We start from the raw sequence: 144,179 nt of genomic DNA on the forward strand, positions 1-144,179 counted from the left end.
AAAATACTTGCAAGAAAATTACAATAGTGACGAAGTCTTTAGAGCAGTCTTGGATTGATTGGTATATATTAATGAACCAGATAAATGGGTATGATCGGTGATAGTGTGTACAAAAGAATTAATAAGAATTCGAGGAGAAGGGATTGTACATAGAGAAACTAAATGAGTCTCACAGCGGATAGCGACTGGAAGTCAGAACCAAGAATATGAACTGATGAATTTTGTAATAAGGAAAAAGAGACAAGTATATGGTAATGTGGTAATGTATATACACTTTATTTTGTAATGCTTGTAACATTATGGAATTTTCCTTTGCTTTTTTCTTTCAATAAACATTTTGGAAATGAAAAAAAAGGATATAGTTCAAGCATTAAGTGTGCCATAATTCTGGCTCATCTTCCAGTGCCATGTTGGATGTCCTGCTTATTTTAAACTAAATTTTGTGTGTGTGGGGGGGTGTATATTCTCTCTTTCTCTTTTGAATATCATTCTCGCCAGCACTGAAGCACATACCTCCTACAACTAAATAGAATCATAGAGTTGGAAGAGACCACAAGGGCCATCCAGTCCAACCCCCTGCCAAACAGGAAACACCATCAAAATATTCTTGACATATGCCTGTCAAGCCTCTGCTTAAAGACCCCCAAAGAAGGAGACTCCACCACACTCCTTGGCAGCAAATTCCACTGTCGAACAGCTCTTACTGTCAGGAAGTTCTTCCTAATGTTTAGGTGGAATCTTCTTTCTTGTAGTTTGAATCCATTGCTCCATGTCCGCTTCTCTGGAGCAGCAGAAAACAACCTTTCTCCCTCCTCTATATGACATCCTTTTATATATTTGAACATGGCTATCATATCACCCCTTAACCTTCTCTTCTCCAGGCTAAACATACCCAGCTCCCTAAGCCGTTCCTCATAAGGCATTGTTTCCAGGCCTTTGACCATTTTGGTTGCCCTCCTCTGGACACGTTCCAGCTTGTCAGTATCCTTCTTGAACTGTGGTGCCCAGAACTGGACACAGTACTCCAGGTGAGGTCTGACCAGAGCAGAATACAGTGGTACTATTACTTCCCTTGATCTAGATGCTATACTCCTATTGATGCAGCCAAGAATTGCATTGGCTTTTTTAGCTGCTGCATCACACTGTTGACTCATGTCAAGTTTGTGGTCTACCAAGACTCCTAGATCCTTTTCACATGTACTGCTGTCAAGCCAGGTGTCTCCCATCCTGTATTTGTGCCTTTCATTTTTTTTGCCCATAAAAGGCAATCATCTCCCATGGCACACAAGCAAGATCATGCACCAGCAGCTAGCTAGCCTATCCTCAACCATTGTGTCTGGCATTAGTTAAGTTCTAAGGAAAAAGAACATTTCTGCCACAGAGCAGAGGCTTGCTCATCCTCCTTCCACTCCCATGACTCCCATGTTTTGAATGCTGGCCATGCAGTACTCTGTCCACTGTACCCACAATGGCTGCAATAAAAGAAAATTGTTGCGATAACACTCAGGGATAATAGTGTTCTAATGAAGAAAAGGGTCTAGGGCACATTCTTTTTATTAATCTAAGCAGAGATCCTCATTTCTATATGCTTAATGTAAGCAATTTGCTCATTTATTTGTGACCACAGCATCGATCCTATTCGGTTAATGAATAAATAAGCAAGAGTTTGTGAAAAAGGTGCTTGTCTAGCTTCACACATCAAATGCATATCTGTGTGGGCAACCAAATCGCACATTTTGCATTGCTCTATGACCCCCCCCCCAGGAGGCACCCTCCATTGTCCTACGTGACAGACGGATACCAACATTGGGTTGGTTCTGTATCAGGCGCACAGTCCAATGAAGGCAAGTCATTGGCACAGTGTCACTTCTGAATTGCCCTGTGCTACATTGTTCTTCCGAGTACACTGTACTGCAGGAAGATTTATCCCATGACATTGCCATTGCAGCTATGGGTGCAGATACGACGGAAGGGGTCCGGTTCATCCGGTTTGTTCATCCCACGTCTCCGACAGAGTGACACCCCCCCCCCAAAAAAATGCCTGTGTATCGGATGATTGAAAGCTCTGAAAATCAAGTGGAGAGGAGCAACGTGCTGCAAACCTTGGTTTTCATTTGCACAGCCATGGTGAATTAATGCAGGGAAAGGGGCCAGTAAGCATTTTCTTTGTGTACGTAGGGAAGCTCTTTTATAAGAATTGCAGGTGTCAGAAGCTGCGACTTGTTTCTATAGTGTGCAGAGGCATCTTAAAGAGCCAGTCATCTCCATATATGCCTTTAGCTTTAAAGCTTTTAGAGCCAAAGGCAACCTGTAGTGCTTAGCAGCCTCATTAGATGTGAAGTGTTTAAAGCAGCTTAGCTGGAATGGTAATAAGAGAGCCCACTCTGAAAAGGAGTACTGTATTTAAAAAGCAGTTAAGGGGGAGGGTGTGACTCAGTCATTGTATTGGATTGTATCTTCCTGAATCCAGTTTTTTTTTATTTACAATTTATCCTTTGGCTGTTGCTAGCAGTGCAGATTCAGCCTAAGCTTTTGAGCTTGCCCTTTTCTTTCCTACGATGATGCTCATGCATCTTTATTAATATAGGTTGTTTGCAAGGTTGGCAGATCCCCCTCTTTAAATGGCAAGCCCGTAGTTAAATATATTCATTCAGATTTATTTCCTGCTTTTCCCCAAGGGCCTACTGAATATTGCTGTGTTGCACACATTAAGGAGAATCGTTCCCTGCCTCCAATATTCTCAGGCTGTGAGCCTGTGTCCATTTACCTGGGAGTAAACTGCCCTGTTACTTATTCCAGTGCTCCCTGTCAAAGAGCCAAGGGAGACGTGATACAGTGGTCAGTTCATGGTCACATCTCTAGATTTTTCTTTAAGGCAGTCATGGTGGGCTCTAATTTTAATCCAAGGAGTGGAAGGGAACTAACCCTTTCTCCATGCTATTTTTCAAATGTAGTAAACATACACAAACACAGTTGCTATTTGCCACGACAGGAGTGGAGCCCAATGAAGGCAAGAAAAGGTACCTGGGTTTTATTTTGATGCCTGAAGCCAAGACGAGTGTTGAAGTGTTCATTGGTGTTGAATTTCACCAATGAAGTAGTCGTGGGTTCTCCTGCCCACTCCCTTATTAAAAACCTCTCAAATTTAAAAGCCATTTTAGGGTGTGTGTTTTGGAGGGGGGAAACAGCTACTATTAACAGGGACCCAGGTGGCGCTGTGGTTAAACCACTGAGCCTAGGGCTTGCTGATCAGAAGGTCGGCGGTTCGAATCCCTGTGACGGGGTGAACTCCCGTTGCTCGGTCCCAGCTCCTGCCAACCTAGCAGTTCGAAAGCACGTCAAAATGCAAGTACCTGTAGATAAATAGGAACCGCTACAGCAGGAAGGTAAACGACGTTTCCATGTGCTGCTCTGGTTTGCCAGAAGCGGCTTTGTCATGCTGGCCACATGACCTGGAAGCTGTACGCCGGCTCCCTCGGCAAATAATGCGAGATGAGCGCGCAACCCCTGAGTCAGTCACGACTGGACCTAATGGTCAGGGGTCCCTTTACCTTTAACAGGAAAAAATGTGCTGAGAACTTAAGAAGGGCGTACTGAATCAGGCCAAAGGCCCATCTAGTCCAGCATATTGTTCTCACAGTAGCCAACCGGTTGCCTGTAGAAAATTCTCAACCAGGATCTGAGCACAAAAACACCCTCCACTCTTGTAGCTTATCTGTCCTTCTGGGTGGTAGGCTGTCAGACATGATCTGTACCTCCATGTGGCTGTGTCCTTGGGCACACATGGGTTGTTGTTTTTAAGCCTCATCAATAAAGATAAAGCTACATTACTTTTAAAAACGATTAGGAATGATAATTATATTTTTATATGCCGCCCATCTGACTGGGTTGCCCCAGCCACTCTGGGCGACTTCCAACAATTTAATAAACCACAGCAAAACATCAAACATTAAAAACTTCCCTATACAGAGCTGAGGTATATTACTCAGCAGGTGTGTCTCTATACAGTCTGATTGCTCACTGCAGTCCACCTTCCTCTGTCACTTGTTTTTAAATATATATATATTTAAAAGGTACAAAACCAGCATGCAAATATTTCTTTAACTTAAGACCCTGGGAGTAACATCATTCCAGTTGATAACTACAGTACAATAAATGCAAGAATGCATTTAGCCTTCAGCAATTACTTTGCTTCTCTGGGAGGAAAGATGCAGAAACTGTTTCTTAAGCGCCGTCAGGCTATTAATAACTACTGTGCTGCTGACACAACTTGGGTGGGTCAGACCAATTGTCCTGACACAGCTATTTGGTGCATTTTTATGGTCATTGCTCTTGCTCAGGGTGTGTGTGTGTGTGTGTGTGTGCGCACACTCAAAAATTCCCACTGGGTATACTGAAGCCCATATAGGTACCTAATGTGGCTCTTTGGATCCTAGTCAGAATGATGGTCTCTAGATAAACCTTGGGGTTTGATTCAGCAAGTAGTCTGTACGTTCATAAGATGCTTGTGTCCTTTAAACAGGCATGACCAAACTTGGCCCTCCAGATGTCTTGGGACTACAACTCCCATCATCCCTAGCTAACAGGACTAGTGGTCAGGGATGATGGGAATTGTAGTCCCAGAACATCTGGAGGGCCAAGTTTGGTCATGTCTGTTTTAGAGGGACCAACTGGTTCATTGTTTTGTTTTGAGCAGGTGTTGCATAGCAGTTTGACTATGAACGAGACCTTTTGTCTTACTCAGCAATACAGAGTCCATTCTCAGTGGTACAACTCATACCATTGGATCAAGGTTTTTACTGGATGGGGCACCTTTTTTCAGTATGAGAACTATATTACCTCATTGACAACCTTCTGGGTCCACATGCCTGTGGCCAAGGCCCGGTACACAAGTAGGCAGAGTGATGGCTGTGGGAGGTCAGGGTCTGGCGGGAGGTAGAACTGCCCTCAAGTACTCCGAGGTATTGCCACCCCAAATGTTGGCCAAGACGGCTTCCACTCTCTCCTGCCGAACTGGGTAGTGCTTAAAGCATATTAGGACTCTGTGGCAGTCTAGGAGCACAACTGGGAAGAAAGAAAGAAAGAAATGGCTAAAAAGCAGTTTGGGGAGGCAGAGCAGAGCGTTGGCCAAGGAGATCCCCGGCAACTGGCATTCAGAGGCAATACTGTGCTTCCAATCCCTGCCTACCTCCATTGCATTATGAATCAAGTACTATTACAGTATCTCAGGTCGTTTAGCTATAAGAATCCTAATTTCAAAAAAAGCAGCTGGTGGCTGCTAGTTTGTGGTATTGCCCATCCATCTATTAACTAAAGCCAATGCCTCAGGGATGCAGATCACACAGAGCTGATTTATCAAAGCTGTATATAAACCTTTGAAAATCTCGATGCGTTTCACCTTAAGGCTGTGCCAGAAACGATAATTGGTAATAAATGTAGCATCTCACTGACACTCGAGCAAATAAAGTGGCAAGATCTATCATATTAAATGCAAATACAGATCCACCCAGCCCCCCTTCTAATTTTTCCTGTCAAAACTTTTCCATGTCAAAAGCCTCTGTGGGAAATGCAAACTGCATGCTTTTAACTGTTGGTCAGTTTCCCCCCTCTCCACATACCGGTAGTGAGATGTGGAGAAAGAAGTTGATAAGCAGAATTTGGGAACAGGTAATAAAACACACAGTAAACAGGATTACTGCTACCTCTGAAGACAGGCTGGATACTTCAACTCGTACATAATGCAGCTGCCAGGATGCTAAAGGGGATGTGGGGAGAGCAGAAGGTCTGAACATGTAACTAATACTACTTTTGCACCAGTTGCACAGATTTCCAGTTCCTTTCCAGCATGCTGGTATTAATACAGAGACAGATTAGTTTAAGGATTGCCTGCTCCCATATGACCCTGCCTATTAAGATCTGCATATGAGATCCTGCTGGTGAAATCATTTAGACTGGGAAGCACATGGCACAGGGCCTTCTTAGTGGTGGCCCTGCAGTTGTGAAACTCTTCCAGTTAACATACATTTGACCCTTTTAGCTCTGGCATTCAAGAAGATATTGCCGTCTTTCCTTAAAAGAATATTTGTGATCTAATTCAGCATCTCTTGTGCATTTGTTTGGATCCACCCAGTGCTTCAATGAAGTTCTGTTGTTTTTATTTGTATGTTGCTTTGTGAGAACTTGGCCCTGAAAAGTGACTAATACATAACTGGAGTAAAATGATGATTGCCTGCTAGAGGGTGTGGAGTTTAAGCTGAAGATTGCAGGGGAGGGGGTGGAGATGTTGTGAATTATGAACTAGGTATTGCAATTAATATTCTGTGTCCTATTTTTAAAGAATTGTCTTTGGGGTAATCTTAATTTATCACTCTTGATCATGTCACTGGTTTGGGTGGAATCTTTGCCTGCATGCATGGTTGCATGGAGGAGAGTATCCAAATAACGAAGTTATTGGTGCTGCAAACTGAGTGGGAAGAAACAGAAGCCTCCCTTGTATTGTAATGCTAAGTCAAACTATGGGGCACAGTAAGAAAACTGTGGCTGTTCTGTTCCTCCCGCACTCCTGCTAATTATTGCCACATTTGAACCCAGATTCATGGTTTGTCTCCACAAACAAGCCATGAGTGGTAAGCCAAGGGCAAATGTTGGTTATAGCTCATAAGAACAAAATGAAATATAAACTCTTGTAGCTCTTGTGCAGATCACCTTTCCTTGATTTTCACGTTCTGGAACTGTTGCTATTTGGGGCACTGTATTGTGTTGGAAACCGTTTTGCAGCCTAGGGGTAGCCGTGATGAGCTGGGGCCAGTGCCTTGACCCATCGTTGCCTGCCCCTGGCTCCACCTAGTTCTCAGGAGTGACTCTGCATTCATTTGCGAGATGTTGGGGAGTATGATTAGGAAAATAACAGCCCTGCTGGATGAGGCCAGTGGCCCATCTAGTTCAACATGCATGCCGTTCTCACAGTAAGCAATCGGACGTCTGAGCTCAGCAGGACTTTCCCCTTCTGTGGTTTTCCAGAAACTGGGATTCAGAAGCATCCTGCGTATGACAGTGGAGGCAGAACATATATTTCAGGGCTAGTAGCCATGGATAGACTTACCCCCCATTAATTTGTCTATTCCTCTTTTAAAGCCATCCAAATTGGTGGTCATCACTGCTTATTGTGGGAGCGAATGTCATTGTTTAAGTGTGTGCTGTGTGGTATCTATCCTGTCTATCCTGAAAGTGTCCAACAATCCGTTTCATTGGATACCCAAAAGATCTGGTGTTATGAGAGAGGGAGAAAAACTTCTCTTTATCCACTTTCTTCTTACTTGTCCCCCGTTTTTCTTCTTCTTCATGGTAAGGCTGGTTCTTCATTTAAGACATGAGCATTGTGGTTGTGGATTGGGGGGGGGGGTGGATTTCAAAGAGAAATGGATAATCAGGGTGAATTTTGTAGATCTAAGTAAAATAAAAAAATTCCTTCAGTAGCACCTTAAAGACCAACTAAGTTTTTATTTTGGTATGAGCTTTCGTGTGCATGCACACTTCTTCAGATGTAGATCTAGTAATGTATGCATGTGTTTGATTTGAACGGTATAGGAAGGGCAGCCTTTTCCATTATCCCACTTGCTCCCCAGAAAGCAACACATCACACAGCTGCCAATGGCCATTGCCAACTGAGAAGCCTGGATTACTCATTCCCAGGAGTCCACTAAAGATGTCTGAATGAGGGGGTTGATTCTTAAATCCAGGCTAAATTGCATTGAGGGCACATACTCAAGATTGCCTAAGAACAAACTAATGGCCTTCTTACACACGTTGAGCTGCCCATTTGTGCAAATAACCAGGGTGACTGAAAGGTGGGCTTCCTTGTTCTTTCTTTGGAAGTTTGCATTTGGAAGAGTAATTCTAATTCCTGTTAATGATTGCGAATCATCACCCGTGGGATGGGGGCTAATCCAGATTAATCTTCAGTGATAGTGCTCTCTTTACAAGAAAGACCCATATGAAAAGATGGGCTCTTTATAGACATTCCACTGTTTGTGATGTATTTGATCATAAAACAAAGTGTTGAATGGGAAGTGTGAATTCCATGTTGTACTAGAGCAGTGATGGACAAACCTGGCCCTCCATCTGTTTTGGGACTACAATTCCCATCATCCCTGACCACTGGTCCTGTTAGCTAGGGATGATGGGAGTTGTAGTCCCAAAACATCTGAAGGGCCAAGTTTGGCCATCACTGTACTATAGAATTGCTGTGTGCTGCCACTATACAGCCAAGTATTCCCTCACTGTGCTGCCCCTCTCCACCTTCCTGCAAGTCACTGGGTCTGAATGCAAAGAAGAACAAACTTCTTATGCATTTAAATATTTGCATATAGCAAGGAACTTGAGCAGGCTCCTCATTTCTCACCACTCCATGAACATCTGAACCTGCCTTACACTGAGTCTGACCGTTGATCCACCCAGCTCGGTATTGTTGATTCTGACTTGCAGCAGTACTTAAGGATTTCAAGCAGAAATCTTTCCAATTTTCCCTTTCTGGAGACACTAGGGATTGAACCTGGGACCTTTTGTATGCAAAGCATGCACTGTACCACTAAGCTATGACCTTTCCCCAAGCTGTACTTGCAGAAAACCCTCCTTCTGCATAGTTTAATACTTTTCCATTTGAGTGTTAAAGTCAGGGAGGCACCATGGAATCCAAAATAACATTGCCACTTCGAGGGTTACTTTGTCATTCTTAAACCATGGCATTCAGTTCACATTGAAAAAAATTGAAATAAATATGCTCCTCTTGCATATTTATCCATATCCATATATCACTTATTCCCTTTGATAATCACAAGTTTGTCAGTAATTCTTCCTCACTGGCTTCCAAACCTTAAGAAGTGGCATACCAATGGTGCTTTCAGATTGTATTTATTCTAGGATTGCCTGCTGACCAGGGGAACCAGCCTACCCTGCTCTTGTGCCTTGAACAGCAGTCTAATCAGGAAAGACAATCAGTCGAAACTTTCCACAGCGTGGGGACAAATATGATCGGCTGCTAATTTCTGCACATCAAAATCCTATTAAGGCTTTGATAATTATGATTCTTTTCCTTAGTAATACCTTATTTCCTCCTTGGATTGATGTGCAATATTTTGGAAGATTATAATAATGACGAAAGGTTGAAGAGGTACAGCTACAGAGGCTTCCCGAGAAATTAGCAATCCTAATTTAATCAAAGACCTGTGATCCTGTTGGTATCTTTTTAAAAAACACAGGCAATCAAATCAGAGGGTTCTCCTTGGCTAACTGGATATCAAGACACACAAATATTTCTTATTCTCCCAACATTTCCCCCCCCCTTTTTTAGAAGCTCTCAGAGTCTGCTGTGGAAAAGCTTTTCAGCGTCAAAAAGAAGCCACCTGAGCCTTGCCAGGAAGCGCAGCTGGGAACATCCACTCTCCTACTTAGCCCATTAGCTGGCAGATCAAAGGAGAGGGAGGGATTAGGTTGTGTGGATGTGAAATGTATTTTAGAGTCTCACAAGAGAGAGAACTCAAGGAAGTTAATATCTTTTTAAATATCTATAAAACACACACATAGAAACGCCTTTTCTTTAGATGCGCCTTCTATGAAGAGGCACGCAGGGAGATCTTTGGACCCCATACTGGCGAGGTCAGTAGGCTTCCCGGAAAAGCAAATATACAACCTGCTCCTGTTAGGTAAAGACCAGAAGATAACCAGGACGGTCGCCAAATTCTGTGTCCAGATATGCAGACATAGACTCCCTCCTGGGAAGAACCAGCCCATCTGAATGTCCCAAAACACGCTTCCCCGAGCAACCTAGGCTCAGTTTTCTGCGACAGCTTTTTAAGTTTTAAGCTTTAAGCACTCTTATCCCCATCACTTTTATAAATATCAATTTTATTGTTGTATAAAGCGTCACATATATGATATGTTCTTTGGAATTGTTTTTCCAAAGGAATTTTTATAAGAGCTGGTCTTCAACCGTAATAAAGTATTCACTCACTCACACATAGAAACATTAAATCAGGTTGTGGATTTTGCACCATCGACCAATGCAGCAGTTGAGTAAGGTGGAATAGCTTGCGTTGATTGGGTGGACTAGTTAATGCATGCTTTCTCCTTACCCAGTGGGTTCCAGCCAGAAGAACAGAGAGCAGGTGCCTCCATAGGGAGTCTGCCAAAGACAACTGCACTCAAAGGGAGAGTGGAGCTCAAGATGTAGTAGCTGGTAATTGAGTGCAATGGGGTTCTTGCAATAAATCTATCTCTGCACTCCATTAATACGTCTTGTGCTTCACCTCTCCAGGGAGGCCAGCGTCCTGTTTTATTCACTTCACATATTTCCCTAATTGGAATGCCATAACTGGTTGTTTCTGTGCTTGGGGCAAGCTCCTAGTTCTGTGCCCACCCAGCAGAAATTAGCACCAGGGACCACTGAAGGCTGGCTGTGGATTGTCAAAGATACTGCAGCAAAAAATGGAACGTTCTCTCTCCTCTGATAGATACTGAGCGAGTAAGTAAATAAATCATTTGCTGGCTGCCGCTGTCCAGGGTCACATATTCTCCCTTCCTTCCTTCTAGCTGCAGGATCAATGGTTGAATGAGTCTCACTGCGTTAGGCGAGAGGCACAAACAGGAGCACTGAGAGGCTGAATCTGTGCCATTCTGCCTTGACTCCTACCTTCGAGAAGTCTCCCTGGCTCTCATCTACCATTCTGGAAACACGGTTCTTTCTTTTGTACTGAAAACAAAACATTACATAATGTCACATTCGTTTGGTAACTGACTCATACGGTTTATTACAACACCCTTTTGCCCATTTTGTGTCCTTATCTAAATTCCATCTGGGACAGGTAGTTTTGTTGCCCCATCCTAGTCATGCTACTATTTGGTGACTGCACCAGCATTCTCTACCAGCAGCTAGCTAGCCCTTACTCTTCTTTCTTCTTGATGAGAAACACAATTTAAATGAAGAATTACCAGATTCTCCTCTCTGGCTATTATTATTGTTGTTGTTGTTTAGTCGTTTAGTCGTGTCCGACTCTTCGTGACCCCATGGACCAGAGCACGCCAGGCACTCCTGTCTTCCACTGCCTCCCGCAGTTTGGTCAAACTCATGTTCGTAGCTTCGAGAACACTGTCCAACCATCTCGTCCTCTGTCGTCCCCTTCTCCTTGTGCCCTCCATCTTTCCCAACATCAGGGTCTTTTCCAGGGAGTCTTCTCTTCTCATGAGGTGGCCAAAGTATTGGAGCCTCAGCTTCAGGATCTGTCCTTCCAGTGAGCACTCGGGGCTGATTTCCTTCAGAATGGATAGGTTTTATCTTCTTGCGGCCCATGGGACTCTCAAGAGTCTCCTCCAGCACCATAATTCAAATGGTTATTATTATTATTATTAGATATTATTATTATTATTTATTAAGTGGGTGAATAGTGGCAAATTCAACAGCCTTGTTTACAGAATGCCACTACCGTAGGTGAATTATCCGCTTGAAAATCCTTTACTTCCTTCAGATGAGAAAAGCAAACCTCAGCTCCTTATACACGAGGAAGAGGCATTTGCCTGGCAATGAAACAGCAGCAGCAGCAACAACAACAACAACAACTTTATTATGCCACCCATTTGACTGGGTTGCCCCAGCCACTCCGGGCAGCTTCCAACAAAATATTAAAACACAAAAAACCTCCCTGTACATGGCTGCCTTCAGGTGTCTTCTAAAAGTCAGGTGTTTATTTCCCTGACATCTGAAGGGGAGGGCATTCCACAGGGTGGGAGCCCCTACCAAGAAGGCCCTCTGCCTGGTTCCCTGTAGCTTCACTTCTCACAATGAGGGAACCGCCAGAAGGCCCTTGGAGCTGGACCTCAGTATCTGGGCTGAACAATGGGGGTGAAGATGCTCCTTCAGGTATACAAGGCTGAGGCCGTTTAGGGCTGTAAAGGTAAGCACTCACACTTTGAATTGCACTCGGAAATGTACTGGGGACCAGTGTAGACAAGGTTGATGTCTGGCAAGCCTCTCTAAGGAGGGTGTTTCACAGCCAGGGTGCCACCCTATCCCAATACCAGTTGCTTGAAACCACAGGAAAGCAGAGTGATGGTGCACTCAGGTTTCCCACAGGCATCTGGTTATGCAGCCACATAACACAAGCTTCAGGGATTGCATAAAAAAAGCCTTCAGCCTCTTTGCTATCATGGATTGCAGGATTTGCTGTAACCCACGCTGCTTGTGGTTTCTCCACCCTATTGCAGAGGTAGTTAGTGGGGAACTATAGCCAGGCCTTCATCACTGGTGCTGTTTGAGATTGTCGGTAGACAAGGTCCTTTTACCCCAGTGACCTCTTTCAGATGGAAAGAGCAGACACATTCCCCCCCCCCTTCTCCAGGCGTTTTGCGTAGCAAGTGAAAGGTGCGTCCTTTTTACATGGGAAGGATTTAGAAATGTCAAATAGGAAACCTTGCTTAAAAAAAACATTTGTGGTTGCTGGAGCAATAATAATCCCAGATAATTTGATCTGCACAATCTTTCATTTTTGCCAATGTTAGGTGGTGGTTGTTATTTAAACCAGTTGGGTATTGAAGAAATGTAATAAAAGGACCATGTAATCCATGAAAAATTATTGCTAAAAAGTCGCTTGCAACTTCCTTATTGAAGCTGCATGTGTCTGTTTGGAAACAGGAAACATTGATTGGGGGTAGGTGAGTTTTCTTCTACTTTGAATGCCCTTGCCAAGTGAAGTACAGCAGGTGACTACTGGTAAGGCACCTTTTCAGTGGTGGCAACCTGGCTATGGAATAACCTCCCCAGAGAGGCTCGCCTGACATCTACCTTGATATCATTTCAGTGCTGCGCAAATGATGTTTTATTTTTCTGTTCAGACACTGAAGGCTTTGCCTTTTTTTTTAATGTGACTTAGCTCCCTTGTTTGAGACCTGTGAAGCTGTTTGCTCCTACATTCAGATTGCAGTGACAATTGTAGGGGGTGCTGATGAATATACCGTATATGTTTCTACTTTATGGTGGCAGAACGGACTTTATTTCTTTCCCATTCAAGGAGCCTGTCCGTTCCGTTCACACATAAAAACAAGAGTAGAATAGCTTGTAATGGGGCTGACAGGTAGACAAGGTACATTTCCAGGGGACCCTTTGAAACATTCATATTTGTGGGGTATTGTTTTTTAAAATCCTATTTATTTCTTTTTGGCAAGGAACCTCTCAAGGCGCCTCAAGGAATCCCTGTAAGTGGGAGAGAGGGAAGGGTGCAGTTTTTCAACCTTCATAGGGATCGATGCCCCTTGCTTCAGCTTGTCTGCCACCTAAATTGTCTGCTAGCTTGCCTAAAACAACACACATACAATTGTGTGAAAAGCAGCTGAAAAGCTCTAGCATTCCATTTGATTCATGAAACATCAAATGTACAGTGAGTAAATCCTGGTCTTATTGCCACACCTTTTTCCTTTTCTCTGTGTGTATTAAAAGTATAAATGTAGCTTCTTAACTAAGCTTGCAGTCAATTCACACGTACAGTATTGGGAGTAAGCCCCATTGAACAGCCAGCAGGCCATTCTTTCAACTAAACACGTCTAGGGTCAGACTCACAAGTGACCAATGTAAAGGTGTATCAACAAATGTAATAACAGTCAACTTAAGCTAGTTATTCTAACTATACTAGCCTCTACTATTCCTAAATTTCAGTGTAACTATTTAGTAGGAGAGAATACTTTCTACAAGTACCTGTATTCCACAGTGCACCTACTGCCAAAGAGAGGAATTTTTGTAGATCAGGTGTTGGGGAGTCTTTGGCCCTCCAGATATTACTGAACTACAACTCCCATAATCCCTGGCTGTTGGCTGTGCTTGCTGGGGCTGATGGGAGTTGTAGTTCAGCAGCATCCCCCACACCTGTTGTAGATGTTTCAGTTGCAGATGCCTTCATCAGTGCAACTTTTATACAGACTGCTTATCCATCAGAAGTGTTTCTGGAAAATAAGAAGTTCCCACCAGGAAGTAAGTTGAGGATACCTACGTTGGTGGCAAAAGTAAACTGTTTATGCTTTATGTAGGTTGAGCAAAGTACACCTCTCTCTCCCCCATTTCATTTCCCTTTTTTTCCATTGTATGGAAACTTGGTGAGATGTTCTAAGGTGAAAGCTGTTCAGGATATCCCTAATGTGTCAGACTGTTCTTTCCACCTTGTCTTTTGGCACACTGTAAGCAAAAACAAGATCTAAGCTGCACTTGATCAGAAGAGATGATGTTACAAGCGTCATGCTGTTCTCTAGCACTGAGCCATGATATTGATCAAGGTGGAAGCTGGAGGGCAGAGTTCACTCATGAACTCCTCAGCACCACTTCCTGCTGTATTGCACAATTCATATTATCTAGAGGTCCCCTAAGTATGGTCCAGAATTGAACATATACTCTTTTTTCTGCAGATTAAAGTGAATACCTGAAAGCTTATTCTATTCTTACCCACTGTCTACTGGGGACACCCTGGACTATGTTGCTAGATGTTTATACGTAGGGGTGCATGTTTTGAGAATAGCAAAAGTTGGTCTCAGATTGATTAATTTTGTTTTCAGGCTCTTGAGTACAAATGGACAGTTTCCTTTTCAGCGGGTAAAGAAATGTCATTCTTATGTGAACAAATCTTAATGGGAAGGTGTAGCTGAACATGTATTCTTCCATGTTGAGAAAGGTCAGATTAAGAGTAAAGTTCACAAGTCTTCCTATAGCTGTGTCACAGACACCAATAATCACTCATGGATTACAAATATACTTCAAAAATATATTCCAAAGTCTCTAGTATTCAGTATATGAAGCTCTGGGCTGGCTGCTTAACCACTAGCTGGTCTCTAGTTGTATCTCCTGATCAAAACATTCATTCTGCCCCTCTGGACATTCCCACTGATGATCTCAGACAACTTCCAAGTTCTTATTAGTGTTTTGGGAATTGGGGATCTTTTTGCACATTCAATGATCCTGCTGTGGGACCATGGCCCTTTGGATGGCCTTCAGGAAATTGTTTGAGGCAGTCCATGCAGTCTGATGCCATTGCCCACCCAGAAATGGCCACCTCATGAGAAGAGAAGAATCCTTGGAAAAGACCCTGATGTTGGGAAAGATTAAGGGCACTAGGAGAAGGGGACGACAGAGGACGAGATGGTTGGACAGTGTTCTCGAAGCTACGAACATGAGTTTGACCAAACTGCGGGAGGCAGTGGAAGACAGGAGTGCCTGGCGTGCTATGGTCCATGGGGTCACGAAGAGTCGCACACGACTAAACGACTAAACAACAACAACCCAGAAATGACAATGGTGAAAATAAAATAATTCCTTCCAGTAGCACCTTAGAGACCAACTAAGTTTGTCACAGGTATGAGCTTTTGTGTGCATGCACACTTCTTCAGATACACTGAAACAGAAGTCACCAGACCCTTATATATAGTGAGACGGTGGGGAGGGGTATTACTCAGAAGGGTGGTGGGAATGGGTGATTGGCTGATAGGTGTAACTAGAACAATGGTGAAAAGAATTACTGCCAGCATTTCTATTTGCAGCATTTGTGTGTATGGGAGAAGTCATCTTCTGCTGTCTATGGTGCGAGAAAAACAAGACCTCATGGAGGAGTTGCAGATTAGTATGGTAGAACATTTTTAGGGCCCACCGTATTTTCTGATTTTTTTAAAAAAGACACCAGTACTGATTTTTATATTGTGTTTTTATATTGTTGTAACCCATCCTGGGAACTTATGGTGAAGGGTAGGTAGGAAATCCAATAAATAATAATATTAAATAATAATAATTCATGAAAATAATGAATTATTTGTAAATGAATTTGCTAGCATTTAATTGTAAATGAATGAATGAATGTACTGTACTGTATTTATATACCGCCTTCTTGGGAAAAAACAAAACAAAAACAAAACACAGCAGGTGATGTACAGCACCATAAAAAGCCTTTGAAAGCATTACAGTACTGAGCAAGCGTGAAAATAACTGGAAAATAAAATGACTTTTTCAGTAAAACATGTAAGCCCCGGAGCACACTACATTTTATTATGTGACTGGAGGACCAGAGAGCTATTTCATGTCAATGCGTTGATGCCCTTCTTATCCACTTGAGGATAGGAATATATGAATCTGCCTTACACAGAGTCAAACCATTGGTCCATGTAGCTCAGCATCACTTAAACTGAGTGGCAGTGGCTCTCCAGGGTTTCAGGGAAGGGTCTTTTCCAGCCCTACCTGGTGATACCGGGATTATACTTGGGACATTCTGCCTTCAAAGCAGATGCTCTTCCCATAAGGTTATTTGCTAGGTCCCAGTTCTGTATTCCTACACACCGTAAGCAGCCTGAATAATAAATGAAATTTTATATGCCCCTGCGCCCTCAGATTTAGGGAAGCTCTTATGCCAAAGAGAAACTCTCTTTCAAGAAAAACAAAAGCACTCTCTTTGGTCAAAATGGAGTTTCCATACAGCGCTTTAATGGGTGTGAACCCAAGTCATGTTTAGGAGCCCCAAAGCTTAATTTGAGGTGCATATAGAATTCAGTTCCTTATTCAGACTGCTCATGCAGCTGTACTTTGAACTTTTTAATAAGGAGTTGGAAATTAGTAGCCAACTCCAGCCTCCTCTACCCTGCGCACATCCAAGTTTGTGGGGTTACCAACAGGGCTGGACTTAATCTTTAGTAATATGGCACCCTGAGTGAGCCCCAAAATTGGTGCCCTCAAATGGATCTTCTGAATTATGGAGCTTCTCAATTTTGCACCCCCTTGGCTCAGTGCCCTGTGGGGGGGAACCACCCACACCACCCTAAATCCAGTATGGGTCACATAGTTAGATTGAGAAGGTGGTGTGCCACTAAGGGCACTATCACACAGAAAGCTTTTATTGTGCTATTTGTGTGTGCATATGAATCTGGTTTATTGAATCAAGAAATGGCATTCCTTCTAGTCAATTCAGATTATGATTACTATTATTTGATGGATATGTTAATTGGCTGTTTTTATTGGAAAATCAATAAAAATGATTAAAAAACAAAACAAAGTCCATTAAAACTGGAGCAAATGTTTTATCCTGTCCCTGGAAACGCTTTCTAAAAACTACCTGGTTCACACATAACCCTAAACCAAATATTAAGCTTTGGTGGGAATATGGGAGTGTGTGGCCTCCAGAAGTAAAGATCATGGCTCCATCTCTGGTCCTGCTGCTGTAAACTAAGCCATAGTTTGATTCGGCTTAGCATGTCATCCGAACCCGACCTTGTGGTTTGGCTTGCTCCAGTCACGTTACAAGCTGTAACCAAGGTTTGCAGCTTGTTTGCTTTTTTAGGAGAGGGCACTAAGTGGCCACACTCTCCAGGAATGTGGAGCACTTTTGCCAGGCCAAATATTGACTTAGCATGATGTGCGAAACAACCAACCACACCTCCAGTTCTACTAAGCTCTTAGGCTCTGTCCAAATCGTCGATTTCTGCTCTGTTCTCTGGCTTATTCTAAACTGGAAGTGTGGCAACCAGTACCCTAAAGGGAAAAGTACAGCATTGTCTGCTACTTTAAGCAACACTTGACTACACTTGGGCAGTGTCATCTCTGCTAGCCCATTTGTAATGGTTAAGAGCAGTGGAATCGTAATCTGGGGAACCGGGTTCGGGGCTCCGCTCCTCCACATGCAGCTGTTGGGTGACCTTGGGCTAGTCACACTTCTCTGAAGTCTCTCAGCCCCACTCACCTCACAGAGTGTTTGTTGTGGGGGAGGAAGGGAAAGGAGAGTGTGATCTGCTTTGAGACTCCTTAGGGTAGTGATAAAGCGGGATATCAAATCCAAACTCTTCTTCTTCTTCTGGCTTAAACCAGTGGTGGCCAAACTTGCCCTCCAGCTGTTTTTGGACTACAATTCCCATCATTCCTGACCACTGGTCCTGTTAGCTAGGGATGATGGGAGTTGTAGTCCAAAAACAGCTGGAGGGCCAAGTTTGGCCACCACTGGCTTAAACTGAAGGCAAGATAGTTGATGTGGGATAGCATCCTTGGAATCTCTAGCTGTTGTGAACAACCAACCCCACAGCGATACAGAAATTGTTTCACCGTGTCGCTGTTCAGAGTTCTTGTATCTTAAAACACTTGAACAGATAGCAATTTCACAAAGCTATTTTGGGAGGCAGGGGGAGTTGGGGGGGGGAATGATGCATCTGTAAGTATTTTGAAGCAGAAGATGCCCCCGTTTAAAGAAATCATTCTTAAAGAATCCAGCAGTGACAGCTGCTTCATTTTAAGATGAGTCAGAGAAATGTGTTGTAATTCAGACACTTTTCCAAGAAATGTAGACATTTTCCCAATAAACAAAACAGAAATTATACAAAAACCAGGGCTGTTGCTGCTCTAGGCATATGAAATGAAATTTCTCACTTTTCATATGTGGACCTGACTTTTGATGCATATATCCTTGGCTGAGCCAGTGTTTGAGGGATTGCTCTTGGGGATTGCAGTTTAGTCTTCTTCAAGCACCTGATTCAAGTGCACGCTTAAGATCACTTGATGTGGATGGCCTTCTTACACTCTTCAAAACAACTTGATCTACTCACCGTCTTGTAAATTCTAGAAAGTAGTGACTGGCAGGGAACCTCCCTTTCCCCTTTCTAAACCTTTCACCCTTCCCTATGATCACAAGTCACATGCAGTGTTTAAATTTTCAATTCATTTTTAGAAACTGATCTGAGATTGATATATAAACACACACTTCCGCTACCACTTAATTTTGTTAGTGTCTAAGAGATTATCGTGATAATGATGTCATGGAATGATGTCTGGGGGACTGTGAACCAACTATAAGCAGATCTTTGAGAAAGTACTAGGCCTGTAAATATTAGATCCTCAGATAACAGGCATGTATGTGAAAGCAGGAGCTTTCACTTATTGGAAAGCACCACCATAGGAGTTGCCTATATATCCCAAAGCACCACTATGGGAGTTGCCTTGTGCTTCTTCATGTGAATGAACCAGTAAGCATGTATGTGGATGCAGAAGCAGCAACTGAAAAGGAGCACCATAAAGTTCAAGAAGAGTTGAGCAAAATTACAAAAAGCCAAGATGCCTGCAGATGCAGATGACTTTAATTTCTGTTATATTAAAGTGTATTAAAACTAATCGAATGTGAAACGTTTCCTTTTTCCACTGTTGCGCCATATATTGAACTCACATTCACCCAGGGCTCCCCCATCTCCTGGGAAAATAAAGAGTTTCTGTTGGGATTCCTGGAAAATACTGCAAAAACTGTATGTGTTTTCAGCTGAAATGGAAATTTATATTAGTGTTTGTTTATAGCAAGAGAAATGTTAATTATTCCAAAATAATTAACAAGATGTAGTTAATTATTCCAAAATAATTCACAAGGAATACAAAAGTGAAATCATGTACATGCAGTAGGCTAGTGTCATGGTACTCTTGGATTACTTGTCGATTCGTTTTTTAGGGAATTGTAGCTTGAGAAGCAAAATGGATTATGTATGCATTCATGTGGCTTTTTATCAGTCATTGTAGTTTAATATGGTTAGAATTCGGGGTGGTAGAGTGCTTGTGTGTGATCTAAGGTAGATAATGTGCGGACCTGGAATTAAATTCCAGCTGCTCAAAAGGTCGCAACCTGCAAACAGCCTGAGGGTAGGTAGCCCACAGCCTTCAAGAGATTATTCTGCAGTAAATGATCCCAGATCAGTTTAAATGCCCCCAAACTAAGTCTTTTGCAGCACACAGCAAAGAACCTTTGGTTCTCTATGAGCAAAACTGGAAAATGAGAATGAACGAACATGGGACAGTTAGAAGGCAAAATTGAAAAGCCTGTCCTATTAACCTGACATTTGTCACATTAGGCTCCCTGAAGGAGGAACACACACACACACTGAACATTACCAAGGTGCATGCAATGTTTTGCTCATTTATTCTGCAGCCTTGATATTGTGCTGAAGATTTGGTTCAATATTCAGTGCTATGTAATCATATTAAATGGTAATGCAATCAAGCTTGCATTTGTCTACGGTGTGTACAGCTATGGTCCACAGGTGCCCTGTTGTTGCAGAGATGAGGTGGAAGGACAGTCTAGAAGTACCCAACAGTGGAAGTGAGGCTGCTAAGGCCACCCCACCCTTAGCAAGGAGATGGGGATTTGGGGGGCCGCGATTCTTCTTTAGCTGTCCAAATGTTCCTCCAAGCTTTAGAGACTGGTCGAGATGAAAGTCCAATCAGTAAGGGAAAGTTGAGGGAAAGCAGGCTAGCCTACGAACTTCTGGGCAAAGTAGGTAGGTAGAAAGCAGAGGGACTCGGGCCGATGTGGGCGGCTTCTGGTGGAGGGTGACTGACAAGTAGAGCCGGTGACCTGAATATGGAAGCTCTCCCGAGGGGACTGGATGCAACAAAGGAAGAGGCGCTCGAATGGAAGGGGAGGAGGGTGCTGCTGGTGACCGACCAAGGTGACGGCTAGTCCGTTGTGTGACAGGGCGAGAAAGAGGCACGGGAAGAGGAGGGGAGAATTTGGGGGGCAGGAGGGACGGACCCGGGCTAAATAAACTTCTTCGGGGCTTTTCTCCTCCCCGCGGGGAAAGCAGCGTGGGTCAGCACGAGGGGCGGCCGAGGCGAGGAGGGAAGGCGCCCCCGCTCCGCTCACGTCCAGGGGAGGATGGGGAAAGCAGATGGGGACTTGGGCAGGCGGGAAAAGAGCGATCGGGCGGGCGAGAGGCTCGACGGGGCTGCTGAGAAGACAGGTTGGGCGGTAGGGGGCGGGGCGCGCGCGGAGGATGCTGCCGCTCGCGTGGGGACGCCCCTCCCCCTGGCTGGGCGGCCGTGGCCATGCCGTGTCCGCTGGGAGCCGCCCGCCTGCCTTGCCTTGCCTTGCCTGCGCTGGGACCTGGCTGGGGCGGGTGGTTGGTGCGGAGATTGGCTAGCGGGGGCGGGCCAGGTGCCTCGCGATTGGCGGGCGCGTCGGAGCGGACGGCGCTGGGGAGGTCGCCGATTGGCTGCCGACGAGGAAGCAGGAAGGGAGGACGGAGCCTGAGCGGAGCAAGGGGCTCGCTGCTGCCGCTGCTGCTTTCGGGGAGTTAGAGCACATCGGAGGCGGAGGCGGCAGCAGCAGCGGGCGCGGAGCAGCGGCGGAGGCAGGACAGCAGCCGAGCCTTCCTTGCGCCGAGGGAGCGGCGGGAGCGGGAGCCGCGGCGGGAGCAGGAGAAGCAGCCGCCGCCCCCTCCTCCGGCCTTGAGCGCGCGGGCCCCAGAAGGGGGCGCGCCTCCAGTCCCCATCCCGCAGCCGGGCGGCTACGCGGCGGCGAAGGAGGAGGAGGAGGCGGCGCTGACGCAGCAGCGTGGAGCCCGGGACTCGGGCGCCCCGGGGCGTTCCAGCCGCCGGATTCCAGCCCGGCCGGGGCCTCCGCCTGCCCTGGGTGGGCCCGCTTGATCCGAACGGCGCCGGCAACGACGACGACGACGGAGGAGCAGCAGCCCGCGAGCGCCCCGGTGAGTGCGAGCGAGCGAGCGAGCGAGTTCGGCGTCAGCCCGTCAATCTGCACCGGCCGGCCGGCAGCGCGATGGGGCTCCGCCCGCCGACGCCGCCAGCCTCGCGAGCCCCACAAGCCGGAGGCGGCGGCGGCGGCGGCGGCGCTGCTTGGAAGGGCGCAGCGTCGAGGAACTTGCCGAGCGCGGGCGGGTGATGGGAACAGGTGCCGCCGGGGAAGCGGGGGGTGGAGGGGGGCGCGGTTCTTGCGGGACGCCCCGGCGACGAGTCGGCGCGCAGGCTTCAGCCGGGGGTCCACCGGGAACTTTCTGCTGGGATCCGGCTGGTGCCGGCACGAGGGCCCTGGAGGGGAGGGAGGGAGGACGATCGGTGGAGGTCTTCAGGCAGCGTGTCCCTCCGGGCGCCTCAGCCCGTTTCCCTGATCTTCCTCGTGTCACGGTGGGTGGGTGGGTGGGTGGCTAGTTTGCTGGCTGCGGTTCCAGTACCAGCCGCCGCCGCTCCCCTGCAACGTCCTCCTCTTCCTCTCGAGTGTGTGTGTCGCCGGGGGCCTGCCTTGTCGCTGGGGGTGGGCGGCGATCCCCCTTCCCCGAAGGGCGCCGTGGCCCTCGGGCTGGTCCTCTGCCCGAGCTGAAGGACACTCCGGGCTGCTCCCGTCTCACCCCGCCCATCACCCGGCCTCCGGAGAGCAGGGAGGAAATGGCCCCCGGTGGCAGGTGGGCTGAGCTCTGACAACGACTCCCCGGTGGCCCACTTGGATCATGCTAGCGAGGGTCAGGCTGCCTATTCGCTTCCTGGGATTAGCTTTAAGGTCTAAAGTTATGTAATAAAGCCATTTAACTTTTACATCGACGATCGAAAAAACAACACCCCCTTTCCCCCTCCCGATTCATCTGGGGGAAAGGCAGGAACTGAACCCATGGGAGACCACGTGAAGGGCCTCCTTGGCGCTCTCTCTCCTTCTCTCTCTTCTTCCCCCGTTCCTAATTTTGTCCCCTGCCTCTTTGAAAACGACATTGTCACCCAGTCTTGTTTCCTAGTTGGGAGAGGGCTGCTGTGTCGGTCCGAGGCACCTTTTGGGGTAAACCAGACACAGAGACAGATGTCCTGTTTAAAATGGGCTGTAAAAGACAAAGACACTCTCTCTTTCTCCTGAGGGGTCTTTTGGAACAGGAACTTGGAACCGAGCGCCAGAACAGAAGCGATCAACCCTAAGAGGGTTTAAAAAAAGAAAGTGGTCGTGGGAAAGAGGCATCGGAAACTGAATCTTGATGGGTTTTCTCTAGAAAGAACAAGGCACTTAATAACTTGACACTGGCTCAAGAGACATGCCTCAGTGAGGCAAAGTAAAGTTACTGATTTGCTGTGATATTTGAAAGCTGCCATCAAAATAGTGGAAGACATTTGTGAAGTGGTAGCAAAAAACAAAGGGAGCCAAGCGGATGTATTACTTGTTCCTGGAGATAATTATTTTGTAATCGTTAATAGTTCAGGGAATATAAATATTTGTTTTGTGTGGTATTTCTCTGTTTATCACAACTTGGATGTGTAGTGTTTGCATAGGCCAAAATCAGATGTACGTTTTTGAGTGCATTGGCTATCAAATTTGGAATCATCTTCCCTTCCAGTAAGGACTACTGGAATGTCCTTTATCACTATTCACAAGCTGCCACCCCTTGCACTTAGGGAGAAGGTGCTAACACCAGTTTTCACACCCTCCTCATGTCCTAAGAGTAGCAAGAGAGTGTAGGTAAGAAGTCCCCTTCCCCTCCTTGTCTGACAGTTTCAACAGAGAGCGAAAATGGGTATCCAGAATGAAATCCACATCAGTGTTACTGACAGGTTATCTTCCCTCCCACCATAGCCTTCTGAATAGGCAGGAATGGGTGGAGAACTGAAATGGTGCAGTTGATGGAACATTTCTGTTTGCAAGTGATGTGCAAAATTGTGGGAAGGTTAAAATATGATTGATTAGTCATCCACAATGTATATCTCCAACGTGTTTAAAAACCTTTTACAGGCTCGTTTTAGAACTTCATTTCTTTTATGAACAGAAAAGAGGATTGAAGTTGTATTGCAAAATTATCTTTAGGGGTTCTTCATGAGTGTTCTAAAAATGTTTGGTAACAGCATTAAATTAATCTTGTACTCAGATTGTAGCAATTCAGTGTTGCATGTCGGACAACTATTTTGTGAAAAGTGTGTACAGTATAGTTTTCATTTTGATGATTTTATAACAGTGTCATCACTCCTATGCATAACTACACTGTGGAACAGGTAGGTAGCCGTGTTGGTCTGCCGTAGTCGAAGCAAAATAAAAACATTCCTTCTAGTAGCACCTTAGAGACCAACTAAGTTTGTCATTGGTATGAGCTTTCGTGTGCATGCACACTTCTTCAGATATTCTTCAGTGTGGAACATCAGGCATTCTGTTTCATTAGGTAGACCACATGTTCACACATCTGACTTGAGCTTCTAAAATCTGGAAGTTGTGTTTACGTAGAAGAATAATGTTAGGATTAGGAAAGTACCTTTCTGTTTTTATTTCCAAGTTAAGGTTTCTTGTCATTTATGTAGAGGAACGAAGTTAAGAGTCAAATGACACTGATTTCCATTTGTTTCTGTCTGTATGGAAAACAAAACTGGTTGCTTGTGTTGCTTTCTGTAGTATAATGTGAAAGTAACTTCAGGAGATCAGCTCTTGCTCCTTTCCGGATGCTTCTGATTTTATGAGATTAGCCAGTTCTAGATGGATCATTACTTTTTATTTATTTAGATATGTAGCCTGACTAATCCTTAAGGCAAGTAACATTTCCTTATTGCATCGACTTTTGTTAGTTTCCATTTTGTAAGAAATTGATCCGAGGCAGATGCCTGAGATCACCTGGTGAATCGATGGATAAACTGTGACTTTGAGTTTTGGTTTCTATTTTGAAGCTCATATCATTTTTCATGAAATGCCAAAGCAGAATCAAAGAGGGGGCTGGACGTTCAAGCGTTTAGATACTTTCAAAGTCTGGGAGCCAAAACAGGTTGCCCTTCTTTCCAAAATTTCCATGTGTAAAGCTCTTGCCTACAGGGCATTTGCAAGCTGCTAGATGTGTTCTGTAGATTGGATTGAGATCCAGAGTTCTGGTTTCAAGTAGGTGGCGCAATGCTAAATTTTCCTTGTGACATTCCAAAGGGACTTTTACAGAGTGCTTGAGGAATTCATGCATTTGAAAGAATCTCTGGCATCATAATAAATCAGAATATTTGCTGGTTCAAGAATCTTGCTTGCATCGGGTTTGTAAGCTGATCTAGTGCACGCTTATCTTCAAGGATATATGCTGACTTTTTCATTTGCTTAGTGTGTTTTTTAAGTTGTATTGTTTGATTTTTACCCATCCAATATTTCATTACAGTTAGAATATGAAGCCCATGCCACACAGGGGCGGGAAGTACCTGGCCTAAAGGGATTTTCTAGTGCTGATAGCTCAGCACTTAATAATAATAATAATAATAATAATAATAATATTGTTTATACTCCACCCATCTGGCTGGGTTTCCCTAGCCACTCTGGGCGGCTTCCAACTGAATATTAAAAACAATACAGCATCAAACATTAAAAACTTCCCTAAACAGTTGTCTTCTAAAAGTAAAATAATTGCTTATTGCCTTGGCATCTGCTGGGAGGGTGTTCCACAGGGCAGGTGCCACTATCAATAAGGTCCTCGGTTCTGGATCTCAGTGTCCGGGCTAAATGATGGGGGTGGAGACGCTCCTTCAGGTATACTGGGCTGAGGCCATTTAGGGCTTTAAAGGTCAGCACCAACACTTTGAATTGTGCTCAGAAACGTACTGGGAGCCAATGTAGGTCTTTCAGGACCGGTGTTATGTAAGAGGACGTGCAGCGTCTTTGGCCATGCACTTCTGGAGAACTTAGATGTGGCCTATCCTATCTTCCCAGCTCAAAGCAGGATGAACAGAAATCTGAAGTCATTGTTAGAGATGGGTTTCTTGTCTTGGTCAAGTGTGTAAATCAGTCATAGAAAGCAAGGTTTGAAGGGATCCTTGCAGGTAGTCTCTTGTATGTACCGGGCCCCAGACTGGAATTCTTGCCTGCATTAATAATCATCTCGAAATAGAAGGGAAGTGGATTTTATTTATTAAAATACTTTTATTCTTCACTCTACTTTCCGTTAATGAGTATTTAAAGGTGCTAACAACGTTCTGCTATTTTTAATCAAAACTACTGGCTCTGAAGAAATAGCCCAGCGTAAAATCATCATCATGAAAGAGAAAAGCACACAGTTATGGACCAGAGCCCTGCTGAGCAGTATCATTTTTCATGAAATGCCAAAGCAGAATCAAAGAGGGGGCTGGACGTTCAAGCGTTTAGATACTTTCAAAGTCTGGGAGCCAAAACAGTAGCCTTGCACTGTTTACCTATGCATTTTAGTCAGTGGATTGTGGAGCAGGACTTGAAGACTTAGTACAGTCGTAGCTTGGATCCTGAACGCCCTGGACCTCAGACGTTTTGGGCTCCCGAATGCTGCAAACCTGGAAGTGATTGTTCCAGTTATATATTCCAGTTATATATTCCGACTTATTCCAGTACAGAAGCTCCACTCCCAGCAATCATTAGATGCAAAACAAACAGCTGAAATAGTTGGTGAGCCTTGGTAGTCAGACATGCAATTATACCTTATCAATTGGTACCACAAGTAACGTAACCATTTTAATTAATACCTGTTAATTAAAAAAAAAGAAAACTCACCACCAGCCTTGATCCTCAAGTAGAGGATACATTTGGATTTTGCTTCTGTGCAATGCATATTTTCCTCTCCCTACTAACCTACATAAGTAGCTGTAAACACCCAGATGAAGGAATAATGCAATGAGGCTATTCTGGGAACAACTTCTAGTTTTTAGCTAATCAATTGAACTAATTGAAAATCGCCATTATAGTCCTGTGCATAACTGCAATTTAATTGCATTGAACAAAATAGAGAAAGTAAGGAGCACTGCACAATGAATGTGTGCTACATAACAAAAGTTTGGATTGGTCAGGGTAGGATACAACCGTGGGTTGTGTGTGAGCACTAACAAAATTATGAGTGAGCCCCTGTGCTGAGCTAATTGCTTGCGATACAATAGGTTGCTCACTCTTGATTTCCCAAAAGTTACGGTAACTTGTGATGTTTCTGCATATTAGCTGCCTTAAACAACAACAACACCCACAACACATTTTTTTTTATTGAGGACTCTCTTGCGTTCTGCTAGGACATTTGGCTGATTCAGTTGCTAGAGGGCAAAGCAGTGAGAAATTGTATAGGCAGCTTTGAAAAGTCAGCAAGAAATGCATGCAGAAGCAAAATTGCCATGGAATCAGGATACGAACCTAATACAGTGGTACCTCGGGTTACAAACGCTTCAGGTTACAAACGCTTCAGGTTACAGACTTTGCTAACCCAGAAATAGTACCTCGGGTTAAGAACTTTGCTTCAGGATGAGAACAGAAATTGTGCTCCGGCGGCACTGCAGCAGTAGGAGGCCCCATTAGCTAAAGTGGTGCTTCAGGTTAAGAACAGTTTCAGGTTTCAGGTTAAGAACAGACCTCTGGAACGAATTAAGTTCTTAACCAGAGGTACCACTGTACAGATTTCAGAAGATTGCAGTATAGAGTTAATTATGTTGATAGCCTTGAAAAAGGGGCATTTTTGGGCAGGAGATTTTAAATCCAATTCCAGACAGTTCCAGCCTGAGAGGATTTCAAGTGCAGTATTTCTTTTAATGGTTAAGAGGAGCAAAATACAACAGGTCTGTGGAGTTGATGAAAAGTTATACTTCTTTAATTCAGTGATGCTTAGTTCTTTCACCGGAATTTTTCTTTCACCTTCAGTTTTGCACAAACTAATGCATTATATCATTGGGGCAAAATTATGTGTTATCCATGAGCCAGTTGCGTTTCAGTGGGTAATGGGAACCCTTTTTCTAATTAGAAAGGGGAGGATATTTATCTAAAGGCCCAAGATTGATTAATATGGCAAGTGAAGGAAAAAAGAAACCACAACACTAATGAATGACTTTAGTCTTCATCCTGGATTAACAACCAAGTCAGAATTTATGAGTTTTCGTATCACATAGCTGTAAAAGCAAGATATAATTTCTTTCAAATTCCTTAGAAACCTTCAATAAAATATTTGGGGATTAAAGTCACTTCTAACTCTAGGATTTAATTTCAAACAAGCACAGTCCTTTAGTTGATAAGATTTGAAGAGATCAAGATCAGTAGAATAAATACGGAATATCATAGGTAAATGGCTAAACTTACTTCTCTTTTGTCTTGAAGTATATACTTTATCAAGAACATTTAAAAATAATATCCACCTTCATCTTAGTGCGTCAGTCAATATCAGTGCAAAATGGATCTCTGGTTATAAAGGAGGAACATATACACACCTTTGTATTGTTATCGTTTATTTTAACTTGGAGTAAACAAGAGGGGCGTATCCTTGTGTTCTAAGGTATTCTTATCCTGTCACAGGAAAACTAGCTAGTTTCTAGATATGACAGTCTATTGAACTTTCAAGAATGTGATTGTATTTAATTATACTTAGTATCTTAGCAGAGGTGAATTTTAAAGAAATGCAGAATGTGTTTACATTTTTCCAGCTAACTGCTTATCTTCCACAGGTGATGAATATTAGTACTTTTGGCTAGTTTACTAAATCAATAGCTGATAGTCTAAAAGAAACCATTATATCAATATATACATATGTGATTCGTATAAGATTCAAGAAATTCTAGGCTATATTTGGAAGTGTGGTTTAGTAGGAGCAGACTGTAAACATTGGTGGGTTGAAAATTCAGGATACAAGCATACTCAATACTTGGGATATTCCTTATGCTTATGCGTAGATTCATTAAAAAATTTTCTTGGATATGCTAGATGTCTGAGCATTAGCAAAAAGGATGCTAAAGTGGTTACTAACATAATGGAAGTGAAAATAGAGACAGCAAGACAGAAAATGCACCTGCTTTGGAAGTCTCTAATCTAGTGAGTTTGTGGGAAATAATTAAAATAGTTAAGGTTGACAGTGAAATGTAGGGAAGGAAGACAAATAAATCCTTTTCTGATGGCAAAAATATACTAATGGGATGTAGCACGTGGATTCAGTTATATATTCTAATATTTCAGAGCTATGACTGTGAATAATATTTCATAACGTGTATGAAATATGCAAAATTGATATTTTTTAAAAAAAATACTTAATATTGCTAAGTTTGCTATATATACCATTTTAAATCCCCAAAAGATTCCTGAAAGGTAAATAAAGCAAACTTTACATGATTGCTAGCAGTACAGACACTAAGATGTACTTAAGCTGTGTGCATCTTCACTCTAGCTTAATTAAAAGTATTTTTCATGCAAAAAAATGCATGCAGATATGAACATTTGGGGTAAAGGTTGAAGCTCATTTGAAACAAGACTTGTCTATGTGAAGCTGGGTGGGTAAGCCAAAATCCTGGATTCCCTACTGAATTATTTGGGGAGACTTCGGCAACCCTAAAAGAGACATAAAGGTTGCTAAACAGTGGCAGGAATTTGCATGAAAAGGTTTGATATAGCATTGATGGAGTGAAGAAACTAAACACCTGGACTCATTGGTATAAAGCAAGAAGTTAGGGAGGGAGGCTTTTAAGCTCTAAGAAAACAAGAAGAGCAGGCATTGGAGTCTGCAGCTGGGGGCATCCATGCAAAATGTGACGCTTCCAGCTTTCCTAGGGGAGATAGAGACAGTGTGTGTAATCTTTTCATGGGTCAGGGGTTCATTTATTAGAACTCCCACCATGCAACAATTCTACAGTAGTTAGAGAAAACATAAGTACTTAAAAACGGCTATTTTCACCACAGTGGTTAAAGTCGTTTAGTCTGCACTGCTAGTCAAACAATATTCTCCATTGCTTTTCTGCATTTTTGTTCTGCGACATCTGCTATCCTGGAAATGTTAACATCAGGTGAAGAACTTTCCTGTTCCCTCTATTAGGGCAGCATGCAAATGTACAGTAAACCTGGATGTTTCTGTACAGCCTGCTGCATCATCATCTCTACACCAGCGATTACAGCAAGTTAGAACAGGGCTGTCGTCATTATCATTGTTTGAGATTTCTAAAACTGACCAAAGGCTAACTTTGGGGCTGTTTTTCCCAGAACAAGTCCCCCAAACAATGTCTAGGCCTATTTGTTAGTCGATTTGGCATATTCATACAATACCCAAGCTCTCTCTCTCTGTGTACAGTGGAACCTCGGTTTATGAACACCTCGGTTTATGAACACCTCGGTTTACGAATTTTCGGTTTATGAACGCCGCAGACCCATCTGGAACGGATTAATTCACTTTCCATTACTTTCAATGGGAAAGTTCGCTTCAGTTTATGAATGCTTCAGTTTATGAACAGACTTCCGGAACCAATTACACCCATGCTTCGGGTTAAGTATGCTTCAGGTTGAGTACTCCGCGGACCCGTCTGGAACGGATTAATCCACTTTCCATTACTTTCAATGGGAAAGGTCGCTTCAGTTTATGAACGCTTCAGTTTAAGTACTCCGCGGACCGTCTGGAACAGATTAATCCACTTTCCATTACTTTCAATGGGAAAGTTTGCTTCAGTTTATGAACGCTTCAGTTTATGAACAGACTTCCGGAACCAATTGTGTTCATAAACCGAGGTACCACTGTATGTGATTTCTGAGTCCACATCCTGTACTTGCTGCATATGTTCACATCTGTCAGTTGTGATCTGGACACTGATGATAGCCATAGCTGCCAAGTCTCTCGTTTTTCGTGGGAAACCCCCATATTTTAAACCGTTTCCCGCTGGCAGCCTTGATTGGAGAAAATCCCGTAAATCCCCCAGATTTCAGTACCTGCCTGGGAGGCTCCTTCTGCGCAGAACCAATTTCGGGTGCTCTGCCCATGCCTGGAAATCAGGTAGAGCGGCACCAGAATTCACTTCTACGCATGTCCAGACATGCTCATAAGCGACCTCCGGTGCCGGCGCTGCTGATCCCGGATTTTTCTAACCGGGAGTTGGAAGGTATGATAATAATATAAGAATAGCCTGCTGGACCAGACCAGTGGCCCATCTAGTCCAGAATCCTTTTCTCGCACTGGCCAAACCAGATGCCTATGAGAAACCAGGGAGCAGAACACAAGTACAAGGGCACTCTCTGACCTCCTGCGATTTCCAGCACCCTGTATTCAGAAACATTGCTGCCTTCAACAGTGGCGGTAGTGTATAGGCATCATGGCTAGTAACCATTGATAGCCTTCTCCTCCATGAATTTGTCTAATCCTCTTTTAAAGCCATAATTACCTCCTAGGTAGTTTGAGTATGCACCGCATGAAAAAGCACTTTCTTTTATCTGTCCTAAATCTTCCAACATTCATTGGATGTCAATGAATCTGTCATGGTGAGCATTTTATCAGAAAGTATTAAAATACTACTAAATGCTACACACTTCAAAAAAATACGTTGCCTTTCATTTATCAAAGGTCTGGAGGTGTTTAAGCAGAGGTTGAATAAGCATTTGTCATGGATGCTTTAGCTGAGATTTAAATGCCTTGCAGGGGGTTCGACTAGATCAGGGGTCCCCAGACTTACCGGCGTTTGGGCCGGTTCCCACCGTGCCGATCGCGCAGCAGGACGGAGGACGGAGGAGCGCGCGCCTGTGTGGGCCGGCGGGCGGGGGAGTGCGCGCCCATGCGCACGGGTGCTTACTGGCACGGCGACGCGCTTCCAGGGTGGAAAAAGCGCCGAAAATCTGTTGTGCGCATGCGTATGGGCCTCCCCGACCCGGAAGTGCACCAGAAATGACCTCTTCGGGTCGGGAGAGGCCCATACGCATGCGCACAAAGGATTTTCGGCGCTTTTTTCCCGACCCGGAAGAGCGCTGCCGCGCTGCGCGCCGTAAGAGCGGGCGGCGGCGGTCGTAGCGGGCCGGATTGGCAGGCCAATTGGGCCGCATCAGGCCCCCGGGCCGTAGTTTGGGCACCCCTGGACTAGATGATCCTTGTGCCCCTTCCAGCTCTACAATTCTATGATTCTATGATTCCATGACTGGAAATATAGAATTGTTTGACTTTCCTTATGACTATAGGGACCCAGGTGGCGCTGTGGTTAAACCACTGAGCCTAGGGCTTGCTGATCAGAAGGTCGGCGGTTCGAATCCCTGTGACGGGGTGAGCTCCCATTGCTCGGTCCCAGCTCCTGCCCACCTAGCAGTTCGAAAGCACGTCAAAATGCAAGTAGATAAATAGGAACCGCTACAGCGGGAAGGTAAACGGCGTTTCCATGTGCTGCTCTGGTTCGCCAGAAGCGGCTTTGTCATGCTGGCCACATGACCTGGAAGCTATACGTCGGCTCCCTCGGCCAATAATGTGAGATGAGCGCGCAACCCCAGAGTCGGTCACGACTGGACCTAATGGTCAGGGGTCCCTTTACCTTTACCTTTACCTTATGACTATAATGTTTTGAAGTCACGAAGGCCTTTTGTTTATACCCCATGCTTTTTAAAAGGGGGTACTCAAGGGCACACAGTTGTTAAAAAGTGTGACACTATAATAACTTAATGGTGAGTACCAACACCTATTTTTCTAGGAAAAAAGTACTGGTTATACCATCCCATTTTCTTGTTTTGTTGTTTCTGTTTAACTATTGATTTGTGCTTTTACCTTGTGTTTTTAATCTTGTGAACTGTTCTGAACTGTCTTTTGATGAATTAATGAGATTAATTCTCTTACTCTGCGTCTGTGTTGGATAAAGTGGGAGTGGGAGCTTGATTATGGTTACTGTTTTTTGTTTGCATTTTTCATTATATATATATAGCACAGAGAGTTGGTTGTCTCTACTTTCATGACAAAACCAGCCTTGCAGCTCCTGCCTTCTGACTCTTAAGAGCTTGTATTTTGGGACACCAACATCACCCAGTCCTTCATGCTGGGTATGTGGTGTTTGCATTTGAAGGTGACCTCAAGTGATGGCCTATGTAGTTTTTTGCAAAAATAGCGTGATCCTTGGTAAGAGCTGTCTAGCGTATGTAGCAAAGATTATTTGGGAAGAAAGGTTTGGGTCTGAGAGATGTCTCTGGTAGCCAGAGGTGCAATTTTGTCATTTTATTTTCGCACTAATTTCCTGCACTATTGCAGCTCATAGCGAGATTTCGTGAAACATTTTCATGGTGGATCATTCCACATCAAGCTTGAGAAGCTGAACAACGTTTGGTACCAGTACAGCAAAGAACCAAGCACAAGAGATTTCTCTCTCCCTTGTTTACACCTTCATGGTACTTCTGTACCCATTGATAGTAATTCTTTATGATGATTACTAAGCATCTGTAGAATGAGAGTGCCTTTTCGTCATGAAAAGTTGCTGCTGTGTCAGTAGTGCCCAGCAATGTAAGCACAACCAGCAAAGACCTAATAACACCCGTGGTATACCACAACTGTGCTACAACCACCCAAACATGGTTAAGTACTTGAAGCCTTAGTAGACATTATTTTGCTTCTGGAATGTGGCCTGGGCTCCTTTGAGAGAGGAGGGGCAGGATATAAATAATAATAAAACTTGAATTGGTGCTGTTGTTGGCTAACCTGTAGAGAGTAGAAAGTGTTGTTTTCCTAATCACCCATATATGGAGAACAGGTATTGTAGACAATGCTAAAGAAGGTGTTTCTAGTTTTGGGGATTAGGGTGGAGGGAGACCATGGGATAGAAATAGGTTCTGCCTCCCTGGCTTGGCATAGTAAAGATTGCTATCTTGAAAAAGAAACTAGTCTTCTCTGCAGGGATAGAAATGAGGAAGAACTTCACCTATGACTTCAAGGATTGTATCCTACAAAGTTATCCCGTTTGCGCAAGGACTCCCACATGCAAAACTGAAATTCTCCTCCTTCATGCAGCCCCCAAATCTGTTTATGTGGTTCCCTCAACGCTCCCAAATGAAATGGGGGGGGGGGACACACAGGGAGGGGAAAGGAAAAGTGAAGTTTTGTTGCTCAAGCAGAGGCCCTGGCACGAATAGGACAACTTTGTTTGCTACCACCCTCCGTCTTGTGCACACTTGGAGTAATATCACATTGTGAGACTAAGAATCATAGACATGGAAGAGATTGCAGTGGCAGACTAGCTCAGTGTGAAATGTACATGCAACTATAGCCTTCCTAATAGATGGCCATGGAGCCTCTGCTTAAATGCAGTGAAGGGGAGCCCACCACCTCCCAGAGTGGAAAGCTCTTAGGGTTAGGAAGCTTTTCCTAATTGTATATAGTAATTAAAATCTGTTTCCCTGCAATTTTCACTGGTTGGCTCTAGTCCTGCCTTGTGGAGCAGCCGAAAACAAGTCTGACCCACCTTCTGCATGACAGCTCTCTTGAGCTCAAACTTGGGTCTCCAGCTACTGTTGGACTACAACTCCCATCATCCCTAGTTAGCAGGACCAGTGGTCAGGGAAGATGGGAATTGCACTCCAAAACAGCTTGGAGACCTAAGTTTGGGGAACACTGCTCTTGAGTCTATCCATAGACGTGGGCTGCAGCTGCTCTTCAATCGTACAGTGGTACCTCAGTTTACGAACACAATTGGTTCCGGAAGTCCGTACTTAACCTGAAGCGTACTTAACCTGAAGCGAACTTTCCCATTGAAAGTAATGGAAAGTGGATTAATCCGTTCCAGACGGGTCCGCTGAGTACTTAAACTGAAAATACTTAAAGCGAGGGATACTTAAACCAAGGTATGACGGTAATTCAGTATTCATAGAATCATAGAGCTGGAAGGGTCATCTACCCCAAATCCCTGTAGTGCAGGAATGTTTTGCCCAACATGGGGCTTGAACTCACGATCCTGAGATTGAGTCTCCTGCTCTACCAGTTGAGCTATCCTGTTGTGCTAAGACTACCGGTCCACCACCACAGGCATTGCTGCTTGCCCCATGGAGCGATCTCCCCTCTCCTCCCCCACTGCACTGTTCTGGGGGTTCTCCCAACCATCCCAAGTGGATTTGGGGGGGGTGCGGGGAGAGGAGACAGAGGAACGGCTGGTTGAAGTTTCAGGAGTCCTTACTCTGGCTTCCGCTAGCGCATTAGGTTAGTTCAATCCAGCCCTATGTGTTGCCTTTTCACATCCATTTCAAGTGGAGTTCAACAGCAGTGGGTGTGTTCACATGTGATGATAATCCAGCTGCCTCTTGCTTCTGCTTTGCTTCTCTGCTGGTAAAAGCAGGATAAACAAACCAGGAAGCCTCAAATACTCAAACTGAGGCGTACTTAAACTGAGGTATGACTGGTTACAGGTAGGTAGCCGTGTTGGTCTGGGTCGAAGTAAAATAAAAAAATTCCTTCAGTAGCACCTTAAAGACCAACTAAGTTTTTATTTTGGTATGAGCTTTCGTGTGCATGCACACTTCTTCAGATACCATATTCCACGAGGTATGACTGTATCTGTAGAATAGGTACAGGACTAGCGTTGTAACCACAGTGTGATAACCTTGTATTCCACTTTGAAATGTGGCTTGCCACCTACACCTTACTTGGCAGGTGCAATATTCTGCTGAACTTCACTCTTTTGCTTCTACAGACTGTAGTGTCCTTCCAAAATTTCATATTCCATGAATGAAATGTTTTTTGTTGTGATGATTAAAACCTATACACACTTCCAATAAAGGGTGTGAAAATGTGCTCTCTAGGAGATAGAAATTGTAAAGTTTGTAAAGTGTTTTTTTAAAACTCAAAACACCTTTGAAGTTGCTTTCTCAGTGCCATTAATTTACTTGTTTACTTGACGGGAGAGAAGAGCATCTATTTTCTTCCGTCAAACGGTGGAGTGTGAGACGCACCTTTGATCAGCGAAAAGGAAGACTACTCGAGGCCAAGGAATCATAGCTGCTCTATGGAGGTCATGGAAGTAATGATTCCACTTTCCCCCTCACGCTTGGGAGGTTTAACTACATAAGATGTGTGTCTTTTACTGTATGTGGCTGCTTGGCCTGTGTGTGCAATCCAGATAGAAGTGCCTGTCTTGGGATTTATCTGATCTTTCCTACCGTGAGGATACAATTAGTGATAAAGGCAAAGGTTTCTTTCTCTTGCTGGGATGGGTATGTTCCAGGAGGTCTTGGGGCAGATGCAGGAGGTGCTTATGAAAGCATGAGGAGGCTTAAAAGGGGATCACTGCTTGGTAGACTGGCACTTGCAGTAGGAAGGACTGTGTCTATAAAATGCATGGCTTGAGAAATGTGCCTTTGGGAAACAAAAGCTGTTAAGCAGATTTTTGCTGCATATCAATGGTATGGCCAAATTTTTTTTTGTGTGTGCTGGTGATAGGAGGGTGGTGTTTTTGTTTTTTTAAAAAGAATTTGATTATTCTTCAACATTCTTCATATTCTTTGGTTTCTGCTCATGCATTCTGTTCAGGTAATACCTTTTCAGTGTTGGATGGAAACTGCATAGTTCAGCATAGTTTTATGGGAAAGTAGCATGTGCATCTTATAAATACAAACGTATTGGTACAATGAATTACACAGAACTATTTGAATGGACAATCTTAGCCAGAACACCTTGCATTTCATCTGTGTCCTGTAGATCGGAAAGGCATAAAAAATAATAATGTGAATTGATATATAATGCTGTTAATGCAACATTTGGTCTAACATTTAGCTGGTTTACATGCCTACTAGGATTAATCTGGGTTTGGCAGTGGGTGATACTAAATTATTTGTGACCAGGTGAATGTTTTCAGTGTTTACTGAGTTTGTGTGCACAAGTTCAGCTATCCACAAGAATTGGTAGCTAATAGTAATGGTTCCAAGGTCCCTGTGTGCATGTTTTTCTCAGTCCAGTGATCACGGTCAGCTAGGCTGTGATTCTTCTGTGATTTGCAGATACCTCTCCTTGCATGTATGCGCAGTAGCTGAGTGGCTGGGTGGATCCTTAGTTCAACTGACCAGGCACTTTCAAGAGCTCCAGTTAGGATTAGGATATATCAATACATCGCCCAGGACCGGTATGAGGAGCAAACCGCAATGTTGGCTTCACTCAGTGCTATATCACTGGTGAAACCGCCACCCTACTCTGCCCTCATACTGTGCAGCGGGAGGAAAAAAACACTACATTGGCAAGGTGCTGATACAGCTTGTTCCTCTCTCTGCATCTTTTAACTACCCGGCTGAGGAGTGTGCGGTTGCCGCTCCCCTCAGTCGAGCAGTTAAAGGATTCCCAAGCCTGGCGCTGACTCCTGCGCAAGCGGGGAGAGCACCAGGGATGTCTCTGCCAGCTGAGCTGTACAAACAAGCTGCCTTGTCCCAGCCCGCTAGGCGGTGGGGTGAAACTGTCTCAGCTCCCACAGTGTGGCAATTTCACCCAGCTTGTTTTCTCAACATCACAGTATATTGCCAGACCACAGCGTTTCGCTGGTGATATATCACGATGTTGAAAAGCTGATATTGCCCAGCCCTAATTGGGATGTATTAATATTAGGACCAAGGGGCATAAAGAAACAAATTGTTGCTTTTAAAAGGGGGGGGGATGACAGTGTGGCACTTGTTCAATAGAAATCCTACAGCAGCTGTTCTGAGGTACATAGCAGAGCATCCTTCTACAGGCTGAGCCTGGGTTCATTCAGTTGGTGAAAGGGGACAAACAAAGCTCCGCAAGGTCATCCATAATAAAGACAAACTCCAAAATCACAATATTTTAATGGGATGTCTCCCATGTGATTTTGGAGAAGAATCCAGTCAGTGAGGATTTTGACTATCTGGGGTGTTCTCTCTCTCTCTCTCTCTCTCTCTCTCTCTCTCTCTCTCTCTCTCTCTCTCTCTCTCTCTCTCTCTCTGCCTCTCTCTGCCTCTCTCTCTCTCTCACACACACACACACACAGAGAGAGAGAGAGAGAGAGAGAGAGAGAGAGAGAGAGAGAGAGAGAGAGGTTGCAATACTTAGCACATTGTTTAGTTTGTGATGTTTTTATTCCTATATGTAAAAGATAAAGGTAAAGGGACCCCTGACCATTAGGTCCAGTTGCGGACGACTCTGGGGTTGCTGTGCTCATCTCGCTTTACTGGCCGAGGGAGCCAGCATACAGCTTCTGGGCCATGTGGCCAGCATGACTAAGCCGCTTCTGGCGAACCAGAGCAGCAGATGGAAACACCATTTACCTTTCCGCTGTAGCGGTACCTATTTATCTACTTGCACTTTGACGTGCTTTCAAACTGCTAGGCTGGCAGGAGCTGGGACCGAACAACGGGAGCTCACCCTGTTGCGCGGATTCGAACCACTGACCTTCTGATTGGCAAGCCCTAGGCTCAGTGGTTTAACCCACAGCGATGCAAACACTGTGTGTGCATTTTATGAATGGAAGATGTCTGTGGACAGAAAAGGGGGCTTCTGATGAGAAGCAGGGAGTTTGGGCCTTTGTGTTTGTTACACTGGCTATTTAGCAAATTATATGCTAGCCCAGGTTTTGCAGCCAACACAACTGGGGAAAATATTCACAGCTCTTTGAAAACTTTTTTAAATTAAGTAGCAAATAGATAAATCACTAATAATAATAGTAACTACTAGTCTGACTGTTTTTTTTCTAAATTCATACTTCACATTTTTAGATGCATAACTAGATGTTTCAGATATGCCCCTAAAAATGTAGTGCATGAACTGGCTCTGCTGCACTCATTTCCTGTATGCTAGAAATCATTCCACTATGTATGGGAGCTTATGACTAAGGTGGGGATTCCCACACAGCATTCCTACACATGGAAAAAAACGTGTCACTGTCTTTATGTGAAATAAACATATTTTGCCCCTACATGTTATCACTTTACACTTGTTTACATAGAATTGCTTTTGCCGGTTTTTGCCACCCATTTAGTCGGTTTGGAGAAGTCATTTTGGAGCTCTCTGCAATCCCTTTTTGTTTTGATGACCCTGAGCAGTTTTGTACCATCAGCAAATGTGGCCACCTCACTGCTCAACCCAACCGTGGATCATTTATGAACAAGTTAAAAAGCACAGGTCCCAGTACTGATCCTTGGTGGGTCAGCACTCCACTTTCTACATCCCTCCCTTGGGAGAACTATTTATTCCTACTTCCTGTTGTTTAACTAGTTCCTATGTGACCTGGAACACATCTGGTATGCTTACTGAAACTCTCAGAGAACTCGAACAGGTTTGTGAGACGGTACTTGCCCTTGCAGAAGCAATACTGGATCTGTTTCAGCAAGGCTTGTTCTTCTGTGGTTGGCTATTTTATCTTTAGCAATCCTTTTCACCAGGTTTCCTGAAAAATATGTTGAGCTAACTGACCTGCAATTTCCATTAACCTCCCTCTCCCCGTCCCCGATCCTTTTTTGAAAATTGGTGAAGCATTGGGCACTTTCCTGTCCTGAGATCTAGAGGCTGATCTTGGCGACAAATTACTTTTTTTTTTTGGTTAGAAGATCCAGCAATTTCCCCTTTGAGAGGTTCTTTGAGAACTCTCCTGCAGATGCCATCTGGACCTGGCAATTTGTCAGTTTTTATTTTGTCTATTCTGCCCAGAACTTCATCTCTCAGCACCACTGTTTGCTTGAGTTCCTCAGACACCCTTCCTGCGAAATTTAGTTCAGGCACAGGAATCTTCCATTTATCTTTCCCTGTGAAGACAGATGCAAAGAATTAATTCAGCTATAATCTTCTTATCTTCCTTTGGCATTAGAACTTTGGGAGGTAGCTAAACTCTTGGATGACAACGGAGTCAAAGGTGTGCTAAGGGGACAACTTTGTTGGATACGATTCCTTATTAATTATGTTTCGTTTGGAAGAACTACTTTGTGAAGAAGAACTTTATTTTATCTGCCTCAAATCTTTTGCCAATCAAATACTTCGAATCACGTTCACCATTTAATTGCCTGCTCACCCTAGAAATATTCTTTCGGGAGCTGTTTGCCATTGAATTGTTTTTCATCATCCTGAATAGCAGATGTCATCTGCAGGCTTGGGTGCAACATTGCTGACCCACTACTCCAAATATTTAGCTGTGTTTTTTTTGTATATAAAAAATCTGTCTTCTAATCCATAGGAGAACACATCCTATCCAACAACTTTTGTGAGGAAATATTATCCAAACCATTACAGAAACAGAAATACATAACGTCTACATTGTTTCTGTTTATATGTATGCCTTAAATCTCAGAGTATTTGAAAAGATTAGTAAGGCAGAACCTTTCCTTGGAGAAACCATGTTGATATGCTCCAGAAACAGACTAAAAGGGGAAAGGGGAGGCATTGTTTAGGACCCCTCACAAGGTTCAGAAGAACATCAGATGATGTACTACTTGTGTACTATTAGTTACTTAGAGAGGCAAAGATTTTGTAGTACAGTAGTTGCTATAAAGTTCTGATGGCCTAATTTTATGGCTGGGTTTTGTTTTGTTTTTAACATGGAACAGGAGGATTCAAAAGCCAAACTGTTTTTATACAGCACACAATTAAGCACATTATAGCGCATCCTTTGACATTTTTTTTTAAACAAAGAACTCATAAAATTGTCTTTGTTTTAAGTTTTAACTTGGAAGGAAAGCCTCATAGTAATTGTGTGTATGGCTGTTCCTAGGAATTTGAAAGCACCATACCCAGCCCTGTCACTTGGAAATTGATGAATCGTATTATTGGTGCTTGTCATCAAAGGGTTTTGTGTTTCTTTTATACCTGTCTAATAATCCTGGGTTAAGTCTATTTAAACTATACTCCTGAGACCAACAGTGGAGGTTTTGTTGGTCAAGTTGCGTTTTCCCCCAAAAGGAAAAACCATCCCAAGCATCTTGTTGCTAGTGGTGGTTCCCATTTGACTTTTTCTAATACTGATCAGAGTATAACACCATTGCCATCCTTAACTTCTTTATTTACTAAGTACAAAAAAAATTGAATTTAGCTAATAAGTCGGGCAAACAACGCAGGGCTTGGAAAGGACTAGTTGCGTGGACATTACAGATGCGATGTTTTGAAGGAAAGGGCTGCTGCACTGAATGTAAAGAAAGGAAGTTCAATGTAAAGCTCCTCCTTCCTTCCTCTTACTACGTAATCAGCCCAGGATTCCTGTGTTGTGTGTTAAGGGTATTTTATATAAACTGAAATTGTTTGCATTTTTGTACACTTGACAAGATTGAACTCTGCATGGCACTTAGTGGCATTTTGCTTTTGTTCTCCTCTTCCTGTAAGTTGCATGTAAACTGATCTTCTCATTCTGTGTAGGATCTTTGGCTAAGATTGTGCCCTGCAAAGCCAACTATTGCCTCTGCCTCCTTGGCCCAACAGCAAGCCTACTCTGCGTCTTTCATAAGTCCATCTCATCCCTTAGTATGGTTGTGACCCTGTTCCCAAGGGCCACTTTTTCCTGCTTCAGCATTCTCTTTTCCTCCAGTCAACACTGACCCATTACTTAGGGAATCTTGTAATGTTATATGCATTTTCAGAGGTTGTTTAACCTCAACCATATTTAAGGTAGGGACCATTCCTCAACCTTACCTGGTCAAGGACATGCTCTGCTCCCTGGTGCAGTCTTTGGTATCTGCAGCTTTTTTTATAAAAGGGAGGATGGGGGAATTACGCAACAGGTTCTGGGAAATGCCTCTGCCATTCCTCCTCAGAGTACAGAATAATGGGCTTGATAAAGGGAACCTTTGTCTCTCCTGCTCTTGCCAGGCTACACCTTTGTCACCATTGACCATGTTGGCACTAGATGGGCAAATAGTCTGAACAGAAATAAATCCTTTTTCTACGTTCCACCTTTTATTCTGCCTTTTTCTATATTCATAACAGAAACCTTATGAGGAACTTTCTTGAGGGTAAGAGCTGAGGAACAGAATACCTTCTTTGGAAGTTTTAAGCAGAGGCTGGGTGGCCATCTGTCAGGGATTCTTTAGCTGTCATTCCTACATTGCAGGGGGTTGGACTAGATGACCCTTGGGGGTCCCTTCCAACTTTGCAATTCTAGGATGCTGTAGCTGCCAGCTCCTTCCTAGAGCAAAGGTTTGAGATGCATTTGTACGCGTGTGTGCTTCCTGTTAACACAGAGCACAAGGAATTTCACCCAAAGCAAAACATTTTCCTAGTAAAATTTCTCAGAGGGTTCTGCAGCTCCTTTTACTAACATCCATTCCTTGCTTGCATTCTCACTGTATGAACAGCAGTTTATAGCTTTTGTAATATGCAAGCCCAACAGTTGGATGATAAGCTCATCCCTCATTGAGTCTTCTCTCAGCAATATGGCATTTGACACCTGCTTTTGTGTCATACCTGGTCTCCCCTGGCTGTGCCACATGGATTGTTGGATCGGTGCCCTCCTTGCCTGGATTGGTGCCTTCCCTGCCTCCTGTGCAGTTCTAGAATGCAGCTGAGTGCTCGGCACTTAAACCTTTTAAGTGCTAATTGCTTAGTAATGAAATATTTAATTGCCAAGCAATTAACTTTTACAGGAAAGTGGCTGGTAGAAACTGTCTGTTCTGATGGAGGTGTTTAATAACTTGAGGCTCTCATAACCTGGCCTTACCTGGCCAAAAACACATGTGCGCTTGAATAAGAGACTCGATGGGCAAAACTTTAATTTTGGAGCATAGTATAGTAGAGATTAATTTTTAAATGGCATTTTCTAGTTTTGATTTTAGTAACTTTTAGGCCACCGTGTCATTCAATCACTGTCGTTGGGTGGCAAACTCATGCCACCGAATCAGCTCGAGGGTGCTAAATTTTTGCTTGTGAGTTTCATATGTAGAAAACCTGTTGTCTACTGCTGTGCATGCACAGGAGTCTGGAGACAATTTCGAGATACCTTCTCCACGCCAAAGGTTTTGAGCTGGAGGAGAAAAGCAGAGGGTTGATTTGGTGCTGGTGGTGCTGTCTGGCAGAAGTGTTCCAAGTCATCTACAACCTTTCTCTCTAGCTTGCAGGTAGAGAAACGGGCAAGGATATTTCTACTCCCCACACCAGTGTTTCTCAAAGTTGGGTTCCCTACATTGAGCCAACAAAGATCACAACTATGGAAGCCATCACCACTCTGTCCCCACCTCCAAGGTAGAAGCTGAGACACTTGTTCTTGTCTTTGCCAGAAACTGAGGAAAGACTTTCCACGAGGAGTAGAAACAGGACCTCTTGATAATGTCTATTTCATTCATTTTTTAAAAATAGAAATGTTAAACATAAAACCATGCAATAAAACTTTTAAGACCAGAAATCAGCTGACTATTGTGGAAAGGTGTTTTCTCAGTTGGCTGCGCAAGCCTGGCGGAATAGATAGAATAATGTTGCAGTTCATTCATGCTAGCTGTATTTCTAGTGCGGGAACAGCCAACACGATTCCCCTTCATAAGTTGTCCCCAATGATTCACACCTGCTCATGGGGGATTTTCTGGTGCTTTTGAAAGATTGGTCTTGCTACTTCAACCTTGGGTCATGTACTGTATTTCTTTGGTAGGATGACTCCCCTCCTGCCTTGTCTTTCAAGGGCAAGCCTTGACTGCAAGGGTAAGAATGCAGAATTTGACAATGTGATCAGGATGTACAAAATCATCCCCAGAGCAATATAATCAGAAAGCTGGGGTTCCTTCAGAGTTTTGTGATTCTTCATGCACTTGAGTGACTTAAAAGCTGCTGGTTCCAGTTAGTTTTAAGCAAGTGAACTGTGCACAGGATTGTAGCCTTGACGTTCGCAATACCTGCAAGTACACCCTTCAGTGTATTCTATAAATAGCACCACACTCCTTTTGATTCATTCCAAAATGCAGAACTTCCTGGATTTAGGGAAACAAGAGGAGGGCAGGGGGGGAAATAAAACAGGACAACGTGAAATAGCAAAGTATTCATCAGCTAAATTTGTATTAGGTGCTGTGAAATAACCATAAAGTCCAAAGAAAGTCCCATGGAGATGATTGATTAAAAGAAACTTCCCTTTGCTTTGTGTTTCTAATTTCAATGGCCCGTGGGATGGAATCCACATGTTCTCATTTATTTAAACTTTAAGGTTCTCTCTTTCCCTGCTCTGCAGCAACGAGAGAGTTGGAAATACCAGAAGTTTGTATAGGTAAGAACAGTCTTAAAGTGTTAATGGCACTTGTTCATAGCCCACTGCAGTTCTACCCAAGTAGAATCTGTTGAGTTTGTTACGTTTTTCAGATTGCAGCTGGCAATATGACATTTCAGGTAGTTGGATGGAAGGAGTGGAATCAAAAGAGAAGCAAAGCAAAAACTCACTCCCTTCTCAGAGCTGTTCGCAATATTTTACCTACCTAGGATTATTGCTGGCATCCGTCTGTCTTGGGAGACAGTGGAAGAGTGTACCTTCGGGGGTAAAGTCAAACAGTTGGAGAGTTACAGCACCTGTTGTGGCTGTAGAGGCTGATATGGGGGAGACATGTTTTGTTGCAGCTGGGGCAGATGAAGACATCTAGTTGTGCTGCTACAGATGCACCATAGCACTTCTTCTCTCTGTGCTCCTCCCAGCAGTCATTCCTCCTCTGGTCACTGCTGCGGATGCATGATCTGACTGTCTTTCTCCAGGCACTGAGATCATCTGCAAGGGATTCCCATATGGTGGGCTTAATACATAACCTATGATTTGAATGAATAGCATTTAAGTACCGTAGCACTTCTAAAGTTCAGCATGCTTCACCTTGGTGAATACCCTGTTAGGTATGATCACTGTGCCTGATTTATTCATTTTAAAAATCTCTTAATCTAGGAAGGACAAGTTTGAGTAATCATTTCAAATCTTCATATACAGTGGTACCTTGCAAGACGAATGCCTCGTGCAACGAAAAGCTCGCAAGACGAAAGCGTTTTGCGATGTTTTCAGCACTTCGCAAGACGAAGTTTTCTATGGCCGCGCTTCGCAAGACGGAGTTTTTCGGCGTGTTTTTGTTTTTTGTTTTGCCTTGGCAAACCGCGCTTCGCAAGACAAAAATCTCGCTAGACGAAGCGACTCGCGGAACGAATTACTTTCGTCTTGCGAGGCACCACTGTATTTGTATACGAATGAATGCAAAAGTCTAAAGATAAAGTTGTTCTTTCTTAGTTCCTAGATGTTGTGGTGGTACATGTATGGATTGGGAGGCATTCTTACCACAGTGTGTGAGATAAGGAGAAAAACTTCTCCAGGCACCTGTTATCCCCCACTTTCTTTCTTTTTAAAAAGCTGCTGTTTGAGAAAAAAGTTGCATATCCAGTTAATTGGAGATATTGTTTTAGTTTATTGGTCTTGCCAGTAAGTTATGTAATGTTGGAATCCTATTCCTGGGAATAAGCCCCACTGAACACAATAGGAGTTGCTTCCAGTAACCATGCTTAGAATCAGGCCTATTACAGTGGTACCTCTGGTTTGTTGTTTAGTCGTTTAGTCGTGTCCGACTCTTCGTGACCCCATGGACCATAGCACGCCAGGCACTCCTGTCTTCCACTGCCTCCTCTGGTTACGAACTTAATTTGTTCTGGAGGTCCGTTCTTGACCCGAAACCATTCTTAACCTGAGGCGCGCTTTTGCTAATGGGGCCTCCCGCTGCCACCGCTGCGCGACTTCCGCTCGCACCCCGGGGCAAAGTTTGCCACCAGGAGTATCTATTTCCGGGTTAGGGGAGCTCGTAACCCGAAACATTAGTAAGGAGGACGGTACGTAACCCAAGGTTCCACTGTACAGGGTTTCATCCAAAGTAGTTTCATTTCCTCTCCTTCCCCTGCAGCTCCCCACATCTTCTTCAGTGGGACCCCCAACCGTTCAGAACTGATTTTGAAAGTACACAGGATGGGGGCTGGAAAGGAGAGGAGAGTTCATTTCTTCTAGTGCAAGTCTCTTGTGCTAGTAGAACGTCGGAGACGGCCCACCAGTAATACAAACATGTCACAAATGTCATATTTTGAGATGCACACAATTCTAGACACTATAATAACAAGTGAGAATCTTGCTTTTTCATTAAGTGTTATGTCTCATAGCGACCATATATTTTGGTCTTGGATATGATTAAGCTTCTGTAGAATTACGAACGGTTAAAAGGAACCACTGGGTCATATGGTTTAACGTCCTCATATGGTTTAACGTCCTGCAATTCAGCCTGTATGTAATTCAGACTGCTGTGTGTACAGCAGTCTTCACATTTTTGACAAATCTCACAGTTCTCTGGAACACAGTGTGAACACTGCTGGTTTAGCCAGTGGGGGGAAAGAGATGCCCCCCCCCCAACCGAACGCTGATTGAAATAAAATCTCTGACAAAAGGACAAGAATGCTGTGGAGTACTTTTTACCTATGATGCGGGGAGTGATCATTCAAAATAGCTGGATTAAAAACAAAACTGAGAATGAATTTCTGGGTGGAGTAGAATCTGTCACTTAATACAACAAATGGGAAGACTAAATACATGTGTTAATATTTATAAATGTAAAGACTCTTTGCCGCTTGAGTTTGGCTTTAGATGTAACCTGTCAATATTTTGCTATCCGCACAGTTAGGAGTGGTGCCAGCCTTTCTGTCAAATGACACATGTGACATTTCATCAAGTCTAGTCATCTGTTTTTAGCATGAAGAATGCCACTCACAACTTGGATGAAACAGAACCATCAAGAGTGTCTTGGCACAGGTTTTATAGTAGCAAGATTTTCGTCCCCAAAGTATACTAGACACCACTGTTGTTGCTCTTTGAATGACTTATTTCTGCTATGAAGCCGAATGTAAATTTCACATCACTTGCTGTTTTTTATCCCAAGTAGCATGGAAATTGGTTTTCATTGCATGTATATTTGAATGCATGCATGTTCAAGTGTCATAGGCAAGCAGTTACCTTGATTTTCCTCCCTTGCATTTCCTAGGATTATGTCCATCAGGCTTTGTAACAAGCTTCAATTTCTAAGTGTCTTTGGCAGTCACACTACATGGAAATTTACACATGGCCTGATCTTAATCTATAATCCTTGATAATTTGGGGGAATATCCGATAGATTATGCTGCTCTTACCAGAAATGCTTCATGTACTGTATAGGTTTAGCCTGAAGCATTCCAGTATATCATCAAGGAATAGGAACAGTTGCTCAAGTAGTGAAGGACTCCTGCCAATCCAGAATTCTGATGAGTAAATGTCATATTTGCAATACAATGTATCATACTGTGTTCACGATGTGCATCCATAGCTTTTCTTTTCGGATTTGCTTTCAACACAAAATGAGTGGAGTTTGTATTAAATGACCACCTTCCCCACAGGTGTTCAAACGAGACCCTTTGGTAATTCTCTCACCCCCAAAAGCTCAGGTGGGGGTGTCCTGGGAGAGGGCCTTCTTCATGGTAGCCCCGTTGTGGTACTACTTCCTCACAGAGATGTGTCTGGCATCTTCATTGTACACCTTTTGGCAAATGCTGCAGACACACTTCTTTACCCTGGCTTCTGACACCAGAGATGTATATTTTTAGGACTTACCTTATTTCTGTGATTGCAAGTTGTTACAAACTGTTTTTAAAGTTTTGTTTTAATTGTAACCTGCCCTGGGACCTTAGAGTGAAGGGCAGGTGATAAATTATAATAACAACAACAAGCAGATTGATAGTGTTGCTCATTTCTCGCAGAATTGTTTATTGTGTTCAAGTGGCTAGATTCAACATGGAGTGCATCACAAGGTGTCATAGGAAACAGTTAGTTGCTTACAGGTACCGTAAATACTTGCCTTTTTAGAGGCTGAGGGTCTGTGTCATTTTAAAGTTGTGATGCTGCTTATTAGGTTAGGTATTTTATGAGAATTATTTTTAATGTTCTTGCTTATATGTGTTTCATATTGCTTATCTTGTTGTAAACAATTACTGTGACCAGTTTTGGTGAAGGGCTGTGTATCTGTTTTTTAAATTTTATTTCAGTTTGTATGCATGCCCAAAGTGACTCGCGACACAACAGAAATGCAATTTAGTACATCCTTACAATAACAGTTGAATACTAGTTCCTTTGAGAACATAATGACAATCCAAACAACTCACTTTGCTAATATAAACGTTACGACATTTTAAATTATTATAAAACAAGCCATTAATCATTAACATATATCAATTTTTATAAATCAATCACATTTTACATACTATCAATAATAAAACCAGCAAACACTGCCTGGTAGTACTATATCAAATGAATTAAAAGTAACAAAGTGTGTAATTTTTTTTCAAGGCTAAAAATTAAAGTGCACACAGTTCCTATCAGTTTGGTCCTATTTTATGAAATGCATAGCAGTTAATAAATTTGCACTAGAAAATGTGTAAAGAGGCTAAAAGTTAAAGTACATACACTTCATAGCACCTTGATCATATACCATAAAGTGCTTAAACATAAGTCTCTCATTACTCCTCACAGGGAGCTGCCCTCCTGCCAACACTAAATGGCTTCAACCACCTCCTCCATTCGGTCCTCTCTAGGGCCGGGCAATATCTAGTTTTCAACGATATATCACCAGCTAAACATCACAATATAATGGTAGATCACAGTATCTGAAATAAGGATGGAGCTATGTAGAGGCATTGACTGGCACATACACAACAATGAACCTGGGTTACGTATTTTCACATCACACTAAACGTAACCGGTTGCTTTTCACAATACTAGTATATCATAATTCTATAAATTACCCTAACATGAGACATGCATAACGCCCAAATCAATCACTTAATATAAAGGTCTGATAAAGTCTTTTAAAGTCCAAACCACATACAGTGGAACCTCGGTTTATGAACACCTCGGTTTATGAATTTTCGGTTTACGAACGCCGTGGACCCATCTGGAACGGATTAAGTCACTTTCCATTACTTTCAATGGGAAAGTTCGCTTCAGTTTATGAACGCTTCAGTTTAAGTACTCCGCGGACCGTCTGGAACAGATTAATCCACTTTCCATTACTTTCAATGGGAAAGTTCACTTCAGTTTATGAACGCGTGTCAGTTTATGAACAGACTTCCGGAACCAGTTGTGTTCATAAACCGAGGTACCACTGTATATTGAATATTTGGCCCAAAGTGAATCAATGCATAGACAGTGGTACAGCCAGACACAAAGGTCTGTAGTACAAAGGTCCATTTAGTGTGGTGTGAGGCATTGACTGGCTTCACAGTTTCCCCTACATTGTGATTTTTGCATAGTGTACACATCATGATTTGCAATATGTTGCCAGGTCAAAAAATGATGAAACCAATAACTGATATGGACCAGTTTCGGATGATATATTGATGTATATTCCCCAGCCCTAATCCTCTTACTGCTAGTCCTCTTATTGAAGGCATCAGATATGCCAGTGTTTCTCAACCAGTGTGCCTCCAGATGTTTTGGGACTACAACTCCCATCATCCCTAGCTAGCAAGACCAGTGGTCAGGAATGATGGGAGTTGTAGTCCCAAAACATCTGGAGGCACACTGGTTGAGAAACACTGAGATATGCACCCTAGGTTTTTTTGTGGTTACATGAAACCAACCTGCTTCTCCCTTGGGGAGACCCCACCCAGCACCCCTCCTTTCCCTGCCTCCCATGCAGAAAGGGGAATCCATGCCAATACAGTAAGGACAATGCCCCTGCCGCTCACTCCTCCCCCAAGGGATGAACCCGCTGTCCCTTCTGGGGACACCTTCCTTCAACCTGGCCTTCCCAAGGAAGCATCTCAAGTGTTGCTGGTCCGTGTTACTTCCCTGAGCTGCCAAAATGTTTTCGCTGCACTTAAAGCCCTGTCAGTCCTCAGCAGTGCAGATGTTTCAGGAACAGGGGACAAACCATAATAAAAACCACCCGCCACCCCAGCTGAGAAGTTACAGCCCCCGCTGGCAACTGTCAGAGTTGCTGCTGCTATAAATCATTGAGATTTTGGAGTTTACGCTCTTGTGATCTATACCACACAACTCTGAAGGTCAGGAAGAACTTTAGTACTTTTTGTCCTTTCTTGCGGGAAGAATGTGCCTGAAGGATCTCTCGCCCCCTCGGCAGCTTATGCTAAGAAGGAGCAAGGAATAGTTGGGCCTTGCAAAGATCTGTGGGTACTTCAGTCATTTACATAGATTAACACTGGGGGATAATCTATAAAAAGCTTCATTTATAGGGCTAGTCAGCTATGGATTTTGTTCGTGGTGTGTTAATATACTTGGACTTAAAACAAAAGGGATAAGTCAAAGTGCATTAACAAACCACAAACAAAATCCATAGCTGGCTAGGTCTATAAATAAACTGTTGCAGTGATTGCACTGCTTTTTGCTAAACTGTTGCTCCTTTTCACTTCAGGGTGTTTGGGTGTTCAGCTCCACAGTTGCTTTATTTGCAAATACAGTCAAAAATCGGCTCCCAAACGGCTCCATTTTCGAATGTTTCAGCTCCCGAACACCAAAAACCCGGAAGTAAATGCTCCAGTTTCCGACGCGGCTCCCACTTGAGTGCGGGAAGCTCTTGCAACCAGTCGGAAGCCGCGCCTCGGTTGTTGAACGTTTTGGAAGCCGATTGGGCTTCCGGAGTGGATTGCGTTCAACATCCGAGCTTTGACTGTACTTTTGCTGCCCCAACAACGGCGTACATGTATTTGAAGTGGGACTGAGTAACAGAGAGCCACAATGCTTATTGGTCATAGCCAAAGATCTGTGTGGTGGCAACGTTTGCCACCGGCAAAAATCTAAATTCATTTCCTAGAATATAAGCTCCCTGTGCCTCTGCTGAATACTTCCAAAGGACCTGGATGTTGCAACGACTTTGGGGTCTGAGGGAAATAGAGGTACAGATGGCAGAATAACTGTGGATATATGAGTTAGAGAGGACTCAGCAAGTCATGGATATACCTGTCTAGAAGTATGTGCAGCCCTGCTGCTTTATCTTGAGCACTTACCTTGCATCTCCGAGCTGTTCTCCACACCCCTCAAGGACGTGAACTTAATATTCCGCAGCTGACAAACTCAGTTGCTTGTGTTGTAGTTTTCCATACACTGACTGGAGTTGCCCCTTTGGGCTTCCTCTTTTCACACTCTTGCTTCAAAGCATGCATCTTAGAGGCAGTCTCTGTGTACACGTGTGTGTGTGTCTGTCTGTGTGTGTGTGTGTGCTTTAAAAGCGGTTATTAAAAACTAAAGGGTGTAATTCAGTATTCATAGAATCATAGAGCTGGAAGGGTCATCTAGCCCAACATGGGGCTTGAACTCATGATCCTGAGATTGAGTCTCCTGCTCTACCAGTTGAGCTATCCTGTTGTGCTAAGACTACCGGTCCACCAGCACAGGCATTGCTGCTTGCCCCATGGAGCGATCTCCCCTCTCCTCCCCCTCTGCACTGTTCTGGGGGTTCTCCCAACCAGGGCCGGTGCTAGGTTTTTTTTTGCGCCCTAGGCAAGATCACCTTCTGGCGCCCCCTCCCAGCCAATCATATTTCAAACACAGATGTATTTCACATCCAACCTGTTCCTTGTAACCATGATCTCTGCTACGTGTTCCAAAGCAGTGGCAGTCCTGCTACAATAGAATAATAGTGCAGGGTGGGGAGGGAGGCGGAAGAGAGAGAGAAGGAAGGAAGGAAGGAAGGAAGGAAGGGATGAAAGGATGAAAGGGGGAGGGAGAGGGAAGGACAGAGGGAGGGAGGGAAGAGACAGAGAAGGGAGGGAGGGAGGAGGGGTGAGAGGGAAATAGCGAGAGAGAGAGAGAGGGAGGGAGGGAAGAGAGGGAAGGAAGGAAGGGGTGGGTGAGAGAGAAAGAAAGAAAGAAAGAAGAGAGAGAGAAAAAGAAAGAGGGGAGGAAGCCTGCTCTTGCGAGAGGCGGCGGTGAGATGAGTGCCCCGAAAGGAGTGCTTTCGGGGCGCTGATCCTGTCGCCACCTCTCCCTGGCTCACTTCAAAGCCTTGAAGGAGGGCTTCAAAGGAAGCCGTGAGGGAGGGAAACGGAGCCCTCCCTCATGGCTCGCCCCAAAGCAGCGGGGCTGAGCAGGCGGAGGCGGCACAGCCTGGTGGAGCGCGAGTTTGGCGTTCCCGCCCGCCGCATCGCGCCCTCCAGCTTCCTGTCACGCCCTCTGGCTGCCCATCGCGCTTGGCCTTGCCGGAGGGCACGACAGGGAACTGGAGGGAGGGCGCAGCGCGGCAAGCAGAACGCCTAACTCGCGCTCCGCCGGGCTGTGCCGCCTCCACCTGCTCAGCAGAAGCTAGGCTAGGACGGGACGGCCCTGGGCAGGCTGGCTCGCGCCCCCTCCATTTTGGCGCCCTAGGCAACTGCCTAGTTCACCTAAATGGACGCGCCAGCCCTGCTCCCAACCATCCCAAGTGGATTTGGGGGAGGTGCAGAGAGAGGAGACAGAGGAACGGCTGGTTGAAGTTTCAGGAGTCCTTACTCTGGCTTCCGCTAGTGCATTAGGTTAGTTCAATCCAGCCCTATGTGTTGCCTTTTCACGTCCATTTCAAGTGCAGTTCAACAACAGTGGGTGTGTTCACATGTGATGTTAATCCAGCTGCCTCTTGCTTCTGCTTTGCTTCTCTGCTGGTAAAAGCAGGATAAACAAACCTGGAAGCCTTGGCTTCCTGTTAGGTCTAAACCCAGGGATTGCGGGCTTTTTCCTTAACAAGCCACAGTTTCTACCCAGACTTTAGCTCAAATTGGACATGGAACATAAAAAATGCAGATTATTAGCCACCCACTTCTGGTTCGTGCTCGTCCTCCTCTACATTTGCTACTTTCCAAATCTTCTCTTTGCGTTTTCATCCTACCTTTTTGAACTCTCCCGCTCGCTCTGAATGCATGTACTCTCATGTGTCTGTTACAGAAGTGAGCAACTTATTCAGCACCAGATTAGAAATCTGCATATTTTAGATGCCTTTGAGCACGATTTACATATTTTCATGAATGTGACAGATGTTGAAGTATAGTTGGTAGACATACGGCATTTAACCTAAAATATTATTCTGAAATGGTTATCCACGACTGTGAACAACATTGAATCAGCTGTTACGTCTTCCCTCTTCAGGCATTTCAGAATGCTTCTGCGAAGGAAATTCTCTCCCCACCTCTGCCATCAGGACATGCCAGATTAGTTCCTTTTTCACTTTTCATATCAATCTCAAACCAGGAGGTTTGTCATTGACAATGTAGGAACAGAATCTATCATTCATATAGCATTTTTTTTCAGCACACTAACAAACTGTGAAATCACCACGTGGTTCTAAAATTTGAAACGGTCTGTAGCTTTCTTGAATTTGAAAGAGAAGCAAGTCGTACATTGAACATTTGAATAAATTTAACTTTTGCCACAGCAAAGGGTGGAAATATGCAGCAGATCCCATGCACCTGCTACGTAATTGGGAATATTTATATTTTTTATTTCCCTTTTTATTTATTGGGGGAAAATATATATACTGCTGGCCGGAATGTACTGTGGGTGCAGAAAGGATTGGCTTGATTGCTCTCTGATCTTCATCTGAAGCCCTTTTTGTGTAGTTCCCTGTGAGAGGTCTGGAGGGTGGAAACACAAGAATGGGCCTTTTCTGCGGTGGCTCCCTGTTTGAGGAATGCTCTCCCCAGGAAAGCTCACCTGGTGCTTTCATTACATATCTTTAGGAACCTAGCAAAAATGTTCCTCTTCAACCAGGCCTTGGGCTGATTAATATTCTACAGCCTTTGGAATGTGTTTGGAGGGGTTTTGCTTTATTTTCGTTTTAATTATTTGTTTTGTGCTTTCAGCCTGTGTTTTTATCTTGTGAGATGCCATGAGATTGTCGGATGAAGGGCGGTATATAAATTTAACAAATAAATAAAGAAATACAATGCTGTGCCCAGAGGCTTTGCAAGCCTTTGGGTCACCTTCATAAGCAACCCCTTTTTATGCTGGGTCAGACTATTTTGTCCGTCTGGCCCAGGAGAGTCTCCATTGATGAGCAGAGGTCCTTCCCACCACCTGCAACCTGATTCTTTTAATTGGCAGCTCCAGGGATTGAATTGTGGACGCTCTGCGTGCAAATCCATGTGCAGGATAGCTCAGTTGGTTAGAGCATGGTGCTGCATCGCAGGGGGTTGGACCACTAGATGATCTTGTTGGTGCTGACCTTTAAAGCCCTAAATGGCCTCGGTCCAGTATACCTAAAGGAGCGTCTCCACCCCCCATTATTCAGCCCAGACACTGAGGTCCAGTACCAAGGGCCTTCTGGCAGTTCCCTCATTGCGAGAAGCCAAGTTGCAGGAAACCAGGCAGAGGGCCTTCTCAGTAGTGGTGCCCGCCCTGTGGAACACCCTCCCATCAAATGTCAAAGAGAAAAACACCTACCAGATTTTTAGAAGACAACTGAAGGCAGCCCTGTTTAAGGAGGCTTTTAATGTTTAATCAATTATTTTATTCTATTTTTCTGTTGGAAGCCGCCCAGAGTGGCTGAGGAAACCCAGCCAGATGGGCGGGGTATAAATAAATATATTATTATTATTATTATTATTTATCTTCAGGGTCCCTTCCAACTCTACAATTCTGTGGTTTTACCACTAAGGCAGTGGTTGTGCCCATGGCTCCCTTGACCAACTACATTCTTTCTGTGCTACCCCTGTGGGGCTCAGAAGCCCAGTTATGTCACCCCCTTGCCTGCAGAGCCAGCAGCCCCCCACCCCTTTTCGAACCCCCTCCCTTGTGGAGGGTTCCTTCAGCCTCCCCTCCCCTCTCCTTGGAAGTCCTCTAGGCAGCTGCTGTCGCCGCCCTGGTCTCCAAGCTGCCCCAAAGAGAGGTGCCCCTCACACTGCCCCACAGGGGCCTGGGACGTGTCTTTCCATTCCCAACAGCAAAGGCTGGTGGACATGCTGGCTGGACTTCCTTGCCTGCTTGCTTGCTTCAGCTCTTGACAACCAGCTTTCCCTGGCCAGACCCAGAGACACCATTTGCCTGTAGAGCTTATAGCCAGGGCTGGTGCAACAAACAGCCATGCAAGCCTTTGGGAGGCAGAGATGCAAGAGGGCATCAGAGGAGGGAAGGAGGGAAGGAGGGAAGGAGGGAAGGAAGGAAGGAAGGAAGGAAGGAAGGAAGGAAGGAAGGAAGGAAGGAAGGAAGGAAGGAAAGCAAGCGGCCAGTGTTGCCCATGGCACCCCTGACCTTCATTCAGGGCACCCCAAGGTGCCAAGACACACTGGTTGAAAACCACTGCTCTAAGGTATGATTTCTCCCCAGAGGAACAAGTTTGGATTTTCATGGATTTGCGCAAAGTTCGGTAGTGTTCCTAGCTGTTCCTCTCTTGTTTCCCTTCACCTTTAGTCCATTATCAAATCCTCAGAGTCAGATATCTTCCCATCGGAATAATGCTGGGTGATTGTGTCAATGAAAATATGCTGTTGTCCTTGTGGGTTCTGCGCTTCTGCCAAGCGATTCACAGCACTACTCACTTGGCCAGAAATTAAGCCTAGCGCCAGCAGTGCAAAACCCCAAAGGATTTAAATGCTTGCAATTAGGAAGTGGCTTCTAAGGGAAGGTGCAAGCCTACCGCAGCAGACTCCTGTGTAAGCGGGGAGCCTGCAACTACTGCCTACATTCATATGTGCTTGCCTCATGGCCTTAAAATCAAACATTCCAGCAAAGGCAAGCGCTGGGTTTGATAACAGCTTAGCGTGTCCTATAATTTACTGTGGAGTGTGATTGCTTGGCAGTGATATAATTGCTAGGATGGGGTCTGCACCCGCAGAGATTCAAGGGACCCGTATGTTTGCAGCCACCGTATTCAACAAGGAATAAAATTTAAAAAGCTGCTTACTCTGCATACGCTTGCATTTTTGGTCTGACTGAAAAGATTACCAGCAGGTACGCCAATGGTTATGTGATAGCTGGAAAGATCAGCAGCTCTTTTTGGCATGGATTTCTAGAGCTGAGCAATGAAGAAACTGCCAATTTCAGAAATGGCCCTTATTCATAGCTGTACTTTACTTTGCAAGGGAGGCAAAGACGTTGCTTATTCAAAGTTTTGTGCAATTAGAATGAGAAGCGTGTAGGGAAAGACTTCTGAGAGTTTGGACGTGTAGCTTCTTTTTGCATTTTCAGTTAGTTTTTTTTAAGGATTTTTATGGGCCAGGAGGAGGAGGGACTTCAGTTCCACTGTATAAAATATTCCAGGTGGTACCTCTGGGTTTTATTCTGCGGTGTTCCAGCGACTAGGGTTCCCCACCATGTTCCCAACCTGTCTTAAGCCATATTCTAGGTCAGGGGGTGCAAAAGACAGGTAGATAGATTGGTTTGCAGTAAATCAGTAAGATTTTCTATCTCTGTTGTCAAGTAACTTAAAAGCTTTCCCTTCCCAAATTAGGCTGACCAGAAAGAGGGGTGGGTGGGAGTGAACCAGGAGTGGATTTGGGTGTGAAAACGGTCTTGTGATATTACTTCTCGTGCTGATCACAAACTCCTTGGCTGGGCATTTCCTAAATTCTTAGCGTTCTTAGTGGAGCCACTATTTTGCACTGGGCTCTGATTGGTGGATGTCATAGAATCATAGAATCATAGAATCATAGAATCATAGAGTTGGAAGAGACCCCAAGGGCCATCCAGTCCAACCCCCTGCCAAGCAGGAAACACCATCAAAGCATTCCTGACAGATGGCTGTCAAGCCTCTGCTTAAAGACCTCCAAAGAAGGAGACTCCACCACACTCCTTGGCAGCAAATTCCACTGCCGAACAGCTCTTACTGTCAGGAAGTTCTTCCTAATGTTTAGGTGGAATTTTCTTTCTTGTAGTTTGAATCCGTTGCTCCGTGTCCGCTTCTCTGGAGCAGCAGAAAACAACCTTTCTCCCTCCTTTATATGACATCCTTTTATATATTTGAACATGGTTATCATATCACCCCTTAACCTTCTCTTCTCCAGGCTAAACATACCCAGCTCCCTAAGCCGTTCCTCATAAGGCATCGTTTCCAGGCCTTTGACCATTTTGGTTGCCCTCTTCTGGACACGTTCCAGCTTATCAGTATCCTTCTTGAACTGTGGTGCCCAGAACTGGACACAATACTCCAGGTGAGGTCTGACCAGAGCAGAATACAGTGGTACTATTACTTCCCTTGATCTAGATGCTATACTCCTATTGATGCAGCCCAGAATTGCATTGGCTTTTTTAGCTGCTGCATCACACTGCTGACTCATGTCAAGTTTGTGGTCAACCAAAACTCCTAGATCCTTTTCACATGTACTGCTCTCAAGCCAGGTGTCTCCCATCCTGTATTTGTGCCTTTCATTTTTTTTGCCCAAGTGTAGTACTTTACATTTCTCCTTGTTAAAATTCATCTTGTTTGCTTTGGCCCAGTTGTCTAATCTGTTAAGGTCATTCTGAAGTGTGATCCTGTCCTCTGGGGTGTTAGCCACCCCTCCCAACTTGGTGTCATCTGCAAACTTGCTCAGGATTCCCTCAAGCCCATCATCCAAGTCATTGATAAAGATGTTGAACAAGACTGGGCCCAAGACAGAACCCTGTGGCACCCCACTAGTCACTACTCTCCAGGATGAGGAGGAGCCATTGATGAGCACCCTTTGGGTTCGGTCAGTAATCCAGCTACAAATCCACTGAATGGTAGCATTGTCTAGCCCACATTTTACCAGCTTCTTTACAAGAATATCATGGGGCACCTTGTCAAAGGCCTTGCTGAAATCAAGATAGGCTACATCCACAGCGTTCCCTTCATCTACCAGGCTTGTAATTCTGTCAAAAAATGAGATCAGATTAGTCTGACATGACTTATTTTTCAGGAACCCATGCTGACTTTTAGTGATCACAGAGTTTCTTTCTAGGTGCTCACAGACTGTTTGCTTAATGATCTGCTCTAGAATCTTTCCTGGTATTGATGTCAGGCTGACTGGGCGGTAATTGTTTGGGTCCTCTCTTTTCCCCTTTTTGAAAATAGGGACAACATTTGCCCTCCTCCAGTCTGCTGGAACTTCGCCTGTTCTCCAGGAATTTTCAAAGATTATTGCCAGTGGTTCTGAAATCACCTCTGCCAGTTCTTTTAATACTCTTGGATGTAGTTCATCTGGCCCTGGAGACTTGAATACATCTAAACTAGCCAAGTATTCTTGTACTACCTCCTTACTTATTCTGGGCTGTGTTTCCCCTGCTGAATCATCTGCTCCATATTCTTCAGGTCGGGCGTTGTTTTCTTTCTTGGAGAAGACTGAGGCAAAGAAGGCATTGAGGAGTTCTGCCCTTTCTCTGTCCCCTGTTTGCATTTCACCATCTTCTCCTCTGAGTGACCCCACTGTTTCCTTGTTTTTCCTTTTGCTACGGACATACCCATAAAAGCCCTTTTTGTTGCTTTTAACCTCTCTGGCGAGCCTGAGTTCATTCTGTGCTTTAGCTTTTCTGACTTTGTCTCTACACGTGCTGGCTATATGTTTGAATTCCTCTCTGGAGATTTCCCCCCTTTTCCATTTTTTGTACATATCCCTTTTAAATCTTAACTCAGTCAAAAGTTCTTTAGATAGCCAGCCTGGCTTCTTTAGGCACCTTCCATGTTTCCGTCTCATTGGTATTGCCTGAAGTTGTGCTTTTAATATCTCCCTTTTAACAAACTCCCAACCATCATGAACTCCCTTCCCTTTTAGTATTACTGTCCATGGGATTTCACCCAGCGTTTCCCTAAGTTTTCTGAAGTCGGCTTTCTTAAAGTCTAGAATTTGGACCTTAGTATGCTTGGTTGCTCCTTTCCGCTGGATAATAAACTCCAGAAGAGCATGGTCACTCCCACCTAATGATCCTGCCACTTCTACCCCACTAACCAAGTCATCACTATTGGTTAGGACCAGATCTAAAATGGCTGATCCTCTTGTTGCTTCTCCCACTTTCTGGACAATGAAGTTGTCTGCAAGGCCAGTGAGGAATCTGTTCGACCTTATGCTCTTGGCTGAGTTTGACATCCAACAAATATCAGGATAGTTGAAATCCCCCATTACTACTATCTCACTTCCTTTGGAATGCTTGGCCATCTGTTCCAGGAAGGCATCATCTGTGTCCTCAGTTTGGCTTGGGGATCTATAGTAAACTCCCACAATGAGATCACTGTTGTTTTTCTCTCCCTTAATTTTGACCCAGATACTCTCAATTTGGCTTTGAAGTTTTAAATCCTGGATCTCTTCACAGGTATACATATCCCTAACATATAAAGCTACTCCTCCTCCTTTCCTGTTTGGTCTATTTCTCTTAAATAGATTGTATCCCTCTATTACTACATTCCAGTCATGAGACTCATCCCACCAGGTTTCAGTGATGCCTATTATGTCATATTTAGTTTGCTGTACCAAGAGCTCAAGTTCATCTTGTTTATTTCCCATGCTCTGTGCATTAGTATACAGACATTGAAGACCGTTGATCATTCCCCCATGTCTCTTATTTAAGGATATTTTCGTCCCACCACTAGGTCTGCATGCTGCTTGCTCCATTTGGTCCTTGACATTTGGATGATCATCTTCAGCATTTGATAGACTCCTACCTTCAGGACCACTGTCTCCCTCCCCCACATAAGTCAGTTTAAAGCCCTCCTGATGAGGTTTTTGAGTTTTGTGGCAAAAACATTCCTCCCAACTTTTGTGAGGTGCAGTCCATCACTTGCCAGAAGTCCATCTTCAAGAAACTGCAGACCGTGATCTAGGAATCCAAACCGTTCCTGTTTGCACCATTTGCGAAGCCAGTTGTTCACTTCCCCTATTTTTCCCTCTCTCCCTGGGCCATGTCGTTCAACTGGGAGGACAGAAGAGACGACAATTTGTGCATCTAATTGCTTCAACTTCCTGCCCAGAGCCTCATAATCATTTTTGATCTTCTGTAAGCTATGGCTTGCAGTGTCATTGGTTCCCACATGCACCAAAAGGAAGGGGTATTTGTCGGTGGGTTTTATGATTCCTTGCAGCCGTTCTGTTACATCTTTGATCTTGGCCCCAGGTAGACAGCACACCTCTCGAGACATCTTGTCAGGCCCACAGATCACTGCTTCTGTACCCCTCAGTAGGGAATCCCCAATCACCACTACACGCCTCTTCATAGGCTTGGTTGGGATTCTTCTATGTGCTGTCCCTTCCAAGGTTACCTGCATATTTCCAGAGGACTGACTTGGTTGCTCGTCTTCATATTCCTCATCAACTGTGATGAGGGAGAGATCCTCAGGGGGAGACTGTTCCTCGTCTTCCATGAGCACTTCAAAACGGTTGTGTAATTCTAAGCACTCAGAGCGATCCCTGGGCCTTCTACTTCTATGAGTCACGTTCCTCCATACATCTGGCTGCTGTGTTGGGGAACTGACCTCCTCCTCAGGGAGATCCCCTGTCTCCTCCTTGGTGCAGACAGTGTGCTCTGCTGCATCCAAGAAAAGCTCCAGCTCTTTAATTCTCTGGAGCGTAGATACACGCCCCTGAAGCTGCTGCACCTTCTCTTCCAGAAGGGCAACCTTGTTTTCTAGTAGGGCAACCAACTTGCAATTGTTGCAGGTGTAGCTACCCACATCCTTTGGCAAGAAAACAAACATTGCACAGGAATTGCAGGTGACAATGGTTGTTCCCTCCACCTCCATCTTGAAAACCTTGAGGTCAAGGGGGAAAGAGGAAGAGGCCTAGGTCCCCCCTAACAAACGTATGAGACTTGCTGCCCTAGGTCAAAAAGATGGGTTAAACTGCGCGCGCCGTTAGGCGCGCGCCGCTGCACTCCAAGCTCTGACTAGCTCCGCCCACAGCTAATCACCTGAACTTCCTGACTCACACTTCTAGGTGAAAGGTCACAGCCAGAAACAAACAAGGTCACAGCCAGAAACAAACACCCACACAAGCCTGGACAGTCACCGAAATCCAAGAGGCAGCAGCCCTTCTGCTCCTTCCTCAGTCGCTGCACTCCAAGCTCTGACTAGCTCCGCCCACAGCTAATCACCTGAACTTCCTGACTCACACTTCTAGGTGAAAGGTCACAGCCAGAAACAAACAAGGTCACAGCCAGAAACAAACACCCACACAAGCCTGGACAGTCACCGAAATCCAAGAGGCAGCAGCCCTTCTGCTCCTTCCTCAGTCGCTGCACTCCAAGCTCTGACTAGCTCCGCCCACAGCTAATCACCTGAACTTCCTGACTCACACTTCTAGGTGAAAGGTCACAGCCAGAAACAAACAAGGTCACAGCCAGAAACAAACACCCACACAAGCCTGGACAGTCACCGAAATCCAAGAGGCAGCAGCCCTTCTGCTCCTTCCTCAGTCGCTGCACTCCAAGCTCTGACTAGCTCCGCCCACAGCTAATCACCTGAACTTCCTGACTCACACTTCTAGGTGAAAGGTCACAGCCAGAAACAAACAAGGTCACAGCCAGAAACAAACACCCACACAAGCCTGGACAGTCACCCAAATCCAAGAGGCAGCAGCCCTTCTGCTCCTTCCTCAGTCGCTGCACTCCAAGCTCTGACTAGCTCCGCCCACAGCTAATCACCTGAACTTCCTGACTCACACTTCTAGGTGAAAGGTCACAGCCAGAAACAAACAAGGTCACAGCCAGAAACAAACACCCACACAAGCCTGGACAGTCACCGAAATCCAAGAGGCAGCAGCCCTTCTGCTCCTTCCTCAGTCGCTGCAGGAAAACAGTCGCTGTTGTCAGTGGAAAACAAGTAGAACCTGCAAACCTGGAGCTTGCCCACTCCTGCTCTAGGGCTTTGTTTTACTCTGACGAGGACTGCTCCACCCTGCTCCACTTTTGCCGCTTGCACAGACCAGACACTGGGCTTTGCCAGATTCAGTGCAAGGTGGGATACTGCGTGAAAGTCGAATTTTGACAGGTGCTGGGAGAAGCTCTCCCTAAAGCCACGAAAGCGCTCGCCAAATTTAACTTGACAAGTTTACTCATGGTGCCTGTATTTATCTACACAGTTACGTCTATACTAATTATACGTCAATTGGTTTTAAACTTGCTTGTCATGGTTTCCTCAAAGAACCCTGGGAATTGGGAGTGAATTGCCAGGGCCTCCTCTTAATGCCAAGTGCAGCTTTTATGTTTTATGATGATAGTTTGAGTGTTTCGTCATCAAGACGCTGGCAGCTCTCCTTAGCCTCCTTTGCCCAAATCGCAATTGCTAGGAGAGAGGGATTAGATGGCCAATGTGTTTACTTCTACGCTGTTAATGTACTTGATTAAGTGCCAGGTCCGTGGTGTAATTAGATGATGAAACTCGTCTCTGTACTTTTTGACCTGGGACACACAAGTTTGCAATTCTGTTCAAGTTAGGTAAAGGGAAGTAGACGTAATCTTTATGGACAGGGGGGTTTGGGTCAAAGTTGTTGAGTTTTTTTCCAGGGAGGAGGTAAAATGTTGAGCTTTTTTAGGGGAGCCACAGTTGTTCAGTTTCTTTGGGGGGAGCCAATGATCTACCAGTGATGTACCGCAGACTGCCAGTAGATCACGATCTACCTGTTGGACATGCCTGTTTATGGAGATGCTAGCATTAACTGGGTTCAAAACTCAAGAATTGCTGTATTAGATAAGACCAGTAGCACATTCAAGCCAGCATTCTCTCTGTCCCTCCCCCCCTTTATTAGTAGCCACTATTTTTTCTAATAGCCTAATATATTGCCACCTCCAGAGATTTAAAAGCTATTGAACAATCCTGGTTTGGGTTTGATTAGGGACTTTGAAGATGCTGTCGCATAAAATGGTCTGCAAATTTCATAACTCAGTTCCAAAATAATTAACTGTCCTGGGGCATGTAAGCCTTGTTTTCCAGAGCTATGGAACAAATCGTATCAATGTGACGAAGCCTCAGTTTTGATGCAGTGTGTTCTACTAGGTTCCTGTGGAGGTTATGTAGAATTCAGTCTGCCACTTGATGTATTGGGGGCCTGTGCTGTCACCATAAAGGTGTGGTTCTTGAAAGCTTTAAATCGTATGCAAAACATTCCAGATTACGGTGGATTGTATCCAGTGCTTGGTGAGGGGAGTTCTCCTTCCTTTGCTCTCTTGTGTGCCCCCGCCATGTGCTGTGGAGTGTCATCCAACCCCCTGGAGCAGATTTTGAGGATGCATGGATAACTTGGGGGGGGGGAGGTGGTGATGCAACTGGAACAGCAGCAATGGATGCATCCTAATATGGAAGTGCAGGGATTTCAAAATGAAAGAAATTCAGCCGGGGGAATGAGTTTGGAAGCATTTCCTTCCCCCCCCCCAAGACAAACCACAGTTAACATTTTTCTAAACCGAAATATGCTACAGATACTCTTTTGCTTGTTTAAACTAATAAATCATAGTTGATCTCACAACATGCTTTGTGAACTTGGCTTGTTTCAGCTAGCGATAGTTAAAATTAACCATGGTTTAGGGTTCAAATGCAGCACTAAACTGTTGTTAATTGAATCTGGAAGCACAAGTTTCCAATCTTCTTGTGGTCATGCCAAAAGAGGGAGGGGGGAGCACACACACTCAAGATTTGCACATGTAACAAACCCATTATTTATCATTGTGTCCAGACTTGGCCGATATGTGCAGAGTAGGAGAAAATAAATTCCATGTGTTTATCTGCTAAAATGCAGCCTAGAGTTTGGTATTTGTAGAGTTTGGTATATGGTATATATACCATGTGGGCATGTAGGCTTGCCAAGTTGTAATGTTTTGTTTTTTGCCCATTTTAATGGACTTTCATGGATTAAGAACTGTATTTCACATTCTGTTATGGGTTCACAGTTTATGGAATTCTTGGTGCAAGTCACTTTAAATATTCTCCCTCTGTTGAGAAAATGTAATGAATGATCTGCGCCAAGAAGATTGAGATAGCTGAATTGTCCGTCAGCGGAAGAGCAACAATGGTTCAAAATGAGCCACATACTTTTAACAGAAGGAGTTGTCTTTGCCCAGCATTTCTAAAACTTGTTCACCCTTGAGGTCATATTCAAGCAAAAAAAGGGTGTATCAGCAGCCTAATCTTTCCAAGCCTAAATGTAGGAAGTAACCTTGTCACCGGCCTAATATTAGAAGTTATTCTAAGTAAAGGAGGGGGTGGAGAGGAATAGATTTGTTTCAGTTGCCATTGACTTCCTCCAGGCAGTCTAAATATTGTACAGTGGTATCTCGGTTTACGAACTTAATCTCTTCCTGAAATCCGTTCTTAAACCAAAACCATTCTTAAACCAAGGCACGCTTTCCCTAATGAGGCCTCCCGCCATCGGTGCCCTTCCACCGTTCAGATTCCGTTCTTAGACCGAGGTAAAGTTCTCAAACCGGGACACTATTTCTTGTTTTGCAGAGTTTGTAAACCAAATCGTTCTTAAACCGAACTGTTCTTAAACCGAGGTGCCACTGTACTGATATTTTTCAGCCACAGTTTGGGTTGTTTCCTCCCATACGGAAGAGCCCCCCCCCCCCAATCAAGAAGCTGTAAGGTAATAGAAACAGAAAGGCAATAGCCCTATAGTAGCTGGACTTTATCCATTCATTGGAAGGAGAAACAACAGTTTGGGCTTTGTTGTACCTGCTCTACCTCTTTGAAGATGTAGAGCAGGCATCCCCAAACTGTGGCCCTCCAGATGTTTTGGCCTACAACTCCCATGATCCCTAGCTAACAGGACCAGTGGTCAGGGAAGATGGGAGTTGTAGTCCAAAACATCTGGAGGGCCGAAGTTTGGGGATGCCTGATGTAGAGGCTTCCATTCTACCTTCCAGCAGATAAAATGTGCAGAGGTTTCAATGGGTGACCAAGGACAAGCTACGCATTTGATGCTGTCGCAGGGTGGACCCTGTGCTTTTAACCGAAAGCAACCTTCAGAGGTTGAATGAAGGCTCTGGGAGAGGGAGGTGGAGTTATGATTACCTGTACCTTTTCCAATTAAGGGACAAAAAAGCACTGGTGTCTTTGAGAGACTTTCCCTCCTGTATTTAAAGGGAAGAGCAGGCTCTTCTGGGTGTCCTCTTCCTATCAGATGTGATGCATGCATTTGAGTGCGACTGATGTACAAAATGTGTGGCAGGCGGCAGGCCTCAAGTGGAAGCTTCTTGAGCAAATGGGGAGCTGCTGCAGCCAGCCGTTCTGCACCTGTGGAATGCCAGCTGCTGTTCCTCAGAGCCCTGTTGCTTGCCTCTTTCAAAAGAGGAAGTCTCCATGTGATGCACTGCACTATTCTGGATGTTTTCTGAAGTGGGTCGCAAAACCCTGGAGGGCAAGAGATAAATCCACAAATGATGCAAAAGCTAACCCTTAAGCGCAGAGCTGCAAAGATGCCTCATCTAACCTATCTAATAAACCTTTCGTAGTCTAGCCATCCAAGATGCTGTCTTGTGGGGGGCCGTTTCCTACTTCCAAATATGCCCACAAAGTTTCACTATCCTGCCCACAACACACCTGCGTTCTTGATATGTGCCTAAAGATGGTAGAGGGCGAACGAGCTTTTTTAAAAGTGTACATGGTTCTTCCTTAGAATGATAGAATTGTAGAGTTGGAAGGGACCCTGAGGATCATCTAGTCCAACCCCCTGCAGTACAGGAATATGCAGCTTTCCCATACAGGGATCGAACCTGCAACCTTGGTGTTATCAGGACCACACTCTAACCCACTGGGCCACCCAGGCTCCAGGCTCTTGCCGCATGCAACCAAGTGAGGTGGCTATTAACAAGCACACCTTTATTCATCCCACATGCCCCCCGTTTACTATGAATACCTGGAAGCCGGCAACATATTCCCACCCTCCTCCTAGCAGGCTCTGCAGCCCATTTCTGACACTGCGCACAGTGCACTTTCACTCAGGCCCATCGCATTTCCCACAGGGTTTCCATGGCCCAGGCCACCACCACTCTGTTGCCTTCTGGTGCTTTTTGTGCAGATAGAAGCTCAAATAGATTATGAACCGGTTTTTAGAGCTTTTTAACAGCATTTATTAAACATGAATTAAAACGGCACACTCTAGGATCCCAATTCCCATACGACAGCTTAAATTTTTAAAGCAGATTGCCACAAAATAGCTGCTTCTGCTGAAGAGCCGTGTTTGATTATTAACGCAGAATGGCACTCTATGAGGGTGTTCAGTACTTTGTGTCACATATGGTGTTGTGTTTACACACACACACACACACACACACACACACACACACACACACACACGGGGCTGCCGTTTTGGCTCATGTTGCCCTCCAACCCTCCTCAGTGCACACCCCGCCCGTTTACCAGCCTTCTGCCCTTTACACCTCACCAGGGCTCTGCCACCAGGGGCGTCGCAATGGGGGCAGTCTGCCCCAGGTTCCACTCTGTGGGGGGGGGTGCTACTTGGCACCCCCACCACTGCAACTCCCAAGCCGAGCCTCCAGCGGACTTTTTACCGGGAGGCTGGAGGCTCGGTTTGGGAGTCGTGGGGCTGGGGGCGCCAAGTGGCACACACACCCCCGCTGCACTGCGCGGATTGGAGTCACCAGTGGCGGCGGCGATACCCTGCTACGTAACACGCATGTGCTGAGCGGGCTTTTTACCTGGAGTTTGTAGCTGGTGGTGCGCGGCTTTGGAGGCGCGGGGGGCGGCGATACCCCGCCACATAATGACGCATGCATCGTTACGTAACACACCTGCATTGTTACGTAGCGACGACGCGGGTGCATGGCAATTTGCCGCCCTGGGTGCCGCGGTGCCTCGCTATGCCCCTGTCTGCCACTCTCCCATGGCAACCCCCTACACCTTTCCCTTACCACCCCCACACAGCTATCAAGCCCCCTTTTAACCTCCCCAACCTCACTTCTGGTGTTGCTTCTCTCTCTTATTCTTCAGCCCTGCTTTGTATCCTTGCATCACCTTCACGGCTGCTCCCCAGTCAGTACTAGGGGTAGTAGGGGTTTGAACCTCCACCCCTATTCTCATGTCCCTCCCTCTCTCCTCTTTCCCCAACACCTTGCAAGTCTCCCTGTGTGCAAAGTGGGCTCCTCTGAACATGTGCAGAGTTCCTTTCCTCCCCCTCACTGTGTTTTTATTACACCATCCCGTGGCTGAACTCCTTAGTACAGTATACTACACACACACACACACACACACACACACACACATGCTCCTCCCTTCCAGACAAATGCATACATGTGCTCATCCCTTTCTGTCTCTCATATGGGCACTCACAGAGACAACCAATTCTTCCATCCCCCCCAAAAAAAGTGGGTGGGTTTTCCCACTTCTGTGGGAGAACTGCAAGTGAAAAATTCTTGTTGGAAACAGGGGTAGATGTGGTTTTAATGAAATAACTACATCATAAATAGCGTTCACCCAGCTGACGTGATTGAGGTAGCCCACATCTGAGAGAAGAAAGGGAGGCTTAGTAGTAAGGCGTTGGGCCTTTAGCCTTGCGTACAATTATCAAGCTCCGCAGTTTGAAATAAAACCCCATCTTAACGTATCTAGGCTCTTAATTTGACTGAAAAGCTCTCCCTCACTGAAGGGGTCCAAAAAATTTTTTCCTACAGGGCAGATGGTTCTAAAACATATCCCTGCCATCTCTTGGTGTATTGTGCGATATTCTCAACCCGTGATATTAAGACATTTTCCTCTTTGTTCTCAGGGGTGGACATTGATCCTATGACGCATGCCCGGAAGAAACAGCTCTTACTTCTGAAACACTCAGCTGGTTCTGCTGGCCAAGCTTTGTCACCGATTGACGGTGAGAGAATGGATAGGACTGAGGCGGAGGATTGCGAGCGAGGCAATGGCGCTGAGGGGCAAACCTGCCAGAGTCGATTTGCAGGCGTGAATAAAGGCAGGAATTTGCAGGAGCTCAGAAAGACGTATCCATTGAGAAAACGCCTCAGCTCGCCCGTGGATAAAAAAACGTGCTCTGTGCTCCTCACTAGATTGGAGGATGTGGCCGGATCCCTGTCGGAGGAGACTCCGAGTGGGATGAAGAAAGGCCTCTCCCATTGTATGGATGACTTCAGACCCGCCTGCCTTCCGGATCACGTTCAGGTCGTGAGAGCAGCGAAGCAAGAGTCACCGGCAGGGAGATGCACAATATTGTGTTCTGGGACCGGGCGGCCGGGAAGCGATGCTTGCCTTGCAGAACCCAGGAAGCGCAGGCTAGCCTCGCTGAACGCAGAGGCGGTGAACAACCTGCTTTTCGAGCGGGACGGCGGCTTAATAACCGGCCGGCGTTTCCGGAAAGATCCCCCCAAAGTCGGCGGAGTTTGTTGCACTAAGAAGATATGCTGCGGTGCTCAGGGCGCTTGGCCCTCGGCGGAGAAGCAGAGCTCCAAGGCAGCAAAGGGAAAGAACCCAAACCGACCGAGTCCAAAGTGTGCTTCTCAGCCACTGGATGGTGTTGTCGTCGACGATGGGAAAGGGCGTGAGGACGGCGGGATTTCCTACCACCCTGCTCCAAAGAGATTGGCCAGTCTCAACGCTGCGGCGTTTCTGAAACTGACCCATGAGAAAGACCAGCCGCTGAGGCCCAGGAGTAAATCCAGTGGCGAAAAAGAGAGCAAGCCGGAAAACCACGGTTCCAAATCCAAGCTCAAATGGGCCAAAGCCAGTGGGAAAAACTGCGTTAAACCCAAAAAGGAAACGTCCACTGTAAAAACAGAGGGTCATCATAGCTGGCAAGGAGTCGCTGAGGGTGTATTTACAAAAGCAGCCCTTCAGGATCCTCCTAGAATTTTGGGGGAGACGGAATCTGTCAGTTACGAGCCGCTACCTAACTCTTGCGAAGGCCCAGAGGGTTTCTATCACAGACTGCCTTTGATCATGGGTGGGCAAGCCTCTATGAAACCTGAATATGGAAGACCCGGAGAGAAATCTCCGACTCCCAAGCAGGAATTTCATCAGCCTTCCTTCCCAGTACCTCAGTTCCACCCTTTGCCCGTGCCAGGAAACCATACGGATTGTGGCTGCCTCTACGAATCGCCGGACTTGACTCCATTGAATGGGTTCTACGTTTATTATGGCCAAAGCGGATACAATGATTACACTCACTGCTCTGTTTACCCGAAGGATGAGCTGTCCCAGGCGACGGGTTGCGAGGGGCTTTTGGTATCTCCGGGATCTTTACCGCCAGACCCCTCGTTTCAGCCATTTCACTGGTGCAGCTCTCCCTACTGTTGCGGGGAAGGACCGGCAATTAACAGTTACAGCCTTTGTGGAGTTATGCACGTACCCGAGAGCAGAATCAGTACTGTGCACGCAGGGCGGAACTGCTACCCTTATAAGATGCCTTTTGCAGCAGGTAAGTCTGAAATGGGATTTCCCCATGCCTTATATATAAAAGAAAAACTTGGCTGCTGATACTCAAGAGTACTTGAGGCTTTACAGTGTGGGTTGCCGGCTTTTTACTGTAGCCTGTTGAGAATGGATTAGTTTTGTCTACGTGATCAGATGCTGGGGTACTGTGCTGGCCTTGACATTTACATTCCTTGAAGCGACTGTCTCATCTTACTTCCTAGTATGACCTGTCTTGCAGGGATAGGTTTTAATGGTTGCCCATAGCAGCCCAGTTTCTCCTACTAGATGGCTTGAACTGAATTCTCTGTTTGCAAGTGGGGTACATATACCGTGTGCCGTTTTTGCTGTGTGAGATGAAAGGCTTGCAAACTTACAGGTTGTCCGATGTGGGTATTCAGCTTCAGGGTTTTTCCCCTCAGAAAAATTCATTTATGAAAAGAACCTGAGTAGAAATGTAAAATTTCCAGAAATTTTGAAACCGGGGGTGGGGGGTGGGATTTGGAGGTTGGGAGGGTTGGGAGGGGGGGAAATAAGCAGTGTTTGGGTTTTTAGCACCCTTTACACTTTAAAAATCAGTTGGGTACTTTGGGAACATAAAATGGTCAAAGGCCTGGAAACAGTGCCTTATGAGGAACGGCTTAGGGAGCTGGGCATGTTTAGCCTGGAGAAGAGAAGGTTAAGGGGTGATATGATAGCCATGTTCAAATATATAAAAGGATGTCATATAGAGGAGGGAGAAAGGTTGTTTTCTGCTGCTCCAGAGAAGCAGACACGGGGGAATGGATTCAAGCTACAAGAAAGAAGATTCCACCTAAACATTAGGAAGAACTTCCTGACAGTAAGAGCTGTTCGACAGTGGAACTTGCTGCCAAGGAGTGTGGTGGAGTCTCCTTCTTTGGAGGTCTTTAAGCAGAGGCTTGACAGACATATGTCAAGAATGCTTTGAAGGTGTTTCCTGCTTGGCAGGGGGTTGGACTGGATGGCCCTTGTGGTCTCTTCCAACTCTGATTCTATATATTATGTTCAACTTTGCCATTACATTATCATGTTTGGTATATTAGAAATGCCATTTATTCAATCTATAATTACGTATTGAATTTCCTTTAAAAAGAAAAAGTTATGCTGAGCTATAAGGAACATGGCATCTTTCATTTTACCAGTTGGTGAGGAGTAGGCAAGCCTCTCCCCCCAAATAAAAACAGGATAAACCATCAACATTAGAGTAAAGAAAGAAAATTACCAAGGTTTGTATTCAACTAAGTCCTACTCAAGAGCATACCCATTGAAATGAATGAGCCTAAGTTGGCCATGCTTCTTTCAGTCCCCACCAGCACTCATTTCCATAGAAAGAAATGTGAAGGCAGATGGGGGAGAGGAACCAAGACTCAATGAACATTACATGGAATTTAATCAGTCTCGTTTTCTGAGCTATTATTATCAGCTTCTGCTTCTTCATATTTGTCATCATATCCATCAAGCACTTCTAAAACTTGAAGAAATGCTTGGATTGAAACAAGTTTCTCTATCTTTTCACATGTCACACCCCAACATTTTTCAATTTGGTTGGGGGGGGGAATAAAAAAAAGGCGGCTTTGCAGGAAAATGAAAGCAAAACACTCCCCTCCCCCGATTTTTCCAGAGTTCTTATGTGCCTTCATATATTTAAAAGCAAATAGTTTTAAGTGTGGGAAGCTTCTACTGATAGTCTCACATTTCAGTGGTAACCCAAATCTCATACTTTGGTTTGTGCTTGTTTTATTTCCAAGTGTGCAGCTCAATCCATAGAGGGGAGTATGGAAGGATATTATGGAGGGTGCAGGGGGAAAAGCAGCGGCCCAACTTTTCTAGAGCTCCACATATCTGGCTGCTAATATGTGTACATCATTGCTGATAACATGGAGAGATCTTGGCTGGTTGAATACCATCCTTTCCCATTATGCAGAGGAAGGGCACACAATTTGGTGGTCATGCTGAATAGCATACCAAGCTGCTCCTCATCCAGAGGCACTGTGCCCCACAAACCCTCCTCTAGTGCTCTGGTACTCGGAGGAAGCCAAGCAGTTTGTAAAGGGAAGAGAAGGAAACAAAACAAAACAAAACAAAAGGCACTTATGAAGGTTGGTACACGAATGCCACCTGCCCCACACACCTACTAGCAACCCTGTTCTCACTTCACAGTAATTCTGAAACTGCGTCTTGCTGCGAATTGCGCTCGTCTGTCTCCTCCCTTTGCCAAATGACATCATGTGCAAACCAGTGCTCTTGCAACAAATTGTGGTTTGTTCTGTTCTCGGCTTCTTCTCATGGTTTGTTTGGACAGAAACAAACCACAAAGTCAGGGCTGTGTTTTGTGTGCACGGTAAGCTACAGTTGTTTCAGACCAAAGCAACTTACAAATAAGTTGTTATATATTTATTTACACACACACACCCTTTCCCCTGCCAGGGATGCAAGGCGGCTTACAGATAAAAACGAGAACAGCTAAAGGCATGCGAGGAGGAAATAATTTAAAAACAATTAAACGTTGATAGAATTAAAACTAAGACTTACATTTGCCAGGTTTGCATAGCGTAGTATTCTACTTAATCACAACTTTTCCTGGCCTTGATTCTTCCTCTTCACTAGCAACCAAGCAAGTAGCTATTTACGAACCTCTGTTAAAATAGATTACGGCTTGGGTCTAAAGATTCCTGTCAACACACCCTAGTGGTCGCCTGAGCACATTTAGGGGGTTATTCTGTTTTATTCTCCAAGTGGTTTTTAGTGCAGCCTATCCCACTGTGGAGGGTCCCCAGACATTTTGGGGCTAAACTCAGAGGCCTCGGAACATATTGCAAAGTTCTCTTTACAGCCCTTAGTACTGTAGTCTTATAGAGAATTGAGTTGAGCTAAACAAAAAAGATTCTTAATTCTGTACCACACACTTTCTCCAGTAGGTCACAACGCTGAGTTCTCCTCAGTGTCTTCCCCTTCCCTAAGCTAAAATTGCACTTGGTGGATTTGTAGTTCCAACACCTTTTAAAGCTTGCCTACTACGGTAATTTCACACACTTGTAGATCTGCTAGCAGCAGCTGCCCTCCCTGGCCATGCCAGGAATTGACTGTGGGAAGCTTCCATCTCAGGACCTGTGCAGCTGTATCACTGAGCTATGACCCTTTTACAGAGGGATAAGTGGTGGCTTGCCAGTCCCTGGCCCCCAGGATCAGGCCGTAGTGCAAGTGCATAAACTATGGTGCTGCATGGCGATGACTGGTGACAATAGCTTGCCACAGTTTTACCTTAAAGAGAGAAGCAGCCTTTTGTAAGTTTGTAAGAAAACGTAAGTTCTGTTTTAAGTAATGAAGTTTACATTAAGGTTTTCTTTTTAATCCAGTTTAACGAGGGAAAGCCGTTCTTGTTACAGAAAAACAGCAAAAAACCTTGTTTTTTTAAAAAATAGATGCGTTTTTTTTAAAAACTGCTCTGTTTTATTTAATCAAGCCATATTTGCAGTAGAACCATTGAAATCAATGGACAAATTAGTAATTCCGTTGATTTTGGTGGGCCTGCACAGAGTATGACCCCAGTCATACACAACCCGTACATTTTTGTTCAGGTTCTTCTCGTTTCCTGTGTTCTTCTTACTCGAATCCATGTAAAGAGAAGCCATAGCTCAGTAGGTAGAGCGCATGTTTTGCATGCACAAAGCTGCAGGTTCAATCGCCAGCATCTCCGACGCCAAAGGATTCCTCTCTGCCTGGTACCCACAGAGAGCTAAGGCCACTTGAAGTAGACCAGTCTTCCACAAACGTGGGTCACTAGAAGTTGTTGGAGCTACAACCCCACCATCCTTGACCATTGGGCATGCTAGCTGAGGTTGATGGGGGTTGCAGTCTGAATACCCAGTGATCCACAGTTGGAGAAGGCTTGAGCTAGATAAACCAAGGGGCTGGCTCCATATAAGGCAACTTCATAGGTTATTTGTTTCAGGTACAGCTTCTGGTGTTTGTGTAGCCGGGCTTCATCAATGTGTTCTCTGGATCTTTCTCTTACTGCATGTAAAATGTTGATCCCAATGATTTAAAAACGCTTCTCACTGTTGCTGTACTAGGAAATTCTGCGTCTAGAATAAAAGCTGCCGGACTATAAAATTCTATATCTGTAATAACTGTTATTTACACAATTAGTCAATAAAGAGATGTAATTTCCTCTCCCTGAGATGGCAGTTGCCTCTGTGGACATCTCTTTCTGGCTGTGCACAGCCATGCTGTGAAAACCATTTTAAGATTCGCAGGAAAGGATAGCTAATCCAATTAAACCGTTGGAGGGTTTTAGGTAGATGGCTGAAATGTTTAAACTAGGACTATGGGATAAGATGGGCATTACGATTTCCTCCTGCTCCCGGAATATATTGCGGTTCCAAAAGAAAAGCATATGAGCAAAGAGTGTATTTGTATAAATATGTGTGCTACCATAGTGCCATTTTTGTTCTCACCTGGTGGATTTATGTGCCTTCAAAATCTTACCTTGCACTAAAGACTTGCTGATTGCATAACACATTCAGGAAATTGGGGGAGTGCAGACTCTGTAAAGGGGAGCCAGTGCCCTAAGCCACATTGTGTTATGATCAGGAACTTAATTGTAGTTTAGTTGGCAGAACCGGGAAGGTGGTGTAAATATTTTGAGTCATGCATGGGAAGACCTTTAATCAGGTTTTGCCTTTCTTAGAAAGGGATGAAGTTGCTAAAGGAAGATGAGTGTCCTTCATAAATTAGGAGGTTTGAGTGGTGGCTAAACATGAGAGGAGCCCTGCTGGGTCAGATCAAAGGCTTATCTGGTCCAGCCTTCAACCAGATGCCTATGGGAAGCCTCCCACAAGCCGGTCATGGGCACAATAACACACTCCCACTCACATCCCCCTGCAACTGGTGCTCAGAGACATACAGATAATATATAGCTCCCATTACTAGTAGCCATCAACAGCTCTATCCTCTGTTGGTAGTTGATGGTACTCAGGATTGTATGCGGCCAATTGGTCTATAGGTGCCAATTGGTCCAGTGGCCATTGAAGCCCTCCCCTCAAACTGCCTGTCTTTCATCTGGCTGGCACTTCTAAGTTGGGTCAGAAGCAATTGCTTGAAAGTCACTTTTAGTTCTTTCCTTTTCCCTCAGTCTGGCAAGAAGATTGTTGCAGACAGCAGAGTGCCTCCTCCAGGTCAATTGAGTGTCATGGAGCTGGCAGTAATATCCAATAATAGGTAAAAGACCACTGGCAAAATGGAGACTCCTTGCACCAGTCTCACCAATCCTTGCAGCACGACTTGCTGGCTGGTCAGTTTATTGGCTGACTGCACAGATTTGTGCCATGTTGGAGAAGTGGCGTGGATCTCTCTCTCTCTCTCTTTTTAATTTTTAAAATTAGAGGCATGGATCTCTCATGACATTTTTAATTGTGATATATTTCGGTTATTCCTGCCTTAAAGGTGTGAGCTGGTATTTAGAACTTAGTAAGGTGGATTTGGCGCTGTGGGTTAAACCACTGAGCCTAGGGCTTGCCAATCAGAGGGTCAGCGGTTTGAATCCCCATGACGGGGTGAGCTCCCGTTGCTTGGTCCCAGCTCCTGCCAACCCAGTAGTTCGAAAGCACGTCAAAGTGCAAGTAGATAAATAGGTACCGCTACAGCGGGAAGGTAAACGGCATTTCCGTGTGCTGCTCTGGTTTGCCAGAAGCGGCTTTGTCATGCTGGCCACATGACCTGGAAGCTGTACGCCGGCTCCCTCGGCCAATAACATGAGATGAGCGCTGCAACCCCAGGGTCACAACTGGACCTAATGGTCAGGGGTCCCTTTACCTTTACCTAAGGTGGATTAACTTTCTGAGTCTTCCATAACTCAGGACATATCAATGTGATGGTTTTGTGATAACAGCCACCTTTGAACAGCTGAGTGTTCAATGACGTAATTAAAACATGCTTTGTGCAGCGGAGAACTGCCATTTAGCCTTAATGAACTTTTGTGGGAATTTTTGTGCCAGCTCAGATCACCTAACTGAGCATTCTCCCTCTGCCGTTGGCAGCCAGACGTGCCAGAGAAGATCGGAAACAGGTCAAAACATTTGTGTCAGTCCCTCGTTGCCACAGTGTCAGATACTCATAGATGTGAACACTCAAGATGGAATTCCTTCAGTAGCACCTTAAAGACCAACTAAGTTTTTATTTTGGTATGAGCTTTCGTGTGCATGCATACTTCATCAGATACACTCAAGATGGAAGTTGAACTTCTAGCCTCTAGGTATCTGTGTTCACCTAATCCTTTTGTTTTAAAAGCCTTTTATCTTAGCACTTCAGCCAGCACAGTATTTTGTGCTGGTGTGTTGGCTATTCTGTTCAATGCAATGTTCGAAGCATTTTGTCCTGACTTAAACCTGTTGTCTGCCAACTTTATTGCATGAGTCCAGCCTTGAGACAGTAACTCCTTTCTTCCCATCTCTCTGTTCCCGCCCATGAGATTCCAAACTTCTCCTGTTTGTCCTCCCTTCCCGTCCCAATCTAAAATGCTTGATTCGTTGCAGCAAATTGAGATTTCCTTCTAGCTGCTTTAACAAAATAAAAAAATTCATTCCAGTAGCACCCCACCTTTTTCTTAAAGGTGCCCTACATTGTTTTCTCCCTCTCCATTTAATTCCCACAAGGACCCTGAGAGGTAGGCTAGGCTGAGAGGGAGTGACTGGCTCAAGATCACCCAGTGAGCTTGATAATCTTTGGTTGCTTCCCTGAGTCATGCAGGAAGCCAGAATTCATCCCCTTACCTCTTTGTGTACTGAGACCTAGTGCTAGAGAACTATATTTCAGGAAGACTGGTTCTAGGTGGGTGAATTATATCAGGCTTCCTCAAACTTGGCCCTCCAGATGTTTTTGGCCTACAACTCCCATGATCCCTAGCTAGCAGGACCAGTGGTCAGGGATGATGGGAATTGTAGTCTCAAAACATCTGGAGGGCCGAGGTTGAGGAAGCCTGATTTAGATCATTATTATTTGTGTATGAAGGGCTCATTCAGCCAAGCCAGCATCTGCAGCCTGAAGTGTTAACAGCCGAAATGCAGGTTTGTCCAGCTCATTGAGAACTGGATTTGAGATACAAAAAGTGCTACTACTTCAGGGATTCTGCATTGATGTTTTTAACATATCAAACGGCGGGGCCACCACAACTCAGGGAGCCCTGGAAAGGTGGCTGTGCCTGTAATAATCAGGTCATTTAAAGATCTTGTCCTATTTTATTAGCTGTCCTTGTTTTTACAGCTGTGGCACTTGCTTGTTAATACTCCCATCTCTGAGGAGGGAGGACTGCTTCCCAGCCTTGTTTTACAGCTTGCAGAGTGGGAGGCAGAGGGCAGCAGTTTCCCACAGCAAAAAGCCTCAGCCGTACTTTGCTGCTTTAGATCGAAATCAGCTGTGGCATTGATTTTTCTAATTTGCTGGGATTTCCAAGGCTGCGTACGTAGGGGCCGCCACTCATAGCAGCACCCATTTCTGTGAACTTTCTCACTTACCGGAGGCCGACTGAAGTTGCTCCGCTGACTGTTCTGAAAGGTTCAGGCCAGCCGGCTTATCTTCATGTTTGGAGCTCCCTTCTTGCAGAGTTGGTCAGGTCATCATAGGGGAATCATAGAATAATAATAATAGTAATAATAATAATAATAATAACAATAATTTATTATTTGTACCCCGCCCATCTGGCCGGGTTTCCCAAGCCACTCTGGGCGGCTTCCAACAGAATATTAAAATGCAATCATCTATTAAACATTAAAAGCTTCCCTAAACAGGGCTGCCTTCAGATAATAATAATAATAATAATAATAATAATAATAATAATAATAATAATAATAATTTATTATTTATACCCCGCCCATCTGGCCGGGTTCCCCCAGCCACTCTGGGCGGCTTCCAACAAAATATTAAAATACAGAAATCCATCAAACATTAAAAGCTTCCCTAAACAGGGCTGCCTTAAGATGCCTTCTAAAGGTCTGGTAATTGTTATTCTCTTTGACATCTGACAGGAGGGCATTCCACAGGGTGGGCGCCACTACCGAGAAGGCCCTCTGCCTGGTTCCCTGTAACTTGGCTTCTCGTAGCGAGGGAACCGCCAGAAGGCCCTCGGCGCTGGACCTCAGTGTCCGGGCAGAACGACGGGGGTGGAGACGCTCCTTCAAGTATACTGGACTGAGGCCATTTAGGGCTTTAAAGGTCAGCACCAACACTTTGAATTGTGCTCGGAAACGTACTGGGAGCCAATGTAGGTCTTTCAAGGCTGGTGTTATGTGGTCTCAGCGGCCGCTCCCAGTCACCAGTCTAGTTATAGAATTGTAGAGTTGGAAGGGACCCCGAGGACCATCTACTCCAGTCCCCTGCAATGCAGGAATCTTCTGCCCAACGTGGGGCTTGAACCTACAACCCTGAGATTAAGAGTCTCATGCTCTACCAACTGAGCTAGGTAAGCACCTTTCCACCCATGTTTACTCTTGCCATTCAAAAACGTCTTTGCGCCGAGGCGTGTTTGGCTGTGACAGCTAGGATCCCCAGTCCCACATAGGAAGCAGCCTTTTGCATTATTTTGGAACAGTTCAGTCATTCTCCTGTTCTAACTTATCCTAAGAAAATGAAGCCCTTTTTGTGTGCATTTTGCCAGGAGGAACCGCGGGTGTTTTGGTATTGTTTTTATACTTGATTTGGTAGGTAGACCAGAAATAGGGCAGCAGCACCCAATGCCACTGATGTGGCAGCTGCGTGCCCAAGAGGTTTGGATTTTCTGCATGTGTGGCAAGCAGAAGAGGTCTTCTCATGTGAACTGTTACTGAATCATAGGGATTTTCCACATTTTCTTCTGGTTGCAGGAGATTTCTTTTGTTATTTTCGTTCAAAATCTAATAATACGGCGCAGATAACCCCCTCTGGGACACCTGAAGCGGCAGTAATGATGTAGGGACTAGGGAGAAGAGCATCTGATAGCATGGGGAAGTACAGGAATCTTTTTCCTGGAAGACCCATTTTGCCTTCTATATCTCAGTCAAAATCGGTTTGCACGTTTACTCCCCCCCCCAACTAATCACTAGAGCACACAAGCTAAAAACTTGCCCTTGAAAGAAAAAGAAGGTGCAAGGAAAATGAGACTTTGGTTCTTGAGGTTGAAAACACGTTCTGACAAATTTGGCACCGGGCAGTCAAGTATTTTGAATACTGAAAATGCTGCGTAAATACTGTGGTGGAGGAGGTGAACTGGGCAGAAGCAAAAAGTATTTTTTTTAATGGAGCCAGGATGTCATTCTTCCTGCTGTTATTCTGAGCGTGACACTTGGCTTCCGATGGTAATATTTGTGCTTAGTCATTGTTAAGCAGGGCTTTACGGCCGTGCTCTCAGGAACCATCCCAATAATTCCCCCTTCTTCCGACAAGCAGTGCCTCACGCTGTATTTTGCTTTCCCTCCCTCCTCATCTCCTTGTAGACAGCTGCAAGTCCCTGGACCAGCTGAGCCTCACAATCCCTGTGGCAGGGCACCCTGTTTCACCTGCCCACCCACTCTCAGGATGTCCGGTACCAAGTGTGCCACCAGCTGCAGAACCTGTTCCTCACTTGCAGACGCCCAACTCGGAGCCCCAGACTATGGCCCGTGAGTGCCCACAGAGCTCCAAGCCTCCCAGCGGCTCCAAATCAGGCCTCCGCAACACCGCCAGCTGTTTACATGTGTCCGACAGCAAAACCGTTGGGGGTCACTCTCATCCAAAGCAGCAACGCATCAACCGGAGAAGAGCCACCAATGGCTGGATACCCATTGGAGCAGCCTCTGAGAAGGCTGTCTATGTTGTGGTAAGCAGCCTGCCAAAACTGCGGCTTTTTCTCCAGTAATGAGGTTTGCTTGAATATACAGCTCTAGGCGCCAAGCAAAAGCGTTCCTCTTTAACCAGGCCTTTGGCTGATTGACACCCAATGCCCTTTTAAAATGTATTGGGTTGTTTTTGTTTTTATTATGTATTTTGGGGTTTTGTATTGTGGTTTTATGTTGTAACCACCTTGAGACCTGCGGGTATAGGGCAGTACAGTCGTACCTTGGAAGTCAAATGGAATCAGTTCCGCAAGTCCGTTTGACTTCCAAAACATTCGGAAACCAAAGCACGGCTTCTGAGTGGCTGCAGGAGGCTCCTGCAGCCAATTGGAAGCTGTGGAAGCCCCGTCGGACGTTCAGCTTCCAAAAATAGTTCATAAACCGGAACAGTCCCTTCCAGGTTTGCGGCGTTTGGAAGCCAAAATGTTCGAGAACTAAGCTGTTCGAAAACCAAGGTACGACTGTATACCATTTTAATTGATGATGATGATGATGATGATTGACTTTATGTGCCTTGCCCCACCCTGCTCCTGCTTCTGTGTTGGAAAAAAGTTGGAAAAAAATCATAGAGCATCCTTGTATTAAGTGGGACTGCCCTGTGTTGTGTTTCACTGCAAAGAAGTTTAAACAGATTCTTCTCCTGGGGATGTTAAGCCTGCGGCCAGAGTGCTGAAGTACCCCACTTTTTGCAGAGCTGCTTTCCTTAAAACCAGTGTGAACAAACTGAAGTTGCTTGAGGATTTCTTTTCCTTTTCTTTTCTGGGTTTCATAATCATTGCCTTTCATCTGAGCAGCATGTTTTGCTTCTGAAATTAACCTGCTGGGAGGAGAGATGCATCCTGCTGTTTTGTATGCTGCAGCTTCTCCATGGGTTCCTCTGGCAGTGCAGACACACCCTTTCTGGCAGAAAGATTTCTGCTTGGTGTAGGTGGATTCAAGGAAGCTGGCGTCTGTTTCTCAGCATTGTTTCCCTGCCTCACTTCTTTCCTCGGCGCTCTCTCTTGTCAATATTTGTAGAACGAACCAGAGCCAGCTGTTCGCAAGAGCTACCAGGCCGTGGAGAGAGATGGAGAAATCATCCGGGTCCGAGACACAGTCCTCCTGAAATCTGGACCACGAAAGAAATCTATGCCTTATGTGGCAAAGATATCGGCCCTATGGGAAGACCCCAAAACAGGTATTGGATGGGTAAATGACTGTATAACCATCTCCTTTGTCAGGGAGAAATGGAATGGAAGGTAGCATGTGATAGATGGCTTGTAAATGCGCGCGCGCACACACACACACACACACACACACAGCTAATACTGAATTTATTTATCAAAGAACTAAAGAGCTAGAAGAGAATTGGAGGGTTATCCTTTCCACCTTGCCTCCACACCTCTGCCAAAGCCTCTAATGATTCCATCCAAATTAGAAGGAAGCAGAAGGCCCATTATGTCAAAGTTCCCCACAGGGCAATGAGTAGGCTTAGCAGAACACATTAAGGGAGTGAATTGTGAGCCCACCATCTCAACAGAACTGAGCCACAGCAGCCACGATAACAGCTCAGTAGAACAGGAGATCTCAAAATAAAGCAGCATCACAACGACAGCAGCCCAGTTAAAATCCTAAAAATGTGAAAAGTTGGCAGTCAACAAATGAGTTTTCCATGTCCCCTTAAGGGCCTGTCATGATGGAGCCAGTTGAATCCCAATTGGAACAGAGTTTCACAAATGTAGGGTCACTGCTGAAAAAGCCTTTTCCCTTCTGTCCGCCTGCCTGATGGCTCACACACGGCAACCCTCTGAAATGGCTCTCAACACATTATTCCCTTCATTTCCCTCCCCTTGCAAACAACAACAACAACAACGGGAAGCGCAGGAATGCCTTGTCGTATGATCCCTGAGCATTTCTCCTACTGTTCTTAAGAACTGCAAATTCTGGCTCTTGCCTCAAGCTGCATACTTGGGGAATCTGCCCTCAAAACAGTTGTACTGTATTTCTACTGATCGTAACATCTAAGCAACACCTGCTGCCACGTGATTCTTTTAACAGCCAGAATCTCAGAAGCCACTAATTAGACTAATGTTCTTTATAGTTCGCAATCTGGGAAATAGCGTCAAGCTCTGGTTTCTGCCTGCTTTGTAATCTGTCTTCTAGCAGCTAGGATCATGCCGTGCTGCAGGTGGGAACAAAAAGCAGAAGTATTGTGTGGGAGCAAGGTGGCTTCTCCCTTTCCAGGCCAGGGGTGGGTGGGTTTTGAGGGGAAGTTTCTTAATTTGCAGAAGATGACTCAAGACTTAGAAGTTAAATGGCATTAACTTTAGTGGGGAAACTTACATATAAATGGGAAGCAATTGGGGGACAAGCAAATAAAGATTACTTTGCGGGAGAGTGGTGGGATTTTACCACCTTTGTTAGGGTTTGGGCATCTTAAAGTAGAGTGCTATTTTGGTAGATTTGCTATATTTTGGTACGTGTTATGCTTCACATTTCTTTGCCACACTTGCCTGTAGTGGAGTAACAGGGCATTCTTACGACACTTGGAACCAAAGGGTCTGTTGGTAGGGGGAGGAAGGGAATTAGTTTTGTTTCAATTAGATAGTTATTTGAGGATAGTATAATAGTGTGATGCAATTGTATCAGCACCCGCTGCTTATGTATTTACTTATTCTTGAAAATTTAACAAAACATGTTTCAAAAAATAAAAAGTTACATTCCAAACGCCAATAGTAAAAAGGCTACGAGGAGCATCCAAACCTTTTGGCTTCCTAAAGAGGAATGCTGTGGAATTGTCCCAAAGTGCCTACAGCTTTGTGTGGCTAAGAAAGCGGTTTGGAATTCTAGAGCTCTCTAATCCAGTTTTAGTTCAGCCTCTGGTTCCCAGATGATGTTGGACTATAACTCCTCTCTTGCCCTCCCAGCTTAGCTCAATGGTCAGGGATAATGGGAGCTGTAGTCCAGTACATATGGGAACTCAAGGTTGAAGAGCATTGATCAAATAAAGCTTCAACCCACAACCATGTTGCCTTGCTTTGAAACGGCAGAACCACCATCCTGTTTGCAGAAGCTGTTTGTTGTCGCTTGTGAGACAATCTGAGCAGCCCGAAGGAAGTCTAAACAGACTGACCCAAAGCTCCAGTGTAAAGACTGAACTGACTAGAAGAAGTCATTCAATCCTGGGCAAATAATTAACTGCTTCCATGACTGTTAATTTTGTGGGTGAAGACACGCACAACTTTTTAAAACTTACTTTAAAAACTTTACTTACTTAAATATTTCTTAACGAGCCTTCCTGAGACGATTCCAGAGTGGTGCAGAAATGTATGAGTATGCACAACTCTTATTTCTGCCATGAAGTCAGGCTCACCTTATAGCCAAGGGAATGCTGGGAGTGCGCTCTCTCTCTCTCTCTCTCTCTCTCTTGCTATGTCTATGCTCCTGCTGATGCTGATTTCTTTGTAAACCTACCTTGTCTGCTTCCAGGGGAGCTGATGATGAGCCTCCTGTGGTATTACAGACCAGAGCACACTCAGGGAGGCCGCAATCCCAGCATGCATCAGGTGAGTTGCGTGTGTCTGTGTGGTAGTTGGGATGATCAGGTGGGGATCATTGTGCCGTCATTTTCTTGCAGGGAGAAGGGAGAGTGATTAACATACCTTCCTTACCCAGGTGCTGCCTATTTCAAAACATTTGGAATTTTCTATTCCTGGTTAGCCAGGCTATCTCTTACTGTAACCGTAACCAGTGTGGTTTGATAAGTAAATACCTGCTGCATCTCATAAATTGGCAAGTAATCTGAGTTCCGGTGTAAAAACGGCCCTCTACTGCCTCATTCAGAACATTCGTGATTTTACAGTCAACTTGTAGCTGCTCTGGAAGTGTGCTGTTACCTCTGTGAAAGTCTTCCCCCTTTTTGAATGCATGCAAGTTAAATGTGCATAAGTTGTGAGTTACCTGTACAGTTGTACCTTGGTTGCTGAATGCCTTGGAACTCATACGTTTCAACTCCCAAATGATCAAAAACCAGAAGTGAATGTTTCGGTTTCCCAAACAATTTTTGGAAGCCAAACGTCCGGCACGGCTTCCAAATGGCTGCAGAACGCTCCTGCAGCCAACCGGAAGCCGCACCTTGGTTTTCAAACAGTTCAGGAGTCAAACGGACTCCCGGAACACATTCTGTTTGAAAAGCTCGGTATAGCTGTATTTAAAGAGACCTCTTTAAATACTAGATTTTTAAGATCTGCACCTGTTGTATTTCTCCCTTCGCAGGCAGTTGTTTTATTGTACACTAAATACACAGGTGTTTGTCTGTTATGGAAGGTTTGATCATCTTCCCCACAGTTTAATAGGTCAGTTGTGGGAGAATTAGACTTTTTTGAGCAGCAGCAAAACAAAAAATGCTCTCCTTGTCTCTTCAGCACACACACACAAAACCACCCTAGAATTCCTTTTATCAAACTAGTTCTGGCTCTGTTGTCCTGCTGACAGGATGATTCAGCCACTCCTGATTGCTTCATATCTGTTCTAGAATGACACACTTGCCTTTCAAGTTAAAAGAATACTTTAAATTGTGTGGGAAAGAAAGGAGTAGTTTGTGAGGATAAGGGAGGCATCTGATTTGAAGCGTTGACAAGCTGGTTCCAGAAACAGAAAGAAGAATCTTGTATATTGGTCCAACTTCTGCAGTGATTGGAAAGGCAATGCATCCTTTTAAAATTCACATAAATTTCTCTGAACTGACAAGAGTTCTTAGTTAACAGTTCCATGTAAAATATAAACATTAATATCCAAGCCCCAAAGCTTGCAAAGTAACAATGCTGTTAAAATGGATTCCAGTTAACATTTTCTCAAACTATTTTGCAGCATAGTGGTTTTCTTGCTGGTTGCAAAATAACATGAAAAACTACATTTACTCTAGGGAGTATAATTCTTCACAAGTAATTCTACCTGTTTCTGGCAATATACCTCCATTGCCTTGGGTGTTATCTTTAGTAGAAGAAAAGGCTAAGGAGTAAACCCCACATAAATCTGGGAGTGATGTCTCCAAGATGACTAGCACTTTGTACTCCTCCTTCCGCCAATTCATGCAGCCAAGCTGGTGCCAAATGTACTTCTCTACTTTCCTTTGGACTGTATTAGTGAGGCCAGGGGGGGGTGTCTTGTTGTCTGGCCAGCCCTGGACCTCCATAAACACTGCCCAGGTTTGTGCCCCAGGGAGGTCACTTTGGTGCTTGCTAACACATCCATTTGACTTCACCCCCCAGAGGCACACTCCATTGTCTATCAAGACAATTGGATGCCAGCAACCTTCACGTGAATCATTTAAATCAGCGGTGGCCAACTCCCAAGAGACTGTGATCTACTCACAGAGTTAAAAACTGGTAGTGATCTACCCCCTTTTGGGGGGTTCAGGTCAAAGTTGTTGAGCTTTTTAGGGGAGCCACAGTTTTTCAGCCTCTTTGGGGGGAGCCAGTGATCTACCAGTGATCTACCGCAGACGTCCAGTGATCTACTGGTAGATCATGATCTAATAATAATAATAAATTTTTATTTATACCCCGCCCTCCCCAGTCAAAAACCAAGCTCAGGGCGGCTCACACCAACAGGATTACAATAAAACATAAAAACAATTAATTAAAATACAGATTAAAATACAGTATTAAAATTTAAAGTGCAGCCTCATTTCAAATCTATCAAGATTTAAGCAAAAGACCAAGTCTAGCACTCCTGTTCTTGCTTCATTCGTATTCTCTCCTCTTCTGAAGTTTACCTGTTGGACATGCCTGATTTAAATGATAGAATTTTAGTAAGGCTTAGATGCCTTGTGGATGTTGAGATTAAATTCAGGCTGTAATCCTGTGCACACTTACAAGATATTGATTTTAATTGGGCTTGCTCCTTAGTACCCATACATTAAGATTGGGCAGTTTAGCTCCCAGACAGTTAAGGGAGAATCTCAACAGCGAATGCCTTATATAATCTAAAACCACTTTCACCAAACTGGTGCTCTCCAGGTGGTAGCTTTGGGTTCCAAACATCTGGTGGGCACCAGGTTAGCAAAGCCTGGTCTAAAAAGATGGCAGCTCTTAAGTTTTACTTGGAACAACACCCCATATGTGTCCCATGAGAAGTTGCTTCACAGCCTACGTTCAAAGTGGCTGCCTGAGAAATATGCAGGCATGCTATCTTAGCAGTCCAGAGACAAAAGTATGCGCAGGACAACTGCCTCCCCTGCACAGGAAGTTTTGCTATGCATTGCGACGGTCCCAACTGTGTGCTCTCTTGCAGAATGAGATCTTCGCATCCCGACATCAGGATGAAAACAGTGTTGCCTGTATCGAGGAGAAGTGCTATGTCCTGACCTTTGCAGAATACTGCAGGTAGGTGGTGCTCTTACCTTGCTTTTGCTGTAGTCTCAGAGTTCCAGAAAGGCAGTTCCACGGCATGGCGTGTGCTTTGCTTTGCTGCATGTGCTGATGGGTGTGTTCTTTCTCTCTCTGCCTTGGCATCAATCATGCTTGTCTGGGCATCTCAATCCATTTTCAGTTGATTTTTTCTGGTATGTCTAGGAGAAAAGAGTATTACTACTTTGGCTTCTTTCCTGTTTTAGTTTTTTTAAAATAAACAAAACCCTGTCCACTCGCCTCTCACCTGCCAACTCATTCCTCTCTCTGTGAAACTGTGGGTAGGGGTGGGTGGGGAGAGAATAGTTAAAAACTCGTTCAAAAATTGAAGAGTGCCGTTTTATAATCCACAGTCTTAATCAAAATACCACACCCCACTAACATTAAAGACAGCTTAAGGCATGAGAATCTCCCTTTCCCCAGTAGAGAAATCTGAATCCTTTTTAGAAGGAACATTTAATGTTTGCTAAGTGTATCTAAGCTCCTATGCATTATTAAAGGACGTTTGACCGGACTGTAGGGAGCAGTCTTCTGTATAATTTTGTAGTCGTGAGCTGTTTGTTTCCTAAAGTATTTCATTGTTATAAAATAGTTTTGAAGTCAAAGGCAATCCTCACCTATCTAGTCCATGGGGCCATATAAGATAAAGAAGTGGCCAGTCCTTATGATTAAGCTGCACAGTAGAACGCAATTGAGAGCGCCGTCCCCACCTATATCTTCCCTAGCCCTTTTAAAAGAAGCTCCTGTTTAAATAATTCGACTGTAGTTCTTTTCATTTAACAAACACGACTGCCTTGTGCATTTCTTTGTGAAAAGGCAGTACCTTGGTAGTCATACGACTTGGCTCCTGAACAAATCAGCTCCCAAACTCCACAAACCTGGAAGTGAGTTACAGGTAGGTAGCCGTGTTGGTCTGAGTCGAAGCAAAATAAGAAAATTCCTTCAGTAGCACCTTAAAGACCAACTAAGTTTATATTTTGGTATGAGCTTTCGTGTGCATGCACACGAAAGCTCATACCAAAATATAAACTTAGTTGGTCTTTAAGGTGCTACTGAAGGAATTTTCTTATTTTGCTGGAAGTGAGTGTTTCGGTTTGCGAACATTTTTCGGAGGCCAAACGTCTGACGCGGCTTCTGCGGCTTACAATTGAGTGCAGGAAGCTCCTGCAGCCAATCGGAAGCCGCGCCTTGGAAGTTGAACCGTTTCGGGAGTCGAATGGACTCCCGGAACGGATTAAGTTCGAGAACCAAGGTGCCACTGTATAATTTTAAAAAATCAGATTGGGTTAAAACTGGTTTGTTTGTTCATTTTATTTATTCATATAAATTGTTTCTGTACCATGATTCATAAATAGTATCAGAGCAGCTTACAACAATATATATATAAAACCATACCAAAAGCCACATATAAAAAATCTTAATTGAGAAATAAGCTTAACTTTTGTGGAAAGATTATAGTCTTAATTGCCAGCATAACCCTAGTGGGGTTAAAATATTGAAACAGAAGGCGCGTGCTGGATCTATTTGCAGAGTTTTCAACAAGACTCGGCACATGACACCAATGGCTCAGTTTCTCGTAGAGATAGATAGATAGATAGATAGATAGATAGATAGATAGATAGATAGATAGATACTTTATTGTCATTGTACGTAGTACAATGAAATTGAATGCCATCCCATAAATTGTTGTTGTCAAATGAGCATTGTGAACTTGGGAAACAACCAGCAATGCTTCTGCTGATGATTTCAGTGATCAAGCTGGAAGAGAAGTGTTCAAGTGTTCCTAAGCTACCTAGGACCTCAGGTGTTCAGGGCCTTGTAAATTAATTATAGAATCATAGAGTTGGAAGAGACCACAAGGGCCATCCAGTCCAACCCCCTGCCAAGCAGGAAACACCATCAAAGCATTCTTGACATATGCCTGTCAAGCCTCTGCTTAAAGACCTCCAAAGAAGGAGACTCCAACACACTCCTTGGTAGCAAATTCCACTGCCGAACAGCTCTTACTGTCAGGAAGTTCTTCCTAATGTTTAGGTGGAATCTTCTTTCTTGTAGTTTGAATCCATTGCTCCGTGTCTACTTCTCTGGAGCAGCAGAAAACAACCTCTCTCCCTCCTCTATATGACATCCTTTTATATATTTGAACATGGCTATCATATCACCCCTTAACCTTCTCTTCTCCAGGCTAAACATACCCAGCTCCCTAAGCCGTTCCTCATAAGGCATCGTTTCCAGGCCTTTGACCATTTTGGTTGCCCTCTTCTGCACACGTTCCATCTTGTCAGTATCCTTCTTGAACTGTGGTGCCCAGAACTGGACCTTGAACCTGGCTCAGTAGTAGATGAACAGGTGCCCCCATGAGCAGTCTGGCTACCACAGTCTGCTGCAGTTGGAGCTTCCAAGGGCAGACCCACATAAAGTGAACTGCAGTAATCCAGTCTATGCTTATACAAACTCAGCATGCAAATGATATGGATTGAACAGTGGAAGAGCAGAGAGAAGCTTCCACTGATCATCCACAGTCCAATTGCTGTGTTTTCAGTTGTAAGCGAGTGAATTTTCCCCCAGTCACCCTCGTCAACAGAACATGTGGGGAATTTTTCTTTGAATTTCAACATGGCCAAGATGGAGCAGAGGAGTCTGTAGGGCCACATTACTACAGTATACGTTTCTTCCATGTGTTTTCTCTGAGGTCTTATCAGTGCATCATGGGCCTTCATGGCCCTCCTCTCATTTTTCTGGTTGATTCAAAATGGGAAGATCACTATAACCCACTCTTGGTTTTGCTTGCCCTTGCCCTTTAGAGAGGCTCAACTAGACATTTATTCTGTTCTATAGGAATTTAATAATACTAAAAAAAATGGTATTATTCTTTTTTTTTTTTTACTTTGCAGATTTTGTGCCTTGGCGAAGCGTCGAGTGGAGGGGATCCCGGGCAAGAAAGCCATGATGGTTCCTCCATCGGAAGAGTATTCCACCCCTGCCCATCGCAAGGTGCCAGAGGACACTGATCCTGAGTTGGTTTTCCTCTGCCGCCATGTCTACGACTTCCGGCATGGGCGCATCTTGAAGAATCCGCAGTAGCCAAGCTCTGCAGCTCCGTGGGGTTGACAAGTGGTGGCGGCTGGAGAGCCGAGGGCAGCCTGACCTCATTGCTGGCACGTGCTGTGGTGGAGCCCTGCCCTTGGGCACAGGACGGGATGCCCAAGCACTCTTATTTCCTCTGCGTTTTGGGAGCAGATTTCCTGCCGAGGCAGAAGTTCAAAGCACAGCACTTCATATAAAGAGCATAAATGGAAATATATATCTATAGAGAAATATGTGTGTGTGTGTATATAGATATAGGTACTTGCTTCTGTAAATCTATATCTATATATATATATGTACAATGAGCATCTTATAAGGGGGGAGGGAGGGGGAGGGAAGGGGAGGGGAAAGGGCAGGGTGGTCCAGGGGATAAAAGCCAGTATAAACTGAATCCAGAGCCAGTTTTGGTGGGGACGGTTAGAGTATACAGAAGGGGAACGAGTGCAGAAGAGAGCTGAGCTGCCGTGGGTCCTCGATATGAAGGCTGAGGGCAGAGATCCTTCTGATCAATGCCATACTTGAGGTTGGAGAAGCACCCCTGTTTGGGAGACGTTTACGTGCTGCGTATCCTTGCCACATGCTGAACAGGTTTTGATTTGCTAAGGGGAGGAGAACCACACTTGCTTTCTGGGGTTGCCCGGTCCGTTGTTTGCTTTCCTGACTGGCTTGGAGCTTCACCTCCAAAGCAGGAAGTGGGAAAGATGCAATAGGATTACTTCAGACCGTTATGAAAAGCTGCGTAGATTTAGCACACACACACACGCACACACATACACACGAGAGAAAACAGGGTCCAACCTTAAGGATCACTGCTTCATAAGTGGGCAACAGCTCCCAGAGTTTAATTGACAGCTGCTACAAAACCGATGCCTTCCCTCCGGATGTTTGGAGAGGCATCCCTTCTGCTGGTTGAAATAGTGGGTATTCTTTCCCATCCCAATTTCATTTTCTTTGCTCTTATTTCCAGCCCTTGTAGAACCTGGATTTGCACACTCCAGCGTACTCGGGGAGGGCTTAGAAGCCACAGTTAGCAAGGACATTGTACCGCTTGAGCTGCATTCTTTTCGAAACAGGCACCCTAACCTGACCAGCCTGGTCTGCTTTTGCCTGCCTACCTCTCTCCTCTCCCAAACACCTCCCCACCCCCCAAAAAATCTCCTCTTAACACTGACATCTGAGCATGCCCACCAAGGCGAGACTCTTTGGCTCCCAAAAGGAACTGACCAATGAGAGGTTTGCATTTTGGAGGGGGGAAAAACTTGCTACCTGATTCCTACGGATACTTCTGCCTCTTGCCTTACATGTATAGGTGTTAGAAAGAAAGAAAAAACTACTTTAGTTTTGGCTTTAACACGAAGCTATTTCAGTTAATTCTAAAAGCAAACCAAAGGACAGCATACGGAGAGCCCGCTGAACCGGTCACACAAAGCTGGGGTTCCATTTGTAGATTGCACTAATTCTAAAGAATGAGAATTAACACTGGATCAGTCCGATGTGCTTGCTGATGGCCAGAGTCACTCACCCGAACAAGGGACCTGTGGGGGTTACTTTTTTGGGGGGGGTGTTGTGGGGGTATTATACGATGATAGAAACGTTCCTACGGCTTTAATATTGTCGTCTTTTTTTCAAGTAGAAGTAGTACTTGCCCACAGGCTGGAACGGAGTCTCGCCACCTGGGCTCTCTCTGCCTGCCTGGCTCGGAGGAAGTATCCCTGCCACGTTCAGTTCCTTGTGCCGTGAGCGCAAGTTGGAGATCTGCAGATTTTGCTCATCATACCAAAGATGGGAAAGTGAAGGGGAGGAGAGAGAGAGAGAGGTTGGGAAGGTCAAAGCAAGAGATGGTTGGTTATACCTCAAGGTCACGGGGAGACGATTCCTACTGTGTTTCAGTAGGAAAGGATTTGCTCCCTGCCGTTAATGGGGGAACTTCCCCACCCTAATTCCGAGCAAGAATCTGTGGCTGATCCAAGCTGGCTAGTGCCAAAGTAATGGCTTTATTTCCCCCCCGTAACCATTGCTTGGGCATGTCGGTGGGCTCTTGGGAGTTGCCGGTGCTACAAAGCACACCTTGTTATAGCACAGGAATGGAACAGAAGCTTCCCTGTGATGTTTCCCTCAAGCAGGCGAGAGAGCCTGACAGTGAGGGAGGCTCAGATGGGATGGAAGGAAGGGTAGAGCTGGCATCACTCTTTTCAGTCTAGAGGTATGCTGGGGTAGTTTGGGAGCAATACTGTGGGTTCTGTAGTTGCTGCCTGTTCTTCCATTTGCCTGGTTGAAGAGGGGAAAGAGAATGACTGGAATAGGGAATGTTCCCAGAATGATATGGGTAAAAGTGTGTGTGTGTGTGTGTGTGTGTGTGTGTGTGTTAGAAGTTGAGTAGTCTGATCTATGCAGAATCAGATTTGGGGTTCCTTTCTCCGCCCCTGTAATTGGGGGTGGGGGGAAAGAAACCGCGTTGCTAGGTATCCTCTTTTTCTGGGGAGGGGGGAAATAGTAGTGTTGTTCTTCAAGGTATAGTGATGGGAATCCTCAAAGCTTTTAATTCGAGACTCATGTTGAGGGTGCTACTGCCCTGTAAAAAAGAGCTTTTGGGAAAATTGAGAAACCAGACTCATTTCCTGAAAAAATCTGATGTCTGCTACTGCTTCCTCCTCCTCCTCCTTCGTCCTGCCTCCTCTCCAGGCAGGAACAAAAACAAAAACAAAACTCACACAATTGTACAAAAGGAAATAAATTGTATATCTGCCCAGGTTCGGGGGTGGGCTAGAAGCCCCCTTTCTGGAGAGGAGAATCCCTAACCCTTCCGTGCTTCTGATATTGTCAGAATCTACTTCAGGCCAAGAAATATTGTTTAAAGACTTGTGTGGTTGTTTTATGCTGTTTTGCGGGCAGCATGTAAATGATTTGAAATGTCTTATCTGAAATGAAAATATTTCATGCTTTTTTAATCTATTAGATATGGAAATATTTTTGAAACTGAAAATGCAGTCAGTAGAATTTAAATTGAAATGTAATACATGTAAAATATATTTTAGTTGATAATTTTGTAAAATGCACTTTTTTGTGTCTCTTCCCTTGTTTCCCAGATCTGTATTTCAGTGTTTACAGATGGAATGAGAGCATTCCCTATACCCTCCTTCTGTGAAAAAGATATTGTCACAGTGGCCGGAGTGGACTACTTCAGAGTAACGACGCTACGCAGCTCTGCATTTTATTCTTTTATTGGTGCTGCGTATTTACAGTGCTCAAGTCATTGCTATTTACACGGAGCGATGTTGTCAGTCGGTTTCAGAACCTCCTAATGGCTTTTGGCGCGTCTTTCTCCAACACAAAAGCTTTGGCAGACCCATCCTCTTGCCCCTCCTCTTCCTGCGTAATTCTGGAGTTGGAGGGATGGGTCTTCCCCCCTTGCTTGCCCCTTCCTGTCCCACCTGGGACCCTGGCTCCTCTACCTTGCCTGAGCCTCGGACACGACTTCCTGCTTCCCCACTGGAATCGGAACTCTCCCTGCTTTCCCCTTTGCTCGGGGACGGGCTTGAACTCAGGAGGGGAGGGACTTCGCGATATCCCCTGTCCCTCACATCCACCCCCCTCCCAAGCTCTCCTTCACCCCTCCCCAGGCCCCCCCCATGTGTCGGTGACGACTGGAAGCCTAAGAACTCAGTGCTCTCCGAGCCCGTTGGTGTGAATACCTCCCCCCAGTCCTGCGAGCCCCCCCCTTCCGCCTGGGCTGACGGGAATCCCAAAAAGTCCGTGGCGTCAGAGCTGGTGGGGGTAAAAACGTTCTGCCAATCTGCTCCTTCCTCTGACTGGGTGGATCTCGGTGACACCCATACCTCATCCTCTGGTTCCTCAAACTCCGCTTCCCAGCGCCATGGTGAGCTGCTCTCCCGTGCCTCCTCCTCCTCCCCCTCCCTTTCCATGTGCCAGGGCTTGGGTCTGTGGGGAAAGAGGGCGTGAAATTCTTCCACCAAGAATTCCTCCTGTATCTGAGTGGCTGGGACCCATTCATTCTGGGACGGTGGAGCATCCTCCCATGCCATGAGGTACTCCAGTCCCCCCACCCCCCACCTTGAATCCAGGATGGCCGTGGCCTCATTGAGTTGCTCCCTGCCTTCCCTCTCCCCCCCTCCCTCGGGGGTTTGTTCGCTGTCTCGGAGCCTGCTGCTTTCCCTGTACGGCGACAGCAGCGATCTATGAAACACTGGATGCACCCTCATGTCCTCTGGCAGTGCCAGCCTGTATGCCACCGGGTTTACCTGTTGCGTGACCGTGAAGGGGCCCAGCCTTTTGGGTGCCAGCTTTTTGCACCTCCCTCTGGTGGGAAGGCCCTCCGAGGACAACCACACCTTGTCCCCCACCCTGATGACCTCCCCTTGTCGCCTGTGGCGATCTGCCCCCTTTTTGTACGCTTCCTTGGCCCTCTCCAAGTGTTCTCTGAGCTGCTGGTGCACCGTCTCCAGTTCCTCTGCCCAATCCTCAGCCTGTGGGCCCTCCTCCTCCTCCTCCTCCCTCTCCCTCTCTGGGAAAGATCTGAGGTCGCGCCCGTAATTGGCCTTAAAGGGCGACACCCCTGTGGAGACGTGCACTGCATTGTTGTAGGCAAATTCTGCTAGTGGCAAGCGATCCACCCAGTCCGTTTGCCGCTGGCTGACGTAGCATCTCAGGTACTGCTGCAGAATGGCGTTGACCCTCTCCGCTTGTCCGTTGGTCTGCGGGTGTCTAGCCGTCGACAAGCTGACCTCCACCTGCAGGAGGTTCATGAGCCGCCGCCAGAACCTGGAAACAAATTGGCGGCCACGATCCGAAATAACCCTTAAAGGTAATCCATGCAGTCTGAAAATGTGATCAACAAACAGTTTGGCTGTCTCTTCTGCCGAGACTGCCCTGGCACACGGTATAAAGTGACACATTTTGGACATAAGGTCCACCACCACCAACACTGCAGTCTTACCCCTGGACGAAGGCAGATCTGTGATGAAGTCCATGGACACCACTTCCCACGGCCTGTGTGGTGTGGCTAAGGGCTCCAGCAACCCTGGTGGCGCTGCTCTGACCACCTTCGCCCGCTGGCAGGTGGTACAGCCCCTTACATAGTCTCGAACATCTTCCCGCACCCCTGGCCACCAGAAGTGTCTCATGACTAGGTGAGCGGTTTTGTCCCTTCCAAAATGCCCCGCTGTAGGGTTGTCGTGCATCTGCTTGAGGACCGTACGTCGAAGCTGGGTGGTGGGTAGGTACAGCGCACCCTTGTAGAAAAGCAGCCCTCTGCGTTCTGCAAAGTCTTTTGCCTGCTCCCTCCCCCCTCTCAGTTCTCTGAAGATGCGGTTGGCAAATTCATCCGCTGCCGTCAGTGCTGTGAGTTCTGCCTCGCTCACCACAGCTGCTCCGCAGGACCATGCCGACGGGGGGAAAATGTGCCTTGGGGCTGGTGGCGCCTCCTCCTCCATGTACTCTGGCTTGCGGGAGAGGGCATCCGCCCTGACATTCTGCTCCCCCGGGATGTAGTGGATGGAGAAGTTGAAGTTCGAGAAGAACTCTGCCCACCGTATCTGCCGCTGGTTGAGCACCCTGGCAGTTCTCCAGAACTCCAGGTTCTTGTGGTCTGTGCACACCTGGATGGGGTGCTTCGCGCCCACCAGGAAGTGTCGCCAGTGCTGGAACGCAGCGTAGATCGCAAGAAGTTCCCTATCAAACACTGTGTAGTTGCGTTCAGGCTGTGTCAGCTTCCTGGAGAAGAAGGCACAGGGTCTCCACTCCCTGTTGGCGTCCAGTTGCAACAAAATTGCGCCCACAGCTTTTTCAGAAGCATCTGTCTCAATGCGTAGGGGCGCGTCCTGCACCACATGGAACAGGTTTTGGTCTGAGGCGAACACTCTCTTGAGGCTTTCGAACGCTGCTTGCGCCTCTGGTGTCCACTTGAACTTCTGCTTGCCTCTCAGGCAGTCCGTGATGGGAGCCGTAACGCGAGAGAAGTTCTTGATGAACTTCCTGTAGAAGTTAGCGAAGCCTAGTAGGCGTTGGGCATCTTTGCGCGTCCTGGGGCTGTGCCAGTCCAGGATGGCCTGCACCTTGTCCTTGTCCATCGCCAGCCCCTTGTCTGACAGCTTGTAGCCCAGGAAGTCCACCTCCTTGGTGTGAAACTTGCACTTCTCCAGCTTCACATACAGGTGGTTCTCCTTCAGGCGTTGCAACACCTCTCTGACATCTTTCACATGCTGCACTGGGTCATTCGAGTAGATAAGGATGTCATCTAGGAAGACCAAGCATTTCCTGAAGAGGAGGGACCCCAGGACGTGGTGCATGAAGGCCTGGAAGCATGCTGAGCCCCCTTGCAAACCGAAGGGCATCACCAGATATTCAAAAGAGCCCAGAGGCGTGAACATCGTGGTTTTCCATTCATCTCCTTCCCGGATCCTGATCAAGTTGTACGCCCCCCTTAGGTCCAGCTTGGTGAAAATCTGGCCCCTGCGTGCCGCTGTCAGGAGATCATCCACTCTGGGCATGGGGAAAGCCACGGGCTCTGTCACCGAATTCAGCCGTCTAAAGTCCACCACAAGACGGCGCTGTTGCGTGTCTTTCTTGTCCACCCAGAAGACCGGGCTGCCCCCTGCTGCCTTGCTTTCCCTTATGAACCCCCGCTTGAGGTTCTTGTCGATGAAAGCGCGCAGATCCTCCAGCTCCTGGTCTGACATGGCGTACAGCTTGGCTGGGGGTATAGTTGCCCCTGGCACCAGGTTGATCTGGCAGTCAAAAGACCTGTGTGGGGGTAGGTGGTCGGACTCCGCTTCGCTGAAGACCTCCTGCAGGTCCCAGTACGGCTTGGGTATCGCCTCACCCCCTTTGACGTGCATGGTGGCCACCGTGGCTATCGGAGGCCCCTCCCCTGGTTGGTGCTGCATGCAATGTTCCAGGCAAAAGTCCGATCCAAAAGTGATGCATCTCTGATGCCAACTTATGGAGGGGTCGTGGCGCGCCAGCCAGCTCATGCCCAAGACGATGGGGGGGTCTGAGATGGTGGTGACGTTGAACGCCAGTGTCTCTGAGTGCCTTCCCACCGTCATTCTCATGGGGGGGGTTTGATGTGTGATGGCCCCTCCCAGCAGCTCCCTGCCGTCAATGGTTGCTACGTGCAGAGGAAAATCCAACTGCAAAAGCTGGATTTGGTGCTCTTCTGCAAAGCTTCTCGAGAAGAAGTTGGCGGACGCCCCACTGTCAATTAAGGCGAGGACCGTCAGGGGATAGCCATTTGGGAGCGTTAGCGTCACTTCTAGAACCACTCCTGCTCTGGGAGGGGTGGGCTGGCTCTGCACCTCTCTGTGCGGGTGGGCGGGCTGGGGCTGTTGTCTGCTGACTGTGCCTGGCTGCTGCCCCTTGTCTCCTGCAGCCAGGCTTTCCCGTTTCCCTGCTGTGGTGCTGCGTCAGTGGGGGAGGGCACCACCGTTCCCGCCTTTCCTTGCCACTCCCTGCGATGTGGGCAGTCTCTGACGAGATGCTGGGGTGAGTTGCAGAGAAAGCAATTCCCGCCCCTTCCCTCCTTGCGTCTTGGCGCCGCTGGGGTTTGAAAAGCCCGCGCGCGCGCGCTATCAATCTGCATGGGCTCCTGGTCCTGGCTGGCTCCAGGCGTGGCCTGAAAGGGTTGTTGAGGGAGTGGCTTCTCCTGCGACCGTGGGAACCAAGCCCGCTTTGCGCGCGTCGCTTGCTTGTCGTTCCACCGGGATTCCTGCCTCACCCCCACCGCCAGAGCTGCTTTGCTCAGCTGATCCATCGTACTGGGCTTTGGACCTCTCGAGAGTTCATCCTTCACCTCCTCGCTCAAACCCAAGTAAAACGCAGCTTGCATGGGAGGCGAATCCAAAACCCACCCCAGTCTGTGCACCAGCATGGTGAATTTCGCCCAATATGCGCGAACTGTCATATTTCCTTGGCGTAAATTATGCAGTTCCTCCTTAGTCTGGTCCAAATGACTATCGGACGAATACATCGTCCTCAAACCTTCTAGAAATTGTTGGACATTTTTCATGCAAGGATTCTTGGTTGCGATTAATGGTCTTAGCCACTCCCTGGCTGCTCCGGTGAGATGTTCCACAATAAACGCTACTCTGTGCTCATCATCGGGGAACTCATTCTGGTGCAGCTCAAGAGCATACACGATCTCAGTCTCAAAGCCCTGAAACTCCTTCGGGTCTCCATTGAACTTGCTTACAAGGGTCCCTGCTCTCCTTCCTGGCAGCACTTGGACTTGGGGAGCCCCTCCCGCCTTGTTTTTCTCTGCATCCAGCTTGTTTTGGAGGTCTACCGCCACCGCCCTTAAATGCTGCTCTTTTTCCTGGAGCTCTCTCACCTGTTCCGCAAGTTGTAGCCGGTCGTCCTGGACCTTCTTAGTCTCCTCTTTAGCTGCCTTCAATTCTCCCTGCGCCTGCAGCGACAGCTGTTGCAGTTCTAGCTGGGCTTGCTCAGCGATCTGCCGCCACTTCTCCGCCTCGGACACGCTCATCCCGGCAACTCCGAAGTAGCCCAAAAGCCATTAGGAGGTTGCTGTCACAGTGGCCGGAGTGGACTACTTCAGAGTAACGACGCTACGCAGCTCTGCATTTTATTCTTTTATTGGTGCTGCGTATTTACAGTGCTCAAGTCATTGCTATTTACACGGAGCGATGTTGTCAGTCGGTTTCAGAACCTCCTAATGGCTTTTGGCGCGTCTTTCTCCAACACAAAAGCTTTGGCAGACCCATCCTCTTGCCCCTCCTCTTCCTGCGTAATTCTGGAGTTGGAGGGATGGGTCTTCCCCCCTTGCTTGCCCCTTCCTGTCCCACCTGGGACCCTGGCTCCTCTACCTTGCCTGAGCCTCGGACACGACTTCCTGCTTCCCCACTGGAATCGGAACTCTCCCTGCTTTCCCCTTTGCTCGGGGACGGGCTTGAACTCAGGAGGGGAGGGACTTCGCGATATCCCCTGTCCCTCACAGATATATTAGAAGTAATTCTTAAAAATAAATTTGAGAAATTGTATTGATTTAGAAAACAAAGTTCAAATGTAGTTTGTTCTTGCCTGTGTTTAGTGTGTTGATGGGGGTCTACTTGGTAACAGTAAAGGGCATGGAACGTATTTTCTTAGTCTCACGGTGGTTCACAACGGTCTGTCAAATTCCAGAAAAAAATATTTATAGACAGTTGTATTATAAAACTGTGTCACAGCAGTTTACAGCAGTATAAAAAGCAAACAATAACTTCATAAAAAGTTAAAAGCAAGTAAAAGCAAAAAGAAATTAAAATCAATAGACTATTGTAAGGTGGTGTTAATTTTGTTTTCAGCAAACGTTTAGAGTTTGGCACAGTAATGAGGCTATTATTGGGTTGTAATTGGAAACTGGAAATTATTTTAAAAAAAAGAATTTACAGGAAACGCGCCCCCCCCCCAAGTGTGGCACAGAATACTCCTGCTGAATACAGGGTACATCCATTCCTAAACTCATAAAATGCAGCATCTCAAAATTATTAGAATGTAAAAAGAACCCTATTGGATTAGACCAAACTCCTGTCCAGTCTTGCACCGTGTAATCTACAATGGGTAACCAGATCCTACAGAAGGCCCACCATCTGGAAGTTGCTACTCGGCAACTGGTATTCAGAGACATTCTGCCTCTGTTCCTAGAGACAACAAACCACTTTTCCTAAGATTGGAGATTGCATGGGCCCAGGCAACTTTCCCTAGAGAGGGCTTCGCGTAAGGAGGGTGCCACATCAAAAAAGGCCCCAATCCTCATGATGCCCCACCTAACTTTATGTTTTGAAGTCACTTTCAGACTGGCCATCTGTGATAACCTGCACACAACAGGGAGAGTTTGTTGGGATCAGAGTGTCTTTAACTGGCACTTAAGAAGTAGATATGGTGCTCTATATCAGTAAAGTAGTATGTCCACCTGAGGACATCCACTTGTGGCATCTACATGGGAAGAGGGCATGCCAGAAAACAGGAGGAATGGCCCACCGCCATGGCTTCCTCATTTCCAAATGACAATGTGTGGATGTTGCATTTGTACTTAGAATCATAGAATTGGAAGAGACCACAAGGGCCATCCAGTCCCACCCCCTGCCAAGCAGGAAACACCATCAAAGCATTCTTGACATATGCCTGTCAAGCCTCTGCTTAAAGACCTCCAAAGAAGGAGACTCCACCACACTCCTTGGCAGCAAATTCCACTGTCGAACAGCTCTTACTGTCAGGAAGTTCTTCCTAATGTTTAGGTGGAATCTTCTTTCTTATAGCTTGAATCCATTGCTCCGGTGTCCGCTTCTCTGGAGCAGCAGAAAACAACCTTTCTCTATATGACATCCTTTTATATATTTTAACATGGCTATCATATCACCCCTTAACCTTCTCTTCTCCAGGCTAAACATACCCAGCTCCCTAAGCCGTTCCTCATAAGGCATCGTTTCCACGCCTTTGACCATTTTGGTTGCCCTCTTCTGGACACGTTCCAGCTTGTCAGTATCCTTCTTGAACTGTGGTGCCCAGAACTTGTAGCGCTGGAAAACAATACTGGCCTTGGAGGGCACCTCACAAGTATCACTCTTGCCGGATGGGGCCTGGGGAGGGGATAGCTAAAGGGAAGCAAGCGAACTACTCTTGCAACCCTTTGGCTGAAAACAGGAACAGAAATTGCGCTGGGAGCATGTTAGGTACACTTCTTCCTGAAGGATCCTTTTAAGATGCAAGGAGACTGACCCCTTCAGATCAAATCCACCTGCCCCCCACAATTATCTTTTAATAATTAAATGAGTACTAGAGCTGGGGGGGGCTGGGGGGTTGGAAGGACTCCTCTCCCTCCCTCCCAACTTAATTTCCATCCCCTCCCTTTGAAATGTTCACAAGTTCTAGCTTGTTGCAGAAACCCCCCACCTCATTCAAAATGCTTAAGGCGCACACAAAACAACAGCAACTCGACCACATTCCAATCAGGTCAATAAATTACATTGAAATGTGCGGTATTAGACTGTGATGTCGACCTGGGATTTAGCTCAGTTTGTACACTGTTGTGGGAAGGCCTCTGGCAGTGAGGGGCTGTAAAAGAGGAAGAGTCCTAGCTTCTTTCCCAGAGCAAACCAGAGATGACTGAGATGGGGATGTTGAACTGCTTTGTGCATTAAAAGTGCTTCACTCCTGCTGCTCATTGCGCATATTTCTCTTTTCTTCTTTGACTCTGCTGGCCCTTATTCTGGAAACCCACCTTCAGTGGTGTTTCTGTTAACTGAAGGGGGAGCGCCTTCCTTTTGTCACACAGAGTTAACAGTGACAGCCTTTTTCTTGATACAACAGAGTGTACAAGTGCAAAGTGATGCCAGAAATATTCATGCGTGGAACTGAACTTTGGAGCCGCTGCTTCCCTGTGCAGCTTTTGGACACAAATGCAAGCAGAGGGAAGGTAGTTATTTTGATTTTCCTCACCTGGTGAGTTTGGAAGTTAGGGACCCTTCAGAGATGTGCAGTTAAGTGGTCAGTAAGTTCCATCTGCTGGCAGATTGGCGTGCTTCCCAAGTTGCCAAACCGTGTGTTGAAGGAGACAATGGATTGGTCAAGCTGCTCTTAATGTTTCCATCTAAGACAAACTAATTCTCCAAGTCCTTGGTCTTCACTTAGATTTGTGACAGTCCAATGCAATATTTGGAAGTGGTCTCTGAATGATGGATGCTGCAGTTGTCTGATGGGCAGAGGAGACAACCCTTCCAGGTCTACAGTTCTATGATTCTATGACCACCTGGTTAGATGTGCCCAATTCAGTATTCACCAAACTCAACACAGCCTGTCAGTCATGAATGATGGCCACCGAGGACAAAATAATCCTCCCACCTTTGTACTTTGCCTGGGACTGTAAAAACAGCAGAGTTGTCAAGCACCTGAATGGCTTGATCTACAACTGTATAGCATATACCGTGGGCCCCAGTCTTTTCACATTACTTGGCCATTCAGGAAAGGTCAGGTACCACTGATTCTCCCACGCTGCCAGCCTTAGGAGATGGTGTCCTGCTAATTTTTGTGAGGACACAAAGTACTGAAAGCAGGATTAGGAGTGGGCCTTTCCTTGTCCGCAGAGCTGTAATGAGAGGGCAAAATGCATGAAATATTTGCTTACATTTTGCTGGCAGTTTTAATATGGCTAATTGTGAGTGACAGTAATTGCACCCAAAATTACCCCAATTGAGTGTTGGAAGTAATTTTGGCTGTCATATTAAAATGATAGAATACCAATCCAATTAAATGGATTTTCCTACTGCTTTGGGTCCATTAAAATGATTGTACTGATAAATGAGACATGGACAAAGTGGTTGTATGCTACTGTAAATCTGGTTTAATTAAGAGACATAGAAGCCCCGAAAGAGTCGAGGATGCGTGTTTTAATCCATGCGGGAAAATGTTGTTCATCATTACATATGTTCACATGCCTAATATTGGTTTGTTTGTTTTTTACATTGTTTGATATTTTAATATTGTTTTTGATACCATTTAAGATTCAGTGTTGCCTGGAGTGGCTATTTATGCATCGCCTAAAATGAAAGATGCAAAATTAGAAATAATAACTACAGTTTAAATAGAAATACACAACAGCTTGCTATTGTGGGGAAGACTTATGACCAGGTGACCTGGGTTCCTGATCAGTCTGAGTGTGGATGGGCAATGCCAAGGTCCCTGCTGATCTCTGTTCTTGGGGTTCTTTATGCGGGATAACCAGCCTCATATAATCAACATGCTTAAGTCTAATTAATGCATGAAGGGGTTAATACCATACAGTAAGATGTCCTGCCAGCCTTAGCTATGTCACTTCCCTTGGAAGGAAATAAGTAATCAAGCCTGCCTGCCCACCCACCCCCGTCTACCTGAGAAACTCTGCGTGTGAAGAGGCTTGTGCTGGTTGCTCCAGCTCAACCGCATGTCTCTCACAAGCCACTCTTGATTTCCTATACCAATAATCTAGGAACTTTTGCCACTTAGTAACAAAGTTATGTATTACTGACTGATGTATGGAAAAACACATGAACCAGACCATTGAAGAATTTGTAAGTACTGTAAATCAATTTCTAACTTACCAAAAGTGTAGTCTCTTCCTATGCCGGGGGAGGAGAGAAACTTTGAAGGGCATATTTTAAAGGTCGAACAGCCTATGTTTCCAAGCTTTGCTTTGCTGCATATTTTGTGACTTAAAATCTCTGCTGAGGTTCTTTCACCAAAGAGTACTTGCCCCAAACCTGGATCTTAGCACCTAGTGACTTCTCGTCCTACATTTTTCTTTTGCACCAACACTTTAAACCACTGGCTACCCTGGTTGTCCACAGTTTTGCATTTTGTTTTGTTTTTACTGTGCTTATTTTTTAGCCACACTGGAGGTCCCTTCTGGTTCTGAAAGAGCATACATTATGTAGATAAATCTTACTCGGTATACTAAGGGTTATTTCTAAGCGATCTCGGTCAGTCAGTCTTTGTGCAGCCACAAAAAAGGCTCTTGCTTATAAAGCACCTGAAAGGATAACATTCTGCCACTGCAATTGGTATCCAGTGGCTGTTTTCAGCCTTTTCTATAACCAACACCATGTTTACAAATCAATAATTAAGCAAGTGAACACTTCAAAGCCTTTTGTACAACTCCAGGCACTTGACTTCAGGGCAAACATAATAGTACATGCAATCCTTTTCATTTTGTTCGTTTCACACGAAATTGCAGCACCATCACAATGAAAAGAGCATATCTTCTGCTTGGAATAAACATCCTCATATAATAATGGGGAAAAACACACGCTTCGCAGTGACTAGGCGAAACATTTCAAAAGGCTTTGCAAGAAGCAAGCAGGATTCTGGCATTTTGCCCTGGTGTGTGAACAACACCCAAATGGCATGATAAAACATTTCCAAAACGGAAATCTCCAAATAAGTTGCCTCGGGTATCTGAGGTCAAAGAGAGATCCTTCCTTTGCTGTGCGGAATCCTGACGATCCTAATTCGTATGAGGAGACTAGGACCCCCCACGCCCACGCTAAAATAGAACTAGCATTAACTAAAAAATGCTTTGAACTGTATTAAGATCATTTTGTGTTGCCATGGCTCTGGATTCTGGAAGTCTCTGGTCCTATGGTAGGATGTAATCTTAAATAATCCAGACTGGAAGTAAATTTTACCATACAGTACATGGGACTTCATAATAAGTCGATGTGTTTAGGATTGTAGTGCCAATTCAGTTCAGCCAGCTGGTGGCTTAGAATTTAAGAGGCTGCCATGAGGCAAAGTAAGGTAGAAGGCAGACAAATCTGAACCAACATATCTCCCATCCATCGTGTCAAGAAAAGCTGTTGTAGTTTCAAGTATTTTTAATCGAAAAAGATTGCAAAGTCCTGTATATTCCTGCGTATAAGACTTCTTTTTAACCCAGGAAAATTTTCTCAAAAGTCGGGGGTCGTCTTATATGGCGGGTCATATTTCTTATACGGCAAGTATATCCCAAACTCTATGAAAAAATTCATTCAGTAGCACCTTAAAGACCAACTAAGTTTTTATTTTGGTATGAGCTTTCGTGTGCATGCACACTTCGTCAGATACACTGAAACAGAATCCACCAAACCCTTATGTATATTCAGAGGGTGGGGGGGTGGGGGTGATGGGAATGGGTGATGGGCTGATGGGAGTGGTAAACCTGTAGATGGCTGTTAACGACTGCTGATGACTGCAATTGGTCCTGGGGGGGAAAGCAAGGGCTGAGGCGCTAAAGAAAGCTTGATCATGCATAATGAGATAAGAATCCAATGTCTTTATTCATCCCAGGTGGCTCCATGGTTTTAAGCTTGGTAATGAGTTCCAATTCAGCAACTTCTCTTTCCAGTCTGTAACCCAAACTCTATAGTTTAACTGGAAAAGTTGGGGGTCGTCTTATACGCCCGAATATACAGTAGTTTACAAGGACAAGCAGACCACAGCATCAAATAACAGAGGGTGAGATCCAATTACATCCACCCACTTGTACAAAAGGCGCTCCACTAGCACAAGAGAACTTCTGGGTTCTCCCCTCCAGTCTCCAAACACGTGTATCAGAATCTGCTCCAAGTGGTCCCCCCTAACCCTTTGGAGCAGATTTTGGGGTGTGTGTGTTGGGGGCTGGAGGAGGAGAAGCCTATTGTGCTGCTCACAATGCATTGGCTCTCACCCTCACACAGTATATAAAACACACTGGCTCAATATCCACACTAATTCCAAACACACTCACACCTCAATCTATGCCTGCACATTCAAAACACAAGTATACTCTCCCATACTATTAGCGATTATTGTTCCTTTCAATCCCTGGCATACATAAAAAGTCCATGTTGCAGCAGCCTAATGCTATGAGGTTAATACCAAACGTAATCTAAGATTGCACCAACCAGTAATAATAATAATAATTCCCATGAGATTGAACCCCCCTATACTAATTTAGAGGAGGAAGGAGGAACTGAGCTGCTCTTGTAATCTTCCGCCAATGGCATTGATATGACTTAGTCACACCCAAAAGCATACAACATTCCATTCTTCAGTTGTAGCAGAGAACATCTAGAGAGCATCTGGCTGGTGTGTGGAATTTTATCAAATGATGCTTGCAATAGAGGAAGGATGCATTAGCTTGTAGCCCATGTTGCTATAGCAATGAAGTGGCTTGTTCCTAGTTTCTGCTCTCTAGTGAAGACGTTGATCCATTTTGAAGAGGAAAGGATATGTAACGAAGGGAAGTAGATTTACGAGATTTTTATTTTAATGATGCCCAATGAAAGTGCAATTTATTCTTCAGTTTTGTGCTTTAATACCTCCAGGTTAGAGACCCTCTGCTCGTGAGATGCCAGTTAAAGCAGCCACTCAAGGGAAGGCACTGTACAATACCTATACACAGGCACATCCAGTTTCAAGTTTCAAAGTAACTCTCAACATGCAAAGTGGTGTCAGGCTTTTAAAAGCTTGCCTGCTGCAGTTATTTGTTTCCATCTACTGTATTCCATAATGCAAGGCTCTGGTTTTTGGCCAGGACTATAGTTGTCACCTTTACTTTCATGCTGATTTTCATATCACAAGAACAACACCTATCAGCACCTATCTTTGCTACCTTTTGAGATGTCAAAGGATGCACAGCCTGCTAAATATACCTATAGATATTTTTAAAAGCGACGCTTCAAATCTGAGGCCATCAGAAGTGTGTTTTTTATGTGTCTCTCTCTAAGAGACCTCCCTTGCCATTGGCTGCATTGCAGTGCGGTGACATCCCAGAAGAAGCATGGAGCAGGATGCAAAGATAGAGAAGGCAAACAAAATGAAGGGGGAATGTAAAGAAAGTCCAAAGAGGACGAGATGAGAACAGGAGTGCAGGAAGCAGCAAAGAAGCTAGGAAATAGATGGCAATGAGATTGTTAAGAGGGGCCTGGAAGAACAAGACTGGGAAATGCTTGTCTGTCATCCCCTTTCCCCCTGGAGATCAGAAGTTGAAATGATTCAAGTCGGGTGCCCTTTTACAAGCTTCACGTCGCCTATATGTTATTTTAGCTGTACTGTGATTTTACATTGCAATCCACCCTGAGATCATATATGAGGAAGAGAAATTGAATCAGTTAGTTAAATAAATGATTATATGCTGCCAAACGTTGCACAGATGCAGCACTCCTATACACTCATGGAGGTGCTGTGGGCTTCTTCAGGGATAGCTCAGCCATTTGACAAAGTGAGACGGCTGCTTCAGCTGACAGATGCTGGTGCCATGGAGTGTGTGCCACAACTAGCCTTCTGCCCCTAGTTTTTGTTCATGGCTTAAATGAAATTGTGCCCAGGGACATCCATGGTGGGGCAATTGGGCCCACCCCTATCAACCATAATCCCCATATTCCAAATTAAATGGGAGGGGAGTGCAAGCTGCTACTTGGATAAGGATGACATTGTGTAGATGATACAAAAAAAAAGTGCACTCATGGGATGCCTTTAACCACCTTTAAACTGCTGTGTGCAAACACTCTAAATGTCTGCTAAGGTAATAAACAGACTATAAACCTTTTCTGCACTTTCCCACTCTTTAAATGGATGACTTTCCTTTCGCTACAGATCACACCTTACACAAATACCTCATTAAATTCCTCCCATTTCTGTTCTATAACCCCACAGTACTAGTTTGTTTGTTTTTTTAAATCTTGAGGACTATTAAAATGTCAATTATAGCAGGGGATCTACCAGAGCTATGTAAGGAAGCCAGTTAGATAAGTTAAGTTTTATTGGAAGATGATTGCCATGAGTTAGGGGCAGGTAACAGCTGGCCTGGCCTGCTTTGGGGACTTTCCAAGAGGATTTGACTGGGAATGGTCTTAAACATATGGCAATGTAGTGCACTTTCCATCAGCCAAACAGTTGGGGAAGGGCTGTTGCTCAGCGGCAAGGCATTGTTTTGTATGCAATAGAGCCTGAGTTCAATTCCAGACACTTCCAGGTTTCCTCCAGGGCTGTGGAGGAAATTCCAGCTGAAACCCTAAAGAGCCACTTATGCCAGTCAGTGCCATAGGCAACAATGAGGTAGCTGACCCAAGGTTTGATTGGGAATAAGGCGCCTTCCTATGTTTCTCTGAGATCAAACTTCATTCTGAAATGTAAAGTGTGTCAATTCAGAAACTGAGAGGTTCTGACTGTGTAGACACGGAGTGGTTTTACAATCAATCCTCTTTCCTAGAGAATTCTGGGAAATTAAGTTCTGCGAGGGGAATAAGGATCTCCTAGCAACTCTCAAAACCCTTAACAAACTACAGCTCCCAGAATTCTGTGGGGGAGGCCATGACTTTTAAAATTTGCATGAAGCTGCTTTAAATATAGTATAGTAGTAGTAGTGGTAGTAGTAGTAGTAATGCAGATGAAGCCCTAATGTTATTCCAGGGCATTGTGTGGGAGAATGGCAGTAGCCACAAAAATGTGGGGAATATGGGGTGGGGGCTGGGATCGTTGACAGCCATATTTTTATTTGGGTGGGTGATGGACACACCCTGGGTCAGCCTCTTCTTAACCTAACAACCAGTGAGCCCTGGTCAGACCAACAGCCAATCAGAAGACAGAGGGTGGAATTTAAGTGAGCTGCTGACAGTTTAACAGTCAGATAAGGTCTGCCTTGGTTAGAGATAGGGGATTGGCTAGATGGGGAGAGGGACTTTCTATGTGGGGTTATGAGAGAGGGTCTTTGGCTACCTGAGTGGGTAGTAACTGTCAGTGTGGGCAGTTAGGGTTTGAACTATCTGAGTGGGGCTAGCTAGGGAGAGCAACCCAGCTTTGAGTCCCTGGGAGAAAGTTAAATCCTAGAAGGGACTGAGTGGGTGTTACTGGATAGACTCCAGTGCTGTAAGCCAAAAATGGCTTATCTTCTGAGTTATGCCAATAAAACTCAGAGACAAGAGGAGTTAGGAGTCCATTTTGTTTATTGCGAAGCAATAAGGTTACAGTGGAATCTTTTCGCAGAACTGCAACCACGCAAACTTTTTCAGCAGGGGGCCAGTCCATGTCCCTCAGACCTTTTGGGGGGCTGGACTATATTTTGAAGGGGGGAAAATGAACAAATTCCTATGCCCCACAAATAACCCAGAGACGCATTTTAAATAAAAGGACACATTCTACTCAGGTAAAAACACCAGGCAGGCCCCACAAATAACCCAGAGATGCATTTTAAATAAAAGGACACATTCTACTCAGGTAAAAACATGCTGGTTCCCGGACCGTCCACAGGTCAGATTTAGAAGGCGATTGGGCCAGATCCAGTCCCCGGGCCTTAGTTTGCCTACCCATGGGTTAGAGCACTGATAACCATTTTAGGTGGGGAAAGTCTACCTGAGACTTGTTCAATAAAGAGTGCGGTTTAAAGGTTTCTCTGAAAAAGTGTGTGCTTTCAACCAAGTTTCGTGTCTCCTTATGAAACCATCAAAAGTTAAATCTCTCAGATTTTAATTAAACATACCATTTTGTTCCAGAAGTGCCTCCTCATGCTTTGCACCACTGGGTGGGGCGTAAATGGACACTGTGCAGCCTTTACAGAAATATAATACGTTGTTGCTGTGAAATCATAAATGTTTCCACAAATGTTTTAGTCTAGACCTCTAGAGAGAGTTTTAGCTATTAGCAAACTCAAAATATCTGTCACATTACCCAGCACCCTTCTTTAGTGAGGGTTTCTGTCACAGTGGGTTGGCAGGGAGTGGAGGAAACATCTTAGATTATCGCAATGTGTTATACGTGGGGCTGCCTCTGAAGATGGCTCAAAAACTCCATCTGGTGCAGAATTTGACAACCTGGTTACTCACCGGGGCAAGATGGTTTGATTATATTACTCTGATCCTGGCCCAACCACACTGCCAGTCAATTAGTTTCCAGGCCCAATTCTAAGTGCTGGTTTTGACCTATAAAGCCTTAAATGAGGGGTTAGCAAGATCTATCTTGCCTGGGCTGGATCAGTCCTGTGGAGATCCGTCTGTGGGCTGGATCGCAAGTGTGCGTGAGTGCGCATGCATGCGATTTTCTGCATCTGCGCAGATGCGATTTCCAGCACCACGGAAGCGAGTCTGCATGCCGCGCTGTGCCGGTTTAGTGCAGCGCGCAAGCAGGGGCTCAGTTCGGGGGCGGCTCGGGGGCCAGTCAAACGACCTCTGTGGGCTGCTTCCGGCCCATGGGCCTTAGGTTGCTGGCCCCTGCCTTAAATGGTTCAAGACTGCAGTACCTCAAGAACCATATGAACCAACCCAGATCTTGCAATCATCCTCTAAGGCTTTTCTTTGTGTGTCTCCCCCATAAGAAGTCCCAGAGGGTGGCAACACAAGAACAGGCCTTCTCTGCAGTGGCTCCCTGTTTGCAGAATGCTCTCCCCAGGGAAACTCACTTGGCACCTTCATTATCATTTGATGTCCTTTTAAATGTGGTGGGGGCAGGGGCTATTGGTTTGTCTTGTTTTTATTATGTTTTTTATGTCTTTATTTTGTATTCTTATGCTGTGAACCACTCCGGGATTTTAAGATGAAGGATGGTATGTAAAGTTAATAAAATAAGTAAATAAATAAATTTATAAGGGAGGAGAACGTGTTCTGAGAAAAAAAATGCTCGTTTCTTGTAGGGACCTCTCTATTGCTTACGTTGTACAGCTGAAAAGTGTCATGCCTGCTGATTGTTCTGTATAAATAATAATTTGTTTTGCCGGCAGTCACAAATAGCAGAAGCTTTATGAAGAGCTATTATACTCCAAGGCATATCGCCTAAAGTAGTTTTTGTAATAGCGACTGATTGGAGTGTTATCATCACCACTGGAGGCCTGTACATTGTGACACTCCACCAGCTTCTATTTTTAAAAATGAAATGCTGTTGTTTGTCTCTCTTCAGTATTTTTTTGAAAATCACTCCCAAGGTAAATGTAGAAATGGAGATGAGCAATGAGAAAAGAACAGTAGGTTGCTGTGATCCAGCTTTCATTGCCTGCCTGTTATGAAAAGCTTCTCTTTCCCTTCCTAGAAAGAGTCTCTATATGCTTCCCACCAGGCAGGAAAAACAGCGGGGGCCTGTTGCTAATAGGAACCTGTGCCATTTTTTTTTCATGTTTGGGGGCAATTATGACACGGGTGGCGCTGTGGGTTAAACCACAGAGCCTAGGGCTTGCTGATCAGAAGGTCGGCGGTTCGAATCCCCGCAACGGGGTGAGCTTCCGTTGCTCGGTCCCTGCTCCTGCCAACCTAGCAGTTCGAAAGCACCTCAAAATGCAAGTAGATAAATAGGTACCGCTCTGGCGGGAAGGTAAATGGAGTTTCCATGTGCTGCTCTGGTTCGCCAGAAGTGGCTTTGTCATGCTGGCCACATGACCTGGAAGCTGTACGCCGGCTCCCTCGGCCATAAGAGCAAGATGAGCGCCGCAATCCCAGAGTCGGTCACGACTGGACCTAATGGTCAGGGGTCCCTTTACCTTTACCTTTTTATGTCCAGTACAAAAGTAATTGCTACAGGATGAGATCAATTTAGCAATTAAAGGGCTATATTTAGCACCTCACTTTCCCTACAAGAAAGGCAGCTGTGGGGTGGCAATTTGTATAGCTAGCAATCTTAGTGCTAGTTAATGCATGAAGGGGTTAAGACCATAGAATTATGTTCCTAGATGCCCCTTACCTGGAAGGAAAGCAGTTAAGTTCCCTCCTTTGTTCATTCTCCTTTTCACCCTGTGAATTCATCAGGATAGGATGGGCCTGAGCTGGCTTGCTACAATACAGTAATATGGCTCAGCACCACACTGCCATGCAGTGGTGGCAGTTAATCCTGCTTTACAGAGGACAGTTGTCTATTAGAAAGGCTGTCTGAAGACAGAGCTCTCTCTTCGAAGGGCTGTCTGATCCAATTCCAGTTTAAAGATAGAGCAGGGACCCTGACGTTGCCCATCAACACTTCAGCACCTGGACAGCAGACTGAGCAGGCTGCCACATCACCTGCTCACAGTCTTTCCTATTATGGTGAGATGCATGGTACTTCTGTTTAAATTCTAGTACTGTACCCTTCTTCCTGGCAATGTGTTTCCTCTTTCTTGGTGCTAAATAAACAGCCACCCCCTGCAGTGCTTGCTCAGACTCGCTTTTCTTTGAATGAGGTCCCTAGAGGGTTGTTGGTGTTTTGTAAGATTTGGTTTCATTTGCAAACATACAGGTGCAGCATAGGTAAAATCTTTCTGAGCTCCAACTTATTTCTCTGACCCTCAGCCTCTGTAGACCCTCAGCCAACTGCAGCTCACTTCCCTTTTCACAGATACAGCTGGGTGACCTTATGCCCAGATAAGGGAGAAGGGAGGAGATGGAGGAGAAAAGATATGCTCCCTTCTAGGAGCAGTTTCTGTTTCCTTTAGCCTTTGATAAAGCCAATCTCCTTAGCAACAGGAGGATCCTGGGCAACTTGTCATCGCAGTGTACTTTTCTTTTCTTCTGTTTTCATTAGATTTCTTACCTGCCCTTCGTCACAAGGTCCCAGGGCAGGTTGCAATTCTTAGTGGCCACCCCGGACTCTACCGAGTGGTGTGAAATTCCAGGGGTTTTCGCACTCAGCCAGGGTTTATGTTTCCTTTGGGGAAAATGAGGTGCAGAAGAGTGCCTTTATGAAATAGTGTGTTTATGAAATATGGTTTATTTACACATATTTACAACACACATGTTTACATCTGTGTCTGGATGGAGAGAGGGTTCAGAGCACCACATCTCAAGAGGAGCCTGCTCCCACAGTGGCGCAACATTGGGTTCAAAGGCAGCCAAAACACCATCTCTGTGTCTCCTTCAACACAGCTTGCCCATCCATCAGCCCACGTGGCCTCTGGCCCTACCCTTCTTCCCCAAAGCCCTTGCTAAAAACACAGCCCAAGTCTCATGTAAAAAGTACATTTTTTCCCCTGTGGTGACATCACACCTCCTTCTGAGAGTGAATGTCCCACCTTTCATCATCATGGGGAGAACCTGGCACCCAGGAATTTTAGGAGATCCTTGCCTCCTGCAAACCCATAAATTACATCTGCCTGCTGGACATGTTTGAGGCCCACCCTCTCGCTTACAATCAAGAATCACCAAGTTGTTGTTGTTGTTGTTGTTGTTTAGTCGTTTAGTCGTGTCTGACTCTTCTTTGTTAGTCAGCAGGAAAGTTGGCAGGTTGGCAACCAATGATGCAACTTCCACTGAAGTGGCCTCAACCCAGGACCTCAACCCAGGACCCCCCTGCCCAGCCTCACTCCGATAAGCAGCAGCAGTGGCATAGCGGGACAGGGAACCTGTGGGGGTGGGACAAGGTGCCCACAGGGCGGGGCGGGGCATGCCAGAATTCCAGTGCCCAAGCCCTGTTCCATTCCGGTGCCCTGCAGACCCACCTTGCTTTTTGGGGCAGCACAAGTCACCGTGTCAGTCCCAGGAGAGATGTGTGGCTCAGGCGTGATAAGTGCTGCCCCCCATGGTGTGGCACCCAGTGCCCCCCCCCCAGGTACGCCTCTGAGCAGCAGCAATTCCTGTGTTTCATGAGGGCAGCTCCACCCCAGCTAGTCTAGGGATGGGAGGGTCTGCCATTTGTGGTTCCCTCAGTTTCTCATTTTTCCATTCTTCAGTTCAGTTTTTTTCACATTTCTGCAATGCTTTGTTTGTTAGTCTTTTTTTTAAAAAAATCATCATAAAAATCCAGCAGCATTTTAGTGGGAATTTTCCCTGATAAACACAGTTTGGTAGGAATTTTTACTAATATTTACATTTTTGCAAGCAGGTTTTCTTAATATATTGCATTTTTGTATGTTGTTTTAAACTAATATGTTCATTTTTATTCACACCTCAGCCTGATCTGTTCATTTTTGTAAATATGGTTTGGTTGGAGAACTGCATTGCAAAATTTAGGTAAGTGTGGATTTTGAAGGGTGGGGTGTTTTGTTTCTCATACTGTTTCAGAAAGTGCAAATTTGCCTTGAAATGTGAACTGAATTTAATTTCTCCCTCCTTCCCTAGCCACTACAACCCCTAAAGACCAACACCAAGCCCACAACAGTATTTTCTACCTGTTTGCCAGCTGCCCTCACCCATTCTTTACCAAGTGTCTACCTTCTGCAGATCTGTTGGTCTTCACTTCTTAGAGAGGATTCTCAAAAGAGGAGTATCAAAAGTTGTCTGCAATCCACAGTTTCCCCATGAATGTCCCATGAATTCACCATTGTACACTTTTCAGAGGCCTATTTGCCTCAACACTCTGGCCATTTAATCCAATTTTTCTTTGTCTTTACACACAGGCTGCTGAGCCAATAATAATAATAATATAATAAGCCACCTGAATTCCAGGCAAACTGTATGCATTGTCAAATTATTCCACTGCTAGAAAAATGAAAGAAATGGAAGTGGGAAAAATAGGTAGGATGAACATGCAGGAAGTCCCTCAGTATTGGAGAAATATGCTGCTTGATAATTTGTTGAAGTGTTCCTTGTGTTGTTTATTCTGTTTTTAAATCCCAAAGAGGCTGCTTCGTAAGAAAGAGTGCTTTGTGGTTGTTGTATTTTAATTTTTAAAACTATATATGGGGGAAAGCAGTGAAACGTCATTAATATCTTGGCAAGATTGCTGAGGCTTTTTTGTGAAGTGGAAGGGCAAATGCAAAAAATAATAATAAAGTATGTCTGTGTAGTGAAGTTCAGAGGAAGTGGCAGTCTAAAAAATAATAAATCTTTCAGGAAGTAGGCTTGCTATAAATATTTCTCATTCTTGGAAACTCAATTTGAAGACCAGAAGTTAATGTACAACTTAAAATTCGGGAAGTGGCAGTGGGGTGAGGACTGTCAAAGGACCATGAAGCCTTTCCTGTTTTTTTAAAAACCTTCTCCTGATGAAACATGCAAAAGATAGCCACAGATTTGCGCTTTGCTCTCACGTACTCCCAATAAATATGCACAGTTCTTCACTGAGCTGGGTAGATGCAGCCTGTTCAGGGAATTCTGTCTCAAGCTACCCATGTGCACAGCACTGGGATCGGAAGGCAAGGCATAGGAGTTCTACAGGCAAGTGCAAGCAAATCCCAGTGAATGACTCACTGGGCTTATATAAATTCCAGCAGATAATCATCAGACCAGACAGATGCATCTGCAGGAAGGTCATAGACATAGAGAAAGTACGGTACCCAGTTTCATTATTCCAAGGAACCCACTCATCATTATCTAGACGTTTCTTTTCAAATTCACGTGTCTGATCTTCCACCCCAGTGGATATGCTTAGGGCTCAGCCAGTGCTGGGGCAAGGGGAAAAGTGCTCGGACATGGCGCTTGAAAGCGTGGACCTGTGCCTAGAAATGTAGCACAAGAAGAAATCTGGCTGAGCCCTTAGTCACAACCACCTACAGTGGTGCCTTGCTAGACGAAATTAATTCGTTCCACGGGTCTTTTCTTCTAGCGAAAAATTCGTCTAGCGAATCCCATAGGAATGCATTGAATTTTTTTTTGCCCATAGGAACTCATTAATTGAATTTCAATGCATTCCTATGGGAAACCGCGATTCGCTAGACGAATTTTTCGTAAAACGCATTCGTCTAGTGAGGCAACCTCCGCTTGAAAAATCCTTTCGTTAAGCAGAAATTTCGTTAAGCAGGGCATTCGTTAAGTGAGGCACCACTGTACATTCCAGCACTACTTCTTGCTACATAGAAGCATGACTTTTCGGGCATCAAACATGGATGTGTATTAATAGTTCTGCGTCTGGGCTTATAATGAAGGATGCAGGTTGAGTACTGAGTTGCGAATCATCCTGCTCCATTAGGGCCAATGGGGCATTTCCTCACCAAACTTAGTCTGCCCTCAGCCCAGCCCCCACCTGTCTGCCTCCTTTCTTTCAACTGGTTCAGGAGATGGTGCTGCCTGCTTTTCCCCCTATCAGCCCCAGTGGGCACTAGATACCATTGGGATCGATGCTTTCTGCACATTTAAATTTGCTCTAATTTACTATCTTGTGTATTTCTTCACACATATCCAATGAAGTTTAGCTGACACCTGGCTGGATTTAACTGAATTTCATGCCTAAGTATTTCTGGAGGGCAAATGCATTTAAGGCTTGCCTGGATGATTTTTTAAAAAACAAACACATGAACGAACATTCACAAATGTTTCTAATGAAATCCTCTCCTGCAGGCAGTTGGGTTATATCAGGAGTAGACATTATGGTGCCTTCCATATGTTGATGGACTGCAGCTCCAGTCATCCCTGACAATTTGCCATGCTGGCTGGGACTGATGGGAGTTGCAGTTTAACACTATCTGGGGAGCACCATGTTGACCAGCTTCTAGCCTACATAGTCACGGCCCACCTGTCTTCATCTAAAGCAGGCATCCCCAAACTTCGGCCCTCCAGATGTTTTGGACTACAATTCCCATCATCCCTGACCACTGGTCCTGTTAGCTAGGGATCATGGGAGTTGTAGGCCAAAACATCTGGAGGGCCGCAGTTTGGGGATGCCTGATCTAAAGACTGGTCTACATCTTACCTTATTCACATGGAGGGTTGCTTCACAGTGGCAACTTTCTAGCTGTTATGTCAAGCATGGCTTCTCATGTGGTTTCTTCCCATGGCATGGGGAATTTCCATGGGTTGTATCCAGGGAAGACAATGCACCCACAAAATGACTTCCTTTCAAGCAACTGGATGTCTCCTCTTCCGCCTCCTCCCCCGCCCTCTCTCTCTCCAAAATCTGCTCCAAAGGGTTGGAAGAACCCCCTAGAGTGGATTGGGGTTGTTGCATGCGGGAAGAGAAGGTGGGGAAGTTTTGCTGTGCAAGCAGAAGTGGTACTACAAGCATAATGACCCTATGCCAGGAAGAATCATGTGACAAGTGACACCAGATGTTACTGCCTATTTGTGGAGCGTTACCGTGCAGGACCTCATGGCTAGGATATCAGGATGATTGTGAAATACAAAGACATTGGTCAGCTTGCATCTTTGTGCCAGTATCAGTGAAATTATTTCCATCTCAGGATTGGCAAGCTAAAAACCATACAATATGATTGTCAACAAATACAGACATTCCAAATGGGAGCTATGCCATGGACACTGGGGAACCAGTTGACATGGTAAAAGGTAAAGGTAAAGGACCCCTGGATGGTTAAGTCCAGTCAAAGGTGATTATGGGGTGCGGTGCTCATCTCGCTTCAGGCCAAGAGATTCGATGTTTGTCCACAGACAAATTTCCGGGTCATGTGGCCAGCATGACTAAACTGCTTCTGGCACAACTGAACACCGTGACAGAAGCCAGAGCACACCGAAATGCCATTTACCTTCCTGCCGCAGCGGTATCTATTTATCTACTTGCACTGGTGTGCTTTCGAACTGCTAGGTTGGCAGTTGACATGGACAGGCCACCAAATAGTCAGTCAGAGCTGTGTTTCCCCCCTCTTTGGCTATTCTACCTGCAAAGAACATATGACTATGTCATAACTCTGATGCATGGTATTTTTCTCTGCTTTGGAGTTTAAAACATTATGAATCTATATGTGAGCTTTTTGTGTTAGCTGCAAGCAAAACACAATTACACATCTGATGAAGCAGCTCCTGCAGCCTTTTGAAGGGATGTTTTTCCTTGTCATTTAAGTCAAGCAATGAATGCATGGGCAGGAAGAAGCAGTTTTATAATGGCATGTAATGAATGAGCAACTTACGTGAAGGTTAGCGGAGAATATCAACAGTTAATTATCAGCTCAGCTAGAAGCCTAGAGAGCTCTCTTCTAGCGAGTGGTGAGTGGGGACCCTGTTGCAACTATTCCTTTAATAAAGATCAGGCTTACTAGCCGCTTTGCTCCTCAATATACTCTGGTTGGCCTATGTTATTTTCTCCTGCCAATAGGGAACCCACTTAAGGACTCTATACGGGCTCTGGAATACCCCATAAGGGAAAGGGGTCCAGTGGGATTCCAAACAGCTCAGGGGTGTGGGGTTTCCAGCTGATATGACTGGTGCTCCTGTTGAAGCCCTGGTCGACCTATGGAACACCCAAATGGCTTGGGCTATTGACACGATTGCCCCTGAGCACCCTCTCCCACTTTGTGGAACCCCATTGGCCCCCTGGTATACTTAGGGCGAGGAAACAAGCTGGGAGACAGCTTGTGGAGGAAAGATCTGAATGAATGCAACCGAACACTGGTAAGGGCTCATTATCAAGCCTACCTAGTGGCAGTGAAGGCAGCAAAGAAGGCATACCTTGCTCACTGGCCAGGTTGCTCCAGTTTAAGCATATTACACAGATCCTGGTCCAACTGCACTGGCTACCAGTTAGTTTCTGGTCCCAATTCAAAGTGCTGGTTTCGACCTACAAGAACACATCCAATTTGGCATCCTCTGCTAATGTAGCCTTGCCGTCTTTCATGTATTGTTGGTTGTCAAACTCAGGGTGCAGTCAAATATGTGCAAACTGTAAAAAGAAGAAGAAGCAACCCGAAAACAGTCTGACATCGAACTCTCTCTCTCTCTCTACAACTGCTTTGTCACACTCTGCAGACAAAATGCTTGTGGCTCTTGATCAAAGAGCATTATGAGACAGAATTGGTTTCTTCTTGATGTTAAGAGAGCTTTTGAAATTGGTAGTCTAAGGCACACGCATTAGGATACATGATTCTGCTGCACCGAAAGCAGGTTGCAGTGGGACAGTTCAAACACAATGCAATTTATGCTTCAAAGGGGCATTTTAGATAATCAGTTGCGTACGAATTCACTTCCTCACATAGTTATAAAAGCTGAAACCTGTGAATAGTGTTGCTGCATGCAAATGAGGCTACCAAAAATGTCAAAGAATGTTGCAAAAAGTGGCAGTTTTAATTAGAATTGTGGATCTGAAGGGGATATGATACAGAGTGTGGTATGATAAATATTTATTGCTTGTAGCCAGAGGCCATTGCAAGTACAATGAAATAAAACAAACCAAGCCTTACAAGCAACAGTTGATAGTGCTGGTTATGTTTAGCATGGAGGAGAGAAGACTGAGAGGTAATGTGATAGCTGGCTTCAAATATCTGAAGGGCTGTCACATGGAAGATGGAGCAAGCTTGTTTTGCTGCTACAAAATGTAGGACCCAAACTAATGGATTCATATTGCAAGAAAGGACATTCCTACTAAACTTAAGGAAGAACTCTCTGATGGTAAAAGTTGCTCGACAGTGAAACCTCCTTCACTGGAGGGTTTTTTTTAACAGAGGTTTGATGGCCACCTGTCAGGGATTCTCTAGCTGTGATTCCTGCATTGCAGGGGGTTGGACTAGATGACCCTTGGTGTCCCAAGTCTACAATCCTATGATTCTGTTATATAATCCACAATTAAAATGAAATCAAAATTTAAATCAACCTTAATTTAATTAAAACATATTGAGGTTGCTCCCAATTTAAATTTGTTCAAATTGTTGCGTCACCTTTGCGAATGGCACACATTTCGTTCCAAATCATCAAATGGATATTTTCTGCGGCAATTGCAAGCAGTGCAACTCGATGAGGTATATGCTCATATTAATCATGTAGTGCAGTGTTTCTCAACCTTTCTTGGGCAAAGGCACACTTGTTTCATGAAAAAAATCACGAGGCACACCACCATTAGAAAATGTTTAAAAAATTAACTCTGTGCCTATATTGACTATATATAAAGTAATTCTCCCACGGCACACCAGGCAACATCTCGCGGCACACTAGTGTGCCGCGGAACAGTGGTTGAGAAACACTGATGTAGTGGACAAAAGTCAGTTCCTTATTTATGCCTCTTATTCGGCTCTGTTTAAAATGTTTGTGGGAATAAGAAACTGGGAACTTAGATCTTACAATTTAGCAACTGCTGCTCAGTTTTGCTCAGTTGAAAGGAAAAGTGGGTTTAGCTGAGACTCAGAAACCCCCCACCCCCTGATTCCAAATAAAAGTTGCCTAATTTGCGGCATGTGAGTCATCTGTTTTGATGAAGACGGTTAAAAAGATTGTATTTCTCTATTGTGGTGATGAGACACCAAACAAAGAAGATCTAGATATATTTTCAAACAATTGGCATTCACTTTGCTGGGATAGTAGGTACAGGAAGTTGCTGCAACCTCTTTATTAAACTATGTATGCAGCTTAGAACATACCGTACATCAATAATATATGGTAGGCTGGTTTCTCTCTCTCTTAAAATAAAAAACTTTTTATTTTGAAATAGACAGGAGTGCCTGGCGTGCTCTGGTCCATGGGGTCACAAAGAGTCGGACACGACTAAATGACTAAACAACAACCATTTTGAAAAAGAAAAAAGTACCTTTTAGGATAATGTGCAGTACTGTTACCACATCCTCAGGGCAGTGGGACTGAATGATGCGGTGCTGCTGAAAAATGAACAGATCCTGCTTTCTCTGACCTCTTGCCCTCTCTTGCCAAGTGCCCCAAGAGCCCCAGATGTCTGGGGGCCTCTGACAGATCAGTTAATATCACCTAAGGTTAGTGGACAGACAACTCTGACCTTCAGGACAGTGACTTCTTACAGACTTACACAGTCAAAGAGGAAGTAGTCTCAGAATTCCCTGCGGGTGACCCAAGGCTGGCATCCACAGTCGGTATGTTGGATCATTTGCCAAGCGGGGGAGCAACTTGAATAAAATATTGGGAGGGGGGCAGGTATGCCCCGTCCCACATAATCAATCACAAGTTGCAGTGCACGCACACCATTTGAATGACAATGCCCATCAACTTTGGGGGGGGGAGCCTCAAATATTTTTTTGTGGGGCCAACTCTCTGAGGTCAAGGAGGGGGGCATGCCCAGGGAGTCTCCTCAATCTGGAGCTGACTCTGGGGTCTGCTGGAGTGCTGCAAATTTTCATCGGTGGTGTTAATTTGTGGGGGGTTTGTGGACAATGTTGGTGCTTTCATGCTCTTTTTATTTTACTCCCTAATGAGCCCAACGGTTTGTTTCCTTTTCTCCTGCTAATTTCTGCTTTTTCAAAACATAGCTATTTAGTGGAGGGATGAGTAATCAGGGCCCCCCAGTTGTTTGCATGTTTGGGTACCTGTCTCATTCCTTTTCTTCACACATGCGCATGCACACACACACACAGAGAGAGAGAGAGAGAGAGATATGAGATAAGATATGGCCAACCGACCACATTTATTCAAATTTACAAGCAGCAGCAGGAATTGCAAGAAAACAGTAACCCAGACAAAACAACAAAGGCACTGCCTAGTTCAAAATGTCTTCCCAAGGAAGACATGGAAATCTGAATCCTTTGATATGGCTCACAGTTAACCAAAAGATTCCATCAGCAAGCCGGAATTGCTTGTTTGCTCTGCAAAGGAACAAAAATTGAGAGTGTAGAAAAGGGGAAAAACAAAGAGCAGCATTGAAAAACAGGCAAATTGGGAGAGCTGCAATACCCATGGTCCAGCAGGTGGCAGCAGAAGGCACTGATATCGGTAATTTCTCTAGTTACAGGTAGGTAGCCGTGCTGGTCTGACGTAGTCGAAACAAAATAAAAAAAATCCTTCCAGCAGCACCTTAAAGACCAACTAAGTTTTTATTTTGGTATGAGCTTTCGTGTGCATGCACGAAATCTGAAGAAGGTATCTGAAGAAGTGTGCATGCACACAAAAGCTCATACCAAAATAAAAACTTAGTTGGTCTTTAAGGTGCTGCTGGAAGGAATTTTGGTAATTTCTCTAAAAATGTAGACTGTGGCAATACCTAATGCAGCCAGCAGGAATTTCAAACAAGAAACCAGCCGCTAAGATATCTCAAAATTCATCCGTTTTTGTTTCTTGGGAAACATCTATTCATAGTATATCCCCACTGTTTTAAATGACACAAGATTTCTCTTATGAAAGAGCCATGCAATTCAGACTAGTTGGGCTGTTATAAAGGGGGGAGGTGATTAAACTGGGAAAGTGGCTAAGAGACAAAACCAAGGGCATCTATTACGCAGCAAGAGTCCAGGGTCCCAGACATTCCAGATGGCACATTGGTGCACATCGGAACAGGACTTTTCTGAAACACTGCAGTTGAAACTACAGCATTTGCTGCCAAGAGATAGATTTAGATTAGATTTCTTTGAAAGCATCTTAGACAACTTGGTGGGAAAAGAAGTCTTTTGTATGTCAGTGGTTACATGCAGCCTCCAGCTTCAGAGGGTGTAGGATATTGACTGCTCCCTGCTGGGGACGAGGAAAAGAGAGATCTGCTGCCTTCATATTTGTGGGGTTCCTAGAGGCATCTGGCCGGACCCTGTAGGACACAGATAAACCACCTGGTCTCATCCAGCACAGCTCTTATTGTGTTTTTATGTGTCTCTTCTGTTACTTATTTATTCACTCTGCTGGGATATTAACCCCCGCATTGAGAGTTCTGCACTTGCCATACATGCTACAGATATAAAGTGAGTTTTCACAATTTGAAGACTTGTTTTAGGAACATAGGAAGCTGAACTGTGTCAGTCCTTTGATCCTTATAACTCAATGGTTTCTACACTGACTGGCAGTGGCTCTCCAAGCTTTCAGAGATCCCCCTACCTGGAGATCCTGGGAAATGAGCCTGGGATCTTCTGCATGCCAAGCAGATGCTCTGCCCCTGAGCTATGGCCTCTTCCCTGTTTCCCTCCTGCGTTGGGTCTTGATTGTAGAATTGGTGGGAGAAAAGACAGAAGCATAACTCTAGACACCCTGCTATGGGGGTAGGAACCCTCAGGCCAGGCCTGGAAGCCAAATCAGTCCTCTAGGCCTCTCTTTCTGGCTTTTGGGTCTCTCCCCAGGCCACACATCCTCCTGAGCCAGACCCTTGGCTGGTCCTGCTTTGCACCCTCCTTGAGAGTTTTTTGCCTGGCTGGAATATGTTCCTGATCTCTGGTAATGCTTCAGAGGATAGAGAGGGCTGCATGAGTACAGTGGTACCTCGGTTTATGAACACAATTGGTTCTGGAAGTCTGTTCATAAACTGAAGCGAACTTTCCCATTGAAAGTAATGGAAAATGGATTCATCTGTTCCAGACGAGTCCGCGGAGTACTCAACCTGAAGCGTACTTAACCCGAAGCATGGGTGTAATTGGTTCCGGAAGTCTGTTCATGAACTGAAGCGTTCATAAACTGAAGCGAACTTTCCCATTGAAAGTAATGGAAAGTGAATTAATCCGTTCCAGATGGGTCCGCGGCGTTCGTAAACCAAAAATTCGTAAACCGAGGTGTTCATAAACCGAGGTTCCACTGTATGTGTATTAGAATCCGGCTGTCTCGAGAGACAATGGAGTGCATTTCTGGGGGCAAAGACAGACCTCTGTGTTAGCACCAAAGGGAGCTCCCCGGAGTGCAAGCCAGGGCAGTGTGTATGGAGGTCCTGGGTTGTCCAGATGACAAGACCCCTCTTTCAGCCTTACAATATGTTTGTCACTAGCTTGGCTTCAGGAGTTGCTGGAAGGAGGCATACAAGGCACCATCCAGCCATCATAGGGACTCCACTCCGGATTTGTGTGTGGCTCACTCCTCCTTAGCCTTTTCTTCTCATGAAGATATCTCACAAAGCATGGAAGGTTTAGGATCATCTGCCCCTCAATTCCCTCTACAGCATGTGCAGAAACCACCTTCTTGACCGGGTCCCCAAACTAAGGCCCGGGGGCCAGATGCGGCCCAATCGCCTTCTAAATCCAGCCCATGGATGGTCCAGGAATCAGCATGTTTTACATGAGTAGAATGTGTCCTTTTATTTAAAATGCATCTCTGGGTTATTTGTGGGGCATAGGAATTCGTTCATATTTTTTTCCAAAATATAGTCCGGCCCCCCACAAGGTCTGAGGGGCAGTAGACCGCCCCCCTGCTGAAAAAGTTTGCTGACCCCTGTAATCTTGACTGTTGGACCCCCTATTGCTCTTGTTCACTCAATCTGCAGGAGCCTGTCTTTGCATGCAGGGGAAGTCCCTAACTCACTGAGAGCTTCAGACCCATCTGTTTCCCTCACCTGGCAGGTGTTTCCCGGGGTGTGGTGGCTGTCACATGCCACAGGTGAGAGCTGAGTGCAGGGTGGGGACCAAAGGTGGACAAACTACCCCAGAAGGAGCATGACATGCCCCCCCCAAAGTGCTACCCTTCCCCTAACACATCATACACCCAATTAGTATGAGTACGTGTAGAAAATAGCATACTGTGCAAAGGTAAAGTTTACCTGTGTTGTTCTGTTCACTTTCACCTTTGGTCCTGCCCACCTGGGAGCTTGTCCAGAAGGGAATGTGGCCTCTTGGGTTGAAAAAGTACCCCCCCTCCCCATGTCCAGTGCAACTGCGTGTACTCCAGTTATCTCATTCCTGGGTTTGAGTCATTTCCAATGCTTCTAAAGAGGTAGGCACGGATCCCATTTGGCACAAAGTACATCTGATAAGAAACTCCCCAAGAACCGGAGGAGTGCTTTGTCTTCATTGGCCTTTTGCTCAGCTCCTTTGTGTGCGCCTTGATAGAGTATGCAGCAGGAGCAGCTGGCGCTTCTGAAACAGCAGAGGAAGTCTTTATCCTCACTTGCCTTCCTTGTGTTTAGATTGTGGAGATGGGCTGGGATTTAATGATCGCAAACTTCGGAGCCTTCTTGACTCCAAACTTCTCCCCCTTCCCTTTTTTTATTTTAACAAAGAACAGCAACAATGCTTTGAATCCTTGGGAAAAGCATCCTTGTGCAATGATGATGGGGATCAGCCTTCTGTTCATGGAGAATTATTGATTTCCAGAGCGACTGGCTTGCTGTGAAGCCCAACAGTAGCACTTAGTAGGAAGGGCAGACCTTTCTGCAATAGAACGAGCGACTTTGCTGTTCTTTGTTCTGCTCCACCAGGGAGAAAGTGTATTCTTTTCACCATATGGTTAACTCCACTTTCTCCCCCCCCCCTCTCTCCCTGGTCCTTTGGAGAGTTGATTTGGACTGCTTGTACCCAACTGCTGGACTTTTGGCTTAGCAGGCTTGGCCTGCACAGCTGCCTCTGTGCTATTTCTCTGCCCTGTTTTGAAAGGGAACTCCTATGGTATTTCATGGAATAAACACAGCACATCAGCTGAGCAAGTCGCAACTGATAGCTCCCTCTACAAAGGACTTCTGCCCACCATTTTTTCCTTGGCCTGGCTTACTTCCATACCCTCCAATCTTTCTCCGATGAAAATAGGGCCAGCGTCTTTCCCCCTCCCTCCTTTTGCTTATACCTCACCCACTCTGGGTGACTTCAATCATATATAAAAACAAAATTAAGCATTGAACATTAAAAAACTTCCCTATATAGAGCCGCTTTCAGATGTCTTCTAAAGGTTGTATAGTTATTTATCTCCTTGGCTCGAGGGTCACATAACTCCATACCCACATTTCTCTGATGAAAATAGGGACGTCCTAAGGAAAAGTGAGAGATTTTACTTTCTTGGGCTCCTTGATCACTGCAGATGGTGACAGCAGTCACGAAATTAAAAGACGCCTGCTTCTTGGGAGAAAAGCAATGACAAACCTAGACAGCATCTTAAAAAGCAGAGACATCACCTTGCCGACAAAGGTCCGTATAGTTAAAGCTATGGTTTTCCCAGTAGTGATGTATGGAAGTGAGAGCTGGACCATAAAGAAGGCTGATCGCCGAAGAATTGATGCTTTTGAATTATGGTGCTGGAGGAGACTCTTGAGAGTCCCATGGACTGCAAGAAGATCAAACCTATCCATTCTTAAGGAAATCAGCCCTGAGTGCTCCCTGGAAGGACAGATCGTGAAGCTGAGGCTCCAATACTATGGCCACCTCATGAGAAGAGAAGAATCATTGGAAAAGACCCTGATGTTGGGAAAGATTGAGGGCACTAGGAGAAGGGGACGACAGAGGACAAGATGGTTGGACAGTGTTCTCGAAGCTACGAACATGAGTTTGACCAAACTACGGGAGGCAGTGCAAGACAGGAGTGCCTGGCGTGCTATGGTCCATGGGGTCACGAAGAGTCGGACACGACTAAACGACTAAACAACAACAAGGAAAAGTGGGACATTCCAGGATCAAATCAGAAACTCGGGTGGCTTCTGTAAATCCAGGACTGTCCCTGGAAAACAAGGACACTTGAAGGGTCTGTACTTCAAAAAGCCCAACCCGGGGGTGAAGGGGAAGAAATTACTTCATAGCAGTACCGTAATTGCAAAGAATGGGGAGGGACCAAGCAACCTCTTCCAGGCTATCAGTTCTCCTCTTCCAGGAGACACATTAGAAAGCCCGTGTGGTGTAGTGATTAAAGTGTTGGGCTAGGATGTGGGAGACCAGAGTTCAAATCCCCATAGGACCTGATGCCCACTGGGTGACCTAGTGCCAGTCACTGGCTCTCAGCCTAACCTGCGCCACAGGGTCGTTGTGGGGATTAAATGAGAAGGAAGAAAACAGTGTGCACCTTCTTGAACTCCTTAGAGGAAAAGGTAGGATATAAATGCAACAAACAAACAAGGGCTTTAAGGGACACATGGAGCTGGGAACCCCTGTTCCTCCAGTAATGTCTGATTCCATCCTCAGTTTATGGCCTTGTACACTTAAAGCACATCCACACCAAGGACTCTTGGGAATTATAGTTCACCCCTCCCAAAGCTACAATTCTCAGCAACCTTAATAAACTACAGTCCCCAGGATTCTTTGCAGGTATGAGGGTGTTGCTTCCAAAAGAGCAGGGATGGAAACACTGGCCCCCCAGATGTTGCCAGGACTCCAGTTCCCATGAGCCCCAGGCAGCACAGCCAAAGGCCAGGGGTGATGGGAGTTGTAGTCCAACACCATTGCAGGCCCCCTGCACACATTAGAATCTGGCTAAGGGAATCAATGTGGCTTTAAAAGCAGCTTGTGAACTAAGCTGCTGAGTATTCTAGACCTGCATTTTATTTTTCCTGTTTCATGTGGTTCCCCCGCCCCTTTTGCTTTTAATGGAGGGGAAAATGAGTCCCTTGCCAATGAATTGTGCCAAAGAAAGGACATTAATACTGGACCTGCTGGCTGTTGAGTGCATTCCAGTTTCTAAGTAGAGGAAGGACTGCAGGAGCACTAAGAGCAGAATATGCACCAAGCAAACATGTTTGCAAAGTCTGCAGGGTAAATCAAAGCCGTTTCCCATTCAGCTCTGCTTCCCTTTAGTTTAGATGTGTGTTAGGCAATGGAAATTTGATGTGGGCATTTTCTCCTCCCTTCTAATTGCTGTGTACTTGCATAGAAAATGTAACACCCTGAGCACATTCTCTTCCAACGCCTGGCTAATGGTCTGGAACTTATCGAAGAAGAAATTGTCCGCTTGCTGAGACATGGAGAGAGTAATATCAGCCCTGACTGTGTGGTTACCAAAAAAAGGCACAACAGAGAATGCCATCATTCTCAAGTCCCTTGATTTATTTCCTTGTCATTAGTGGGCATAGCGGGCCTTAAACTATAGCTCATTAATTATAATGAAGTCCTTTCAACATGGGCAACCCTTTGTCAATTATTGCCTTTATTTCCTACAGCAGATTCCTTCAGATGAAGTTTGATTCAAGTTTGATACTGACCAGGCCTCTGGCAGGATCAGAATTAAGGCTCCAGATTTACAAAACGAGATTTCCCATTCAAGCTTTTAGCATATACCTTGGTTCTAGTGAGGACTCTCATTCAGTGCTTTTTTCTGGGGGGTACGCAGGTGTACACATACCCCTAAACATTTTGTGAATCTTTGTACTTTTGTCCATTTACTGTATCCTCCCCCGCCCCCGGTTTGAACTATAAAATGGTGATTTTCTTGAGTCAAAATGAGAGTACCCCTACATTTTTAAAGAAAAAAAAATCACTGTTCACATCTATACAGAATTAGGAGGCTGGTTTCAGATGTAAGCATTTAGAAAACTGGAACTTGTACTATAGATCAACCATCCTTTTCTTTGGTAAGGTAAAGGTAAAGGGACCCCTGACCATTAGGTCCAGTCGTGACTGACTCTGGGATTGCGGCGCTCATCTCGCGTTATTGGCCAAGGGAGCCGGCGTACGCATGTCAAAGGAATAATTCCTTTCGGAGGGGATTGAGTTTGAAATAATTGGATAAATTTGCTATCCTATATAATAAAGTCCCTGTGTCTCTGCATCCAGATTCCGTGTGTCCCGTTTTCCGCGCTACTGAGCATGTGCCTCACGGACACAGGGATTGGACGCAGAGACTGGACGCACACAGAGCCGGGGGGGCGGAATGCGGTTCTCTCTCCCTCAACGGCTTCCCCTCCAAACTGCCATTCCGCGCCTCGCCTCCCGATTAATGGCGTGAGGGGAAGAGGGGAAGGGACCGTGAGGGATTGAGACGTGAGTGTGTGTTCCCCCCGCCGCCGCCGGGGCATTTGTGTCCCCGCCGCCGTTCCCCACCCCCACCCCATCGCCGCATCCCGGGTGGCAGCCGCCCACCACCCGCCCCTCTTTCCCTGCTCCGTGAAGCATCTCCTCTGCTACCCCGTGCCTCCGCTGCATTCAGCAAGAATCTGGTGGCAGCGGAGGGATGCTGCTCATTCTTCCCCGCTAACCCTTCGCAAAAGCAGGCTCGAGCCCAGGGGGAGGGTAGGAAGGAAAGAGGGCCCTGGCCGCCCCTACCTTCCCCCCTCCCCTGCCTAGGCATGGACCGCAGCAGCGGAGGAGGAGGAGGTGGAGCAGCGACAGAGGAGCAGCGCCGGTGGCAGCCCAGGAGAGTCCCGGCACGTGTGGGTGGAGAAAAGAAGGGAGGGGGAGAGAGGGGGGAATGGGCGGGGGGAATTGCATGTTCTAGCACCCGTTAATTTAACGGGCTTCAAGATACTAGTACTATATAACAGCTTTAGCATTATGAGGAATAAAAAAAGAACACACACGATTTTTCTTCACTTCAGCAGCCTAATTTGTAAAATAAAGAAGTTGCCTTGTTATTAAACAATTGGGACTCAGAAATTATCTACTGCAAATTTAGTAGAAACACAAATTTTTATGAGGTCTGACTTTTTCTGCCTTCTGTTAAGAAGGTTTTTTTTAAAAAAACTAACCAGCTTAACATACCGTACATTAAGCATTCTAGTCAGTAGAAAACTACCTCAAGAGCCTATTCAATGAAAATCTAAATGCAATCCATTAATGCCAGTGGGATTATTATAATGCTTAACATTTGGAGAGCTCAAAGTGCTTGCATATATTATATTGTGGCAATCCTTCTCTCACAGTTTTCCACCGCCAACAGAACAGGGTAGTATCAAGACTGTAGGTGTACAAATCCTTTATTTGTGAGTTTCATTGATTTTGATACCTGTAGCTTTACTCTTATTTCTATACTCTTTTCGTTCATCCTCTACTGGCACTTCACACCTGGATTTCCAGGTGAGAGAGAGAGAAATGTGCCAGCTTGTTTCACGCTTCACGTAGAAGAGATTACTGGAAGCTTCACCACTAAAAAACAGAGGCAGATGATACGGGGAACAGTCTTGAATTAGCAATGGTACGCTGTTTTCTTCTTCTATGTCTTCCTCTTAGTAAGAATAATGACGGCTCTGTGATTTCAGAGTGCTTTAAAGAGAAAGAAGGGCAATTTCCTGCCTCTTTAAGCTGCTAATCTGAAAGATAAAGTGAGAAGGAATGAGAAAATCAAGGTCCATTATTTTTTAAAACCCATCAGTGCGTGTTACGATGCTCATGCAGGGATGGAGCTCCCATTTGGCAACTTGAGCTGCTCATCTCAGGTGGAGCTTTGTTTTCCAGCCACCTGCAGAGCTGCCTAATAGGCCCCTGCTAGACATCGTGAGGAAGGCATTGTGGGGTGAAGTGACCCACGGGGAGCTTTGCCACAGAAGCAGCCAGAATCTCTGAGAATGTTTGGCCCTGGTAGCTCCAATGCCTCACTCTGAGGAATGACCCTGTAGACATAGTGCCTGTCCTATTTTGGAATTTTGGGGCGAGAGCCTGCAGGTTAGCCTGTGTTGCCACCGCTGCAACAGCAGCAGCAGCAGCACAAAAAACCCAAAAAAAAACTCAACGGCAGGGAGGTTTAGGGAGCAATGGTGGTGGGCAGCCTATCCTGGGAACTGGATGTCTTCAGCCGGTGCAGCACTCATGTTGCAGACCTGAAAGTAGAGCAACTAAAACATAGACAAAGCTCTCCATGATGGGATTGGGATACAGATGAATACAGTGGTACCTCAGTTTAAGTACACAATTGGTTCCGGAAGTCTGTACTTAACCTGAAGCATACTTAACCTGAAGTGAACTTTCCCATTGAAAGTAATGGAAAGTGGATTAATCCGTTCCAGACGGTCCGCGGAGAACTTAAGCTGAAGCGTACTTAACCTGAAGCGAACTTTCCCATTGAAAGTAATGGAAAGCAGATTAATCCATTCCAGACGGGTCTGCGGAGTACTTAAACTGAAAGTACTCAAACCGAAGCGTACTTAAACCAAGGTATGACTGTAATAGCATTGAAGTTTGTTGTATTATTACCATGGCATGAAGGGAAGAGTGAAGCCATGTTCAGTGACCCTACCCCTTTCTGTTGCACCCCCGTGGCCTGGCCCAGGCACCCTCCATGCACTGGAGGACGAAGTCTGAATCAGGGAGCCTGTTCTGTGAACCTCAGCTCCCCATGCAATGTTGATTGTCCAGGGTTCGAAATCCCTGTGGGCAGTTGATATGCATAGATCATTTCCCACTTTAGACCTACTATCCAATGCGGTGGACTGTAGAGGCAGAAGTCCAAGAGTGTGTGGATGCAACTAGATGGCAACAGAGAAATATGGAGGTCCCGTGTCCTCACTTTCTTTCAAGGCAAATACACTGGGTGAATAGACCATTGCTAGGGGAGAATTTGTGGGCAGGGAAGAGGAGAGTTACCCCATCCTTTCTCCATTTACCAGTTCTCCACTCTCATTTTAATGATTTCTCCCAACTGGAGCCTTGAAGCCAGAAGTAGGTCTAACAGGGGTGGTGGTGATGGCCTCAGCACTTACCAGGGAGGATCAAGGAGTTTTATGTCCTCCCTTAGGTTTTGGTGGGCAATCTGTTTGAAAACTGGCAACATGAGAGACATGCCCCTGGGTAAAAACAACCTGCCAGTGTCCAGTCAAATAGATTCAAAGGCTATATTGCTGGGTGAAGGCTTTGGAGCCAAGCCTTCCTCTGTCCATCCCGGATTTCTCCCAAACTGCTCCTTACAATATGGTTGGGTGGGTGTGACTGTGAAGTGGATTGTAGAAGCAATGCAATTAATTAAGGGCCAAAGGGGGTGAAGGGAGTCAGGGAAAGAATGGAAGGATGCAACAGCAAATGGAAGATGTTTGTCCCATTGCTGACAGCGGGGGAGAGCTTGGAGAGACAGGAGGAGGTAATTAGGCAGGAATACGGATCGAGGGAGGAGCAGCCTAGTTGCAGTAGAAGCCTGAGCTCCGAGAACATGGAGAAGGATGGGGGGGTTCAAGGGGGAAGACACAGACTGACAGTTTAAGCTCGGGCTCAGAGGGAGGGCCACTGGAAATAGCCCACCCCATGATGCACAGGCGAGCAAGAATTAATGAGAGGCGTGAACAGGAAAGGAGGAAGCAAAGGGGGGCTTTAAATGTGGGAAGAGGAAGGGGCGGAACTCAGATTTGGCAACAGATAATTTGGAAGCAGACGCTGAGTGACTGAGCTCCAGAGTGATTTGTGCGTTTTGAGCAATAAACCTGAGTTAATTGCTGCCGGAGTTGTCTTGCTTCTGCAGGAGAGACCCAACCATCCGGATGCCAGGTCTATCTCTGGGTAGACACCTTTGTCGAGAGGCAAACAGAGGGGTAGACCTAGAATACAGGGGCCAGGTCTGCCTAGGCTTCACTGTCATTCAGTCACCAGGTCTACTCAGAACAGTAGGCCTGTTCTCTGATGCTAGTTTTGTTTACAACCACTCCTGCCATGCTATAGGGCACACATGATGGGGCTGTTTACATCCTGCGTTGTAATCTCTAGAGAGTAATTGATCCCTCAGACTTTCCTACTTACCTCCACTTAATGAATTTCTTTCAGAACTGCACGATTACTTTGGCTTCCTGGCGTCGCTGTGATTCTGTGGAAGTGGTGGTGTTTATTAACATTGGTTTGAGTGTTTTGTTTCATCTATTTCATCCCTTGCCGATGAGGTTTCCATCAACTGTTTTTTATCGAATGAGTAAGCTGCAAAGCAAATTGCTCCCTTGACTACTGCTGCTGTGGCACCCTTTTACGAAGGGTGCACAGCACCCCCAATCTCTGCTGGGTGATACCGACCTCTGCAGAAATGCCCCATTGAACACAGCTACAAGTTAGCGTAGCATGTCAAATACCAAAAACTAGGGCTTAATGTGAGGGCTACCAAACTTTGTCTGGCCTGTGGGCACATTTGCAAAACTGAAAATAGCCACCACACACCACAACCAAACACACATTGTAGCCCATTCTATTGGTTCAGCAGAATGTTTCTTTTAATCTTAATTTCAGCAGGGGTGTGCCAGGGAAGGGACCCTGGAGGCTCCAGAGAAGGTCTCTATAGGCACCATTCTAGAGATCCTTGGCTCAATGCTTAAGTGGCTTTCAGCATAACTAGAGCATTATATAAAATTCAAACATATTTCTATATCTTGGTCAACCTGCTTCATGAAGATTTCTAGATGTAGGTTGCCTTGCAATATTCATGCAATACTAAGCTATGTTGAACCCAGATGAGAGATGCTGAATATGAGCCTCGATGCATTTGATTAAGACTGAGATACATGTGTAGATCAAATGCAATATTGGGGGGCAGGGCAGAATTACCTAATGCACCAAGAAGGGTACAACTTGAACCACCACCCTTACATTTCTTTTGATGAGTCGGTTTGTCAGTTCCATGCTTTCTCCTGAAATTTAGCCTCTAAAAGCAGAGATAATACTGTAGCACCATTCTCTCTTTCACTGAAATTATGTCAAACCCTGGAGAAGAGAGGATTTAGGCAGCTGTGGGGAGGCACAGACCTTCAGTGCAGATTCTGTTTTTGCTAATAATAGTTAATTCCAACTTGCTCAGTGTGATTTACTGCTAGCTTACTTCTGCCAGTTACAGGTAGGTAGCTGTGTTGGTCTGCCGTAGTTGAAACAAAATAAAAAAATTACTTCCAGTAGCACCTTAGAGACCAACTGGCAATCCTTTACCTGTGGATGTCAAGGTTTTAGACATGAGAGTGAGAGTTGCAGAGACCTTCCCAAGTCAAGTACATGCTTTGGGACATTCCACTTGAGTCTGGCTGAGCAGTTGGTTATGAAACCTCAATATGGTGAGCCTCCCTCTGTCTCATTCTGCTTCCCCTTAATTCATATGCACAGAAACAGCAGGGAGGAAACAGAATCATGACAACTCCACAGCCTCCCGCGCGGCGAGTGCTCGGGCATCTGTTCTCTCACTTGTAAGTTATGTTGCTAAACTAGGCAAGGATAGGAAGAATTGCAGTTCTGTAATGATAGCGGCAGGAGGTTCAGTTCCTAAGACCTGGTCTGCTGTGGCAGCCCCCTTAACACTGTGTACAAAACAGCATGAAATAAATGAGATCAAGACTTTAGATTAGAAAGAATGGCATTGATAGGAACTAGCTACCTTTGACTATTTTATGTGCATTTAAAAAGGGCAGTGTTGTTATTTCAATAATTACACCCTAGCAGCTTTACAGCACCTCTGTATGAAAGCTGAAAAAGGATACTGTTATGGGGGGGGCTGGGGGGGGCTGAATGCCTAGGTCCCCTTCTAATTCCTGGATCCAGCACAGATTCAATTGCTGGAATAGCCAGGCCAGCCTGGGTGATGGGCCATTAAGGGGGAAAAAAGAGTGGTTCTAGTCAAATGGGTGGGCCTCCTTTCCCCAACTTTCTGTTAGAAAGACAAAAGGCCAGAGTTGAGCTTGTTGTTGTTTAGTTGTTTAGTCCTGTCCGACTCTTTGTGACCCCATGGACTAGAGCACACCAGGCACTCCTGTCTTCCACTGCCTCCCGCAGTTTGGTCAAACTCATGTTGGTGGCTTCGAGAACATTAGCCAACCATCTCGTCCTCTGTCGTCCCCATCTCCTTGTGCCCTCCATCTTTCCCAACATCAGGGTCTTTTCCAGGGAGTCTTCTCTTCTCAGCTTCAGGAGCCTCAGCTTCAGGATCTGTCCTTCCAGTGAGCACTCAGGGCTAATTTCCTTAAGAATGGTTACAGGTAGGTAGCCATGTTGGTCTGGATCGAAGTAAAATAAAAAAATTCCTTCAGTAGCACCTTAAAGACCAACTAAGTTTTTATTTTGGTATGAGCTTTCGTGTGCATGCACACTTCTTCAGATACAGTGAAATGGAAGTTTCCAGGCACTTATGTAGAGAAGGGGTGGGGAGGGGTGGGGATGGGGAGGGGGGATCACTCAGAAGGGTGGTGGAAATGGGTGATTGACTGACTGATAGCTGTTGATGACTGCAAACGACTGCAAATGGTTTTGCATGAAAAAGCAAGGGTTGAGATGGCTGAAGATCGCTTATCATGTATAATGAGATAAGAACCCGATATCTCTGTTCAAACCAGGTCCCTCCATGGTTTTGAGCTTGGTGATAAGTTGCAATTCAGCAACTTCTCTTTCCAGTCTATTTCTGAAATTCTTTTGTAGTAAGACAGCTACTTTGAGATCTTGTATAGAATGTCCTGGGAGATTGAAGTGTTCTCCTACTGGTTTTTCTGTCTTCTGGTTCCTGATGTCAGATTTATGTCCATTTATCCTTTGGCGTAGGGTTTGGCCTGTTTGTCCAATATAGAGAGCTGAAGGGCACTGTTGGCATTTGATGGCATACACAATGTTAGAGGATGAGCAATTAAATAGTCCTGAGATGGTGTGTTGGATGTTGTTGGGGCCAGTAATGGTGTTGTCTGGGTGTATGTGGCAGCAAAGTTGGCATCTGGGTTTATTGCAGGCTCTGGTACCAGAGTCCATGTTAAGTCTGGTGGTTGTATTATTGTGGGTGAGGAGTTGTTTAAGATTGGGTGGCTGTCTGTAGGCAATGAAAGGTCTTCCTCCCAGAGCTTGAGAAAGGGAGCGGTCATTGTCCAGGAGAGGCTGTAGATCTCTGATGATGCGTTGTACTGTTTTAGCTTGGGAGCTGTATGTGATGACTAGTGGTGTTCTGTTATTTTCTTTTTTGGGTCTGTCTTGCAGCAGGTTCTCTCTAGGTATCTGTCTGGCTCTGTTGATCTGTTGTTTAACTTCATCAGGTGGATATTTTAGTTCTAAAAAGGTTTGCTGTAGATCTCTTAGGTGAGATTCTCTGTCTGTAGAGTTGGAACAGATGCGGTTGTAACGTAAGGCCTGGCTGTATACGATGGATTGTTTGGTATGTTTGGGATGGTAGCTAGAAGCATGTAGATATGTTTGTCGGTCAGTTGGTTTTCTGTATAAGGTGGTGTCTATACGTCCATCCTGTATTTTTATAGTAGTGTCCAAAAAATGTATTTCTTGCATAGATTGGTTCATTGTTAGGTTGATGGTGGGGTGAAAGTCATTGAATGTCTGGTGGAAGGTTTCCAGGGTCTGTTGTCCATGTGTCCAGATAATAAAAATATCGTCAATGTATCGCAGGTACAGGAGAGGTTTGAGTGGGTAGGAGTTAAGGAAACGTTGTTCTAAATCTGCCATGAAGATGTTGGCATACTGTGGGGCCATGCGGGTGCCCATGGCTGTGCCGCTGATCTGGAGGAACAGGTCATCACCAAATTTGAAGTGGTTGTGGGTAAGGACAAAGTGGCAGAGTTTGGTAGCAAAGTCCGCTGTGGTTTTATCTGAAATGGTGTTCCTTATGGCTTGTAAACCATCATTGTGTGGGATGTTGGTATATAGAGATTCCACATCCATAGTGGCTAGTATAGTATTGTTAGGAAGATTGTTCAAATATTGTATTTTCCTCAGAAAATCTGTGGTGTCACGTACGTAGCTGGGAGCACTGATAGCATATGGTTTCAGAACAGAGTCCATATAGCCGGAAACACCCACTGTAATGGTGCCAATACCTGAGATGATGGGGCGTCCTGGGTTTCCTGGTTTGTGTATTTTGGGTAGAAGATAGAAAGTTCCTGGCCGAGGTTCCGCTGGTGTGTTTGTGAGGATCTGTTCTTGGATGTGTAGGGGTAGCTCCTTAATAATCTTGTTCAGTTCTTTTTTGTATGCTTGTGTGGGGTCTGAGTCCAATTTCATGTAAAAGGCAGTATTGGAAAGTTGTCTGTGGGCCTCTTGGATGTAATCAGTTTTGTTCATGATGACGACAGCTCCACCCTTGTCTGCCTCTTTAATTATAATGTCTGGGTTGTTCCTGAGATTTTCTATGGCTCTCCTTTCAGCATGGTTTAGATTTTGTTGTAAGCGATGGTGTTTTCTGGTCACATCCGTTTGGATTCTGTGGCGGAAGCATTCGATGTACAGATCTAGTGTGGTATTGCGTCCATCAGGAGGGGTCCATGTGGAGTCCCTTTTTGTGTAACTTCTTTTCGGTGGTAGTTGGTGGTCAATGTTCTGTTCATTGATGCGTTTGGAGGGTGATGGTTGTTCCCCAGTAAGTTGAGAGGTGTTGTGTTGTGGGGATGTAGTTTGTTCTACTTTGTCTTGTTCTTGTGTGTGATGAAAATACTCCTTCAGGCGTAAACGGCGGAAAAATGCTTCCAGGTCCCCGCAGAACTGAATCATGTGTTGGGATTTGGCAGGGCAGAATGATAGTCCCCGTGAAAGGACGGATTCCTCAGCTGGGCTGAGTGTTTGCTGTGAAAGATTGACAATGTTGTTGATCTTGTTTTGATTGGTGGCCTGTAGGTTGGAAAGGTTGCAGAGTTTTTTATTTTTCTGGTTCTTCAGTAACTCCAGTTGAGAGTGGTAAATGGTTTGTTTTTCCTTGTGGAACTTCTGCCAGGTCGGGTGATTCCTGATGGAGTTCTCCAGTGCAGAGAGTTCCTCCTTTATTAACTTCTGTTTGGAATACAGAACGCCGATAAGATGTTTCAGCAGTTTCTTAGATAAAGTGTGGCATAGTTTTCTGGCATATTCTGTGGGATAAGTTGATTGAAGAGGGTTCTTAATTCTAAGACCCTTAGGTACAATGTCCAGGTTTTTGCATTTAGATAGAAAGAGGATGTCAGTTTGTACCTGGGCAAGTTTCCCAGGACATTCTATACAAGATCTCAAAGTAGCTGTCTTACTACAAAAGAATTTCAGAAATAGACTGGAAAGAGAAGTTGCTGAATTGCAACTTATCACCAAGCTCAAAACCATGGAGGGACCTGGTTTGAACAGAGATATCGGGTTCTTATCTCATTATACATGATAAGCGATCTTCAGCCATCTCAACCCTTGCTTTTTCATGCAAAACCATTTGCAGTCGTTTGCAGTCATCAACAGCTATCAGTCAGTCAATCACCCATTTCCACCACCCTTCTGAGTGATCCCCCCTCCCCATCCCCACCCCTCCCCACCCCTTCTCTACATAAGTGCCTGGAAACTTCCATTTCACTGTATCTGAAGAAGTGTGCATGCACACGAAAGCTCATACCAAAATAAAAACTTAGTTGGTCTTTAAGGTGCTACTGAAGGAATTTTTTTATTTTATTCCTTAAGAATGAATAGGTTTGATCTTTTTGCAGTCCATGGGATTCTCAAGAGTCTCCTCCAGCACCATAATTCAAAAGCATCAATTCTTCAGCGATCAGCCTTCTTTATGGTCCAGCTCTCACTTCCATGCATTACTACTGGGAAAACCATAGCTTGAGCTATGTGAGTTAAAAGCTGGACCAAAAGCCACAGGCTGGAAAGGCAGAGAGAGAAAAAACATGGTTGATCTCTGCTGGAATCCAAGGCTGTGGCGATGGGAGAAGCAAGACCCTCTTGGGATGTTGATGCTGTAAACCCCTCCATCGCAGGCTCAGGCTGCATATAGGTGTAAATAAACCATATATCCGGAAAACACCATAGTCTCTGCTGTGCCTCTTTCCCAAAGGAAACACAACCCCCCCTTCTCTCCCTCCCTCCTTCCCTCTTTCCCTCTGCCAGATCTGGTGCAGAGAAAACAAAACCCCACAGTGTTTTAGCATTGAAGTAGCCACATTAGTCCAGCTTCCTGTTTTCCCCGTGTATTTGTTCCTATAGGAACAGAATGTTAGTAACAAGTCTACCCTTATTTTCTGATTTTCCTGAATGTTTGTGGTATTTGATCAACACATCATTATGGTAACAAGCAACAATCACACTACTTTTGTCCTTTCTTTCAGTACCGTAGTTATTATGATACATTTCTAAAAACCCTTCCTGAAACCCTCGAGATCCACTGCCAGTCAAGTGTAGAAAATGGTCCAGTGATTTGACTCCGTGTCTGGCAACTTCCCAACTTCCTGAGTGCATTGGAAAACAAACATTGCTGTGATAAAGGTATGTATCCCAAAAGCACCTGTGATGTTATTAAGTTCTAAGCATGATTTTCCTCTCTACTTCAGTCCTGGCTACTTGCCCCCAGCCATATTACGCTTTCTAGGAGCTCAGAAACAGATGGGGGGAAACACACTTGGCCCGGTGGCAATTTCTGTTGACTTGTTTTTAAGTGTTCCACACCAGCATGGCCAATGGTCAGGAATGATGGGAACTGTAGTCGGACAGCATCTGGTGGGCACAATTTTGACCACCCCTGCCCTATGCTATCCAAATTTTTACAAGACAATTGTAAAAATAGGCTCGGTGGTTTAACCCACAGTGCCACCCACGTCTCCCTGGTGGGTATGGAAACCAATTTATCCAACATTTAACATACTGGGCAATGGCACTTCCCTTACCTCTCACCTAAGGGTCCAAAGGGACTCGGGTGGCGCTGCGGGTTAAACCACAGAGCCTAGGGCTTGCTGATCAGAAGATTGGCGGTTTGAAAATCCTGCAACGGGGTGAGCTCCTGTTACTCGGTCTCAGCTCCTGCCAACCTAGCAGTTCGAAAGCACCTCCGGCGGTAAGGTAAATGGTGTTTCCGTGCACTGCTCTGGTTTGCCAGAAGTGGCTTAGTCATGCTGGCCACATGAGCTGGAAGCTGAAAGCCGGCTCCCTCAGCCAGTAAAGCGAGATGAGCACCACAACCCCAGAGTCATCTGCGAGTGGACCTAATGGTCAGGGGTCCCTTTACTTTTACCTTTACGGGTCCAAAACTACCCAAATATCAGTCTCTCACCCTAAGAAGAGGAGGAATTGATGGACATCTAGAACAGGCATCCCCAAACTGCGGCCCTCCAGATGTTTTGGCCTACAACTCCCATGATCCCTAGCTAACAGGACCAGTGGTCAGGGATGGTGGGAATTGTAGTCCAAAACATCTGGAGGGCCGAAGTTTGGGGATGCCTGATCTAGAACCTCACACATTTATCTCCATGGAAAAAAAGAAAGAATACAAGAACAAAATGAGAAATTAAAAACTTTGAGGGGCACATCACTAAAAGCATTAAGACAACCAAGAATGATTTCAAAACTTTAAATACACCAGCAGGAGGAAATTGACTAGGGTGCTGGCTGTTCTGCTGGTTAACAAAAGAACTACTAAAAGTATATTAAAGGAAGAAAATGAGATCTGTCTATTTCCCTTCATCAAAAGACTGAGATTCAACAAAGAATAATTAAATAATTTGTAGATTTTTAAAGTAACAAAACCCTCCATACTGAAAGCGCATATCAGAGATGAAAAAGTAAACCAAGTGAGCTGCAAATTAGAGCTTATTACGAACCCTCATTGAAGTAATGCTTGCTGGTAAGATCTTAAAATCACATTGCTGTGAAGTAATAGACAACAGTTATTATGGAACTCAGCTAATAGGATGAAAAGTTCCCAGGATGCATTAGCCTGCTTCCTAGAATAATCTCATCAGCATGCCATCCTGACTTTATACATCTGTATCTGAACAGATATTTCACAGACTGCACAGAAGAAGAAGAAATGAATTTCTTTGGAGATGCAAGAGCACCCCCTCCAAATGGGATGTCCTGAACAGTTGACGGGTATGTGCCACCAACGTCCGGGGGTCTGCAGACCACCAATGGGGAAACACTGTTCTATGGCAATTTCATTCCCATCGCTTTCTGGCATCCAGCAATTCTTGTCTTTCCCTCACCCCCCACTGAGCTTATCAGAAGAAAACAAATCTAACCCTTAAGATGCAAGTGGGGTGCCAATTCTAGGCTTCCTCAAATCCGCATGTGTGTTTATTTGTTTTTACAAGAACCAACAGCTTGGAAATGGCAAGTATCTTGTTTGTTTCCTTTCTATTACACTCTGATGAAAGCTGCTTAGGTAAACTTGGCATTATACGATCTTTTTAATAACCTACACCAGCTAACCTGCTTCCCACAGAGGAAAATTCAATGTCTTTTGAGCACCTCAACTGGCTATTGTTGAGCTGGAAATGCTAAATGGCTTTTCGAAACTCCAGAGGCAGAAAAACTGGGAAAGCTGGCCACTTGTGTGTACAAAAGGAAGTAGTTCTATAGCAAGGCTGGAGCCCAGGACAATCCTCAGTGGGGATGGTTGCAAGCAATCGAAAGACTGAGACAACTCGTGGCAGCTAAGACATAACGATGTCACAACCAAGAAACGCAGTTAACACAAAAGAAAATATACAGGGGAAGAGAATGCACTTGAATAAAAAGCTGAGCACTTCCCTCTCATCTACAACTCATTTTCTATACTGAATTTGTTTCTGCTATGATGTTTTTACTCTTTCGAGCTCTGCTTTGGGGTGACTATTTTGATTTTACAGTTTTTTTTATTCACCACTTGAGTGAGTCTTGCTTTATTGGAACAATGATTTTTAATCTGTTTTATTTTGTGCATCAAGCAGAGAATTGTGCTTATTAGCACCTGATTAAATGGAATGAACAAACAAACAAACCAGCCAGCCAACAACCACATCTGCAGCATCTTCATCCTCTTATTTGCAGCAAAAACTGACACAATTTAGAAAACAAAGTGTTATATGAAAGGGAAGTACATACAAACATCTCATAATGAGTAATATGTGGCTTATCTGCACTTTCATTGTTGAGACACCTGATGTTTCTAAATACACTCAACAGTTTTCAGTAGGTCCCTTGACTGTAAAAGAACTACCCATGTGTTCTTTAGGGAGAAAGGCTTTCTCTCCTGAATTGCTCCATTAGCTGAGCATTGTAAGAAAAAGCCATTTTTGTTTGAATTGCCTATTAGCCATGCATTGATCCAACACATCTCTGCTACAGGCAAAATCTGTGTTGTTAGTTGCTCCCCGTCTCCAGAGAATCCAAGGAAACACAGTTGAGTGATGTGAAAGGGCAAGGTTTATTTGGGGTTGGAGGAGGAAAGCAATTTGTCCCAGGGCCTCAAGGTCAAAGGGACACTCAAATAACCGTTTACATAGCTGTCAAGTTCTCCCATTTTTTTAAGGGAAATTCCCTTATGCTGAATAGGCTTCCTCGCGAGAAAAGGGAAAACTTGACAGCTATGTTACAGGTAGGTAGCCGTGTTGGTCTGAGTCGAAGCAAAATAAAAAAATTCCTTCAGTAGCACCTTAAAGACCAACTAAGTTTATATTTTGGTATGAGCTTTCGTGTGCATGCACACTTCTTCAGATACACAGTGTATCTGAAGAAGTGTGTATCTGAAGAAGTGTGCATGCACACGAAAGCTCATACCAAAATATAAACTTAGTTGGTCTTTAAGGTGCTACTGAAGGGATTTTTTTATTTTGACAGCTATGTGTTTAGCATATCATAGAATTGTAGAGCATTGGGTCCAACTGCCTGCCATGCAGGAATATGCAGCCAGTCCCATATGGGGATCGAACCTGTGACCTTGGCATGACCAGCACCACACTCTAACCAACTGAGCCAACACAGATGGAACTGCAAATGTTAGCAAATGTGATTTGGTAAAATAGATTGTTGGCAAAACTGATACAGATTCAGTTACGTTAAAGAGTTTAAAATGTTAATGATTTCATGTAAGGCCTACCCCCTTCCATTCTGATTGGCTGTGAAGGAAACTCCTCCCCTTCTCTGCTGGATGAAGAACTCATGCTCACAATACCAGTTCTGCCAAAGAACCAGTTGAACCTAGGCCTCCGGTCTTCAACCGTTTGCAGGGCCGATCTCCGCTTCAGATCTTCAGTTACCTCCAAAGCTTTTCTGGAGCTTCCTCACTCCTCCAAATCCAGCTTTGACTGAGCTGACAAGTATCATAGCTGCCAAGTTATCCCTTTTTTAAAGGGATTTTCCCTTATGCTGAATAGGCTTCCTCGCGAGAAAAGGGAAAACTTGGCAGCTATGACAAGTATGTACTGTACAAGGCTCACAGGCATAGCCAGGATTTATGTTAGGAGGGGCAGAACCTCAGTTAGTTAAGTAGTTTTAGTGATTTGCTTTATTTAGGAGAGCAGGTACCCTCCTGAAACCCCCCTTGGCTATGCCCATGGCAAGGACTTTTATACTCTTGTGGTAGTGGCCCAAAGGGCCATAATGAATATGATAATGTGAATCCCTATAAATCCTTGAATTGTCAATAATTCGGCCATCCCAGGGGCCAGTTGTCAGACTGGTCCCACAGGCCAAATATGTGATTGCTCACACAAACATGATGAACAACACACAAGTCAGTAAATAAGGCTAAACTGCTTTATTTACATATAAACAAACTGGGAGCTCTACATCATGGCTCCCTCTCTCTGGCATCACAGCCAGTAAAGAGAAAGAACAAAGGAACAACAGTCCCATGTAAACATCCTGTCTACGTCACTTCCACTCTGTGGGAATGAAAACACATACAGTCATATGATACACAATAACCGTATGACTGCAGACGGGGAATGAATCCTAACATGAATATGCTTCTAATAGGGGAGTTATGGTAATCTGTTGCTTTAAGAAACTGATGATTTGGCAAGATGACGTCCCCCACTGGGACAGAAGGACAGCTAATATGTCAATCACAAAGATACAGCTCATAAGCTAGAACATAAATTGATACATGGTGCAAATGGCTACACGTAACACAGGTTCCCAACATGCATACTAACACAATGTAACAGAGCACGGTGAGAATCAAAGTATAGTTAGCAATGCTTATTGTGCATGTGTATTAAACATGAAATGAAGTAATGATGTACATGATTGGTGAAAATTGAAATCCTTTGTTTGAAATGTTATAAATACCACCACCCTGACCCTTGGGCAAACTCGGCTTTTCCAAGGGTCTTTTCCAAGGATTCTTCTCTTCTCATGAGGTGGCCAAAGTCTTGGAGCCTCAGCTTCAGGATCTGTCCTTCCAGTGAGCACTCAGGGCTGATTTCCTTCAGAATGGATAGGTTTGATCTTCTTGCAGTCCATGGAACTCTCAAGAGTCTCCTCCAGCACCATAATTCAAAAGCATCAATTCTTCGGCAATCAGCCTTCTTTATGACAGCATATTATATCAATAAATCAATAAAACAATAGCCGATTGATGTTCCTTAGGCCTGATGAGGAGCCTCTTTGTAGGGCTGGGTGAGTGTTTGAAGGCCGCTGTTTGAAGGCCGCTCCTCGCAAGGCCCTTCCCACCTGGCCCAGGTGGGAAGGGCCTTGCGAGGAGCGGCCTTCACAGCCAGGCAATGTTCCTCCAGCCTCATGAGGAGCCTTTTCAGTAGGGCTGGTGAGTCTAGCCAGGTGGAAAGGGCCTTGCAGGGAGCGGCCTTCAGGCCTCACAGCCAGGCAATGTTCCTCCGGCCTCATGAGGAGCCACATGGAGTGAAGGAATGTCCTAAAGAAAGACAAAATATTGCTTCTGGATGCCTTTAAGTGAGGATCTTCAGAAATCCAGTCTTAGTCATTCATTTGCTTTGTGAAAGCTTCTTTCCTTGAAAAATAGGGCATAAATTCACATTGTAACTGGGGAACAGAAAGAGTAGTTCCAAGACCGTGGCGTATCTTCATTAAATCAAGAATAGATAAGTAACTTGAATTGTGCTATAGAATAATGAGACTATAGTGAGAGAGAAAAGTAAGGAAAAACCCCTGTGATAACGATACTGATTGCTACAGAATCAAGAGTCTTCAGGGGCAGACATTATGGGAAACTGGGTCCTTTAAAAATGTTCCTTCCACTTCCTTGTCTTGCATGTGAGGATCAGGTATCTACACAACTATTAAAAGTGCATGACTGCCATTCTCTTCTGCATCTGACCATCATATGGCCAGATGAATGAATAAGTGGATCCCTCAACCTGTACAATGTTCTGTTTCACAACTGAGAGCCCAATGCATTTTGTGGACGGAGTGGATTGTATAAAATGTTTCTGGCATTAAATCTCTCATTTTCCCAACTCTGCAGCACATCTTACGGTCTTCCACCCCCATTTCGTGCAACGTGACATCGCTTATGTTATTGACTCTTGCTTTCAGCAACCAAAATGGGGGCAGGATTATCACTCCAGATGGCTCCTACCTTGCAGAATATTGGCTGTGAAAATGAAAAAAGGCAATAAAGAAATTCCTTTGCCAGAACTCCTTGTTTTCCCCCCAATAAAAAATAAAGTCTTTATTTAAAAAATTCTCCGCAAATAATCATATATTTTAAAGTACACAAGACTGAATCCTTCTTGAGAGCTAACCTCCTCTAGTTTCAACAGTGGGTGACTGCCATTACAAACCAGTAACCCCAGAATAAACCTGAAGTATATCACAACACTCCCCCTGCCCTGCCCATTCCACCAGGCAATCCATTAGCAAAAAGCTTCTTCTTATGTGCATGCAGGGTATTAACTTAACCTATTTTACCTCACAGGCCTGTTACAAAGACAGAAGGACAGAGAAGGGAGAACAACTAGCACAACCCTTAACTCCTGGTAGAAAAAATCAAGATACAAATATGGCATTCCATACAGATCATGTAAAGAAAAAGTGAGCAAGCACAAAGCCAGTAAATCACCCCCCCCTTGATTTAACTGCAACATTTCATAGTCTCAATATTTACAACAAAATACCTCCCCCCCCCAATCGAAACTGACTGCTCACCTTCTGCTGCATGAAGAATTTCACCTGGGACATTTTGACAGGACAAGAAATGACAAGTTCTGCCGCATTTGAAATTAGCTGAGCTAATTTTGTTAGCAATTCTTGAGTGAGACATAAGGTCAAAAGTGCCAAAGGACTAAAGCGCAGAACGCAATCAAAATGTAATATGTTTCCATAGAGATACAACAGTAGTGTGACGTGTGCTTTTGCATGGAACGACAACATGCCTCTTGTTTTGCAGGTGTTAGAAAGATGGAGGCAATAATTGCATAATGTTAAATGATGCATTGCAAATTATTTTGAACTGCTTTGCAAAGACATTGGAATAAAGAAAATACTGTATATATACATTTTCCTTTCTGAAAATGGAGAGCGAGGATACAATCCAGACTAAGTGCTTTAAAAACTAACTGATTTCAATAGCGGGGAAAATGGAAGCCTGCACTTAGCACTACTTTTCAAATCAATGGGAAATAACAGTGCTTAAGCCTGAATGGGTTGTCTAATAATTACAAACTAACAACCAGATACAGTGTTACCTCGGGTTACAGACACTTCAGGTTACAGACACTTCAGGTTACAGACACTGCTAACCCAGAAATAGTACCTCGGGTTAAGAACAGTTTCAGGTTAAGAACGGACCTCCAGAACGAATTAAGTTCTTAACCCGAGGTACCACTGTACAAAGCACCCAAACAAGAGATAAGTTGACATGTTGTGAGCATGCTGTGTGGCCTGCACAAGTGACGCTAGCACGCCGTGACGCATGCATGAGTGAGATGAGCACGTCATAGGATGTGCGTCCATGGCATACACACAGTTCCTGCAGAATTTTGAGGGGGCCTGGCCCCTTCATTGAATTTTTTGGGGACCCTTGCCCCTCTAGATGGCCCTCCCTGCCCCAGGGAGTTCACATAACTCACCCGGGGGCTCCCTGGCACCACTCACATAACAAAAGCTACCACAGAGTTATCAAAAATTTCAAAAGTGGCTTGGCTTTTGAAAAACGGGGGGCTACAGCCCTTAGCTAATTGGGAGTCACTGCACTAAAGTATCTGTAATGACACACTGCTAGACTACGGGGTCAGCAATCAATGGTTCCTGGGTCAAATCTGCATCCCAACTTTGCCGCTGCTTCAAGTTTCCAAAGCAGAGAGGTACAGTGGTACCTCGCAAGACGAATGCCCTGCAAGATGAATTTTTCGCAAGACGAATGCGTCTTGCGATCAGATGGTGACTCGCAGGACAAATTCGTTTTGCGAAAAATTCGTTTTGCGAATCACAGTTTCCCATAGGAATGCATTGAAATTTAATTAATGCGTTTCTATGGGCAAAAAAAAAATTCTAGGCATTCCTATGGGAAACCGCGATTCGCAAGACGAATTTTTCGCAAAATGAATTGACTCGCGGAACGAATTAAATTCATCTTTCAAGGCACCCCTGTATTGCTGATGGTTCCCAAATCAATTCCTATCAGGGACCCCAAGTCCAGAGAAAAAGAGAAAGAAAGGTCTCCTGGCTATGTTCACACTCCTGATTACCGTACACTCTCTGCGTTTCCAGGGCTGGGTTTTTAATCCGTGTTCACACATTATCCAAAAGGTATATGTATCCTGCACTTTGTTATACAGGTGCTGCTGTTGGATGCTGTTTGCCAAACCAGCTTCACACTGATTGG

At 45.1% G+C, this 144,179-nt stretch overlaps 1 protein-coding gene across 1 annotated transcript; it reads left to right on the forward strand.

The window, feature by feature from the left end:
* Window positions 1–21,055: 21,055 nt before the first annotated feature.
* BAHD1 (bromo adjacent homology domain containing 1) lies at window positions 21,056–88,302 on the forward strand. Its single transcript, XM_035111179.2, has 7 exons — window positions 21,056–21,513; window positions 67,003–68,655; window positions 78,134–78,495; window positions 79,529–79,688; window positions 81,980–82,056; window positions 84,785–84,876; window positions 87,795–88,302. Exons 2-7 carry the CDS (start codon window positions 67,020–67,022, stop codon window positions 87,982–87,984), a joined length of 2,517 nt encoding a protein of 838 aa, XP_034967070.2. The 5' UTR covers window positions 21,056–21,513; window positions 67,003–67,019; the 3' UTR covers window positions 87,985–88,302.
* Window positions 88,303–144,179: the final 55,877 nt, after the last annotated feature.

This window comes from Zootoca vivipara, chromosome 1, assembly GCF_963506605.1.
Source record: "Zootoca vivipara chromosome 1, rZooViv1.1, whole genome shotgun sequence".
Lineage (NCBI taxonomy): Eukaryota > Metazoa > Chordata > Lepidosauria > Squamata > Lacertidae > Zootoca > Zootoca vivipara.

What these genes read in the sequence shown, in the direction of transcription:
- BAHD1 (XM_035111179.2), top strand. Translation starts at nt 67,020, where the DNA reads ATGACGCATGCCCGGAAGAAACAGCTCTTACTTCTGAAACACTCAGCT. An exon ending in TAAGATGCCTTTTGCAGCAG is followed by an intron (nt 68,656 to 78,133) that starts GTAAGTCTGAAA and finishes ATCTCCTTGTAG; the next exon opens with ACAGCTGCAAGTCCCTGGAC. An exon ending in ATGGGAAGACCCCAAAACAG is followed by an intron (nt 79,689 to 81,979) that starts GTATTGGATGGG and finishes GTCTGCTTCCAG; the next exon opens with GGGAGCTGATGATGAGCCTC.